Source organism: Trachurus trachurus (assembly GCF_905171665.1).
Source record: "Trachurus trachurus genome assembly, chromosome: 12".
Taxonomy (NCBI): domain Eukaryota; kingdom Metazoa; phylum Chordata; class Actinopteri; order Carangiformes; family Carangidae; genus Trachurus; species Trachurus trachurus.
In genome coordinates this window covers 18,576,403-18,716,027 of record NC_139908.1, presented here as the reverse complement: position 1 = coordinate 18,716,027, position 139,625 = coordinate 18,576,403, and the positions used below count along the sequence as shown (strand labels likewise).

Sequence of the window (139,625 nt, the reverse complement as noted above, 5' to 3'; positions counted from 1 at the left end):
ATGTCTAACTGCTCAATGTCAGGGATGAGGAGACAATTTCTGATTTTATTCTGTACTGGTCAACTCTTCTATTTTAGATTTTGAGTAATTGTGTCATTTTGCCTGAATCGACACAGTCTTAAACACACCCCCTGCTGTGCAAGCTGTCCCTTCTTAAAATTGGTCTGAAACTGACCAACCAGCATTGGGGCAATTTCCCACAAAGTCAGTGCAGCAGCTTATTAGGAACGTCTTTAGACCTTCAAGATGTTATTTTCTTTGTTGAAGAGAGTTTAAATCAGAGACTGGCTGTTGGTTCATTTCATATCACTTTTATTACAAGACAAATCAGAGTCACCACTTGAAAACTGCATTGCATCTGATCAAAAGTGTGGTAACATCCAATCAGCAAATGCAGAAGTCTATTTAGGTTGAAGTGACTTTAATGGTAGTGAAGGGTTCTTCTTGTCTACTGGTGAGTCCAGCTCCTGAAAGAGAAGATCAGTAATTTTCCATTTAACATAGACAGAGCAGAAAAAATCTGAAACCATGCAAAATAATGGGGACATACTTCACTGTATGTATGCCAAAATTGAATAAGGAGAACTAATGTGCCATATTCTTAAATCCAGGAACGTGTCTGTTCATGTATCCAAATGTGTTTACCTCAGAGTCAGAATCGTAGTGTTCACCAGGCAGGCCCATGTTGGCCATTAAAGTTTCTTTGTCAGTAGCTCTGCTTCGGATTGACGCCCATGCTCGCCTGTTGAAACAGAGGAACACAGGTCAAATGTGTATTATGTACATAGGCCACTAAGATCTGTAACAGTAATAAAATAGCTGGGGAGTTGTGCCGTGGTCCAATAGTCTCTTTAGGGTTTAATTCCAACCCGACACTCTATACTGCAGCAACTGATCATTTGTCCTCTCTGGCTCAAAAACAACCAAAAAAAAAAGTCTGAAATTTACAGAGCCCCTTAAGTCCTTTTTTTATTGTGTAAACAAGTCATTCATCTTTCCAAGAGATGCCATTGATGTATCTATTAATGCACAATCCAAAAAGGGTTTCACTAGTGGTAATTTGGTCCCTTTGAATAGAACTGTCTCCATTTGCTTTTGAGGACATTTTCTTGGCATAAACATCCATATACACACACACCTTCCCTAGAGCCTAGTGTACTGTAATTGTTCCTGGAGGAAGTCAATGACACAACCTAAATCAGCTGAGCCGCTTCACTTCAGTGTGTGCCGTAAATGATTCCTGCTGATAAACACCCTGTGTCTATGTGCAGGAGAAAAGTGGCTATTTCACTGTACGACATTAAAACTGAACATAATTAGCCAAGTTCTCTCCATTTTGGTGCCTGTCTGCATCTGAAGGTACTTGAGACACAAAGGTTTTATAATAAATGATCTTACAATGACAAGATAATGAATGAAAAATAAATAACTTGTTGGCACAAATTAAATATCTGCTTGAAAAATAAACATTTGGCTGATTTTCTGGCCACTACTCATTCTCAAAGTGACTCCTTCAGGCACCTACGAGTGCATAAGAAAACACTCTGAGTAAATACCTTTTGGCAAAGATAAAAGCAGCACCCATCAACACAGCAATGAGGCAGAAGACACCCAGGATGGCAGCTGCATGACTGTGTCCCGTTTCTGCTTCTTGGCAAAACTGTCCCTTGTAACCAGCCACACACTGGCAGCGTGTGACTTTGCCTTCTGTGATGCAGCGGCCATGACCGCTGCAGTGTTGGAGGTCACAGGAAGTGGAGCCTTTAACTGCTTTTTTGGAGCTGGGGTGAGGGGAGGACGGGGACTGGGGAGGACGGCTGCCACCAGCTTTGGCGCCGAAAGATGCTGAGTTTGTGTTTGGACCTGAAGAGAAAAAAATCAATGTTGTGATTGTGCACCTAGAGATGTCACATATTATGAAAAATATACTGTTATAACTTATTATTAAAAAATATGTAATATCCTTAGAGCCCCTGAAAACTTGAGTATTTTTCTGTGATGTAAAATATGCATGACTAAATAAGAAATATAGTTTAAAAGAAAAACATCTTTAGGTAATATTTATTGAGTGTTTAAAGCTTAAAGTTTTTAGGGCTTTTAATATTTTAGATTTCTCAGCTCTGAAGATTTAGCAAAGCACAGACGAACATGGTGTTTATCCTACAACTTCAGCAGCCTGCAGTGCAGAACCTTTTAAATGTATTTGTCTACAACTGCAAAAGAGAAAATCTGTTGGGTTTGAGAGGGTTACTGAGTGATACCAGTTTCTACGCCAGAGTCTGGCTCTTGGATTTTTTTGGAGCCAAGTCAAAGTAGTTCCACTGCCACTTGGCTGTGAACTCACAGTCCTGTTCGTCAGACCGGTCATCACAGTCCATGTGTCCGTTGCAGAACTTGCTGCTGCTGACACACTTGCTTGCATCGTAGCAGGACTGTTCCCCAGCAGGACAGTCGGGCAGGGGGGCGCAGGAAGTGGCATTGAGACTGTAGAAGCCACGTCCACATTCACATGTCCAACCTCCAGGATGAGGCAGACACAGGTGGGCACATCCCCCATTGTTGCTGGAGCAGCCGTTTGTTCCTGGAGGAGATGGGCATTGGGCAAAATGAAATAGAGTAATTTAGAAAACCAAAACCAGTCATGACTTATGGAAAGCAACGACTCACATCTTCCTCACAGACAAGAATAAACATCACAATTATCTAAGTGATGGGCACAGTTATTTACTGGTCAAACAACAATCGGCTTTGTTCATGTAAAAGACACTTCCTGTTCCGAGATTGAGAAAATTAGTCTGGCTACTGTCTGGGTCATGTGAAACAGAGGTGTGTCAACATGCGTCAATGGGAAATCATGTGGTATGAAAGAAGACATTTAGTTTTGGCATGTGTTAAAATGCACACCAACATGTATTAGTGTTGTGGAAAGGCTACAGTCACATGTCGGCTCCTGTGCACATGAATGTACAGGCTGGTGACGAATTAGAGGAAAAACTCAAGTGGACCAGAACAGCTTATGTGCTCCTTGGCGCTGCTGTCCTCTTTCTCCATGTCTGTTTTTATTAGGGCATCCTTTTCTGACCTAAGGGTCTGGACAGAACTGTCAAAAGTACATGCTTGAACTTTAGCTACTTTGAATGTGTTGGTCCAACCAGAAAACACAATTAGTTCCATTTACAAAAACACATTTTAGTCAAAATATATTTCCGACACCAGATACGTACAATACTATGGCTTCAATTCTAGTTTAGCTGATGGCGCTCAAGATCTGTATTCAAGATAATAAGACTGGTATTTCCATTTACAATGAAACGTCTGATGAAGTATGCTGGTCGGTGCAGTATTCTGGAAAGTATTAATGATGGCAATTGTAGCTCCTTACAGACATAACGCCATTAAATGTATTTGGCTGCAAAACCCTCACTGAGTGTGTGGGCCTGCACGTATTCCTGTTAGTTGACATGAAAAAGACAAGCTTTGCTTTGAAGCTCCTCTTTTGCATATATTTATCTTGCAAGACGGCGCCACAGGTCAAGATAATAAGCAGGAGGGAACAGTGAGTGAGGGAGTGTGTTAGAGCTCCATTCATCATCGGTCTTTCCCACTGCAGCTCACACAGCAACAGGCCTCTGATCTTACAGCTCGCCAAGTCCCATCTCCCTGCAGGTATCACATCACTCTCATCTATTCAACGCAAACTGAGCCTAAGTGAGTCTTTTCATTCTGCCCAGGGTGTCTGATAACACATTATCTGCTTCCTCCGTTTAACAAACGGAAAACAAACTTGAGGTGGGAACATATGTGCTCAGGCGGTTTCATTCCTGAAGACGACTAACAAACAGGTTTGGCAACATTTTGGGAATCAAACCAACAGTGAGCTGCAAGCCTGTTGCCTGGTAGCATCACAAACCTGGGCAGTAAAGAGGATTTCAGTGTTGACGAGCCACTTTTACAAATTTCTTTGCTTTAACTTGCTTGTTTTTAATAATAAGACTTTATTAAGGACACAATCAGAGGTCCATAGGGACTAAAAATACATAAAAGACAAACAATAAAAACATGGCAACAGTTAATGTAAAACAAGCATCGATCACAAACATAGCCATCAATATCAACCAGATACGGTCCCAGAGGGACAGACATCAGCCCTCACATACAGACTGGAGCGCCAGTGGCTCCACAGTCTTGAGGAGAACCTTAATGAGCTCTTCTCACCATCACACAGAAACAAAATGATATCATTTCTAGAGGCTGATAGCCTGCACATAAATTTATACATAAGATTGCGTATTACAGCAGAGCAGTTTGGCACTCCAACATTAACAAACATCTCACTGGCACTGCACCACCGAGGAAGCTTTAAAAGCATCCTCATGCCATCGTTGTAGGCCACATTTAGTCTCTGCATGTTTTTTTTACTGTAAACGCTCCACAAGTGTGCAGTATACAGGGGAGTACAGTATGCTCTAAATAACGCTACCTTGACATTACTAGTACACATACTGAACTTCCGTGCAAGCATGTTGGCCTGCAAGTAAAGCCTCCGACACTGTCTGTTTATGTCTCTATCATCAGACATATCGTTTACAATATGATGACCAAGATATTTCACTTCATTACATTCTTTAAGAACAGAACCAGATAAAAAGAATTCAGGGAAAACTAATTTCCTATCACCTTTACCTCTGACAATCATAATGTTGCTCTTAGTTGCATTGTATTTGATGTCAAAGTCGAGGCCGTATTGTGAACATATTTTCAATAACTGTTGTAAGCCAGCACTATATGGGCAAAACATTACTAAATCGTCAGCATACATAAGATGATTAATTAACATAGAGCCAACCATACACCCTGTATTACATACATTCAGTTGCTGTGACAAGTCATCCATATATACATTGAAAAGGAACGGGGACAGTATACCACCCTGTCTCACCCCATTACTAACTGGGAAAGGTTCTGACACAGAATTTCCCCATTTTATCTGAAAAGTCTGTTGAGCATACCAGTACACAAGAATTCTTAAAATCCATGTTGGGACCCCTCTAACACGCAATTTATTAAACAATTTCTCGTGATTGATGCGGTCAAAGGCCTTGGAGGCATCTATAAAACACATAAATATTGTTGAGTTCTGTCTATTATATTTGTCTAAAATTTCTTTCAAAGCAAAAATGCACATGTCAGTACCATGTTTCTGTTTAAAACCAAACTGGTTGTCACTTGTGATTATGTACTCTTCCAGCCTATTGAGGAGGATTTTCTCCACAATTTTTGATAATATGCTAGCCAATGCAATTGGTCTGTAGTTCTCCAAACTGTTTATTTTGCCTGCTTTGTTTTTAACTACAGGCACTAATAAAACAGACAGCATAGAGTCAGGCAGGATTCCATGACTGAGTAAACCTGTCAGGCAGATAGCAAGCAAAATACAGATTTTTTTGCTTGCATATTTTAGATGTTCAGCAGTTATCTTATCAGCTCCACATGATTTATTATCATCTAATCCTAAAATTGCAGAGTGTACCTCTTCTAAATTTATAGCTATGTTCACATCTGTATCAGCAGTGCCCACTTCAAATTGATTACTTCTCACACAATTAAACAATTCAAAGTAATGTTGTCTCCACATCTGGGATATTTTGTCAGAATCACTGATCCCTTCAATGTTCGATGGTAAAGTCATTTTGCAATTATTTATACATTTGACTTCCTTCCAAAAATCATGAACACTATTGTTTTGCAACTTCTTAGCCAGTGAGTCAGATCGCATAGACTTCTCATGTTTTTTAATGAATCGAAGGGCATATTTAAACTTTGCATGAGCACGTTTCTTCTCTTCAAATAAAGGCCCCTGTCTGCCTCTTCCTGAATCTACCCAAGCTTTGAATGCTTTTCTGGCTGCCCCATGAAGCTCTGCCACATAATCGTTCCAGCCTGGTTTAACATTATATACCTTAGACTGAATTTTAGAAAGTGGCCTACTGGAGGTAACAAGTGACTCCACAATAGAGTCATAAAAAACACATAGATCTTTCATGGACAGGACTTTCAGTGTCTCCATCTGCTCCACAATCCTCTGATAAGTCAGAGCCAAGATTTTGTTCTATTTACAATGCTGTTGTCTTGCTGTTGGCTGCCAACTGTGTACAACGGTTCTTACAGTACCTACACATGAAAACAGATGCAGCATCACTGAGTTTTGGATGTGGTAGCAAGCGTGTCCTAGATAGCAGTCATCTTCCTTTTAATTGCAAAACATATTTGACATCGACTTGATCAGCCTGTAATGGAAGTGCTCAGTCATGCATCCTTAAATAGAAATCCCAAAAATGCACTTGCAACCATGAAATGCGTCACATTTCGTTCAGGTTACCGCAACCCCCTTTTTTTTTTTTCCTGCCAATGTTCTCAAGTCTCCCAAAAACTGCTGCTGCAAGCATTTTACTGGCAGAACAAAGAAACAAGATCCTATCGCTCCAGTCCTTGGGTCTCCATTCTGATTAAACTCCAGTTTTAAAATTAACTCTGAATTCTTATTAACTACTGTGCAAGTTCAGCTGGATTAAGCCCAAAGCCATTTCACTGATCTTTGTTGAACCTCACATGAGTCAGTGCCACAGAAGAAGCTCTTGTTCAACAGCCTATACTGAGAAGTAAAGCTGGCCTTGCTTTTGATTCTTGGGTGACAGTTATGTTTCGCACTTTAAGTCTGAAATGTGTTATTTTCTCATTTATCTGCTCCATTGTACGTAGGTGACTCCTCACCCCTCCCTGTTGCCAATTGTACTTTGGTACTGACCACTGCTGTGTCCGATTGGCTGTATTGAGGTCATACCGTCCTGTATCTGTAGCAAGAAGCACTTCATTAACTTGTGATTTCTTTCCAGTCTTCAATAAAAGAGACTCAGACACCTACCAGTCTGGCTGCTGTTGCTGTAGGCTCTCACTTCCACCATGCTGGTCTTTGTCTCAAACCACAGTTGGTTAGGCTGGAGACGATCACTGAACCACAGTTTGGTTACATCTGCATAAGATTGAAAAGGAAATCAGGAATCAAAAATCAAAACTGTTTGCAAGCATACAATGGTTCCTGCAAAGTACTCAAGTTTCTGGGGTGCATTATCAAAAGCTCGAGAGTGTGCAGATTTTAGTCATAGTCAAAAAAAAAAGGGGAAACAGGTGGGATGGAGGAGGAGAGCCAGATGATGATGAGAGGTGGAAGTTTAAATGTAGCACAGTAGAGTGCTGGGAACTAGTTATGTGACAAACATTAGTCTATATCGCCATCTGCTGCCCAAAAAGAGAAAAGACAAATGAGAAGAAAGACATTCAACTGCACAAGCAGAACTGAAAAGGCTAATAAAGTGAGAGAACATACCGAGCCCCAAAGCAACATCATATTTGATTTACAGCCTAAAGAAAATAAAAATCTTAATAAACAAGTATGTTGACTGACCTTTGTCCAGAGTGACCCAAAGGAGGATACCGTGAGTAAGTGTGAAGGAGATGAGCAGACCTGGTCCTGTTTTGTACTGTTTATAACCTGATCCATCCACTCCAATAGAGCTGATGACACCTTCACCTGAGAATGAGCAATAAGACACAGTCACGCCAGTAAACATTTAGTCTGAAGTTATAAAGCGCATGACGGTTTTTTATGCTTACCTGTGTCAGCCCAATAGATCATGGTTCCTTTACTGGCAAAGACCAGTGACGTGGGGATGCTCGACTTCCGCCACAGCACTGCTTTATTGCGGCCGTCCATCCAGGCACAGTTCACCTCTGTCTGGCTCCTACCGCCGGCCACAGCTAGTGCTGTGTAGCAAAGTCGCCCAGATGGGGGATGCAGCGCGATGGAAGTGGTGCCCTGAGAGGACAAACATGATCTATGCTTTATGTAGCAAAGAAAAGTGCAGTCTTTTTTATTTATTCAAATGTGGGCAGTACAGCAGAGCATGCGTCACCTGCAGCGCCCCCTGCAGCAGAGAGGTGGTGTAGCCGTCATGGCGGGAGGTCACATGAAGATCGGGCCTTGCACTGCTGCTCCAGTAGAGGTTAGAGGTCACCCAGTCTACTGCCAGAGCTGTGACTGTGTCATCCTTATGGGACAGAGAAGTTTAGTTTCCAGACTGTGACTCTGAAATCCACAACACTTTCAAACTGTGTGGAATACAAAGGTTTCTGCTAAAGTGATTCATGCCTGGTTATTGGTTCTTACCAAATAAAAAGTGAAGCATTAAAAACATGTCAAGTCTGACTAAAAATGGTACAGTATTTAAAACACAAGAACATACTGAAGCTCATGAACACAACAAATTGGGCTTATTTTATGAACTACATCCAATGCTATCATCTTAGTCTTCCAAAAAAAAAAAAAAAAAAAAATCACAAAAGCTTGAATACACATCAAATCATCATGTAATTAAGGCCTTCGATTCATTATTCCATTCCAATATTCATTCATACCAACCTTCAGCTTGAGGATTTGTCCAGCAGGTGTCAGCTGCTGTTCTGACCTGGAGCTGCTTAGTTTCAGTACATCCACAGACCCTTGTCCTGCATCAGCCACATACAGAGAAAGCTCTCTGATGGACGCATCAAGCACCACGGCCTCAGTTACTCCAGGGAGGGTTAGAGCTCTGCCGCTGGGCATTTTTTTAAGCGCAACACCCTCTTGATGCATTGAGTGCAAGTAAATCTTGAAGTAGTGGGAGGACAAAAGGCCGAAGGAGAAAAATAAGCAAGAGGGAGATGAGAGAACGACACAAGAAAAAAAGTGTTAGCGTTATTACCCGAACAGGTCTAGAATTAAATAAATATCTGACATCACAATGAAACAATTCACCTGATAGACTGTTGTTCGAGATAAAATCAGAATAAATGTTGACTCCATAGGTGGAGAGCATGTGATCTTGTCCTTGGAAAGTAGCAGCCCCTTTGGGCATCGACAAACCGCAGTAAGCCCCCTCACCACAGGGGCCCCTGGTGCTCCCACCTTGCCCTTCTCGGCCGGGGCCAGCAGGCAGAGATGGGAGCACTGTAGCTGATCACAGGGGCTGGATATGGTGGGCTGGGAGAGGGCATGCATCAGCTGAGGAGAGAGGAAACACGTGAGGGTTTCATAGCTGGGCTGTGGTTCTCCAATGAAAGCTGATCTTGAAACCTATTTGTAAAAATACTTAAAAGTAATTTACTTGCAGAAGCTAAATACTCACCTTGAGTCCAAATGGCTGCCCCGGTCTTTTTAGCAGAACCTTCTGACCTTTTCCATTGTTCTTGTCAGCTGAGCGGATGGTTCTTCTCTTTGTGTCAGACCAGAAGACTCTGTCATTGAAGACCGCCACGGAGAAAGGGTTTGGGGTTTCGGCTAACTGCAGAATCTGGTGGGAGAAGGACATCGCCATCAACATTTGATAATAATGCTGAGTAAAACTCGGAACCCACTTGACCGGGGGTTTCCTCCTTCAAATAGCTCTCTACCTTGACGTTGTCTCCATCCAGAGAGGCGGAGCCAATGCAGCGCAGCTTCTCATCAGCCCAGTAAACCCTGTTGTCCAGGAGGTCGTAGGCCAAACTGACCGGCCAGCTCAGGGCTCGGCTCACCACCACCTTCCTCTTTGAACCATCCATACCAGCTCGCTCGATCTGAGGGGTGCTGCCGATCGCAGACCAGAGCATCAGGCTGAAAAAGTTCATTAAGGCAATTAGGAAAGAGCTGTGGTGGTTCATATCGTCATGTATTTTATATACAACTAGTGTGAACACCTTACCCTCTGTGGGGCAGCAACACCAATGAGCTCGGCTGCTCCAGATCTTCACCCAGGACCACAGTGTAGTCCTGAGATCTAAGTGTAGTGTCGCTGAGCTTCACGGCCAGAATCTGACCTACGAGTCCGTCCACCCAGTACAGGTTCTTACTGACCCAGTCTACTGCGATAAAATCTGACTTCACTCCTGTAACAGATCCCATTTGAATACTATTAAAATCGGATCATAGCCCAAATGATGCAAATAATTTTTACGAGGTGGCTTAATCCAGTCAATCCATTAGTTTACAGACAGTTACAAAGTGTCTTAATTGACAGTGACTATATCAGGAACCTAGGACTGGTTCACATTTTCATTGTTCACTTACAATTGTCATTACAATTGTCATCACATGTCAAAATATCTGCTATAAAAAAAAGGTTATTAAATCTTTTCACACAACAAACTACACAACTGTAGGGTTACTGCACCTTTGATGAGGGTGCCTTTGTTGTTTGAATCCCCCATGTCAGCCCAGCGGATGCTCTGATAGTCGGGGCTCAGCCAGTAAACTCTGCGTTGTGCCCAGTGGTAATCCAGGGAGAAGACCGGCCGACTGGAAGAGGAGAGAAGACGCAAAGTGCCGCTGTGGACTCCCAGCAGCAGCAACTCTGACTGCACTGATGCCAGAAGCAACGGTTCATCTGGAGATCGAGACATGACCAGAGTATAATAACAGCACCAGAAACATCCATGCTTAATTTCTAAACTGTATCAAATGAATGAAACCCAGTGGCTGTACTGTAAGTCATACAATCTATCTAAAACTACATCTTTTATTTCATGTAAATCAATCAGTGTAATGTAGTTGATGGGGTTAAAGTGTGCAGCACTATGACTCTAAGTAAAGCAGAAACTCAAGTCTGTCCCTCTTCTAACAGCTCATTACTAATGAAGCCTACAGCACCTTTGGTCTTGCAGCTTTTGTTGTCAGGCTCCAGGTAAAAGCCAGGCTGGCAGTGACAGACATAGGACCCACGGGTGTTGAGGCAGGTGTGTTTGCATACAGCACTGGGCGTTTCATTGCACTCGTCAAGGTCCACACAGGACACGGAGTTGGACTGCACTTTGAAACCTGCAGCACAGTAACATCTCTGCAAAAGATGCACCAAGTAGGACTTAGCCTTTCACAGATCAATATGAAACAAGTCAAAATCCTGCATGCATTGTTTCTAGATACACAGCCAGTCACAAGTAAAGAATTGTGGCAGCTACTGTAAATAGATGAGTACCGAGGTCAAATTTAGCAACCTTGGACAGAAACGACCAGACAAACAGATTGCTGTGTACTGACCGCTCCATTTGAGGTGCTGACACAGTGGTGGTCACAGCGAGGAGCCGATGGGCTGGAGCAGTTGCGCTGACGGCATCCCACACCCTCATCTGAGCTGTCAGCACAATTGGTGAAGCCGTTGCACACCAGGCCAGGATCCACACACTCACCACTCCCACACTGGTAAAGGTGAGATGGGCATTTTCTCTGGCTGCCTGTGAAAACAGAGGCATTGATTTGCTTCAGAGAACTTCCAGAGTGACAGACATTGTGTGGGACATTTTTCTCCTTTTCCATTTGGTTATGGGTTTAAAAAAAGAAAAGAAGCTAAATGTGCAGAGTGCAACCAGAATGAACTGGCAGTGAGTATCAGAGTAAACATGCTCACATTTGTCTTCATCTGCAGCATTGTGACAGTCCCTTTTCCCATCACACTTCCAGGACAGAGGGATGCACTGACTGCTGTCTCCACACTGCCACTGGTATTCCCTGCACTTTGTTGGCGGTGTCGCACAGTTCTGGATACAAACAAGGAGACCAATATCTTAATCCTCCATTTTAAAAGCAAAACACTCAGGATGCATCATCGTCACATCATCACCTCTCCCCTCCTCACCTTCTCATCTGACCCGTCTTTGCAGTCGTCCTCGCCGTCACAGAGCCACTCTTTCTGCAAGCACTCGTGGCTGTGTGGGCATCGGAGCTGCGTCAGGCAGCGTGGGGGTCTTGTGCAGTCCATTTCGTCAGAGCGGTCACTGCAGTCGGCGTATCCATCACATCTCAGTGCCTCAGACACACACTGACCGCTAGCACAGCGATACTGGTTCATTGTACAGGACACCAAACCTGGAAAGAGGGAAGCAAAAATATGTATGTCATGTGATTATTGTGAATAGGATTATTTTGTTTACCTTGATCCAGGTTGTTGTACAAATTCATGATGAGAGTCTCCTACCACACTTTTCCTCGTCTGACCCATCAGCGCAGTCTCTCTCGCCATCACACAGAAAGGTCTTTGGTATACAGCGGGTGTTGTTGTCGCAGTGCTGATGGCAGCCCTCACTCAGCTTTGAACAGTCCATTTCATCCGATCGGTCCTGACAGTTGTACTGCCCGTCACACACCTGCTCCGGTGGGATGCATCGATTTCCGTGAGAACACTGGAACTCACCTGAGGAGGAGCAAAAAGAAACGTGTGAAATACTGTCGACACAAAACTGTAATCTTTCACATGCACCACACTCACTGATTCAGCAGTGATTAACCAGTTCATTAACACACAAGCAGCACTATTTTTTCCCCTACATCAGCAGCAAAACAGACCTGCTTTGCACTTGGCATCACATCCCTCTTCGTCCGATCCATCCTTGCAGTCCCTCTCTCCATCGCACACATGGCTGTACATAACACAGTCCAGGCCGTCTTTACATGGCTTGAAACCTTTGCGACACCTCAGAGGGGCTGACCTGGCATTGGATGCTGAACAGAAAGATAAATATACATTTAATGGGGTAAGAAGACAATTAGATTATGAGAGCTGTGTGTAAATGATCAAGACAGATCGTTTCAGGTGAGAATAATGGTTACAGAGTGGCCTGGCTAAATCTTTGGTAGTGAGTAGTTGCTGCTAACTAGATAATAGTCTGTATGTGTTTGTGTAGGTTGATATCAAGTGGTGGTTCTGGTGTTTTGAGTGTCTGACAAAGTGTAGCTAGGTGGTCTTTATGGTGTTCTGAACAGCTGCTGAGGTGTATGATGGACAGTAATGGAGATGGGGTTGGTGGGTAGAGGTGATTAGTTAATTAGTGACTGCCATGTTTGTTCAACTACAATAGCTGACTGCTGTGACAAATAAAATGTTCTTATTAATTATCAACTGCTTCTACACTTTATTATTGTTGTGCCGAATTTCTCTGAATGTTTTCTTACAGGGAGCAGGAGAATCTGCTGATCGACACTGCCTCTCATCCGAGCCGTCTGGACAGTGTGCACGGCCATCACACACTTCCATCCTGGAGACACACTTCCTCCGGTCGCTGCAGATGAAGTCATCTGATGTGCAGGATCAAAGTAGCCAATATGTTCATATAGTTATACTGTATGATTCAATATACTGATACAAGCTCTGTGAAAATATCTTATCTGACAGCATTAAAGCAGAAGTAAGTGATATATGTGTGTTAATATAAGTCTTAAATAGTTATATCTTCCGACAGCAATCACTTACATAGAGTGTTTGGACCGAAACACGGGTCTGTCAGTCCCTCTGCTCTGCTCTGAGCCGAGGAGAAAACATTTATCGTATCCTACAGTTTTTATCCAATGAGGAGAGAGAACGGCATGCAGGGCTGTGTGTGCAGCCAAGGGACGCCGTGAATGTGGTGACGTAGGGACGAGGACTGTTATGGTGCGTTCAAGGCAACTCGTAACTCCTGTTTTTCCGACCTGTGAAGTTGTACCAGTTTGATCTGGTACGAGTTCACGGGTCGGAAGTTACGAGTGGCCGTTATAGTGCACTTTCACAGGTAAAACAGGTCGGAAAAACACGAGTGGGTTGCCTGGAACGCTACAAAATCATAAGTTGTGACTTGAAGCTGTAATTTACGATTTCAAAAGCCTGCCTGGAACGCAGCATTAGCGAAAACGACCGGATCGCTTACTTCTGCTTTAACTAGCTGGGTAGGTAAGGTGCAGCTACTTTTACAATAACGACTTTTATGATAACGGCTAAAGTCAGACTTACCCTTGTTTTCACACCGGACCACACAGCCATTTTCATCAAATCCATCAGGACAATCTTTTTGTCCATCACACAGCTGATCGTCAGAGATGCACAGAGATGAACCTGGGCAGAGAACTGAGGGAGCGACGCAAGCTGGTGTGGACGTGGGGACAGTAGGTTTAGTTGTTTCAGTTGTAGTGGCAGCTGGGTCTGGAAAGGTGAAAACAAACTGTTACTGGTGAAAATATTTCACAGGTCCCACCTATTGTCAGAGTTAGTGATAATGTTTTTTAATGTTAAACCTCTAGTACCTGTGAAGGTAACACAACCACACTGGTCTATCAGTGATGAATCAATACTGGAAAATTTGTGAAGACTTACCACAGCCCACCTCATCTGTCCCATCCAGGCAGTCTCTCTCCCCATCGCACAGGAACGTCTTTGGGATGCAGCGCTTGCCGTCAGCACAATGATACTCGCAGCTCTTGGTCCGCTCTAAGCAGTTCTGCTCATCCGACTGGTCACGGCACTGAGACCTCCCATCACACACCTGAGCCACAGGGATGCACATCTTCCCATGGGAGCACTGGAACTCCCCTGGGGTGGAGTACAATTAAGCAGTGTGAGCGTTTGTAGGAAACTGCATTAAGTTACAGTGGCAGTGTTCAGAAAGTTAGAAATTGGGTTATTATATGTTGAGTGTTTCAACCTTGTCTGCAGGTTTCTGAGCATCCCTGTTCATCAGATCCATCCATGCAGTCTTTCTCTCCATCACATACGTGGGAGTATAAAACACACTCCGTGCCATCATTACATTGCCTGGAGCCTACACGGCACTTCAGGACATTGGCCCGAGATTCAGGAGCGGATACACTGCGGAGACAGTCGACCTCATCTGATCCATCGTAACAATGAGAGCGACCATCACAAACCTGAATCTTTGAGACGCAACTCCTACGATCCTCGCAGAGAAACTCTGAAGAAGAAAACATTTAACATGTTTCATTTTCAAGTGTGTTTGAAATCAGAGGAAAAGAAACTGTCCATTAATCAGTAGCTTACGATTGTAAGGGCATCTTGTCACACAGTCCTCATCAGACCCATCAGGACAGTCTTTTTTTCCATCACACAGCTGTGTTGGGTTGATGCATAAAGATGAACCTGGACACAGAACTGCAGGACTGGTGCAGGGTGGCTTGGTGGGAGATTGGGTCAAGGGTTTGACAGGCGAGTAGGATTCGGTTAAGATGAGATTGTCTGCAGCATCTGAAAAATGATCGACAATGTCAGTAGGACAATGATATATTGCAGATTTACAATATAACTTCTGTTACATCAGTATAATAACATTAAAACAAGTCTAGTTTCCAAAATGTTAAATAATCTCATTGTAAATTACTAAACATAATTGTAATATGCCTTCAACTAATCGCCAACAGGTCTGACCAACTCATCTCACAAAGTCCTACTACTAAATCTAAGGTGTCAAGCAGAAGTGGAAAGACAAATCAGAAGTGGCATTCTGGTTACCAAGGAACATAGGCTGAATAGCTACAATAGATGGGGGATTTTGCCATGTGAAACAATATTACTAAGCTAAGCTTTTGATCATCAAATCTGAGGGCTTGTCTGCTTCTCTGGCGACAGTGGCCTGTGGTCATCTACAAACACTTCCACTTTTATTCCACTTCACTAGAAACTCACCACATCCTTCTTCATCTGATCCATCCTGACAGTCTATCTCTCCATCACATACGTGACTGAAGAGAACACAGTCTGATCCATCGCTGCAAAGTCTGGAGCCTCTGCGACACTTCAGGACGTTGGCCCGAGGTGCTGGAGTTACTACACTTGGACAATTGATCTCATCTGAGCCGTCGAGACAGTGAGAGCGACCGTCACAAACCAGACTCTTTGAGACGCAGCTTCGACGGTCCCGGCAGCGGAAGTCAGCTGTGGAGAGAAAACAAGCATTCAGAGACCAAACTGCAACAAATTTACCATGGTTGCTTAGACTTCACAGTAACTTGACAATGTTATATTAGTCACACCTATTTTTGATGAAGGCAATCTTTTATCTACAGAGCCCATAACTACTTACTCTTATAGGGGCATTTTCTCACACATTTTTCATCGGATCCATCAGGACAGTCTCTCTTCCCATCACACATCTGTGTTGGGTTGATGCATAGAGAAGAACCTGGACACAGAACTGAGGGACTGGTGCAGGGTGGCTTGGTGGGAGCCTCAGTGACTGGCTCAACAGGTGCAGGAGGTTTATCCAAGTTTTCTACAAGAATGGCAGTAATAGGAGTGTCGGGAGTATCTGTAGCATCTAGAAGTATTATATAAGAGTTAGTAGGAGAAGGTAAAGCAACCAGCAAATTGAGCTTCTCTAGAAAGTATCTGAAACCTTTGTAGAAGTAATCTTTGAATAAAACTCACCACATTCCTCTTCATCTGATCCATCCCGACAGTCTCTCTCTCCATCACACACGTGACTGAAGAGAACACATTCTGACCCATCTCTGCAAAGTCTGGAGCCTCTGCGACACTTCAGGACGTTGGCCCGAGGTGCTGGAGTTACTACACTCGGACAATTCATCTCATCTGAGCCGTCGAGGCAGTGAGAGCGACCGTCACAAACCAGACTCTTTGAGACGCAGCTTCGACGGTCCCGGCAGCGGAAGTCAGCTGTGGAGAAGAAACAAGTATTCAAAGATCAAATTGCAACAAATTTACTGTGGTTACTTAGACTTTAGTGCAACTTGACAATGTTATATTAGTTCCTTATGAAGGCAATGTTTGTTGGAAAAGTCAGAAAAAACAACAATCTAACAAAAATAAGAGTCAACATTTCCAGTGTGACATCTGTAGGCTACTTCATATCTACAGAGCCCATAAACTGACTACTTACTCTTATAGGGGCATTTTTTCACACATTTTTCATCAGATCCATCAGGACAGTCTCTCTTCCCATCACACATCTGTGTTGGGTTGATGCATAGAGAAGAACCTGGACACAGAACTGAGGGACTGGTGCAGGGTGGCTTGGTGGGAGCCTCAGTGATTGGCTCAACAGGTGCAGGAGGTTTATCCAAGTTTTCTACAAGAATGGTAGTAATGGGAGTGTTGGGAGTATCTGTAGCATCTAGAAGTATTAGAGTTAGTAGGAGAAGGTAAAGCAACCAGCAAATTGAGCTTCTCTACGTAGAAAGTATCTGAAACCTTTGTAGAATTAATCTTTGAATAAAACTCACCGCATTCCTCTTCATCTGACCCATCCCGACAGTCTCTCTCTCCATCACAAACGTGACTGAAGAGAACACATTCTGACCCATCTCTGCAAAGTCTGGAGCCTCTGCGACACTTCAGGACGTTGGCCCGAGGTGCTGGAGGTACTACACTCGGACAATTGATCTCATCTGAGCCGTCGAGGCATTGAGAGCGACCGTCACAAACCAGACTCTTTGAGACGCAGCTTCGACGGTCCCGGCAGCGGAAGTCAGCTGTGGAAAGGAAACAAATATTCAAAGACCAAAAATGCATACATTTTGTTCCGATACTTAAAAAAAAATTTACAGTGACTTGACATGTTATATTAGTTCACACCAGCCTGGTGTTAGCAATGTTTGTTGGAAAAGTCAGAAAAAACAACAATCTAACAAAAATGAGAGTCAACGTTTCCAGTGTGACACCTGTACTTCATATCTACAGAGCTCATAAACAGACTACTTACTCTTATAGGGGCATTTTTTCACACATTTTTCATCAGATCCATCAGGACAGTCTCTCTTCCCATCACACATCTGTGCTGGGTTGATGCATAGAGAAGAACCTGGACACAGAACTGAGGGACTGGTGCAGGGTGGCTTGGTGGGAGCCTCAGTGACTGGCTCAACAGGCACAGGAGGTTTATCCAAGTTTTCTGTAAGAGTGGTCGTGGGAGTCTCTGTAGTATCTAGAAGTATTATACAAGAGTAAGTAGGCGAAATGCAGAGCAAACAGCAAATTCAGCTTATAATCAAAAACGTTATACAAGCATTCTTTGCATAAAACTCACCACATCCTTGCTCATCTGATCCATCCCGACAGTCTCTCTCTCCATCACAAACGTGACTTAAGAGAACACATTCAGTCCAATCATGACAGGGTCTGGAGCCCCTGCGACACCTCAGGAGGTAAGCAGGTTCTGCTGGAGTAGCTACACCCGCACAGCCGACTTCGTCTGATCCATCGTGGCAGTGAGAGCGACCGTCACAAACCAGACTCTTTGAGACGCAGCTCCGACGGTCTTTGCAGCGAAAATCGTCTGACAGAAATTTAGAAATAAAGATTTCCAAAGGCACATTTAAATGAATCAAATCACATTTAACATTTATTATAGCTGCAACAAATTAAACCATAAAAATACAATATTTGGGACAAAAAACACACTCCAGATTTATGACTAACCTTTTGAGGGACATCTTTTCACACAGTTCTTTTCATCAAAGCCATCAGGGCAGTCTTTACGGCCATCGCAGAACTGGCTCGGAGAGATGCAGAGGAAAACAGAAGAGGAAGGACAGAGCATAGACGGGCTGCGGCAGGCTGGAAGAGTCTGGGCTGAAGGTGTAGTAGTAGGAGGCAGCGGAGGAGGCAGTTGCTTTGATGAATCGATGTTAGGTCTAGCTGGAGCTGTGGTCTCTGCTGTGGCATCTTCAATATATAAATCACATACTTAGATTAAATTGTTATTCACTAATTTCTTAGATATTGTATTGGAGACTTTGGCTTTGGAAACTTACCACATTCTTCTTCATCTGATCCATCTTTACAGTCCATCTCTCCATCACACACATGGCTGTATAAAACACAATCTAAGCCATCCTTACATGGCTTTGAGCCCCTGCGACACCTCAGGACATTTGCCTGAATTGTAACAGGGGTTATGGTCTGACAGTCAACTTCATCTGAACCATCGTGGCAATGAGAGCGACCGTCGCAAACGAGATTCCTGGTGATGCAGATGCTACGGTCGCTGCACATGAAATCCTCTACAAATAACAGTGAAGGCAGAAAAGATTAGAAATTTTCATAAGGAGGACACGCCAGTTGACAGCAAGTCAATATGCAGATCTAAAACCTCCATGTAACACACATATTCACCACTCTTTCTGAGACTGTACCTTTGGATGGACACGTGCTAACACAAGCCTCCTCGTCATCTCCATCAGGACAGTCTTTTTTACCGTCACACAGCTGGGATTGTGCAAGGCAGACTGATGAATGTCGACACAGCACAGATGGTTTGTTGCACACTGGAGCACTGGGCACTGTGGAGAGTTAACAGAACTAAGGATGATTACAATTAACGTACATCAGAACATGACTTTGAATTGTATAATGTCTCACCTGTGCGAACATCCCCAAGTGCAGTGATAACACTCATCACTTGACCTCTCACAGGCATGTCTTGGATGCCTTTCCCATTACGTCGATCCCACAGAGTTACGACATTGTCAGAAAGGGACAACAGGAAGGGCTCCATGGCAGCAACAACTGAGCCTGAAATGTTCCATCGTCTTCCAGCTTGGTGTCTTCTCTGTTGCAGCAAACCCAGCATTGCCAGGCCTGTAAGAGGGTCAACACTCAGCAGATCTGCACCATAGAAAGACCTCAAATATTTCTGTTTGGGGATGACTCTGTGATGAGAAATAACATGTTATATCACAATGGTCAATGAGTGTCACCACCAACCTGCTCTTTTTGAGTTCCAGAGCAGACTATTGGCCCTGAGGTCAAAGGCGATGTTCCCACTGATTCCTCCTGCCAGCTGCAGTAGTACTTTGGCTTTGCCTCCCATCATGCTCATGGTGAAGATCTGTCCGTCCTCCAGCCAGAGGATGCCACCTCTGAGCCAGTCCAGATAAAAGTCTTGAATCTCCTTTGTGGTGTGGTACAGCTGCTGAGGGTAGTTACCCTCCACTGCAGTGATGCCGATGCTATTTTGGTCACATGACACCCAATAAAGGCTCCCAGTCCTCTGGTCTAGTTTTATCAGACAAACTAAAAGAACAAAAAGACATAACACAAAGAAAGCTGTCAACTAATGTGGCAAAGAAATTCAGCACTTTCCAATAGGGCTGATATTAATGATTTATCTAAGTTACTAATGAACAGTGGAATTCATCATTAAGAGTCTAAATCTGCAAAAATTGTAATTTACAGCGATGCAAAACATTTTTAAAAATAGAAAATCTTTACATTTGAGAAGCTGGAGTCATTGTTTGTTCAACCCCCTACATTTGTACAAGTGCAAACCTGGCAACGGTGTTGGGACCATCTCAGTCTTGACCTGGGTTAGACTGGTGCGTTGAACGTGGCCAGTTTGGTTGGCCCAGTACAGCCAGTCTCTGTTCCAGTCCAGATCAAATGACAAGATGCCGTCGTCAGTAGTAAACAGCTGGGTTTCAGATGACTGCTTGCCTGTAAACTCCAACAGGTTGATGCTGGTAATGGTGGCGTATATAAATCTTGGATCTGTGGAACAGAAAAGATTTTAATGACACAGTTTTCCTTACTGAGTTACAACAGGGATGTAGATAACATACTGTATGTACACATTCAAAGATCTACCCATTTGCTGGGCTATAATTTTGGAATGAAAATGGCTCCAGTTTCCTTAAATGAAATGAAAAGAGGGAAAACTTGTGCCTTAAAGCAGAACTATGCAGGATTTCGGCTGTAATTAATGTGGCTCAGAGTCACTGTGATGGTAGAGTGACCTGTTATGAGGTGAATGGGGTCTAGGCCAATGCGCTCACCCCCCCCACTGGCTGAAAACCGCACTTGCAAGATCAGTCGTCCGTCTCGGTGTAAATCTCATCAATGGATAGAACTATCGCGAGAAACTGCCTTACGGCAGTACGAGATAAGAACGCAGATGACGTCATGCATGTCATGAATCGTGATTGGTTTGAGTTCGGAAAGTCGGAGGAAACCATGGAAACATGTTTGTACTGATGAAGTTCGGCTTGTGGCTAACACGGAGCTAATGCTAACAGACACACACACACCATGGATCTTTTATAAGATAATGTAATACATCATGACACACACACACACACACACGCCTTCGCGTTTTGGAACCTTTATTCATGTGTGTGTGTATGTCTGTGTCTTTGTCTGTGTGTGGCCGTTAGCGTTAGCTCCGTGTTAGCATTAGCTCCCTGTTAGCGTTAGCTCCGTGTTAGCATTAGCTCCGTGCTTAGCAAACACCGCTCTCTACCTTCAGCAGTAAACACAAGCACGTGTAGGGAGGGGGTGGAGGAGGTGGGGCGGCGAGTTTTTTTTTTTACGACAGTGACATGTGCCTCCCAGAACTGTAGGGGAGCCCCGGAGAGGGAAAAAAAGAGAAACCAACGAAGGAGCGAGCTATTTCCGGCCAAGTTGCATAGTTCTGCTTTAAAGAAACTAAAACCAGCAGCCTCTGCTAAAATGTATTACCTCTCTGTTAGACACAAGAAAAAGCCACAAAGATGCATATTATAATTGACATTTGACATGACATGAGAAAATGTAATTAGGGTAAACCTACATTCACATGTCCCATCAAGCAACAGTACTTTGAAGTTTGGACAAGCACAGGTGAACCCAACATGGTTAGCTCTAGTTAGCTGGCAGATTTGGCAAGGAGTGTTTGCACATGCAGAAGAACCTGATGAGAACAAAGTGAGAAATGAAATGAGATCAAGATATGGTTTTATGCAAAAAACTGTAGAAAACTCTGTAACAGGTTATATTTTTGATTTTTTGTACATGAATACCAAACATGGTCACAGTAAATACACTTAGAAACCTGTAATTTATCTTGGCAATCAGCAAATCAAAAGCTCCCTAAGCTCAAACATCAATTCAGAGGGAATCATTATACAGATATGAAAACATCAGTTTCTCCATTTGATACCTTGAGGCTGCTGCAGCTCATGATAAGCAGTTAACAGTGGCAGCTGAGCTTTCCAAAGAAATTTCTTCTGGTTTGTTTGGTTTGGTGAAACCTGCCACAGCCCTTTGTCATCAGCCAAGTAAAATAAACTTTCAAACACAGCCAGGCTGAGAGGCGCTCTCCTGTTGAACAGTCCTGTGAAGGAGTAACGGCCGGTCCCATCCACCTTCACCGTCTCTATAGACTGAAAAAGACAGTTAATTACAATATATTGCAGTGCATCTGTATTCACTTATCAATATATTGCAGTGCATCTGTATTCACTTATCAATATCCTTGCGAATACAGATGCATGTTGATATGAACGCAAAATATTTATCTGAAGCAGTAATACATTTCATACAGTAATTAGAACTAACAACAAACTCAAGGCTAGTAATTCTTTGACCCTATTTATTTATTTCATATTTAGTTATGTACTCACTCAACTTAACCCTGAGACCCATTTTGCTTCAAGATAAATTGCTTACCAATTGCCAATTACCATTGCTTGCTACATTTTGAAAGTTACACTGTCATTTATCTCAACCTAAAATTGTGCAGACTTTCACTATCATGAAACAAAGATGTACCGCTATACTCCACTGTGTATTTCTGTCTGTAGCTCACCTTCTTGAAGTCACTGATCCAGTACAGCCTTCTGGCAGCCACGTCAGCAGTGAGGCCGTGAGCAGACTGAGCAGTGAGGACCGACACAGAGCTTCTTTCTGACGCATCCATCCATGACTTCTCTAATGTCACCCTGTCACCTGGGCCGGCGTTGATCCAGAACATCAAACTACGGGAGCAGAGACCAGAGAATTTAAATACAACCACCCAGTGCATCAGCGTTTAAATTACAGTAATGGTGGCTGGATTTACATGTGTCGAATCAAACATTTCAATTCAACTGTACAGTTGAATTTTTATCAATTTCCAGTGAAATAAGAGGAAAAATACTCAGAAGTGGAGAGAAGAATTAACATTCACTGAGGGCATAATTAACCTTTATGAAAAACAGCACACCTACTATGATATTAATAGGGGAAAAATGACGACATTAAAAGAAAATGTGACGTAACTGACAAACCTCTCCACAGGTACAAGCACCAGATCTGATGGGGCGATGTTTTTGCTCAGCAGGGTAGTGTAACTGGTCCCATCAGCTGCCAGCATGTAGATTGTCTCAGTCTTCTGATTGGTCCAGTAAAGGTTTCCATTCAGCCAATCACAAGCTAGGCTTTTAATTCCAGGGTCACCTGTTTAGAAATCAGGGAAACGTGTTTAGATGTGTTGCTGCTTCTGCAGATATGAGCTAAATGTGGACAAAATGGATTTCATCTTTAGCCACAACTGGAGCATGATATGAGCCTGAAGCAGTACTGACTGTACAACAATTCACAGGGCATCAGGCTGCGTACGAGGCATCATGTTCAAACATATTAGGTATTAAGAGACATAAAATACTCAAGTGCTGTACAGTTTGCTCAAAAATAAAGTATGTGATTTAACAACTAAATGTTTTTTCCATGATATCTAAATGCAAAAACTTCTGAGCCAATGTCTGTATTATCCCAGTGGTTTCCAAACTGCAAACACAAGTTAAACCTGAGGAAGTAAAGATTATCTGGAGAGGATGGGAAATCAAACACTTCATTTACCTAAAATACAGGTAATACTCAGAAAATTAGAATATCGTGAAAACGTTCATTCATTTAAGTAATTCAACTTAAAAGGTGAAATGAATATATTATTTAGACTCATAACAGGCATTGCAAGATATTCAAGCTTTTATTTGTTAGAATTTTGATTATTATGGCTTACAGCTTATGAAAACCCCAAAATCAGAATCTCAAAAAATTTGAATATCGTGAAAAAGTTCAATGTTGTAGCTCAAATTGTCAGCCAATTAATCCAAAACACCTGCAAAGGGTTCCTGAGCCTTTAAAAGCTCTCTGTCTGGTTCAGTACAGTTCGCAATCATGGGGAAGTGAATGAACTTTTTCACGATATTCTAATTTTCTGAGTATTACCTGTAATATTAATTCCTCTAAACGTTGCTGTTTTCACATGAGATCTGATGTTTTTTTTCATGTTTTTATAAATATTTCAAAGAAACATAACACTACACTGGTAGACAACTGCAACTACATGCTCTCCTGCTCCAGTTACTTCATACACCATGTATATAACTTGACACAGCCAGCTGTATTTTTACAATGTCTTAAACATACAATTTGTTCGACTGACCAGTGTAGGTTGTCCAGCTTTTCTTTCCATCACTTTTGTAAATGCTGCCACGGCTGTCAGCCCAGAAGTACCACCCACGGGCAACATCAAACGCCAAGGCCACTGGATCAGACACTGGAGACTGGATAACTTCAAACTGTTGAGACTTCACATTCAACAGCCCGATAGATTTCCTCTGCACTGTCAGCAGTCGGGTAGCATTATCTGGACACATTTATAGATGAGTATGGAGTGAGCATTTGAACTGAGCAAAAGATATGGATGACCATTCAATTTTATGTGCACCTCATTAAATTAATCATGTTTTTATCACTAAGGTTTGATAGCTTTCATCTCATCTTCAATGGCTTAAATGACTTGTTCCATCTTTGTTCTCACAGATTTTCTTTTTCTTATTTCTTTTGTCATTAACTCAGGCCCATCAATAGCCTATTAACATGTCACTTATCTTTTGTTCAAGTGCATCTCATGACGTTTGTTCTTGGGTTTGATCTTTTCAGAGGGTGAAACTAAATCCAGACTAAACTCACATTATATAGGACTAAAGCTTACACAAGCTGTGGCTCCTAACCAGGGTTTGTGCTAACATATTGTTCAATGTGTCAAAAACATCTGTCTCGTAGTATTCAGTGTATTATTACTTGTCTCTAGACTGCTAACATTCTTTGTGGACAGCAAGGTAAGAAATTCATTGTACAGGGAAACACGTTTCCTACAGTACATATGATAATAAACACTTTGAATTTGAACTCCCTGGTTCCCTAGTGTTAGATGAGTTTGGGAAACCCTGTCTCATTACCTGTTGCTAAACATGTGGATCCTCCAGTCAGTTTGAAGCCATCTCTGCAGTGGCAAAAGTAGGAGCCAATGGTGTTAGTGCAGTGATGCATACATGGAGACCAAGGTGAGGCACATTCATCCAAATCTGGGGAGGAAAAGTGGCTTTTAGCTTCACAGGAATTGTTTGTCATACAGTCTCTGAACACTCACCATTCTTTTATAGTTTTTCCATTTTGCTATTGTAACTAGGGTAACAGTACTGTACTGTAATGGACAGAGCCATTCAAGACGGCTATACTTTGGTTTTTCTCTGTTTGTCAGTGTTTTTGTAATAGAATGCTAATGAAAAATAAAAATCAATCCTGCTGCAAGAACATTCATCAGGGTTCCTACACATTTGAAATTTCCAGATTCCATACTTTTTCCAGACCCTAATTTCCAGACTTCTCGGTAAAAAAAAATCTAATTATTTGTGATATTTGAGTAAATAGTTGTGGATAATATAAAAAAAAAAGCATGCAATCATTTGTTTTCATTATTCTGAACGTGTATGCCATTATGTAACCAAGTAATTTCCTGGAGATTGTAGCTAGGTGTAATAGCACATACAAAATAATTAACCCAAATAACTTCAGATAAGACCAAACCCAGATAAATGTTAAGATAAATATATTTCCATACAATAGTTTCCATTTTCCATACTTTTCCAGACCTGGAAATGTATAAAATCAAATTCCAAACTTTTTCATACTTTCCATACATGCGTAGGAACCCTGAGTAATGTGGTATTTTCACACCGCACAAACCTTGGCACACTGCTCCATTGGCAGAGAGTTTATATCCAACTGGACAGGCACAGAGAGCACCCCAGGGCTCGTCAACACACACATGGCTACAGCCGCCGTTGTTCATGGAGCAAATACGACCTGCAAGACGTCCCACATGAAACAGTATAAATAAAATTCCTTCATAACAAGCATGTCAGTGTATCACATTTATGAAGATTGATAAACCCTGTCAGCAAAGTGTCAGGTTGTTTGGTGCAGAATTTTCCATAATTGAAAATCATGTGTCAAACCTTACCACAGGTTATGGGCTCGTCGCTGCCATCTGAACAGTGAACCTGTCCGTCACACCTCTCTTCAGGAGACAGACATGTCCCATCAGGACACCGTGTGCTGCTCTCACCACACAGGCCTGAATCGGATCAGATAATCAGCCCATTAATTCAATAGCCACCCTGTGTGCTGTGTGTAAAGGACCACTTGGTTCGGTATTAATTACAGAAAAAAGGCCAGATTGTGTAGATACATTTTGCTTTGAAAAAAATCCTGTGGAATTCAGCCTGCTCATCTTTCTCACCACAGTCCTCTTCGTCAGAGTTGTCCATGCAGTCATTAAGTCTGTTGCAGCGCAGCTCTTTGGTGACACACATGTGGTTTCGACAGGTCCAGTCCGAGTCCAAACAGCCTTCAGTGGTTGCACAGTTCTCCTCATCTGAGCCGGTGAGACAGTGGTTTTGTCCGTCACAGCGGGCCGACGCATCAACACAGCCGACAGAGTCCACACAAGGAAACTGACCTGCGGGACATCCAGGGGAACCTGGTGGTGCTGGAGGAAAGAAAATAAGAGTTTCATAAGAATCGTAAGAATTATTGGAAATGCACCAAAGGGGAAGAGGAGAAGTAAAATTAATAAATAGAACAAATTTTTCTCCATCTATAACTCAGTACAACTTATCTTGTAACTTCAGAAAGAGGCAGATGTATCCCATCTTATCTGCTCCACTAAAAGTAGCTTTCTTCTTAAATATGCTGTTAAATATTTTGGACACTCTTCTACATTTAATTTTCCAGATATCAAATATATGTACCAACAATTATTTGTAGAAGAGGAGGAAGTACATTTACCAGCACAGTCCATTTCATCAGATCCATCCAGACAGTCTCCATCTCCATCACATCTCCACTCATCAGGGATGCAGCTTCCATCATCACACCGCCACTGGCCTTGATGGCATCCCAACTGTCCTACAAACACACACAGAGAAAGACACTATACAAACAAGACATAATGCTGGATGGAAGTTTATAAAATATGACAGGCCTCTGTTACTGTTTGAGTTAAAGTCACTGACAAGATGAATTATTTCGCCTGACTAAAATTATACTTTTGTTACATTAACCAATTTAGGGAAAAAGTGCTCCGATACAAAATTGGAAACAGAATAGAATAAGAAAACCTCCATGCAGACATTACAAATTCTGTTTTCGATAGAAATTCCCTAGTGGCCAGAGCAAGCCAATACAAATCCTGCTGAAGCTGAAAGTTCCTTGTTATGGTTCACATCTGGGACAAAGAGGATTTAAAAGAAAAACAAAAATCTCAAACTGACATGGTTCAAGATTTACACAACCGCAACCTAAGGTCCTGTTCAAAAACTATGTTGTATATTTGTCCCAAAAGGATTTTACAATTGATCCAGCATCTTTATTACCAAGACAGACAGATTGGTAAGGGGGAAAAAGAAAACCCTTCAACACCAGAAATGGATAAACTCACAGTACAGTTAGAGCTAAATAATAGTTTAAGAAAAAGAAAAAGCAAATTGCCCAAAGACTGTAATTGTGAAAGCGAGTTTGCATTTAGTGAAATGAATATAAAAGAAGATTCAGCTTGTAAAAACAGCTATCCGATTTAGCTTCAAAGGCCCCCAAACTACCTCTCCCATTCTGAATAACTTTTATTTAAAATATGGCACAAATAAATAACATTGGCAGCAGGTAATCCCTTAATGTCCTGAAAGTGTCTAATTTCAGAATTTATGTGAAATTATCTATCTCTCCGTTAGGACTGGACATAGTAATATGCAGGTTTGACATTTTGAAAGTAAGGCATTAAGTAGGCTAAAACTATCCAACTTCTAATAAAGCATTCAGGTTTGAATATTCCTGAATAAGAAATTCAGTCAAGGAGTGGGCGCCATGTTGTTTCCTCCTTGCTGATATCAAAATACCGCCAACCTGCTACGCCACTGGAGTGGAGAGGAAAGAGTTTGTAGGCCTACACAGATTCCTCACATACTTAGAAACCTACAAAAATTACGAAAACTGAAGTTTAAAACGCACTTACCTTTGGAAATTTCCAGACTTGCCAGAAGAATCAGACAAACGAACCGGTGCAGGTCCATGTCGGCGTGCGCGGCGCGTGAGGACAAACAGCGTCACCTGAGCGGAAGAGCTTTAATCAGCCTGCAGGTGCGCGCGTTCTTCTAGACAGGTCACTCTTTGCTCTAAACATTATCGAACTTAAAAATAAAAATAAAATTATCTATAAAGCCTTTCGATCACTTTTTCTTTTCTTAGGGGTTATTTTATAGTAGTACATTTATTTTTAATTTTAAGAACTTACCCTTTCTTCTTTTTTTCCCTTTTTTTTTAACCCTGTGACGAGCTTTCTTCTTCTTCTTCTTCAGTAGCTAAGTGATGTTCAACACTTTTAATTGCTAGATTTCTATTTGCGTTTCATTGTGTGCATACAAATGTATGATAGCCTACTATGCGCACTAATTACAATGTATGTCTATTTGCTATAGTGACCAGTAGGCTATGACATAGCCTAATTTGTTAATTCATTTGCATGTCATGTAAATTTAAAAGCTGATGTATCCAAAATGCTTTTTAATCAAGAAGACTCTTTTTTTCCGTGACTTTCTTTCTCCCAACACTCCAAAACGTGCACCAAAGTTTTATTTGATGACAAGACAAAAAGGAAGTTTCAAAGACCCAGAGCAATTTTACACTAATGGCACATTCACCTCAGCTCTTTGATTCTTTTCACACATCATATTCATCAAAAAAGGATCAAAGCTTTGTAGTTTGCCATCAGCTCTTTCTTCTTTCTTTTGAGGTCAAGTGTGCCGTTTGTTTTATGAATAGGCAACGATCAGCTGTTATGTCCGAGGTCTTTAATGTCCCATTAATGTCCCCTGTCAATTATCAGTGCGCACATGTGGTGCAATGTCAAGTAAAATCGTTTCATGGTCCAAAGCTGTTCATTCATACAACCCATATAGTTTCAAACTGTAACCTTTGGATCCACAATTGCATATAAGATAGAAAATAAAACAATTAAAAAGTGACCTGATGCATTGGTGATGCTATTTGATCTTAATTGATCACAGGTTTTACCTATTGAAAATGTATAAACTTTCTATTATTCAATTTTTTATTTATTCTATTATTATTATCTATTACATTGTTGCATTTGGGTACATATGGGTATGGAAACACAATCATTGATACAATGCTGTTTTTGTTTAATATTTATTATAATTTTACTTATTTATGTTTAATGTCAGTGATACTTCCTGCATAAAATACATAAAATTTAGGTCAAACAAATGAAATGCAGCATTAAAAAAACATTAAAAACTTTCTGGAATTGCGTCATATTGACCTTAACGTGCCCTCTATTATTTCCCATCATTCAGACCCATCAGGCTCCAACAGAGTCTCGACCTGCGCTACAGAAAGTCAGAAAGTTCTGATTAACTCCCGTGTTGCTTTCCCATTAATCACAGCGCAGTTGTGCGCTTCGTAATCTCCTTAACTAATATTATTGTCAGGCCTCCTTATCAAAAGGATCTGTAATATACACAACAACAACAATCAGAGTAGTGAACCTTTTATAGTTTCACACCTCCGGCACAAACAAAGAGCCGCTGGTTTCGATACACAACGACCTTGTCACGTTAAGTCTTTGAGCGCTCCCGTGGATCACACACGCCCATCAGCCATCCACGGCTTGACAGATCTCTTCAAAGGGACGTCAGGATGGAGGCGTGTGATTATAAAACACACTCTGGATCTCACCTGGACCATTCGGAGTTTACCACTGGAAGAGACAACACCTCACTTGGGAATTATGAAGGGACTAGCTGTGGATTTCTCTTTTGCGCTTCTCCTCCTGGTGGATTTGGCCGTGGGTCTGGTCCTGCAGTCCTCCTCTCCGAGGATGCACCCCGACGCACTGCTCCGTGGGATGGCCTCCAGGCGGCCCGTGCAGCGGCAGCAGACCAGCAGCAGGCTGCCCCTCTACATGATGCAGCTCTACCGGACCATGCTGACCGATGACCGGGCCAGGACTCTGGCTGCCACCGTGAGCCAGACCAGGGCGGAGGACAACCCCGGCCTGCACGACTCCGACTCTGTGATCAGCCTTGTCGCTAAAAGTAAGTAGGCTACTCTTGTTGTTGTTTTTTATTAGAAAACATACAGAATGAAGTTTACTCTTATTTACATTTAAGCCAAGTCAAGTATAGATTTATTTAATTATCTCATTCAGCACTAGGAATGTCATATGTGGAAAATACAATTGCAGGTATTAGCAGGTAACAGCAAATCTCTTGAGCAAAATGTTCTTCAGGTTTTCTCTGACACCCCCACAAAATATGGGTGTGTGCTGCCTTATTTCACTCCCCATAATCTAATCATTTATCTAATCAAACTCTGCTTGATGAATTCATTTTAGCACTTGTGCCACCCAAACTGAAAGTAAAAGCTACAAACTGCAGTGTATTGTTGAAATTGTATTGTTGAAAGCTCCAGTGTTGATGTCTTCTTTTATACAAGTCATGGATGATGCTAACCAGTGTCCTTGACTCTTGTGTTTCAGGCTGTCATCAGAATGGCAAGAGGTGGTCTGTCACCTTTGACCTGTCCTCCATGTCAGCAAGCGACAACATCCAGCTGGCCGAGCTTCGCATCCGCCTGCCCGCCTTCACCGAGTCCTCCCGAGCCTCGGTGGACGTCTACCACTCCCACAGGGACCGCTGCTCCGACACGCACTGTCCAGAGAACAGGCTGTTCCTGGGACGCCTGAGAGCCCGTCCCAGTTCGGCGGTCTCCTCCTCTTCCTCCTCCTCCTGGAAGGTGTTCAACATGACAGAGATGCTGAGCAGCTGGCTGCAGCAGGAGGAGCGGGATGAGGCCGAGGTGAGGGAGGAGGACGAGGATGAGGAGCAGCAGCAGCAGGCGGTGCAACACCTCACAGCCGACCGGGTCATGATGGTGGTCTTCTCCAGGCAGAGCCCCAACAGCCAGAGGATGCCGACGCTCATCCGCACGGCCGAGCACTCCAAGTATGTCAGTCTTGACAGGGAGAGAGCGACGGCCGGCTCTGGATCCGGCTCCGGCTCTGGGCCGAGGAGCCACCGCAGAACCAAGAGGCATCAGCAGAGCCAGCAGCACAGGCGAAGAGTGTCCGGTGCCGCTCCTGCTGAGAAAGCCACAGAGGAGGAGAAGAAGGGTCCTCTCTGCAGGAAGGTGGACATGTGGGTGGACTTTGAGAAGCTCGGCTGGAGCGAGTGGATTGTTTATCCCAAACGGTACAACGCCTACCGCTGTGAGGGGAGCTGCCCCAACCCAGTGGACGAGACCTTCACCCCAACCAACCATGCATACATGCAGGTAAGACTGGACAGCTTCATTCTGGATACTTTTTTACTTATTTAAGATATTTGCAGCAGCATGTAATGATGTATTGGATATATCTGTTCTAATCAGTCATTTTCTTCTCTTCCTCTCTCCAGAGCCTGCTGAAACTTCACCACCCCGACAAGGTGCCCTGTCTGTCCTGCGTGCCCACGCGCCTGGCGCCGCTCTCCATGCTCTACTTCGAGAATGGAAAGATGATCATGAGGCATCACGAGAACATGGTGGTGGAGGAGTGCGGCTGCCACTGAGCGACACGACTTTAAAAACCAGTCACAGAACTGAGAGCTCATCAAGTGGAACAGAAGGTCCACAGGCACTTTACAGAGACGTCCATGTTGACACCGGGACGGAGGCTGCTGCTGCTGCTATGATGCAGGGAAAGACAGAAGGGAACTACTGGATCTGCTGCTGCTCAATTATGGGTGTAATAAACGAAGAGTTGTAAATTATGGGTACTTGTAGATTAAGTGACCTACAACTGTGCCGTAGATTAAAAGTGGATATTAAGTATTGATTATAATAAGGAGCAGATCCTGTCGAGAGCAACACAAAAGCACAATATGGTCACTGACTGAAGCACTATATCAGTTTCTGAAACACAGCTGTACTCACACGGTTTTATGTACAATCTGTCTTTTCTTATGGTCGATGAACTGAGATTTTAAATGCAATAGAAATGACACATTCAAATGTCAGAATGGTGTAAGCGCTTTAACTTTATTAAGATGTTTGGGTCACATTGATTCTTTTGTGTATGTACTATGTGCAGTAATACAATAAATTATTTCTTATCTTGAACAAAGTGTTCTGAGTTTTTATTACAGTCTTAGTTTATACATGATTTTCAATGAAGTTGCTGAAGCTGCTAAAACACAAATACAAGACTGTTTGCTTCTTATTTTTAGACAGAAAAATCGTGTCCAGTCCTTAACAACATTTTTCAGTTCTAGAAAAGAAAAGACACAACGCATGAAGACGAACTGGCTGGTTTCACGGGGACTTAATGCAGTTCCCTTAAAGTCAATGTCTTAGCACCAAGTAATGGCACATGTAAAATGTAACACTCACAGAACTGTCAGATTCTGATTATCATCTAAACCCATAAAAAAACAACATAAATGCTTCAGATTTTTTACATTAAATATTATTTTCTGAGAAACTGAGAAAAAAAAATCTCGTAATGTTGAGAAAAGTGATAAAAAAAATCCTGGATCTGCCCCTTTAACCATAGCAACACCTTCTGCAGCCCATGACCCCTTCCCTCTAACAAGTTTGTTACAAATCAGTAAAGTAATTAACTGCTACTTTACAAAGCACAACTTATACAGTATTTTTAATTATTTGTATAACACTGGACATTTTAAAGACATATTTCCAGACTCCTCTAATGAGTCACATAACATTAATGGCTTCACTTTAACAAAATGCCAATGTAAGTGTCAAATATGACACCGGTTAAATGCCATCATATTGAGTTAACCCTTTACAAAAAAAAAAAAATCCCACCCTGTTTTCAGAACAAATCTGAAAGATGAGTACACAGCCTAGTAAGACGAGGCTTCTCATGTCAACTGATTCATCCCAGTAAACAAAAACAACATGTTAAGAAGTATTTTTATCCCTGCAGGCGGCTCAGGATTCAGATGTCCATCTCAAACTGGGCGTCTTCTCCTAGAAAGAAGACATTGCAGTTGAGTGGAGGGAAACAAGTAGTTACAGAAAACACTAATCTGTTTTTTTTCTCTGTATATCTTGTACCTGTGCTCTCTGTGCGGACGCGGTGGTTGGCGTTGTTGTTAGCCGTCTGTTCAGGCTGGTTGGTGAGGGTGGAGTCGCTGGGTTTGAGCGGCCTGGTGACTCCTGGGATGTCGGGCAGTGTGGGCGGCGTACGAGCCAGAGGAGACGTCCGGCACTGCAGGAGGAACTTTCTGTCGTAGATGATCCTGGTTCCTGTGGGCGATCGTTCATTAATTATTTGCGATGTTAAACAAATAGTGGTAGTGAAAGTACAAGTGATCAATATGGCTATGCTGTATGAGAGCCGGGGTGGCAAGGTGGAGCAGTGGTTAGAGATGTCACCTCACAGCAAGAAAGTATAAACAATGAAATGAAAAATGCTATTTTTTTTATTGAAGCACCTTAAATATGTGGAAACACAGAAATAAATGAATGAATAAATACACCACCTCCACACAGTGTGTAGGCTGCAGTGACTCCCTGTACTGTGTGGGTATCTACAGTACACACGTACATGCCCACACATGTCCATGACCAATGGCCTATATTTTTTTCTCATCTATAACATTGACATCAACCCTCCTTCAGTGACCCAATTTTGTTTTATCTGAGTTAAAGCGTCCCACCTGCTAATGTTACAGGACACAGTATCAGTTGTGAGAGACATGTGCACTCTGCGTCAACTTTCTCACAACCTGCACGGCGAAAACATTTTCCTCCCCTCTGCTTTTTTATCACCACGCTGGAGATTTCCCAAGGCCTCAGGCGTGTCACGTTTGAGTAAAACACTGAGTAAGTGGGCCACACAGCTCGACTGAATGTGTTGATGAGGGTGAAACTGGCACTGGGGACTTGATCTGAATACCTGTGCTGTTCCCATGCTGAGGAAATTTAACAAAACTTCAAATATAAAATTATTTTTGGCTCCAACTTTTAAATTTCCTGGACTATTACCATTATTAATTCATATCAACAGTTGCCAATTTATGATGAAAGCTAAAACAGTCTTCCAATTTTAAAAATATGTTCCATTTATAATATACAAAGTTATCAGCTGAGTTCTTTCACTTCAGTCTAACCACTGTGGCTCAGCGTAGCCCACATTTAGTAAACATGCTGCTGCAGCAGCTCAACAACAGCATGCTGTAATAACATGACTATTAATAGTGTGTGAGTGAGTGCAGTCCTATATTTGACCATACAGTTCTTGATTGTGTAAGTAATATACAGCTCCCAAGGCCTGCTGTTCAGCAGTGACTGAGCAAGCTAATCAGAGTTTATTCACATTAAAAAACTATTGTCAGATTTAAAATGTCCATAAAACAGCTTTCAAGTGGGGGGAGAGCACTGAAAAACAGGGATGGGCCAAAAAAAAAAGAGGAAAAAAAGAGGAAAACAGGATTAATTCTGATTCAAAACAAAGTTGTCAACAGCACAACACTACATATTTTTTTGGTTCATAAACTTTCAGAGCTAGTCCAACTATAAAAGCTACGTTAACCCCTAAAGTCTAAATTACACAATGCATAGCTCTACTCAGTGTGTTTAATAGTTCTTGATTTATTCCTGTCAAATGTCATCTAAGCAGGAAAACCAGTTTTTTGAGAATACATTATGATAATTATCTGTTTTTTTTACACACTGTCCTAGAGACAAACTTGCATGAAAACATTTTGAAATGAAAAAAAGTCAATCAAATTTTCTCAAATGGCATCTCTGTTTTTTTTTAATGGTGAGTTTTGCAGTGCCATGCTGCAGGTTGTCTGTCTGTCTGTGCAAAGCAAATACACCAGTCACATTAAGACTGAGGTAAAAAAAAAAAAAAAAAAAGGTGTGTGTGTGCAAAGTGCATGTTGGAAAACAATTATGGTCAATGGACAGTGTGTGAGACCTACAGACTGCAGGATGTGGGTGCAAAGAACTGCTCACTATGTGGCATCACTATCAAACATTAACAGGAAAACACAACATAGCTTTGAATGAGACCTATAGACAGACTGTACAAGTGTCTCCTTTACAATGAGGCCTTCAAGGCTAGAAAGAAAAGTTCTCACTCTGGATTTGTACATTTAGTTTTGAATAGAGACACCATACTGTGTAATGAGGTGGATCAGCAATATCAGTCCTCTGTGTGGTTTTCTGGGTCATAACAGCATATCACCACCACATTGACTGTCTCCAGATCTGTGATATTCTTGAAAATTCTCATATCTTTTGAGTTCATTTTGATACATTTTTCTAATTTCAGAGGACTTCTCCTGCTCAATATTATTTTCTAATTCCAAACATTTACATTTAGCTGGGTATTTCTAGATCTCCCTCCTTCCCCCTGACTTGACCCAGCACTCCATTACCTCCAGGCGTGGTGCTGAACAGAGTCCCCCCGGGGGTGGTGGAGTAGTCCTGGGGCATGTGAGCAGCATCGTGGATAGCGATCCGTCTGACGGCTGGGATCTCCCGGCTCCTGGTGGTCTGACCTCCCGCTGACATGTCTCACTACTGACGGGGGTCGGTGGGAAGCTGTGTCGGCTCACTGACAGTGCTTTCCGCAGGAAAGTTACCTTGTGTCTCCACGTGCTCCGAAAATCCAAAACAACCCTCGAAACTTCCTTCAAAACAACACGTGGAGCGGAGGGCTGTGATTGGCCGAAAGCAGGGGGCGTCACAGACGCTGGAAGTTGTAGTTTTTCACCCCGATCTGCATCTGCTTGCTGCTTGGTGAACTACAACCTGTGGAAGGGGGATGAATGTGATACAAAACATTTCTCAGATATCCAGATTAATTCTAACGAGAACGATGAGTAAAACTTTGTGTTATGGACTCCTGGAGAAGAATATGTGACTTAATAATAGCAAAGAAAATACATTTTCCACACTTATTCTCACAGTTAGCCTACTTTAGAGTTGCTTTTTAGGCAAAAATGGATTGCAAGGCTAACAAGTTTGTAAACACAGCTAAAGCTAAATTAGACAAAATTATAGTTAGAAAATATTATAGGCCTATTATATAAAATACTATAGCCTATAGCCTACTGGATACCTATTATATACATAGCTATATGACTTTTTTCTGCCATTGTATGGACTGCATCAATCCAGAAAGTAACTTGACAAGTTTCTCTATAATGAAAATTATATATAGCTGCAGCTGTAGCCTACTTTAGTTGACCGATTATTTACTACTTTCCAATAATGGATTCACATTTACTTCATTGAAACATCTATATAAACAACTCAAGGAAGAAAAAAAACTTAGGCTAGCCTACACAAGAAACTTTCTACACAATTATTGGTCTCTTAAAATAATGTTTTGCTACGATACTGAGATACATATTAAGATTGATACCAAAATTGAGAATATTTGAGAAAAAAAAGAGGCAGCACAGATTTTGCGAAAACAAGACACAACACTTATGTCACATCTTTGTTTATTAATTTTTGTAAATGGTTTGAGCTGGTGTACAGGGTAAGATGATCTATACATATCTTCATGTCAGAACGACTCTGATTGAAAGGCTTGTATACATATTCACGTTTGTTTATCCTCTCTCCAGGACAATACAAAAGAAAACAAGTGGTCATAGCTACAAAGCCTCTACATTCCCCATGATATGGGCGTTGGCCTAGTCTAGATAATGCTTAAAGAACATCCATAACAACTCTATGAGGGTGCATAGCATTCTAATTAAATATATTTTGTCATATATTTATACATATATTTTCATAAAAACATCTTTTTTTGTGCATGTGCGCAGTTGCATTCCTTAGGATAGAGTAATATGATATTGCGTTTACATTGTCATGTATCCATTCTAAAGGAGTATAGGTGAGCTCTATTCTTTGCAACAATTAAAATTTTACAATACTCTTTTTTTTAAACACATCGTCGTAGGTTACACGTCCTCTCAAGTCTCATGCCTGTTGAAGACTCTTCTCCCCCTTGATCCAACTACAGAACCGAGAACGATCACACATGCACGCACACACTCACACAGCATTCATAAATCAGAAACATGGTGGAGTTAGATCTATCATAGTGCTGAGGATCACTGACGAGTTTAATTCACACTGCAAATCCAAATTATACTTGTAAAACTCAATCAGAGAAGAAACAGGTTTGCTTACCTTATCTTACTGAACACATTTATACAACTGAATACAATACAGATCAGCTTTTGGTCTTTTAAATTAGTTATAATCTTTAAGATTTTGTTTATGATTTGAGTTTTACTGGTGGTAATTGCAAGTGAGTTTGAAGAATAAGAGCCCTAAAGTTTAGTTTGAACCCCACCTACAGTATATTCAGACACTAAGCCACATTCAATGTGGCTTTGTAAAATCTGTATTATGTCTATTGTGAAATAATTTGTAACTCCTATATTATGGGCTAGTTTAGTTTGCACATCTTCCCAATGGAACGACTGACTAGCACCATGGTACTTTGTCAATAGAACAACTTGTTAATCTGATTAAAACACATTCAAATAAACTATATGCTAATACGATTCATTGTGAAGACTGAAGAAGTGCTTTGGTGAAGTGCCATCCGATTCAATAATAATGAATTAATGTTGTGTTGCACATTACATAAGACATGTCTGTGTCTGGTTTTTGTTTTCTTCATCCAGTGAGTCCTGTGAGGGTGCAGTTAAAATCCCATGTGAGTAAGGCAACTAACAAATGAAAACTACACTACTGTAAGATTACCATGGATATACTACACAGATTTGAGAGTATCTTTAAGAGCATCACAAATTGGGTTAAATCAAAATGACAATCTTGAGGATTATGACTGAGTTAAGAGTTTTTTTTTTGTTTTGTTTTTAATGCCTGAATTCAGCCTCTTTCTTGAGCTGATATAATAAAGGACTTTAAATAAGGACTAACTAACAGGATGAGGGAGAGTGTGCCACTTTAGTGATTGAGGGAGTCACTGCTCTCCATCACCTGAAAGCTATAGAAACGTATATACAGTATTAGGACAGGGTGTCTTGTTTGTCCCCTGGGTGGGTGCAGCCCCGGCTCAGAGATACTGTGAAGGTTTGATGGTTTGAGAAGAGCTGACTTGGTTAAATTACAGCGCCGGTAATAAATAACTCCAATTAAACACTGCCAGGGCTGAGTTTTGTCTTGCAGCTCACAGAAAACTGCAAGTGAAGGGCAATTACCACTCCAGAAAAAACACCGAACTGTCTTGTTTGACCTTGTGTCGTCTCTTTGCAGAGGGAGAAATACTTCACAGATGCTTTTTGGTGGTAAAAATGAATTAAACACAATCAACAAAAGTGTCTGTTGGTTTTTTCTTTTTGCTGCTCCAGGAGCTGAGCAGTAGAGAGGTTGGTTCTCCACACAAACTTAACACATTTACTTTTTTTTTTTTGGTCTTATTTGAATCATACAACTTCTAAACCACACACACTCACTGACACACTTCACAGACAAACCATCCCTCATTCAGAAATCCACCACGACCCCTGCATGCATCCCCGTCCCGCCCCGAACGACCCCGACACCAAAGAGTTCTTCTGAAACACTCACTTTGTGTCCCACACTCGTCTTTGAGAGGAGGACTCCGAACTTAAAAACAACAACAACAACAAAAAAAAGAAACAGAAAATTTGATTCTGTCTGAGCAGAACTGAAAACCTGAGTGGAGTTAACAGTGGAAAACACGTGATATGTAATAAACATGTGCTATATCAGATGAGGCTCTTGTGTGCACGGACTGGGCATGGAAAAAAAACAAAAAAAACATGTGCAGTTATGTGATGTGTATCTAATGTGTTTCATTCATTCAGTGTCTCACTCGCACATTCAGGCTACAGTAGCATTTACAGTACTTATGGGATAAATATAGTGTCCGGACTTCCAGGAGATGTGTGCTACTACGATATGACCCCTTCACCGTGCTGCCATCAGGATTCTGCATAAAGTAAGATGGGGTTTCAGAGATGAGGAGAAGAGGAGGTGGTTTATAGTGATGCAGATGTTTTTTTTTTTTTGTTTTTTTTCTGAAATGCGTGAAACTCTAATAACTACAAGTTAACTCAGAAAAAGAAAAGAAGAGTTTAGTGATTTCCACCTTACGGCAGCAGCAGACTCCTTAATAGGTATCAGTGTATTAAGTTAACATATCCTGGTTTTTATATTTTGCTACGTTAAGTGCTGAAAAAACAAACAATCCCTCTCAGGCCTCCGCGTTCCCACCACTGCTACAGCTGAGTCATCTGATCTTGCGTCAGCGCGTCCTCTCTGACTCATTCACTTCAAGGTCGATGGAACCAGTCAGGTAAGAGCACAGCTCCCGACGTCGAAACCCGACCGCTGTTCGTCCAGATGGAGTTTCTGTCTTCACTGAGGAGTTGGGTCATTTAAAACCTTTCAGTTTTTTTTTTTTTTTTTAAATCCTTCATGTGGATGATTTACACAGCTCTGGCTTCCATCTTCTGTGCTCCTGGTGGTCGGTATTATTGCTGTGGCATACTCCAAATACTATCTGACACTCTGACCAGGCAATAATTATTTAATTATGTCATATGTTTCTTATTATATTTATATATATTATGTATGTGTGTGTTTGTCTCTGTGTTTGGCTGTGCTTTTGTTTGTATATATGTTATATATGTATGTTTTTGTATCTTCACAGTTCACGAGTCTGGGGTCAGTGTTAATAAGACAATCACAGTGCTACCTGTCTGACCTTGTTGCACAGTTCCTTTCACAATCACATGTTGTAGCATTTCACTTTTTTCTTTTTTTTACACTTGCCAGAAATTCACCAATTCACTACATCCTCGCATGAATCAGACCCTGCATGTTTTCACCACTTCATTCACTTGGTTTCAAATGAATGAACCAAAATCCAACGGTGAGGCGCTACAGCCGTTGCAAACAGATAAAAGAGGGGAGCACACAAAGTTTTGGACATTAGATGGAGGAGCTATAGATGCTGATGGAGAGGCCTGTGATTTTACTGCATATCGTCTGAGGCTACTGAGAAAAGATTGTGGGATCAGGATGAAGAGCGCTACTGGGAGAAATGACAGAAGAGGGTAGAAAAGGTCACGAGGGAGGAAAAAGTCGATCTTTGTGTTGCAGAGAGCTGCTGCACAACGCAATCAAGCAACCAACCCCTTTCCACAGAAAACATTCCTGTTGTCTGAAAAACACATTTCCCCTGAAAACGTGAAGGGGGGGAGGAGGGTGGCGAAAGAGATTCAGTTCCTGTTTTCAGTTTTTCCGAAGTCAAGCGATGCTTCAAATCTGAGGTGGACAAGGTTCCAAAGAAACAAATAACGAGAAGCGAGCTTCATCCCACAAAGGAGAAGACGTCAGCACACGCAGACAAGAAGACACTCACGAGCAGGGCAGGAGCACAGCGGCTTTCTCATTCCGGCACTGAGCACGCCGTGACATCACGTGGGGGGGGCGGGGGGGGCAGTAAAGCCAATCATGGGGCAGGGCTCAGCGCCAAGCCAGAAGCAAGTAACACATGCGGTAGAGAAGAGTACACACACACATACGCACACATACACGCACACTGACACATGTCCACGTAGCATAGAGTGCATATATCACATTGAGAATAATAGGGGAAAGGGTCCAGTGAGAGAAGCGTCGGTAGTAGGCTCAGCAGAGGCGTAGCTGTACACAGAACCATCCATTGAGGGACTTTTTTTTTGGCTGTAGTGTTATTGTACTCAACTTGCTGACACAAACCACTCCAGTTGGGGGGCGGGAGGGGGGATAAGGTCCTTAAAATGGCCCATGACCCACGTGTGGGCCAGCCCCCCCCCCCGTACCGTGTACCCCTTCAGTTTGTAGATAATGACAGTTCAAAAGGTCAAAGGGCATGCACCAGCAGTCATCATGCGATTACAGTTCACAGGAAGCACTTTTTGTTGCCTTTTTTTTTTTTCTTGGTTATTTTACGGACATTTATGTTTTGTTTTGTTTTTTTGTAGAAAAAAAGAATCGTCATGCCTTAGTCTAGTTGATGTTTTTTCTTTACAAATGTTATAAAACTACAAGTTGAGCGCATCTCCCCCCCCCCCCCCCCCCCCTCTCCTCTTCTTTTCTTTTTTTGATTCTCCACGGTCACACGTTGAGGATGATTCTGTGTGTTTTGTAGTTTGCATGTCTTAGTCTCAGTCCCCCCCCCCCCCCGCGCCTTCATCATTTTCTCCTGCGGTCTGGTTGTGTTTTTGTAGAGGATGTTTTGGCAGTGGCTTTTCGGTCCTAGAAAACAAAGAGACAGCATAAAACACACACACACACACACGCATAAAAAAAAAAACACAGACTCAATTATCTTTGCTGTCCAAAAATATTATCACAGCGTACTGAATGCCAAAATCTAGGGGTCTAATTTTGAAAATAAATTGAACAGAACAGCGTGTGAGTTACTGTGAGGCTCCAATATGCTGCTATAGTGGCATCTATCCAAGCACTGGGATGCACAAGTGCTTGTTTTGTGTCCCGTACCTGGAGGACTGGGTAGTATGTGTATTTCAGTGTTTAACTCTCCGCAGACTGGTGCGCTGCACTGACTGAGCGCCCTTCCTCACATCCACCCCCACCTGGAGGAAGGAGGGAGGGAGGAGGGGGGGGAACAACACTCGGACCAGTTAGCTGCTGAAGCCTCTTCATGAAGCCAGAGCGGGAAACTAACTTATCTGTCCACCTGCCAGCCGCAGTGGCTCACTGCACTCACATACTGTAATACACCAGATGTCACTGTTTTATAACTAGAGACTCATCAGCGTCATCAATTCTCTACTCAATATATAAAAATAGGTCACAAATGTGCCACGGTTTTGCCGGTAATGAATCGAAACGAAGCATGGAAATGTTTTCTACAAGAAAATGATGCAGTTTTTAAATAATGGATGTATTTTTCATGTATATAGCAAAAAATAAAAAAAAATAAAAAAAATCTCTGAATCACCATCATGGCTGGTTTGTTTTTATATCCGCTAATGGGAAAATAAATATTTTCAACCAACATTTGGCTGGTGGCTGTGGTTAATTTCCCACCCTTTGCACCAGGCTATGTGACTGAGTCACAGTAAAATGCTGTTTCCTGCTGATCTTTACAGTGTTTGTGTGTGAATATGACTCAGTGTAAATTATGAAAACACAACAGACTTACCCTTCTGGCCAGCATATGTCCGTGTTCATCAACAAACTGTGCCTCAGCAGCGTAGTCCTCTTTCTCTTCTCTCTGCAGATAAAAGAAAACAATTTGAATAAGAACATTGAGCAATGATATTCATATTGGTGCAGAGATCATTTATTTGCAATCACAATGCAGAACAGAACTAAAAACTATCCGTCATGACAGATATTTCCCATGTGTTGCACCGCACAACACATTTCTGGCCCAGCTCTGTGACTGTCATCAAAATGATCCATTTTGATGATTTTTGTTAAGTGAGGTAAAAACTCTTGATGGTTGTGAGGAAAAAAATCAAACTGAATGACTGTCTCCCCCGTCTGAAAATTCAAAATAGATAAAAAGGGATGGACAAAAAAATGTTCCCTCTCCAGGCGCAGGAAGCGGCGGGTGGTCGGGGAAGCAACCTGACCTGGACCCGCCTCTGCTCCTGTTCCCAGGCGTGTTGGCCCGCCTCCTGGTGAGAGAAGCCCAGCCCCTTGTCAAAGGGCTGCGTGCCCTGCAGGAGGCGCCCACGCAGCACCTGTGAGTAACCCGTGTCACACACCGGAGTCAGCAGAGCCTCCTGGGCCACGCGCAAGCCTGGCACGCTGCCGTCGCGTCCCGATGACACTGAGCCGACCCAGCCCTGCAGGGAGTCCTTGTCTGGTAAATAGGGCTGAAACGCTCCACCTCCCACCATCCTACAGAGCAAAATGCAAATAAAGCAAAACAGGAAAAGAGGGAGAAGTGTGTTGTGTGATGAGGATTTTTACTACAGATAGGATGCAAAATGAAGTCAGTGTGTCTACAGTTAAAGGAATCGTTTGACATGACTGAGTAAATTCGCCTATTGCCATAATCTCTATAGTCATAGAAGTAGGTTCATTACCTTTAATTGTCGGTGTATGTTGTTTTGAGATCTGCGGGGCAGAGACGCCAGCTGCTCAGCAAACACAATGGAGGTAATGGTACTGTCCCTCAAAACTCATCAAATACACAATCCAACAACTCCAAAACGCTCTCGTGGAGAAGTTGTGACCTGCACATTCACCACGCTATGAAATAATCATGTATAATTATGTAACATTACGATACATGAAGCAAATACTTGGAACTACTTGCGCTTTTGAAATCACTCCGCCAAGCAGCCATGTCTGGAATATAGTTCGGGCTGCATTTGCCTCAAAAACAACTCCTTCTCGTAATGTTACGTTATTATTTCATAGCGTGGTGAATGTGCCCAAACTTGTGACCTGCACAGAGCGTTCTAGAGTTGTTGGATTGTGTATTTGATGAGTTTGATGAGGGACAGGGGACCAGTACCGTTCACCTCCATTGTGTTCGCTGAGCAGCTGGCGTCTCTGCCCTGCCGATCTCAAAACAACATACACCGACAATTAAAGGTAATGAACCTACCCCTATGACTATAGAGATTATGGCAATAAGTAAGTTTGTCAAAATGTTGAACTATTCCTTTAAAGCCGACGTACCGGTTGTCTCCGTTGTGTTCTGAAGCCCGACTCAGTCCAATCTCACAGCGCTGGGCGTACACCTGCTGGCCTGCAACAACAGAAATCCCCTCCACTGAACCCATCCCTGCACCTCCTCCTTTTGCTCCTCCTCCTGCCGCCAGGGCCTCCCCTCTCCTCCCATCCGACCTCTGACCTCCGAGCTGGCCATTTAGGTTGACCTTGGGAACGGCGCCACTGGCCCTCACCCTGTCCCTTTCCGCCAGCGCACTTGCTGGCTCCTGTGGCGCCTCCTCCTCCTCAACCTCCCCTTCCTCCTCCTCCTCCTCCTCCTCCTCCTCCTCCTCCAGCTCCATGATGGAGCCGCTGGCCCCGCTGGCTCCGCTGCTCGGGCGACCTAAGCTGCAGGGGAGGGAGAGCGTGGCGCCCTCCGAGTCGTCGGCCCGACTGCTGCCCTCCAGTGACGAGTCCTCCACCGTGACCAGCGAGGGGCTGACCCCTGCCGGCCACACCTGAACGTCAGACATCTCCATTAATGTGTCCTCCTCTGTGGTGGCAATGGGGGCGCACTCGAGGCTGGACACTTCTTGCCAGTAGGGCTCGGCGCCCAGCGGAGAGGGCAGGCTGTACTGCATGGAGGCCGGGGACAGAAGCTCCTCCTGCACCAGCCCATAACCTGGAGGGAAGACAGGGCAAGACAAGAGAAAGACTAACACCACGCAGGCACAGCCGGGGGCAGCACGGGGAGGTGGTGGGTTCAACTGTTTCTCCATCTAAGGGAAACAGTGGGGCTCAGCCCTGTCCCAATATACCAGGGGGAATAAAAAACAACAGGATTGGTCTCTATGAAGAGAGTTTGGACGAGGAATTTAGGATTAAAACATCTTTTATCTCATTCTATCCAGTGTGATAATGGGCACACTGAACCTGAGGCAACCTGACTCCAACCAGAATAAGTCCTAGAAAATATCTATATTTTAAAGGGCAGAGCACAGGCAGAGTAACTTTACAATAGACAACAAAATCACTTTTCTTTATCTGTCTACTGTTAATTTGTCTCATTGATGCAAATCATAAATCATATTTCCATTCTCTTTACTTGAGTTTGAGGTAAAGGAGGCACTTCAGGTAACTGTCATTGGGACACAGCAGTAAGAGTGAGGTGAGGGGCAAGTGTGTGTGTGAGGTGGTGAGTGCAGGACTGTAGTTGGTCTCCATGTAAGAGAGTGAGTATACAGATCAAACAGTGTGTTCCTTGATAAGAAACAACAAAAGTGAGTCTGGAGTCATATTTTGATCGTGGGGTTGGCACAATATAGATTTTTCATAGAAGCAGTTTTACAGGTTTTACTGTCTCCCCCTCTGACATGTCAGTAAAGATAAGATTATACCAATTAGATTTCCAGATTTCAGTGTCATAATCACAAATGGAGTGAATGAACATAATATCCGCTTAAAGTCAGATCTGGGGTCTGGGTTGTTTGGGGACTACAGTAGAAATTTTGAGAGCATGGGAGAATTTTTTTTTAATTAAAAAAAAAAAAAATCTGTAATATTGTCCCAACCCTTGTCACAGGCCCCTTGGTGGGAGACAGCAGCAGCTTGCAGCTTCTGCAGAGGAAAATGCAAGTTACTGTCGCTTTCGCATTCTCCTGTAGTTGCACATCAGACTCCTGCCTCCATGCCTTTCTGTGTCTGCATCCCAAGCATCCAAATTAAGGTCACTGTGCATACACAGTCATACACATGTAAAGGCACACACATTAGACAAGCTATTATATTGAATTTTAGTGTAATGTGAGTGGATTGCTTTTTGTTTTCTAAGCTAATTGGGCCAATTCAATTAGTCTATTTCCTGGTTGCATTATGAATTATTTTGTATTATTTTGTTAAGACTGTTGATGGATAGAATTGAAATGAATAAACAATGATGTGTGTTATCAAAGATGACTCAACACACACTTTGTTTATCATTCAATGCAGAATATGAGTTGAATATAATAAGCAACATATTAACATTTTGGGGTATTTGAGAATATATATATATTTTTCGCTCTATCATGGTTTGATTATAGAAATGAGAAAACACCAGCAAAATACACGAGGACACACACAGACACACTGTCAAGTACACAAACACAAATAGATTTTCTATTCTTTAAAATATTGGTTTCAGTATCGATAACTACGTGGTACATTATGTGTCCTGTGTCTAATATAAAAAGCTAAATTTATATTTGATTCCTGACAAAATTTAGGCCCTGCATTTTGATAAGTTAACTGTACGTGAATACAATTAGATTTTTTCTTCATAGTTTGTGTATTTTCCTTTGGTCATATAATATAATCTATATTATGCTCACATAATGAAAATTTCAAAAAGTAACATTGTGAGTGGCATCTTGATTTACAAACATTAAACAAGTTTAAATGTCAATCAAAAATGTATATTATTTTTTTATTTTTTTTATTGTTTTAACATTTTAGAAAGGTAATCTGAATAAAGTTCGTAGTCTACATGTTGTCCTGATGAAACTGGAGGACGTCAATACTCGTTTTGGCACATGAGACAGATTTGAATTGGAGGTTGCCTGAATTATTGATACTGTAATTAAACACATTGTTGCATCAATGAGTTCAGATGAATGAAATTCAGTGAAACTGAACAGTAAAGGAGTACTTCACCCACAATCTAAGTTTGAATGTGTTCACATTTGTGGTGCAGTCCTGCAGAAAATGTTTCAGTTAAACATCAAGTATCACGAAAGACAAAAAATTGAATTACAATATTATACAATTTGAATGTTTGGCCTTAAGACTATCTATCTATCTATCTATCTATCTATCTATCTATCTATCTATCTATCTATCTATCTATCTATCTATCTATCTATCTATCTATCTATCTATCTATCTATCTATCTATCTATCTATCTATCTATCTCATATTTACACAGTGTGTTGTAACTAAATATTTACTGGGTTATTATGATGCAGCTATGTGCAGAAAAATTACTGAATGAAGGAATGCAGCAGAGTTTTACCTGGCCTGTGTTTAAAGGTACTGTCTATTCTTAGGTTTTGAATGCTTCGAGGTCAGAACAATCAGGGAGGATCATTTAAATTTTAGCAGCACATCAAGCTTCCAAAAATAGACTCGTGCAGCATCTCGAAGTGTGTGGCTAAAAATTGAATCTTAACTCTAACGTGGTCTACAACAGCTCTAGTCTGGACAGCAACACAACAGGATGTATTAATGAATGGGTGAAATACCTCTTTACTGTGTAAGCAACTGTGTGTCAGAGTTTATGCACTGATGGACCATAGTGTGGGTAAGCATGTGTGCGTGCGTATGTGTGTAGGTGTGCGTGTTTCTGGGATGGTACAGGGCCAGGATGATGAGAGGTGGCGTCAGAATGAGGTGAACAGGGAGGAATGAGTCAGAATTAGAATGAGGGTTAGAATGAGTTAGATGAATCTGGGTTAGCCTTTCCCTTCACTCCTTGCTATTTAAACACAAACACACACAGACGCGCACACACAAAGTGTCAAAGGCACGGGATGTGGTGAAGCACAAATCAACTCCACGGAGATTGTCATGGCACAAAAAACCAACAAAAAGACAACACTGCACAGCTACTCACGTTGCCACTGTACACACACTCACACATATTTACACACAAACACACAATACCGTACTCATACTAAAATACAAATGGGGACACACACTTTTTGGCTCACAGGTGTGGCTTAATTGTAGAAGTAATCACACACACCCAAACCACACGAACACACCTCAGAGCATTATCACTGCTGGCAAATAAGGCTCAGACAATGTTAACAGTGACTCTGTCATCAGACTTGGGCAAAAACTAGTTTACAAAAATCAATATATCTGTATGTAGATAAAACATGATAAACTTTCTGTGCAAACTATTCAAAACCATTGTTTATCTATATTGACTTATTTTGCCCATGAATGACAGACACTGTGTCACAGCAACATTGTGCGTTGAACATTATGTGCTACACAGCTGATTATGTGTTACAGCGTAGCATTAAAAAGAAAAAAGAAAGAAAAAACACACACCATTTATTTTACAAGAAAAGAAAAAGAAAAACATTTGTTTGTTAATATAGCATTTAAAACAAGACTGAAATACACCCACTGAACAGAGAAAACATTTTACATTGTGAAGAAAACTTTAATACACTGAAAGCATGCCATGCACACAAAGATGTCATTATCAAAAAAGAGCAAACTTTATTTTGTACAGCACGCACACACAAAAACACACTGACACACACACACTTTCATATCATCATTTTAGGTTGTTATGGGTTTAATGTATTTTCAGATTTAAGTATTACACTGAGTCTTTAAAGTTTTACACATAAGTATCTTGCATACTGAGCTAAGTAAAGTGATTGGCTTATACTAACAGTAATTATTACTGCAGCCAGAGTCTGAAACATGCACACGCACACACATACATACACACAAACAGATACCGTAACAGCAAAGCATGCAGCATGCACGTGCACAAACTGTAGTACACACACAGAGCTGGATTGAGAGAGGAGGAGAGGGTCCCCCGCTCGACTGAACGAGGGAGGAGCGCGGGAAAATAAGATGACAAGAGAAGAGGAGGCCCAGAGGTCAACATGAGGTCATATGAGGTCAGAGGTCGGACAGGAAGAGCTGTGCGGAAGAAGAGCAGGAGGAGGGAGGAGGAGGAGGAGCAGGGCGGCTGGGCAGCAGATATGACATGTTATAGGTTCAGAGACAGACTGAGAGAGAAGGATAAAGGAAAGAGAGAGAGAGGACATCCCGAGCGAGAGACAAAATTTCGAGGCCGCTTCGACATCGTAGTTGCGTAACGATGTCTGCTGCCGGTCAAGTGACGTGAAATTCTGTCTCGTTCTCGGGGAAAGAAAGAGAAAGAGAACGAAGGAGGAATAGAAACAAGGTATGAAGGCCCAGAGCACACTATCATCTGTGTACTAGTGCCACTTTAGACTAGTGTATCCATCCCAGGCACACACACACACATGCACGTACTGTATGCACACGCACACACAGACACCGTGTGTATGTGTGCACACCCTCACGCTGCCACACACACACACATTCACATGTTATCTACAAACACATCCATAATTAAAAATCAGGAATTACTCATAAGTGTCGGCTTGTTTGGCCTTAAATGTGGTGTTACAGTAATAGAAGTGAAAGGGAGTTTAATCCTCGTTTCTCATATCGAGTCAGAGCAATCAGAACCGTCATGTTCAAGGGCTCGAATATGAGGTGTGGAAAACTGTAACGGAAAAAAAACATGACTTGTGCCCCAGTGCCCTTTAGTGCATGCTGCAAAAGGCCGGGTTCATGGTGGGAGAATGACACCATTCATCAGACCTTAAAAAACATGACTTGAGATTTAACATCATCATCATCATCATCATTTCCATGAGCAGCAAACCACCATGCAGCCCGAGGTCTCTTCAACTTACCCCTTCTGAAAAACGGGGGTCTAATAACTCGAGGCTTGTGCACTAGACGCAATGGCCTTGTGTCCGTGATCTCTTGTGGAGCAACAGAGACAGGGTGAGACTGTTACCCACACTCAAAGGAAGGCAGGGAGGTTTTTTTTTCAGAGGTGGAAAGTAAATGAGAACAACAGCTCACCTTATTGCACTGAGCAATTTTGTCTCAGGTTTTCAGTAGTGCTGATTACACTTACTGTACCAATAGGAATAAACCCTCAAGGAATAACTTAAATCTTTAAAAAAAACAAAACATTTTCCTTGTTTATTTTCTACTAATATAATACTAATATTTTTTTTTTCTAATGGCACTGATCACACCAAATACTGTACTCGACAAATGAAGTAACTGAACCCTCAGATTTTGCTTGAGCAGGAATCCCTGTAAACTTTCCATTTCTGATCATCACAGATCATCATGGGGCAATTACTGTATCATACAATGAACTTAACATTTCATATTTCATTCAATTTAAAAAAAAATCATCTAGCACACTCCTTCAAAACTTTATTAACAATCATACTTATTGTCTGATATCTTGACTCTATTTTAAAATTAAAATGATTGGTAACATGCTGTAGAAAGTAATATTGTTTCACTTGGTTTAAGGCAACAAGGTATTAAGGCTAAATACAGAGTTACATTACTAGTTTAAGGCACTTTTATGGGTCTAAAAGTAGCAGGATAATTTAGCGTTCACTGATAAATACGCTAAATTCTGATTTGAATATAGCACGTGTCTTGTGTGCGTGACGTTCGTGTATGTGTGTCTTACCATTGATGATGCTGGGGGACAGCAGGGTGGAGTCGCGGTCGATGAGTCGGCAGGCGCCCTCCTCCAAAAGGCCGGGCACCGGCTGCGGAGCCTGACCCTCCACAGACGTCACGATGTCTGCGCGGTCTATGTTCCTCAGAGCGATGTACAGGCTCTCCACTGAGAGGGAAACACAGCGAGGGCAGGGGGTAGATGGGGGGAGATGGAGGGACACACAGGAGAAAAAAAAGAAGAAGAGTGTGTGCGGAGAGGAGAGATAGGATAGGAGATAGGAAGTTAGAGAGTATTCTGAAAAAAATGTAGTTAACCTGCTGATTAAACTGTCAAAAATAGCTCTATAATTTGATCACGTGATGTCGGATTCACTCCGGTGCTGCAACTGAGGTCTCTGAGAATGTCTCTCTGATGTGAATCAGTTTCTATATGTATGATAAATGAATTAAACAATAAATACTGTCTCAAAAGACTGCATCAGTGATACACAGCTGTGTTGAGCTTACTCTTGGCCCTTTTGCCTTCTCTGCAGGCCCACAGGTTCAGCAGGGCGGAGCTCTGGTCCAGCAGTGAGTTGGGATTCTCCACACGGATCCTGTTGATGTCGTCCACACCGAACTGAAGCTCTCGAGCCAGCTCTGCCGGGAGGACGAATAGACAAATCAGAACCACACATTCAGCAGAAAGACACATACTGTACTGATGGTTACATAATCAAAACAACTGACCTGCCCAGCTCAAACCCAGCTGCTCAGATATGATGTTGATTTTGAACTCAGTCCTCTCCATGGCGTTCACTGTGGCTAGAGAGACAAAAAAACAGCTGGTTTAGGAACACCTACAGCTGCACACAAAGCCAGTGTCCCCTTAACTAAACTTACGTGATTGTAGCTACGACACTGACTTTAAACTCACACTGTATTTGGACAGTCCAGTTGATATCAAAGCGTCTAGAATCCGCTGGTGAAATGTTACGTTTTGGACTTAATACAACTTGGGACTCTCCAAATAAGTGTATTTGAAAGTTATGGCGCTTAGATATTTGAGACACTTGCTATCTGATTTCTTTGGTTTAATTTGCATCGTCTGTTTCTTAAAAGACGTGATGTTGATAGCAATACTTACCTTGACAAAAGCATGTCTCTGTTGGGGGGGAAATAAGCAGTACCCACAGCATTGTTTTTGTCCATATAATCCTCAGGGTTAGCACACCATATGGGCAGGGGGAGGTTAGAGTTTGGGGCTCATTCAGGTGCTAGTCCCTCCAGTCAAAGTAGCATTCAGTAACAGTTACAGAGGGACTGAAGTGCAATGTAGCAGCGCTGTGTATTTGATAGACAGAAAAGGCCTTTCCCACTCAAGCCCACCGCCCCCAACACACCCATCAGCACCACTTAAAGCAACCAGAGCGGCCATCTTGCCTCTGTTTGTTTACCACAGGCCAGTATAAGGGCTCCTCTGTCTAGCTCCACTGCGAGGTCCTGCCCATTCCCAGTGCTAAGCTACAGTGCTAATGCTAATGGTATCTGCTGCCATGCCATTGGAAATCGCAGTGGAGTCACCAGCGCCATGCAAGAACCAATCACAGAAGTCATTCATCGGTTGTCATAGCTACCAGGACACTGAGGAAAAGAAGAGGCTTATTTGCCCATTGTGCCATGGAGCCATTTTTGGAGTCATGTTGAAGATTTTGCTGTTTGTGACTTTTGGTCACACACATTCAATAAAGTTTCTTCTAACTGCGCTGCAAAGAATTCTGGGGCATATTATTTGTAGAGCAGTGTATTGCATCCAAGGCTCAGTCTTTGTGCCATGCGTGCACGCGAGACAGATAGAGGAAAATAGGAGGAGGGTAGAGTGGGAAGCAGAGGGTCATGGGTACAAGGGGCAGTGCAACATTCAGTGCCCGTCTCCACGTTATTTATATCAGGAGCGGGCCGAGAGTCAGGCAGCGAGGCACTCACCCACACCAGGCTCGTTCAGTGCACTGTAGCGCTCCCTCAGGGCCAGAGGGGTTAAGGTTCTCCTGCGCTCCTCGCTCCCAACAACCTGAAGATGATTTAAAACAACAAAATGGTTTTACAATCACATTACAGTTTGTCATTAATGCAGCACTTTTTTTTAACTCCTTGCGACCCACAGCGGCTTGAATCACATTCGCACCAGGTACAGTAAATTGTGGACGTGCTGCTGGTACAATGAAAAGGTTACATGAATATGAGTGCATAAGGGGGTTAGGGGATGGGTATTCAAGGGTAAAGCATAAAATATTCATCTGTTCACTGAGAATGTGAGCTGTGTGCATAGATTTTGTGGATAGTGATCGAAAGTGACCTAAAAAAGATCACCTGACTGTTCAATGAAGTCTCTGTATGCAGGACTTACAGTAAACAGACTACTCTGCGCTCTATACAGCAATATTATCACAGGAAGTTCTCCATTAATAATAAGCAGGATATTTCTAAGTCTTCACATAGTGTTCTAGCCATGAAGATCACACCTGCTTTTGTTGTCAAGGAGATTTCTCTCCCTTCCAGCATTCATCTTGTTTTCCTTGGCCTCACTTATTGCCCAGGCCATAAAGACCTTCACTGTGTTACACAATGTGTTACTGTTTAGACATTGTTGTATAACATAATGAGAAATTGGTGAGGCACTACTCTGAGTTTCTTGCTGTGGACCGTGTGCTGCTCATCTTTCTCTCAGTGGCGCACACGATTCCAATGACAACAGTGTTATACCTTGTCGAACAACTTTAGAAAAGCCTGACTTCTTATTTGGAGAATGTCACGTGGCCAGACCTCTGTCTCATGAAGCACATGGATGTCTAGGGGAAACTGAAGCACAAAGGTTTGCGTGTATGTGCCTGCGGCGGTGTGTTTGGGATCGAGTCCTTACCTTGACACAAGGTGGCATGGTTATGTTAAGGTTACACAGTACGTGCTGTGTGTCCTCGTACTTGGTGCACTTCCGCAGAAAGGATAGAAAGCCGGCGGCTTCCTTGTTGCTATCTCTGACCTGACATAAAGAAAAGACAGACGGACAGAGGAAGAGAAAGAAAAAGAGAAGAAAAAGGAGGAATGTGGAGGAAAAAGGAGAGAGAGAGAGAGAGGAGCGAGCAAAGGGATTAAGACAGAGCAAAGAGGAAAGGAAAGAAGTGGATGGAGGAGACAAGATAAGAGATCGAGAGCGAAACAGAGAGATAGAGAGGGAGAGGAGGAAGAAAAACAGATCAGAACAGGTATTAGATTCCTCCACAGTGTCTCGTGCATGTGGCGCAGTAACATGGGACGAGAAGCAGGGGGAAACAGGGATGAAAGCAGTCCACAGGCAGGCGAGAGGGAGAGATTTACCTGCACATTTTACCTGGACGTCTGTCAGACCAGACAGTTACAGAGTGACCGTGAGAGAGAGAAAGAGAGACAGTGAGACAGACACGTACAGACAGGCAAGGCCGCAAGATAGGAAGGCAGGCAAAGAAAGTGAGGGAGTCACAGGACATGCAAACAATTACCCAAAGAGAGTCGACAGGTTGATAGGTAAGTTGTTTGTTGCTTGTCTACTCCGTAATGACAAAGATATTTATCATTCAACTAGGCGATGCTGAACAGTAGTGTGTGTGTGTGTGTGTGTGTGTGTGTGTGTGTGTGTGTGTGTGTAACATTGACGGACACACACAGAGAGAAAAGACAGATGCTGACGGGGAAGTAGATGAAGAGCCAAACGAATGAGTGAACAAATGAAGGAAACTTTACATAAATATAATTACAAGACAGACATAAAGAGGCACAGCTACAGTGTAAGAGAAGGACATTAAACAACAAAAATGTAATGAGAGAAAAGAGACTGTGATGTGACTCAATTATGATCAGAAAGAAGGAAAAACTTAAATAAACAGTGTAGAATTACATTAAATTGGGTCAAATATTACCTTTGGTTAGAAATACAAATGATTTAACAACCACACAGATGGAAGAGACAGACTGACATACACATCATGTAATGTAAATATATAACAGCAATGACCAATAATAACTGACTGACCTATAATAATCTGTATCATATTAAATGAAAGATTACACTTGTTTAACTATGTTATTATCCTTAGTGCGTGGTGCTGAGTGGTTGTAGATCTGAAATCGCACAGGCTAAAGATGAGACATGAGAAAGTGTAGCTCACAGATATCACAGTGAAAGGCAAACACACACAAAAAAACACCATAGGAACATGTTGTCTGGGGGATCAGCGGGTGAAGGGGATGGGGGGTAAGGGGGTGGGTGAGACTGACTAACTGACGAAGAGGATCCTTGACACACGCCGGACACAACAACTGCATAAACAAAAAACCACAGTACTGTATGAATACACAGCGAGTGACAGAAAAGGCGGGCGTATGAACAGTGGGATAGAGACAGACCTTGACAGAGACGGGCAGCCTGTTATCTCTGAAGGCCTGGAAGCTGAAGCTGCGAGGCTGCTGGGTGGCCTTCCTGATGGGCACCAGGTTCCCAGAGCACTCCAGGTGCAGCGGCATGCCCTCCATCAGCTGTTACGGGTGACAAGATAAATCAGACCACCAAGAGCATCGTGAGAATGGTTTCACCCTGGCAAAAACAGCCGGAGTGAGGGTTGTTATAATAACAAAGACACAAACTCTTCTACTCCCGGTAAAAACACTGCACTTGCAGGATCGTGCTCTGCACAGTGGAGAGGTTTGGGAAACAATGCAAACAGAGCCCACAGTTAAATATCATCTTTCTTTTATTAGGAAAATAAAAAAAACTGTAAGTGCTTCTTTTCCAGCACTCATACCGGCTACAGGCTTCTAATGCCTTTTCTATTACATCCATTGAGTATGGCTTTTAAGTAGCCTCACTTAAATTGATAGATGGTTTAAAACAAGCGCAAACTGCCATATTGATCTCCATAACACCTTTCCCTCGACATTGTTACCCCTTTGCTCCTGTACTGACCTCAATATCTCGACTGCGGGCCACTTCACTGAAGTTTTCATGCAGCTCCAGCGTCTTGTCCATCTTGTCGTCCGTCATACAGTAACAACGCAAGCGTCCCTCGCGCACTTCGTTCATCTTGGCGAAAATAACAAACTTCGCCATGTACGGCACAGCCATTAGCTCCCGGTACAACAAGTTGGCAAAGGTCACTGCCTCCGCAGTGCGTGGACAGTCAGCCAGCCAGAACCTGAGAGAAGAGAAGGAACATGTCAGATGGAAACCTGATTAACATGCAGATGTGGGTGAGAGAGCAGGGGAGGAAAGCAGACGGTTGTTTCACTAACGGTTGAGGTGCTCACCTTGCAGACACGTTGGTGGTAAAGTTGGCACAGTTATTGGCGTACATGAGCTTCGTGGTTCCAGTGATGTCCTCCCACTGAGCTGGTGCTGTTCCACCTGTGACGCAACAACCACATTGTGCCACTCATGTCCTGATTTAAAGGGATAGTTCAACATTTTGGCAAATTCGCCCATTAACATAATCCCTATAGTCATAGGGGTAGGTTAATTACATTTAATTGTTTGGTTCATGTTGTTTTGAGATCAGCGGGGCAGAGACGCGAGCTGCCCAGCGAACACAATTGAGGTGAATGTCGCTCAAAACTAATCAAATACACAATCCAACAACACTTTTGCCATGCTATGAAATTATTTTGTATAATTATGTAACATTACGACACACAAAGCAAATACTCGGAACTACTTGCGCTGTTGAAATCACTCCGCCCAGCAGCCATGTCTGGAATGTAGTTCCGGCTACACATTTGCCTCGAAAACAACTCTGTCTCGTAATGTTACATTATTATTTCATAACGTCGAGAATGGGCGGGTCACAACTTCTCCATGAGAGCGTTTTGGAGTTCTTGGATTGTGTATTTGATGAGTTTTGAGGGACAGGGGACAATGTACCGTTCACCTTTGTGTTCACTGAGCAGCACACGTCTCTGCCCTGCGGATCACAAAACAACATGCACTGAACAATTAAAGGTAATTAACCTAACCCTATGACTATAGGGATTATGACAATGGATGAATGAATGAATGAATTTGCCAAAATGTTGAACTATCCCTTTAAGGTTAGAGACCCCTAAATATACACTTTTTTATGTTGCACATTTTATGTTGTACGATCACTATCACTACATCACCGACTTCTTGTTTATTTAGTCATCTTCAAAGTGGATCATACCAATGACACTGCAGAGAAGGCGCAAGCTGGTGGTATCACCCTCCCCGGCATCCCGAGGACTCTCTCTCCAGGACGGTGGCAATGGGATGCGCAATCCGATTGGACGGTGGAATTTGCGTCGGCGTGGTTCGATGGTAACCACTGGGCTGAAGGTCGCCTGGTTACCGAGCTGTCGAGTCAGCAATTCATCTGGAATTGGCTGCGCCTGAAAGTGGAAGTGGTGAGGGAGAAGGTTGTTGAGAGAGAAGATGCCAAAAAAAACAAAAAAAAAAACAGAATATGGGATACGGAGTTGAACAGAAGGCTCGGGGGGTAAATATGTGAGAGCTGAACTCAAGCACAAGCACAGTATAAAAGCTGAAGTAAGTGTAAGTAATCCTAAAGGGAGAGGCAGGGAGTGGAAACAAGGAGAGGGCACCAAACAAAAAGAACAGGACATGTGCAGTAGACTAAAACATCAAACTCGCAGCCATACTCACACATGCAACCAATTCATATTTCACACCTGACCCAACTCAGATCAGTGCATCAGCTCGGTCAGTGTGCCTCACAACTTAAATCAGGGAACTGAGGAGTGATGAATGGCTGGATAAAAGGAAAACATAAACAGAGCAGCATAAGCATAAAGCAAAACTTGGACCCATGCAGTTTCCTTAAGTAACATCAGTGCTTTGACAGACAACGTAAACAATGTGCGGTGAAGTGATCGAAAATGACTGAAATGTGGAAACCATGATCTGTCATAATCTCTCCGTTGTGGAAAAAAACAAGTCCAAGCGGAGGTGTTACGGTATGAGCGTATGCCAAGTTCCCATATGTGTATCTGTGGTGGTCTGGATGAGTGACAGGCAGCGACACATTCGCCAAAAAACATGTGTTGCAAATGCTAATTTTTGAAAGACTGCAGGCTGAGACAGACACACTGCTCAGGTCAAGTTGTCTGGTTCTTGGCAACAGCGCGTGCAGGGTTGTTTATACTGTACCTTTATATCAAACAGTATTCTGAAGACATAAAAACCCATTTTGTCAATGATCACTAATGGTCTCTAGAGCACTTTCTCTAATGAGAGATTTTAGAGTTACAGTTTTTGTCCTTGCTTTTGTTTTGAAGTTTAAAATGTCTTTGAAAATGGGGGGCGAAGTTCGGTTGGAGAATAGTGATAAAGTGACATTAATGGAAATCAATGGCTAAAAGGAATGTGGGGCCATATAAACAATTTACACTAAATGAAAAAAAAGCAGGTTTCTCTTGACATTGAATCAAAAGTATTTTAAGGATTTATTCCTTGTCCTAGAGATGCGACTTCTCCACCGTTCTTAAGTTTCCTTCAGACATAATCATCATAATAATCATCTCTCTGCAGTCTAGTGTATTACTGCTCATTTACTAAATAGAACATCAACTTCAGGGTGTGATATTTATGAGATTTAGACTCATAAAGTTTGCAGGATAAACACAAAAGGTATGTGCTTTGGCTTAGACCAGTGAGTCACAGACTGACAGTCAGCTGTTGTGTAATTCAAACATCTGTCCATTCATGAAAAACACCAGATTGTAGAATAACAAAACACCCAAGCAATTACTAAAGGTGTGGATCTGCAAAGAGTTTTTCTCGTGGATTTAAATCTGCTGTTCCCTGTTCTTTCTGCTTTTCTAATTCCTCCCCTCCTCCTGTATTTGCACTGTAATTTCAACTCTTCTTCTTACCTGCAGTCCCAGTCTCACTCTTTTGGTGACGGCTGTCTCAGGGAAGATGGCCTCCACGTGGGGCACCAACTTAGTGGTCAGCCGACCCCCCTCGGGCCCAATCAGATCGCTCTCCTGCTGAATGCGGGAGACCACGGCGAAGTAGAGGGGGAAGTCGGTGGAGATGATTCGACGGATTCTCTTCTTCTCCAGCTCCTCTTGACTCTCCAGGTCTACGGATGGACCAGAAGAAAAGAGAGAAAGGAGAGAGATACAAAAAGAAAGAGAAAGAGGATAAACACTAGACCACAGCTTAGGAAAGATACATCACTGTACAATTAGTGTGTGGGTGAGAGAAACTTCTGCATTACTTTGCTCTAACAAAGTCTCCTCCTCTCTGTGCCCTTGCTCTGCGACTCCACAGTCACACATCAACACTGCCGATGACTAATCTGCAACTGTGCAAGGTCTCACTGAGAATGACTTCCATTACCGTCACACTGACCTTCGTCCATGCCATTCAGAATAGTTTCTAAGACTTCGTCGCCATAGCGATTGCGATGTTCCTTCCACACGGAGCCATTTTCACTGCGAAGCACCACGAGCTCTCGGTCCCCTCGGCCCAGTGAGGCAAAGTGTGGGATCTCCACGATTACTGGCCTGTGGAGGAAGCAACACTTTTACTACATCAGTATTAGTTGGAAGAAAAGACGAATTGTGTTTTGTGACACATGCCTTGTTGTAACCTTTCTGTAATAAAACAAAACGGTAATATTAAACTTTTTTGCTGTTTTGTTGAACTGCACCATCATTTAGTCTGTCCATGTGAGCGAATTAAAGGATGAGTGTCCACTAGATGGCAGAGAAATCATGATATAATTCATGTACAACAAAAAAGCATCTTCAATAATCTTTCAACTCATTTACACAAGATTTGAATATTCATAAGAATAAATAAAAGTGTTTTACCAACTGCAAAGTTGACTCACCCGAGGAACTGCATACTGGACGGCCCTAGAGAGATGATGCGGCTAGCGAGCCCCTCCCCCTCCACCAGCGGAGGAGGCGTTGTCAGTTTCTGAGGTTTGACCAGGCGGCAGGTGATGCGCGTGGGTGCGGCGCAGGTTCGGGGAGGAATGATGACCCGTAGCCCGTGATGTCTGCTGCCCCGCATGGAGCCGCCTCGAGCATCCACCATGAAGCTCACCAGGAAGCTGAGGAGTGGTGATGTAATGATGGGTGGCATTAAATTACCTCTATGATCGACATACATTGCGCATGTCTCCTATGTGAAGTCTGTTTTGAAATGATCTGATGTTTCACTCTGAGGAGTAATTCATAAAGGAAAACACCAATTCACGGTGTTGGTGCCCTTTTCACTTGATTGTCTGAGTACGGCAGAGGAGGACAGGCCATCTGGAGTGGCCACTAAGTGCAGCAACAATGACATGAAAAAAGAGTCATGCTGTTTGATCCTGCATCAGACAGTCAGCCTCATATGGGTGTGAGAGTGTGTGTGTGTCTGACAGGGTGACTCTTCTCTTCTTATGAGTCCATCTCACACACACCCTCACTTTATATTCTGCTTTTCAAATGCTGACTCATTGTGCTCTGCATATATTATGACTAAGCAGACAATGAATGATCATCATGCTGCATTAGCCTCATGGAACTTGTCATAATACATGAATTAATGTTGTATCCATTTAGCAATATAAACAAAGTAAAACAGCGAGCAGACGAAACACTTTATGATCCTCAACATGCATCATTTATGTATCGTCCAAATTACAATATCTACATTAAATAAAAACACTCCCATTTTTGTTGTCAGTCACAGTCTGAACCCCAGACTGTGTGTGTCTGTGGTTCAGTCTGTGGTTCAGTCCTGGGGACATCACTGATGTTTTAGCATCATGAATAAGAGATGTTGTAACATTAATGAGAACCAGTCAAGTGAAAAGTGCAGCATTAACTGTGCTTCTTTAATTGTGGTTTTGATTATGACTTCACTTCTTAGATAATTGTTTTTTCTTTTGCAATTAATTGTCAGTCACACTGACATGGTCATTAATATTTGATCTAAGTAAGATTAAAATAATGATACATTCTACACAGCTGAAATCTTTGACATTCAGCATCACATATTATCCCTTTACTCCATCTGCAGCCATGTCCTGTGTCCTTGTACATTCCTGTACACTGTAATGCTGCTAATCTCACACAGTCTGCCAAAAATCCTGTCTTCATGATGATAAGCCAGACTTGCAGCATCACTGAATAACACAACTGAACGTGACTAAAATAAAAAATGAGTATTAAGATGCAGCGACATGTTTTATTAGCTTACCCCGTGTGGATGGGGCTGGCCACAGGGCTGACGTTGTCGGAAGTCTCAGTGGCAGGACTGCTCGGGATGAGAGAGTCTTCATCATACTCCTTTGGCAGGGGGATGGGGGTGTGCTGAGGTCACAGATGGAGAGAAAGAAAGCCAGTGAATAATCGAGAGGCAGTAAAATAACCATGACCGAAAAGATTAAGACGGTGAAAAGCGAGGGGAATGACAGAGAAAAGACAGACAGAGGATAGGAGAAAGAGAGAGAAGATCAGAAGGTGATAACATAATTCAGAGCTCCGTGAAAGAGAGTGTGAGAAAAGAGAGAGAATGATGGACAGAGAGTGAGGCAGACAGTGAAACAGGAGACAACACAGTAGACGACAGGGAGGATAATCAGAACCCAAAAGAGGAGATAAAAATAAATATCAGAATACTCTATTATACTGTAGCTACTTGACTTTAACAGGTGAGTATGTGTCTTCAATGGGATAAATAAATATCACATGGTTACAAAATGCAATGCCTGCTCTAGTTGTCATGAGTTAAGCCTACCTGATCCAGCAGAACCGTCTCTGGGGACACACAAGGGATCCTGGGAATAGCAGGAGAATAGGGCCTGTGGCAGAGGAAGTGAGGATAATATAAGACAAGAGACGATGACGGCTATTATTATGTGATAAAAATGTTAATGGAATCATTTTATCTCGTGCTGCTACTACTAATAATTTAAGACAGAGATAAATTATCCATGCCAGTCATTCAGAGTCTTAATCAATTCAATTTTAAGGCATTTATTTTTCAGAAGCTGCACAGAGTCTTACGTGGTACCCATGCCGCCCTCAAAGTCTCTTAAAGTCTTCTTGGGGGAGAGGAAGTCGTCGTCCTGGTCCTTGAAGTCATCAAGCTTTAAGTAGCGTGCTCCATCCATCCCGAGCAACTCGTCTCCTGTGGGCAAAGTAAAGAGGTCAGCAACGTGGAGGGGGAGGAACGGTGAAAAAGACGAAGACTGGCAAAGGACAGGTTGCAAAAGAGCACATGAAGAATTAAGAGAGAAAAGGACAAGACCAGGGGAATACAGGGCAGAAATGATGCTGAGCTCAGCTCTCAGGTTCTTCCACTCAGTCATAAAATGTATGTTTATTGCTCTAATCTGCCAATGTTCCTCAATTCATTTAGTCTTGTTGTTTTTTATGAGTGACAGTATCTTGAACTGCGGGCTGGGCGGGACCTCTCCACTCGAATCAAAATAGTGTCACTTATAATTGAATTGTCCACAGGTGGAAGTAGTAATTGTCACATCACCATACATCCCATCCCTTCACCTTCATGAAACCACAGAGATAAAAAAAAAAAATGGCCACAAAACAATTTTCAGAGATATTTAGTCCAAGCGATGGAGTCAGACCAACAACAATTAGAGCCAATGGAAACCAAAAGAGTGAAAGAAGAGGATCGGTAAGACAGTGAATATCAACACAGTTTAGGACACTGCATGGACGGCAAACTGCAAGGCACCTGGTGACAGCTTTTTTTAGTGAGCATGCCCATTAAAGATGAAATCACATGTGGTGATGGTTGTTTCTGTGTAGGAGAAAACACCTCAATTATTAAGGAGGAATGATAGTGAAATAATAATCATCACAACACAACAACAGTAAATAAACCACTTTAAACCACTGAGCTGTTGACAGACGATTAAACATGAATTAGTACGAGCTGTCCAGGTAAACAAAACAAAACAAAACAAATGGTACAGTAGAAAAAAGCAACAGAATTAAAAACAGACTGAAGATGAAGCCTGCGTGTGAAAATGCTTTCAAAACATGTTGTAAAAATTGCAGGGGTTTGATTTAAGTTTGAATTTTTTCAAAGCAGAGAGACAGCGTAGTGTAAACAGCGACTGTTTGTGTTGTTTAGAGAAGCATGTCACAGCTGGGCCACAGCATGTGCGTAATCAGCTTATTGATCAATTAGGCTGTAAAAGGCAGGGGGAACTTCATCGCTGAATTGGAAGGAAGCCGTTTATCTTTTAAATGCAGAAATACTGGAATTATATCAATAATTTGTCCATGGACAGATGTGCACTGAACGCTGGTAAAAATAAGGAAGATGTCGTGACTACATGCTGATGAGGAACTGAAATTTTTAAATAAACCTCTGAGCACGAGGAAGAGGAGGAGAGAGTAAAGATAGAGGCGATAAAGATAGAGACAAACAAACGGGGCTGGAGTTGAGAGCAGACTCTGATTAGAAAGACAATTAGTGACGCACAGAGAAAATGAGAGAGTACAACTGCAATGAAGGCACAAAGTTCACTAGCCACCGGACCGGACAAGGCAGAGATACACACACAATCCTACCTAACGTTAGCTGGGCAACCCCTACAAAACAAATGGAGAAGGGCGTTATCAACAGTCATATTTACATATTTGAATTCATTGTGGTACTTCTGATATGTCAGTGTACCTCCCAAACAGTCAGAGCTGAAAATGAATTTCAAAAAGCTGTAACGCTGATAATGAAATCACGTAACCTACCTTCATCCTCTGAGACGTCCAATATCTCATCCACCGTCTCAGGAAAACTCATCCGATGCTTCTCTGTGGTGATCTGTGAGGAGCAGGGGGATGTCAGAGACAGAGGAGGGAACGAGATGGAGAAGAAAAGAGAGGAGAACAGGTGAGGGAGCTGAACCTGATCAAGACAAGGAAATGATTTTTCATTGAACATCTTGAATCACGACGTGCCAAGGCCACCTCTTTTGCGTATCGGTGTAACCATGTGAACAATGCATGATGAGTTGCTCACCACGGAGACGGACTCCTCGGTAACGAGCTTCAGCACGTCAATGACAGAGATGTAGCCCAGACGCTTTGCGATGCCCAGGGGAGACGTTCCATTCTGCACGGAGGAAGATGAGAAACATTAACCCAAATATTTCCACTGAGTTTTCTCCCTGTGTACAATAAAACATGTCATTCTATCAGCAGAAGGTGTTGGATAGCAAAGCAAGTATTCCCAGCATCTTAATATAATTTTACAGATGTTAAAATGTTTAAATAAACACACAAAATTAATTAACATACAGAACACCGGATAAAGCAAATGTAAATATGCTGTAGTTTATAATGGGAAAACTGATGTTAAGTAACTGTTGATCTACAGTTTAAAACAAAACATATATCCAGTGCTTATTTAAGAGAGACAAACCAAATGTAAATATACAACATGTAGTTTGTTTAAGTACAGCTATTTAAATCTGTGGCTAAGAAAACGACACAGATTGCAAAGGTACAGTACATTATCGTCGGCATAGAGGGGTGAACGGTGACAGAAAATGAGATCACCATGGATGGGTGAGGTATCTTAATCGTAGTCCCTCCCACAGGTGGTGCACTTGAAGGCTGAAGTACAGTGATATTATGGTGGAAAGTATACTGACCATCTTCCTTTAGAATATTTAGGAGGTGGTCAACATCGTCAGAGGCAAAAGCTGAGTGCGGTGTTAAATAGAAGTGATCAGAGGGAGGGGTGAATGTCATTTTAGATTGATGCCTTCAAAGATTTATTTGATTATTTGTTTCCATGTTAGCTATTGGACACACACACACATTTATGTTTCTCCAGAGATACCACTGCCAATCATTTGGGGTGCTCTACAGGAAGAGGAAGACTATAATAGCATAAAGAAGGTATTCTTAAAAGCATCTCACCGAAGTAATCTCATTGGGCTGGGCTCCGTGTTTCAACAACAGGGTGACAATATCAGTGTGGCCCTGCTGAGCTGCCTGGTGCAGAGGGGTGTAGCCCATCTGGGGAAATAAAGAGGGAGGAAAGCAGGTTAGATCTACTGTATTTATCTGTTGCCTATCTACTGTAGTTATAAGAACCACTGAAAACACTACACCACTACTTATCTCCACTCCTTGACACAAACATTCATATAGTACTTTTTCCCAACACATATAGCTTTGGATTCAGTATCTTGCCAAAGGAATGGGCATGTAGACTGGAGGAACTGGGGATCAAACCACAGACCCACTCATTAGTGGACAGCCCACTCTACCTGCTGAGCAAACCCCGCCCTCTAGGATCCATCTATGCCCTTTTGCACCTAAACACCAGTTTTGCTCCAGCTAATCTGCTCATACTGGGTAACTAATTACTGATGCTTAAACAAGCAAGTAACCAGAAACATACAGCAAATCAACACATGGAGTACACATCTTATATAGTCATATATAGATGTAGTGTAAGTGAGATAAACCAAGGTTACCCTGGTCTTGCTGTTCACATGTGCCTGCTGCTGCAGGAGGAACTTCACCATCTTGATGTTGCCATAGTGACAGGCCACGTGAAGGGGGGTGTAGCCCATCTGAGACAAGGAGAAAGAGAGACAGCTGGTTGTTGTTCAGAGGCTTCATTGATGTCTCCTGATGGGAAGCTTGGAGCTTCGGAAAACATGTGTAAACTCAGACAAACATGAGCATGCACAAGACTAACAGGGTGGCAATTATTTCATGTTTTTTTATCTACATCTTAAAAAATGGATTAGCTGGTGTGAAGAATGCGTGAATTAAATATTTATATTATCATAAATTTGTTTCATTAAGAAATTAAATTATATCTTCTTGCGATTAACTTCTCCACTCACTGCTGGGTTTTTATGACAAAACACTGGAGGTCTGCCCAGATCTTAAAACTCATTTCTCATTTCTGTCCTGCAGGCACGACTCGAGACGAAAAATTACAACATCGCCTTCATCGGCAAAGAGAAATCAAAGACATCTTTTAAGTCATATAATCGTGTAATACTCATTTTGTTGGCAGTTGTGTTACCTACCCGTGAAGCAGCGTAAACAGAGGCTCCCTGTTTGACCAATGTGTCAGCGATGCCCACATGACCCTCCTGAGCCACCAGATGTAGAGGGGTCAGTCCGTTCTGAAAAGAGACGAAGAAACAACAAAGAGAGATGAGCGGTGTGTCTTTGATGCACAGCATTTTGACTGATTGATTCAGTCTTTATTCAGTCAGTCATCACGTAATACGACAACTATCAACACTACAAACATTGTCAACAAGGTAGTGACAGAAGCATAATGCTTATACTGTATTTACATGCCTGTCCTACATAGCAAATTGAGCAGATTAAGCTACCCTTCAGAATTTTTACAATATAGGAAAAAACAAACAAGTAAACATAAAAAGCAAAACTAATTAAATATAGGAGTAGAAAAGAAATCGTTAAATAACAGAGAGAAAGGAATAAAGAGAGAAAAACAAACATTAACATTTTGTAACCTTCAAAAACTGCCCTTGAACTGCACTCACTTTGAAAACCGAAAATGAACTACAGATTTGTAAATCGATGTTAGCGTCAAATCATTCAATTTCATAACATGAGATTTCATAAACAGTGGATTAGTATGTTCATAGTAACCAGCCTTATTAATAATACGTACGGCTTGTTTTAAAGATTAGTCTAATGTCGTACCTTATTTCCCAGGTTGACGTTGGCCTGCTTGGTGATGAGCAGGGCCACGATGTCGGGCCGTCCCTCCTGTGAAGCCAGGTGCAGGGGCGTGATGCCTTGGAGGGACTCGGCATTGGGTGAAGCCCCGTTCTGCAGCAGACAACTGGCCACCTCCATCTGGTTCTGCTTGGCTGCTATGTGCAGGGGAGTGTAGCCGTTCTGCAGCGAGAAACAAGGACAAAGCGACACAGACGGGAATGACCATCTCCTTTTTCTTAACATTCTTCTTGTCTAATTTTAGATTATAACTCATACACTGTCCTGAGAGAGTGCTTCAGAGTACAAAGATTGTCATGTGAATTACTGTATGTTTAGGCACCACATGCTCATATGACCTGTTTTGGTTATTTGTGTCAGCGATGGGCTTGGCCTGCTGTGTTGGCCTGCCTGTGTGAGTACATGCACACACACATTATGTGAGCATCTTACTCGAGCAGTGCTGTGTGCAGATCCTCCCTTGCTGACCAGAAGTCTAACAACATCCAGGTTGTTGTGATGGACGGCCACATGTAGGGGTGTCAGACCATTCTGTTAAACACACACACATGTATGCACACATATATAAAGCACATACAGAAAACACACACGCACAGAAACATATATATATGAAACACATACCATGATAATCTATCATCAGCTGATATCCTGAAAGCATCTGTATGAGCTCAAACTTAAACTTTCTGGTTGAATTTCTTTTTCACAACCTTGTAGAGAGTGCCTCATTTGTTTGTGTGTTCTTCAGGGATCTGAACTACGGAGAGCACAGATTGTCTCACCTTCCCAGCTGCGTTGGGGTTGGCTCCTCTCTCCAAGAGCAGCTCTGCTACGTCCACCTTTCCGTATTTAGAGGCCACATGGAGCGGAGTGAAGCCTTTCTGCTCAAAGGGAAGAAACCCACACAGATACATCCGTTCTCTTTTTCATTTCACTTTTCATGCTCCTGTAGTTTAAAAGCTGAGGCTAATACCGGCACCTAACCGCAATCAGACCTCTCAAACCGTACCTTTGTCATCTTGATTTGCTGTGCCCCGGCATCCAACAGTATCCGAATGGTGTGGACGTGTCCTTCACGTGCAGAGATGTGTAAGGGTGTGTGGCCTGCAGTTGTAGCTGAGTCAGGGTTGGCCTTGTGCTCAATGAGCAGCTTCACAAGCTCCTTGTGGCCCATACGGGCGGCACAGTGTAGAGGTGTCTGGTCGTCCTGACGATGGACAACGAGGAGGTAAATTGTAAAACAACCAAGTAACCAGGTGTCACTAACCCACCTGCCACTGATGTACCGTATGCTACCTGGACTGTGTCTGCTTTTTCTAACTTTAACAAATTGGTTCAGGTTGTGATGACTTAAAGCTACAGAGTTCATACCTTAGCCCTGGCATCCACTTGCGCTGCGTTCTGCAGCAGGAACAGAGCGACTTCACAGTGTCCTGCTCTGGAGGCCATGTGCAGGGGAGTCTCCACTTTCTGGGGAAGGTAAATTTAAACACAAATGCACTTCAAACTAACAGAATAGAGCAAAACATATGTACCGGTAAGTTACTGAAATTAATTTGTCTATAACTATGCAGAGTTTCAGTTATTCCACTCTGGTGCTGTCACCCTTAAAATATTGTTTTCTGATTGACACAAATCCACCCGTAAATCCACCGCGTTCATTGGCAGGCCCATGGTTCAGATCAATCTATTAATTTCAGTAATCCAGAAATAATTAAAGCTGGTTCTGCAAGATCATTTTTGAACAGCACCGTTTTTCCGTGGTGGTGAAAAAGAAACTGGAAGAATCTATGGCTAAGTGTTGAATTTATGACCCACAAAATTAATCTTCTCCCGTAATTAATTATTGAACTCTGTGTGGAATTTGCTCTTTTTTAAAAACGTGAACAGAGAGAAAAGAGAACTTTCTGTGACACATCTTTAACGTGAATAATTTAGAGAGTTAATTCACTCAACTGGCAGGGTTGGGAAATGATTTAAAAGGATAAATTGATTTGTCAAGCTCTGGTGAATATAGAAAAGGGGGTCTCACCACATTGGAAGCATTGGGTGAAGCCCCTCTTTGGAGCAGGTTCTTCACTATGTTCAGATGGCCCATGAACGAGGCTACATGAAGAGGAGTGAGACCAGACTGCAGAGGCAAAAGCAGAAAGGGAGAAGCTTCAGGGGTCGATATGAATGCATCATAGAGACATTAAGTGACGTTCAACAGCTTGCAACACTGATATCTGACAGGGGAGATTGGAATGAATAAATACAGCACATATGGCATTCAACATAGATGTTAGAAAAACCCACAAAATGCTTGTTAAAAATGACAAGGGATGCTTTGAGTGCCACTTGAAAGAAAATACTTCTTTTTATCAGAACAGTGGGTGTTTTCTCATCTTCAGAGTCGGTCCTTCATGGTCACACTGTCTCACCTCTGTGACAGCTTCTAAGGAAGCGGAGTGCTTAAGCAGCAGGTCCATGGACCGCATGTGGTTCTTCTTGCAAGCAATATGAAGCGGGGTGAAGCCATTCTGGAGACACAAAGGCAAGAGTTCACAACTAGACCACAGTGTGCAGCCCAATCAAAACACTAAAGGTCACAAGTCAGTTATCTACAAAAGATTGTGATTATATTCTAATATACTTCTAAAATACATTTTTTTGATTTAGCTTTCGGGGTGTGCATATTTTGCAATCCTGTCTGTACAGTGCTGGTGATTTAAATTAGTAATATGTAAATTTGTACTGTAGCCCTGGACTATAAAAGTAATTTAATTATCAGTTTAGCATCTTTTAAACATGGAGGACGCTCAAAATGCTTTAAGCATGAATTACTGCTCAAACATTTTTCCAGTTTTTTATGATTAAAGCAGTAGTTAGTCACCAGAGCCCGTGCGTTGGCTTTGGCCCCCTTGTCTAGTAGGACTTTGGCCATGCGATGGTGACCACAGTGGGCTGCTACATGAAGAGGAGTTAAATGGTCCAGCGTGATATCGTCAATCTCAGCGTTGTATTGCAGTAGCTGCCTGACACAGTCCATGTGATCCCCCTGAGCTGACATGTGGATGGGGGACAGACCATTCTGTAGGAGGACACAAGGAAAAGGACGTACATGGAGGAAGGAAGGGAGGAGAGAGAATGAGAAGAAAAGGTTAGATAGGATAGAAGGATAGATTTGTCACTGTCATCACAATAATGTCGTGTGCAATGTGCATGTATCGTTCTGTATGGCAAATTAATACTGCCATTAAGATTCATTAGTATCTTAGCCTTTAGAGGGGATATAATCAATCCATGGTCAATGAGGCAGAGATTTTAAATGTTCAGTTAACACACCAATGTTTCAGGCGCTTTGATTTCAGCCAAGTAGCCAAAGGTAAATGAATGAAATGTCTTGGATTGATTTCAAATTGAACGATAAAGTGTTTTTTGGTTGTTGTTTTTTTGATGGCCTTGGAAACATCAACAGAAATATTCCGGGAATTCACACAACATGAAAAAAAAAATCGGTGTTGAGCAGGAAACCCTGATGGTCCCTGCTGATTAAGGAGAGCTGCCAGTAAAGGCTGATATGCAGTCACTGTGACTGCAGTATTTCTCCTAAGTCATCGACTGTACCTTGGTTTTAGCCTGGATGGGAGCACCATGTTCCAGCAGGATCTCGATAATGCGAACATGACCATTCCTGGCTGCACAGTGGAGAGGAGTCAGCTCATCCTGCAAAGAGATGGAGAGGGAGAGCGGCCGGTAAAAGCATTAATACGTGACATAAGAGACGGGGATGAGAACATCAGCAGGGAGGATAACAGATGGGGGAAATAGATGCTGAGAAGGCATTAAAGCATGCGTCACTGAGGAAATGCCATACACTACCTTTGTTTTGGCATCGATCTGTGCTCCTCTGTCCAGCAGTAGCCTGACCATCATCACATTGCCCCTCCTGGCGGCTATATGAAGGGGCGTGATGCCATTCTACAGGAGCAGAAACAACAAAGTAAGTTGGTTGTGTCATCCATCACCATTTGAAGTAGATGCATCAAGTCTGCAGATTCCTTGAGATTATGTTTGAAGGTATAATGGAGCTACAGAGTTCACACAAAATGACCCATTATTCTTTATATTGTTATTCTTATCACACGCAATGTCTGAACCATATTCATTATTCTTTGGGTGGCGTTTCTGAGCCAGCTGCTCAGATAGACTGACCTTGGGTGTGAAGTTTACATTGGCTCCTCTGTTTAGCAGCAGCTGGGCTACACTCATATTTTCATAGTGCGCTGCAATATGGAGAGGTGTGAAACCAGTCTACAGAGGAAGACACACAAGGGGGAGAGTGAGAGGGCAAATATGGATGATTACGAACTATTGAAGAGCAAGGTTAGTGAGTGCATGACACGGGTTATAAACAGTTTGGGACATAAGGGAAGATTTTTATAGATTTTCTTTGCATTCTTACTGTAAATATTCAACCAGTTCACAAAAAAAGTGCGCTCACACCTTGCTGAGTACATCGGCGTTAGGATCGTTCTGTAGCAGCACTGCGGCGGTGCGCGTGTCGTCGTTTCGTGCAGCGATGTGCAGCGCGGGGAGGCGGACCTTGCCCTTGGTGCCATAGTTGATGAGGAGCGCCACAACGTTTTCATGGCCCTGCTGCAGGGCCACGGCCAGGGGGGTGAAGCCGTCCTGAGAGGGGAGAGGAGAGGAACGAAAGAGGCGGCAGGGACAAGAAGGAATGGAGATCAAGGAGGGAAAAGGGAGCAAGTGAATAGAAATCCATGCAAAATAACATTTTCTTGAGCAGACACGGTGAAAAGAGTCACATCTTGTTGCGCACTAATTCTTCATATCTCTTCACTTCTTACATATCATTTGTACACAGGGTAGTTCCTTTTCTTATCAGCAGTAGCAGTTGTTAGGCCGATGATTTTGTTTTGCATTCTAACCCAATCCCACCTTTGTGACCTGTTTTACAATGTGTGATACACAGAGACACTATTGATGTCTCAGGATCTAATTACTCATCACCAGTGCAACTGATCAGGGCAAAAACAGCCTGAGGAGTCAGACATGTACCTCTGTTGGGAGACTCTGATTGGCGCCGTTCTCGAGCAGGAACTTGACCACCTCTAAGTGATTCTCCTGCGCTGCCATGTAGAGAGGGCTGAACCCTTTCTGTTGGGGCAAAGACATGTTATACACACAATACTACAGAACACAACCCACATTACAAGAGACGCTGTCAGAAACACACACACACATCCTCACAGATACTGTATGTAAATATATGTACAGCTCTTTAACAGGTGTGTCACATGTACACAAACACACACACAGACACACACACACAGCCTGGGCACACTCGCCCACGCACTCTGAGTGAGTCTCTTGCTCACAGCTCGAAGTGACTCACATGTGACTGGGCATTAACGTTGGCACCATAGTTGACAAGCTCAGCCACCACTTTCTCCTGCCCTGCCAGCGCTGCAATATGGAGAGCAGTGTTCCCTTTCTGGAGGTCAAACACACACAAACACACACACATACGTATACAGACAAAAACACACACACACACACACACACAGAAAACCAGAGAAGAAAATAGAGTGAGGGAAATGATTGCAACCTAATGGCCTAGATAGCTACGCTGACAACTTGACACTGAAATACATCCAGCGGATTGTGTTGAGCCGGTGTGATAACTAAAACAGCGGTGATAAAAGCAGTGCAGTTTTATTCATATTAACATCGTAGGCCTTTAGCTCATTTACAAGCAAAATGACTTCACTGTGAATATTAAAGCTGCTGTGCAGACAGGATATTGATTGAGTTAGATGCTGCAGGGACACTGCATATTCTTCACATGCTTGGAGGAAAACAGTTTAATTCATGATTATTATTTTTTTGTAAGTAAAAATGGATGATTCCTTGTCCAAACTTGTTCCTCAAACATTTTTTTTTTTACAGAAACAATCTGATAGACACAGATATTTGATATCAACATCTTGTTCTGGTGGTGTAATGTGACCTTAATCCTGAAAGAACTGAGGTGAGACCTCTCAGTAATCTCATAACACTGCTTCAGTGCTTGTGGTTATTTGTGATGGATGTTGGGTTTAGCGCATGGAGGCTACCTGAACAAGCCCCTGAGTTTCACTAAAGCTCAGAAACGGGTTAGGAAACTGTTCATTTATTGTAAGTTAAGTCAGCAAACACATGATGGGAGAACAGCGTACCTTGGTGGTGGCTTCCAGCTCGATGCCAGAATGCAGTAGCTCCAGGACCATTTTGACGTGGCCCTCTTTCGAGGCGAGGTGTAACCCGTTGAGACCGTTCTGAAGGAGAGAGTCATACAGTCACATTAGAATCAGAGAGAACATGTGAATACATATTATACATACATAAACCTGGGATGATCTGTGTCTTAAAGCTTCATTACTGGTAATCCTGGTAATCAGGATTATTTTAATCACAGTCTACATTAACTGAAAAGTGATAGCAGATCTCTCAGGGCAACTTAATGAGTTAAGTTGTGCCCTTGTGAGTAGTGTAATAGGCTGAGTAACACATTCTACCTTCTTAAATCACTTAATGGAGCGGATCTGTGCAAAGGCCTCTCAGAAATCTCTATAGATCTGTGCCAATCCCTGGCCACTCCTGTCCTTGTCCTCTCTCCTTGGCCTTGTTCACTGTGGTTTTAGCAACCACGACTGTTAACACGGCGGTATCTGATGATCTGTCAGAAATGACTCAATTTGCCATCGGTGCAGTCAGTGTCTTGTGTTTGACTTCTGCAGCTGAACGTCATCATCGTCAACTCCCAACTTCACGTTCCATCTGTTTTAAATCAATTACCGATAACTTACAGTCGCATGCCCCTGTGAGCAGAGCGACATATGCCTCCGGCTGCACAGAACATCACTTGTCTAGTTATAGTACCACCAAAAATAACAGATGAATCCACAGCGACAGCAGGAGGACTAACTTCTGACAAAGTCAACAACCCGAGGAGACTGAGGACTGAGAAGCAGAGGAGAGGGAGCTGGAAGACGACTGTTTTTTATCTGACTCGTCTGTTTATCTGTCTGATTGTCTATGTCTCTGTCCCTCCCCAGCCGGCTTCACGTACGTAGTGAAGTCTAGAGTTACAAACTGGCCTGCTGTAACCAATGTGGCCACCAGGAGTCTCTACGAGCCACGCTGCTCCCAGGCTTCCCTTCATACTGCAGTGTCACTCAATTCAAATGGGTAACACGGCCTCTCTGGGAGCATGCGCAGAGTGATGGGGAACACACAACATGTGTGAAAATCTACAGATTATAGTGATTTTAATTTTTTTTTTTAATTAAATAACACCTTCAGTCACAATTAACACCTACACCTGCAAAGAAAACACATTTTTGCATCCACAGGCAAGAACACAATGATGTGAGGTAGAAAGACACTTCAATAAATATAGGTAAAGGGAGAAAGAGTGGATTTTTGTGTATCTGAGTGTGTGTGTCTGTTTGTGTGTGTGTATATGAGAGAGAGGGAGCACAAACAAGAGGCCGCTGGATTTCAGTTATAGCAAGGACAGGTTATTACTGCAGAATCACATAAATCACATAAAAATACCATCTCTGCCCTTGTCCCAGTCCTCAGTAAAAATCCATCAATATAATAAAAGAAATAAAACAAAATAAAGCGAAGCAAGGAAGAAAAAAAAGAACTGAAAGTGAAATATGTGTAAAGGGAAATTAATTGTATTAGAAAATTAAAATTTAGAGCCTTTAGAATCACAATTGATCATGTGGTTGTGGGTTGTGGATATGAAATACAATTATTGCAGATGATATCCATGGTCATTACTCAGTCGATTATTATCTTAATACACTGATGTTAACGACCCTTGACAATTGTGCCAAAATGCACATTTCCTTTCATTTCAGCAGTCATCTGTCTCCTCTCTCTCTCTCCCTCCCTGTGTTGTGTGTGTGTGTGTGTGTGTGTACTATATGACGACACACACCGAGGGAGCTGGGAGTTCATTCTTAATGGTCACACTTCCCTCTCACTGGCAGTGTTTTGTCTGAGTATAAAAGCTCTTGCCCCATTCATTTACCGAACATAACTCCCACTCCACAACCACTGCCACATAGTGACAAGTGACTGAGTCCGAACCACAGTCAAGTTTCACACGTTCACATTCACGTCTCATGATATCCACTTGCCTGACTGACACTGCTGTGTTATTATGGTCATGATGCAACAAGGTGTAAGAGAGCACACAGTGGGCCTGAGGGTTGAAGGAGCTATAATCCTATATAGTTAATTATTTATGTACACCATTTTACAAAAATATAGAGAATCAGGAGGTCTTTGAGCGGTGATTTTTTTTTTATTGTTTCTTCTTTCATAATAAAGTAAAAATATGTTCCTAAGTGAGTTTCTCCATTCAACCAGTTCCATAATCATGATTTTTTTTTTTTACCAGGGCGAGGAGGCTCTTTGTTTCCCGCTGTGAGGTGATAAAAAGTTCCTCACCTTCCAAGACACTTCTGCAAGAAGAGGTCAAAACTTTGTGAATTTACTATTCTTTTCATTTATTTATTTAAAAAGGGACCTATTATCTTCATTTACATATGTGTTTTATTCTGTGACTCCAGTAGGGTAGGTTTATGATTCACTGTACTGAAAAAAGTCTTTATTTGACTCAAACTGCCTGTTATGCAGCTGAGCCTCTGAGTGTACCGTAACAGGCAGCATTTGCTCAGATCTCCACTTTCCTCTGATTGGAAATGGGAACGTCTAATATCCATCAGTACATGTTCCAGCCCGACTTCGATCCAGAATATGAGAGTGACATCAACCGCAACAAGGATCACAGCAGGATGTCTCTAGTGGTTGGTGAACATTAGACCCATTACTGCTTATAGAGTCACATAATGGTGAATTCAGTCTTTCAATCACAATGTGAATATTAACATTTCTTTCTGTATTTGCCCTTGTTAATGGTTGTATATGATTGATGCGATAAAATGCAGACTAAAGCGAAAAACATCCGCTGTGAGATAATACCAAGGATAATGTTACTTGTAAAATGTCATAGTGATATCAGAGTAAAAGGAAAGTAGAAACAAAATCTAGGGTTCAGATCAGTCAGTGCCTGAGCTTCTCGGTCACAGGGATTACTTTAACATTTTCACCATATTTGAATCATCTGCCAAGTTGCATATGAAGTCTCTCTTCAAGAAGGCAGTTCAAGTTTTGGACAGGAGACCTCTTCATTTTCATTATTGTATTATTTAGAAAAGGTTTAATATTCTTAACCTAAATAGTTATCAGATCTTCACGGATGTTTGTCTCATTTTTAAAGTCTTAAATGCTCTTGCCCCCCCCACCACAAAATGAATGAATCCAGAAAAAAAAACAATGATGGACAAAGAACTAGAGCTCTAACTAGAGGTGATTGTGATGTACCTAGGCGTAGGACTAAATTCTGTCAAATTGTCATTTCTGTAAGAGGTAGACATTCCTGGAACAAGTTGCCACCACACATCAGAAACTGTGACAACTACTTACTCTTTAAAAAGAAATCTCAAACGTTGGTTAAAAACAAATCAGACATGTACTCATATAGCCTAAATACTGTTATTAATCCGATGCCTGTTCTCAGGGGCTTTTGGTCCATTGATATTTTCATTTTTAACTGTGGGTTAAAATGTTTAGTTATAATATTGTTTGTTTTGATATTGTCTGCCTGTGTCTTGTTTTGTAGTTGTCTATATTGTATGATTTGTAGCATAAATTGTGCTAAGTCTGGTACATTATCATTGATGCTGCAGCAATGTTGATTAATGTGCATTGTCCCGATTCAATAAATAAAAAAATAAAATAAAATGAAACATCCAACATTATAATGTGATGAAGAAAATAATGAAAATCATAATAGTTCTCCTTTAAACTCTTCACTTGATAGTTGTGAGCTCCCTTAGGCAGACAGAATTAAATCCATTACTGCTACTTGTATCTGTGAATTTGTTGAGAATAACGTATGATGGTTTTTAGAGGCTATTTTTTAAGATGTTCTTTCAGGATTATCTATATCATTTTGGCACAAATTGTCAGACTTTTTGCTTCTCATGATCCCAGAAGAAGGTGTGGCGTTCTGGTCCAACAGTGGGTGCTCTCCAAACACAGTGGTGCCTCTCACTGTCTTAGATTTTGTGCTCAGAGCAGAAGAAAAGCCGGAGAGCATTAACTAGAGGAACCAGTGAAACCAGACATAACTGTTTACCTATCCCAATAGCAGCTCTGGGATCTAAATGAGGGAAGTGGAAGGTTGTTTCAAGGAAAAGAAAGAAAGTGTGGAGAGATTTCTCCCGAGAAACATTACCAGCTCAAGCAATAAAGTTCTCTTGCCTTGGTCTGCTCCTGTGATGGGCTCAGCGGCGCTCTTTCATTTTTTATTATACACTGACAACTCAATATTTCTCCATTAATATTCAAAAACTACTGGATCCACATTCAATTTCTTTTTGACACAGTAAGTTCCCACTTCTTGCAGGATTGATTTCCTCCACAGACCATGTATGGGCATCTCTCTGTACCCGAGCCACCGGCTTTCCACGTAAATTTAAAAAACCATAACTAATGTATCAATGTACTGACGGTAACGGTAGAGACATGTGAGGAAGCCAAGTGTGTGCTTCAGCATTTCCTCAAACAAATGAAGGCGTAATCTTTTATTTAGTATGATGCTCGGAGTAGGTACTGCTGAATAACATGGATACTAACTAATTGAAATAGATTTTTGATATGAGCCATAATCTAATTTGTTGTTTTGTTAATTGAAATCTCTGGGTAGCGTCTGTTTTGTTTTGTTTTTCATCCCGCTGACACACACACACACACACACACACACACACACACACACACACACACACACACACACACACACACACACACACACACACACACACACACACACACACACACACACACACACACACACACACACACACACACAGGAAAACAGATCGTGAGCTGATTGGTGAGCTGTCTGAAACTATCTTACTTGATTAGCTGTGTTGATATCGAGTCCATTCTTGATGTGATCCATAGCTTTGTCCCGGTTCCCTGAACGGGCCGCACGCAGGAAGCTGGTGGCTGCATCGGCCTGTAATGAACAGAGAGAGGAGAACAGTTGAAAAGGGGAGGAAGACAAGAGCATTTACTTAAGTACGGAACTCATATAAACAGAAGATAAGATACAGTAAGAGATGATGTCGCAAAACACACCGATACATCGTGCACCACTGAAGGTTATGGACGGAAATATACACAGATACTTCAGGAGCAGCAGCAGCTCCTCCTCCTCCATCATCCTCAATGTCAGGATAAAGTTGCAATAAAAGCCCCAGTCAGGTTACACACAATATCTTATTATAAAAAAATAACAATCACTTAAGGGCAAGATACAAGACTATATACAGGGAATACGATACTACATTCATTGGCTCATCTGCCCTCTGTAAGAGGCTAAAAATGTCAGTCTCCTTACAGTCGAGCTTCGCCCACGCTGTGAGTTTGGCAGGCATTCATAGCCGAGCGCACCTCGCCACGAGCTCCGCTGTCTGCCCGTCTGATCTCAGAGGAAAGCTCCCGTGGCGTGTGTGCCTCCGTGTGTGTCCGTGTTTGTTTGTACACCCACCTCTGAATTCATTCATCAGCCAATAGCGTGATGCGTTTGACCTGCACACAATGAGATGTTTCCGATCGCCCTGGAGAGGAAATACTGCGCAACGCACCGAGCTCGTGACCCGTCTCTCCACCCCCGTCACAGGCAACGTTACGCATCTGTCTGAGCTGTTATTTTCAAGTGCTTTAATTGCACTGAATTGCTGAGAGATACTCCTGCCCTTTTGAAATGACTGAGACATGTTTGTTTTTTTTCCCCCCCTTTCCTCACTTCTCTTATTTGTGCTGATGCATCAGGAGCCATTGTTCTTTGTGTGTGACTGACACACTGCATTAGATTTTCTGACAAACAAATTAGACAATTTTCTTTAGACATCCTCTTCCAACTGCTTTATATTTGCTGTTTTTTTTATTTCCATTTACTCCATTAGTCTCTGTTTTACTCATTGATTCGCCCTAAACTGAGCTCCTTTGACATTTCGTTAAGTAGGCTAAATCTCAGTTTTATAACTTAATGTGTTTTTCACAGTCGCTGCTACAGCAAAAGCTAATGCTGAATATTTTCCACTCCACTGTGCGTGTTTAAACAGACCAAGGGGTCTGACTGCTTTCCCAAGCTACAGAATATTATCAATGTTACGGCTTTGGTTAATGTCTAATAGCTTCTTTTTGATGTGTTTTGTTTCTTCCTCTCCCTTCCCAGCACCAAGATGTCAGGTGGCAATATCAACTCTTCACCAACTACTCATCTCTTTGCTTTGAACATGAGAGCTGCACATTACTCAGCATAAGAGAACTGAGGATCTGGACTTCAAACAGCAGTTGTCACTGACAGGAGCCTCTCCAAGTGTCGGTGCTGCTGTATGTTTTAGTCACAGACTCCCTAAAATTAGAAAACTGGCATATGAAAACATTAATGTTGTGACTTTCATTCGGCAGCTTTGAGCCATTTCTAATTTCACACTTAGCTCCTTTCATTTTTTCTGTTTTCATTTTTTTTCCTTCTGTGCTCTGGTGTGTCGATATGTCACTAATCATAGTCTCCACCTGCATCCTCCTCCTCTTCTTCATACCTCCATACTGCTGCTTCATAAACCAGATCTCTGTGTGCCTCCATCTTTTGAAGAATGTGTTTTTAACAAGAGCAGGTAATTTTCTTTCACACACCACCTTCCACAAACTCATTCCATAGCGGTTTGTGTTGTGTCCGTGCTGCTGTCAGGCTAGAATCCATTTTCCTCCACTACACTCCCTCCACCCTTCCTCTCATCCTTTCCCTCTATCACAGACATGAGAGCTGTGAATCAGTTCACTTCCACTGTATTTGTAATCACCGGCTCAGTTACACCAAATAATCAGATTACTGAAACCTCACACTATGCATCACTCAGTGCCGTACTGTACAAACGCTCCCTGCCTCTGACCTGCCTGTGCACAAATCTGATTTCCTTTTTTCCTGCTGCCTCTCCCATCCCTGTGATTTCCCTTTTTGTTCGACTCACACATCCATCTCTGTTATTTGTGGTCTTTAGGTGTTAAAACATTTTGTGATGTGATTCTTGGGCTTAAAGGACCTACATATGATATATATTAGCTCATGTAATCTACCCCCTCAGGTGATTGATTATGAGGCCAATTCAACTTAAAGGTTATAGCTACAACCTTTTCATCAAAACAAAAATAATACATCCACAGAACGTCTATGGGTGCAGAATTAATTTTACAGATTTTTTTATAGTAGGCTATATAAATAATTGTTTTATAAATTTTGACGGGTCCAAAATATATAAATATTTACATCTGGTTATGTTGGCAATGTCGACATGAAATGATCTCTGCGCCAACAGCATTAGTACGTTGATGTCACGTGAGGCGGAGCTCACGGGGGGCCAGATGTGATAGCTCTGTGGAAAAAATGGCATCGTGCTAATGCTAATGCTAATGCATCTGCAGATGAGTTAAGTGTTAAATGATGCAGATGTGTTTCCATACCGCTGGCCACACCGGAGCTGCTAACGCTGGTTAGCGTTAGCTTAGCTTTAGCTACTAGCCGCTCCGGCGTACCTGGCAACCAGTACAATTGAAGGAGGAATTAAACTTGTAGTTAACACCTCATTCTCAAAAAGGACAAATATTTTCCTCCTTTGTGGCTATAAGTATTTCTGTAATAGGAGGCTGGATTGTCCACGCAACAGAACTGGAAAAATACAAATGGGCATGACTAGAAACACAAAGTCACAGCATTACAACAGCACAGCGGTTTTCCTGAGCTCAGACCACAGCAGCAGGAAAAGATGCAACAGCAACACACAACCACCACACTGCAAAAAAAAAGTCAGTCCAACAAGCTATGTTAATATGTTTTTAAGTTTGAAAAATGTCACTTATCAAAAAGAAAAAGAAAAAAAAGAGAAGTGTGGTTGATCTATTTCATCCGGTTTTAAGTAGGAACAAACATCGACAGATACTTGTGGAAAATGCTCACAAGCGTTCCCTCGTGAGTTAAAAAGGTGTAGGGTTTTTTGCAATTCCTTAAGAAACCCCTCTGCAGCTGATGGGGACACAAACACAGGGCTGAAGAAGTGAGTGTACACACATGGATGTATACAAGCGTCATATTTACTCTGTTATTACAGAGCCAAATTCCTCAGGCTTTGGCCAGCCTCTGAAAACTCACAATGCTGACCTGACAGACAAGCAGCACAACACTGAGACAACACCAGACAGTTGATGGCAGGCACATGCAAACAGAAAAAACAATAACTTGTACACCACTTTAAATAAGCAAGTGCAACATAATGTGAAATCCAAAAATCATTGTTATACAACAGCGTCAATATAAGTGTTGGACTTGAAATCAGAATTGACTTTGTCCTGCAGCCAAATCTTTATGACTTATACACACGAAAAGACTTTGACAAACACACACAGTAGAGGCATGTATGATTAATGCAGAGACACACACACACACACACACACACACACACACACACACACACACACACACACACACACACACACACACACACACACACACACACACACACACACACACACACACACACACATCAAAAAAGTCAATCGATATACTGTATTATGTTAATCTTATTGAGAGCTTTTAAGCTATCATCCTATTACTTACCCCTTAGCTATGCCATTATACTTTTGTCAGCAGGCCAGACATCAGTTCAACGTCTTTGTTCACTTAGGCAAATAAATACCACCCACTTCCTTTAAAGATGCACGCACAAACTGAAGATTGTCTGATCGTTAACGCTCCAAGTCACCAATCACGTTACTGTAAAACTGATCACCTGTGGTTAATTACTCCAGTCTCTCCAGCTGAGAGAAGCGCACATGACCAGCCACCAAAACAAAACAACATGTCGGCAGAGGGGAAGATGTGTATGACACTGATATAACATGTACCATCTGCAATGAATGATAGATAGATAGATAGATAGATAGATAGATAGATAGATAGATAGATAGATAGATAGATAGATAGATAGATAGATAGATAGAGTTAATATTCTCAGTGAAACACACCGACTCATATACTTTGTGCAGGGCTAAAAATAGACTCTTTTTCAAACATGTAGACATGACAAAAGCCAGATAAAGGCAGAGACTTCAGATAGTTGCACTGCAGCGGAGAATATTATTGAATCAAAACTGTCATCACCACAAATTCAGGCTTGCAATCGAATCAGTTTTATCTGTGCTATAATTGGTGCACACATCTGAAATACAGACAAGCAAGTGAAAGAAACTAGGTTGGTAGAAACGGCTCTCACAAGATGAGTAACACCTCATTCAACAAAAGACGAGAGCACGGAGTCACACAGATTCAATATGAGCTGTTATATAAGCTAATGTAAAATTTACATGTATGTGACTGATTTAATTATCTGAGAAAGTGATTTTAATGTTCAGCAAGATTTACGTTAGAGTATTTCAGGACTGATTTAATTGTCCTCACTGCAGGACTCTTGCTTTTGTTGGGGGCGGGGTGGTGGTGGAGCACACATTCAGTCTCTGAATACCACAAACTGCGTGCGCTGGGAGCGTTTGATGGTTTTCTGTTCCGTGGGCCTTCTCTGACAGAAGTCATTGGCAGAACGTTGCATACGTGTACTTATTGTAGTGACAGCTCCTGTCACTTCTGATTTTGAAATGAGTCCTTGTGTCACTTCAAGTTGAGCTTTCTCCTTAAAGTTCAACGTGCATTTTATCTCCTCTGCACTGTGACTCGGTAGGTGCATTTTTTTTTCATCACTACCATATAACATATTACTGATGTCAGCACAGAGGGAGGAAGGTGCTAACATCTGTGTTTATCTAGTCAGACCTTTAATCATTAAACGTGTTGATTGTGAAATCAGCAGGAAAGGGAAGATGAGCAGCTTTATGTTTTAAAGTAGAGACTTCATGGTCTATTTTACAACATTATTTACAATGTATTATGTGTGAACCTCTTTGTTTGTATAATGGAGTGATGTGACCATGAACATGAGTACATTAATTATTTAATACGGTGCAGCAACTAATGTGCAGGAATTAAAGCAAAAGTGAGTGATATATTTGTGTTAATATAAGTCTTAAATAGTTATATCTTCCGACAGCAATCACTTACATAGAGTGTTTGGTCTGAAACACGGGTCTGTCAGTCACTCTGCTCTGCTCTGAGTCGAGGAGAAAACATTTATCGTATCCTACAGTTTTTATCCAATGAGGAGAGAGAACGGCATGCAGGGCTGTGTGTGCAGCCAAGGAACGCCGTGAATGTGGTGACGTAGGGACGAGGACTGTTATGGTACGTTCAAGGAAACTCGTTTTTTTCCGACCTGTGACGTCGTACCAGTTCGATCTGGTACATAGACTGTACAAAAAGACGTACTGGTACGATTTCACGGGTCGGAAGTTACGAGTGGCCGTTATAGTGACTTTCACCGGTAAAACAGGTCGGAAAAACACGAGTGGGTTGCCTGGAACGCTACAAAGTCGTAAGTTGTGACTTGAAGCTGTAATTTATGATTTCAAAAGCCTGCCTGGAACGCAGCATTAGCGAAAACGACCGGATCACTCACTTCTGCTTTAAGTCATCAGATTTCCTGCTTCTGTTTATTTGGATTACTGAGCATTAAAGCAGAAGTGAGTGATCCGGTCGTTTTCGCTAATGCTGCATTCCAGGCAGGCTTTTGAAATCGTAAATTACAGCTTCAAGTCACAACTTACGACTTTGTAGCGTTCCAGGCAACCCACTCGTGTTTTTCCGACCTGTTTTACCGGTGAAAGTCACTCTAACGGCCACTCGTAACTTCCGACCGGTGAACTCGTACCAGATCGAACTGGTACCACTTCACGGTCGGAAAAATACGAGTTTCCTTGAACGCACCATAACAGTCCTCGTCGCTACGTCACCACATTCACGGCGTTCCTTGGCTGCACACACAGCCCTGCATGCCGTTCTCTCTCCTCATTGGATAAAAACTGTAGGATACGATAAATGTTTTCTCTTCGGCTCAGAGCAGAGCAGAGGGACTGAGAGACCCGTGTTTCAGTCCAAACACTCTATGTAAGTGATTGCTGTCGGAAGATATAACTATTTAAGACTTATATTAACACAAATATATCACTCACTTCTGCTTTAAGATAAAATACTATTGTTGCACAGGGAATAAGAAGTCACCGCAATATGGCTTTTTAGTTATATTTGAGGACTTCAGTTTGAAGGGAGGGATATTAATATATCTAAGCATCTCTGTCTAACTATCGATTTGATGGTATCAATAATCTTCTCAGTGTTAAACTTCTCACTGTCTTACATCATTGCTAACATAGAGAGGAGGAAATAGAAAAGGAGAGAGAGAGAGAGGGGAAAACAGGGACATGAACAGAGAGAGAGACATCTTAATATCTTGAAACCCATTCAACTCTTCAGAGAGATGAACCTACGAGAGCAGGTGGAAATTCAACAAGAGACTAAAACCAACAATGTTTTGACTGAGGAAGTGCAGGAATATTAAGATGAATACTGGTGGGCATTCAAAGATTACAAGTGTTGATGGGAAAATAGTGGCTATTTGTCACTGTGAGCGTATAACAAGAAAGTCATTCCCACAAGGATAAAAAACAAATGCATATGAAAAGAAAAAATTACCTACAAACACGTGCACAAAACCAACCTAAAAATAGCTGCAGTGCATACATAGATGCCACAGTATGTTAGTGCTGGCACCAACACGAGGGGAGATGGATCACAGTAATGAACCCTCATGGGTTTAAACAAAGACCCACTTCTACTACAAAAGACAGATTCCCCATGCGAACACACACAGACATAGAATAGGGACAGGCATGAAATCTAACGACGCACACTCTCACAACAGAGGATACACACTGATTTGCAGGCTCTGACAGCCTAGCAGAAGCCTTGCAGGCCTCTCCCGCGAACTCTGTCTCACAGACGTTTGTGCATGAACATACACTGATGAGTTAGTTTAGTATGAACACACACACACACAACATTTAAAAAAAGCTACATATTGCACATTTATTCAAAACACATTTCAGCACCGTGAGTGCTCATGATTTTATCATCCAGCCCCGAATCCAGGAAGTGTTAAGGACGCCCTCCTCCGCAGATAAACGCAGATAGGGACCTTTTACACCTGGCAGCATCACAGCTGAGAGCGGCACAGTCGCAACACAGGGGCAAAGCAAAACCAGGCAGCTAATTTATCACTTCTGATATTACTGGCACTATTTCCTCTTCCCCACTTGGATCCACAGTCGAGTAATTCCCTAATTCCCTCAACTCAGACCTGGAAGAGTAAAACATTTCCTCAGCAGGAAGACCCAGAGTTAATGAAAAACACTGATCGGTATTATCACATCTTCTGATAATAATCTAGACCCTGTTCCTAACTGCTCCACACTCACAGCCAGCAGCCAACCCCCTCTGTCCTCCATCTGAACAAGAACTTAAAATTGAACTCTACAATTTTCCTCTACAGTCATTCAATAAGAAATGAGTCGCCTCAGTCTGACTTTTGATTGCACCATAATTCAACAACCGGTGTCGTGATGAGAATGGTAGAGGGCAGTTAAAAGATTTCAACCTCCTTCATAAATGGTGTGATTAAACAAAAAGGTTTCATTCACATCTGAAAATTAGTCTGTGAAATGAATAATGTCACAGACAGGCTGGAACAGGAACGGAAAAGGATCAAATTAATATCTGACCAATGCATTTAGTCAGTTTAGTCGCCATTTATTGTTGTATCTGACATTATTATGTGCCAGGTAAATTTAACACTATAAGGGTGTTGATGCACATGATGTTCTGTCACATCACATTACATATCCAGTTTTTATGCCAATCTGACTTAATTTGTTATTTCAAGCATAGGGACCCATTGTGTATATCTAGAGTACTTGTTAGAGATATTACATGCAAATGATAGTAGCCTAAACTAAAAAATGAAAAAATAGGTGTCATAATTTTACACTGCTGAGAAGGGTGGAGATCAATTCAGGAGTATGTCTGTGCCTGGTGAGATGAAGTCATAGCCCTGAAAATGAAAAATCAATCGAGTCCAGCAGACTCTCCAGCACTGGAGTTGATTCAGTATTGATGGACGGTTGAAGGGCAGCAGTCTGTGAGTGAGATGGTGCCCGCAGATTCACAAGTGGAGGTTTGTAAGGCACACGGCTTCAAGTGATGCTTTCTGTATGTACTGCAGGTAGAAACAAACACGTAAAGTCACATGCAGTGAATGTAACTTTTCAATTCGAAGACTTGCGTTTGATTGTTTTGATCATTTTTTCATTAATTAACAGATTTTTTTCATCCTTTTTGGCATACAAATCAAAACAGAAGATCTAATTAAAAATAAATGGCTTGTTATGAGAGACTTTCTGCACTGTAGCTTTTTGAAGTTCTGCACTTTGCACAAAAGACTGTTGACACAGAATAATAAATAGCAAAAATGTCAGATAAGTGTCCATGTAAGTTAATGAATTGCTCAGGGCTTTCTAATCAGAGGGCTTCATACTGTAAAGCTATGTATGATGTGTTAATCCAGTGTATCTTGCTCTAAATCCCTACACATAATACCACCGAGCTGTAGATGTGTTATAGGGCCTGTACAACTATACAACCACATCACCAAGAGTCCGTTAATAAAGGTCCAAGGGCACCTATACTTGTAAACAAGTACTGGCGGTACCTATACATGCTGATGCTAAAAACCTTACTGAATTCCCTTGCTGCTCATCTCAAGCTTTAGTTGCATTTTATCTTAAAAATTAAAAAAAAAAGAGTTAAAAACTGAATTAAAGATTAAATAATTTGTTCTGATGAATATATTTTTGCAGTGCACCAAATTCCTCCTTCCTCCTGAAACAATGATGAGACACATCAAAACGAGGATATTCCTGTTGTCTTCTCTATCTCTGTGCTAAAACAGAGCATCTGAAATATTTATAGCCTCTGTCAGGCCACTGCTTCTGCAACCCGTTACAATCAAAGCATGCTTTTCCTTCTTTTTCTACATATAACCTCATGTCTACTTCCAACGCTCTAATGCTGATAACTGGGCCTGTCTATGTGTAATACGTAGGTTTACATTATGTCATGTCTGAGAAACGCACACATGCTGATATATATAATACAAAATATTGAGAGAAATTGTGAAAAAACAGGCCCACACACACATACAAGTACTGTACGCATATTATGCATGTGTACATGATTAATATTGCACCTCCTGCTTTCTGCCATGATTATGTTAATCTACAGACACATGCCAAAATGTAACACATTATACTAAAAATAATATGTATCGGAAGCTTCCTCTACATCTTTTTGGTTAGTGTGAAACAGCCAAAAAGGAAAACTGTAACATCCTCCTCCAAACTACATAATTTATCATCCTTCCATTTAAGTTCCTCGGTCCAAACCCTCACTTCATAATCTACTGTCTCTCGAGAATAATCCCCAAGATCACAGATGCGGTGTACACACATGCGCAGAGAAGGAAATACACCTTTCTGCCATTTTGCTAAACAGGCGTGGATATTTTCCCTTTTAAGTCATCTGTCTGTCTCTCCTTGACATGTAGTCCCTTTGTTTTTTATTTCTCTCCTTGCATTAAGCCTACAGCTCAGAAAAAAAGGAGACACAAAGGAGAGAGCAAGAGTAAGGGACAATAAAGTGACAGAGTGAAGCAGAACTCCTGAATTCATTTGCTCAGCTACACATGATAACCCCTCATTTCTTCTCATCCCTACTTCAACATGTCTCTCTCATCCTCACCCTCACATCTCTTCCAGATTTGTACAACATCTCCCTCCCTCAGTCTGCCTGCTCTCTCTCTCTTTTCATAACCCTTCAATATTTATGAGCACTGCAGAAATGCTACTAGCAAAGCATGCTGGGTAGAGCTGTCCCTCAGTGTCTGCTCCTGACGTCATCACTCTGTGCTGACATTCTGGGCTCCCTGCCCCAACTCAGTATCTGAACTCCAGTCCAGTTCCCTGCTAGCATCTGATATGTGAAGATACAGTACATTTTAATATCGGACAGGAAGTAGTGTGTCATCCGGGAAGCCAGCCAAAAACTACAGTAAACCAGGCTTTTGACTGCACATAATGTCTCAACTAAAACTGTTTAAAACAAAAAAAGTTAAAGTTGGTTGTACTGTATCTCACAATTCGATAAGAAAAAACGCTTAAAAAATTGATGAAATAGACACAGGTCATCAAATCAAATAATGGATACATAACAGGCCATAAACTAGACCTTCAAATGACGAATCATTACGTAGAAACATACAAGGAGGTTAAAAGAATTACTTTTTGCGCAAGTCCCATGTTAGACAATAGGCTTCCCAATGCAGACAAATTGTGATTAACTGCAATATTATTGAAAAGCAGGCTGACAATGGGGCCTGTTTTTGGCAGACATTTTGGCGTGTCATTGCTGGACACGCACAGGTGTTACTAATAACCTTTAACGATGGCTCAGTCCAATTAGGTGCCAAAATGATTATGAATTACACCTGTGCTGTTCACCATGAAATAGGTCCTATACTCCCACTACAAGAACAGTATCTAGTTGAAAAAATAGACCATAAAAGAAAGAGAAAGACACGCTCATAAGTCAACACAAAGATGTTCTGTACTATCCACCACAGAATGTAATATAGAGCATTTTTAGAAGATTATTTTTCACCAGATGCTTGTGGAGCCCTCCTGATGAATGTTCTCTGTAGCAGTTAAGGGGCTTGGGGCTGATGGCCAATGCATCATTAGCTTTGCTGGGAGCAATGCAGGCTGTGATTGCCCAATCAGCTTTGATTGGCATATAGGACATCAAATAAGCACCACATGATTCAGAAGTGGATTTCAGCTGTATCTGATAACATGGGATTTGATGGGACCTACATTAAATGTGCCTTTCACTAGCTCTTAAAATCATCACAAAACCCTTTCAAACACTAGCTAAAGGCTTTAAAGCAGATGTTTGACATTCTGGGAAACACACGTGTTTATTTCCTGGTAACAAGTCACATGATCCCACTCTCATACTGTACCTGCCTGTTAAATATGAAACAATACCCCCATACAGTAGCTATCTAGGTTAGCTTAGCAATCTAGGTTATGTGACTCAGTTTCCAGGCAACCAGCAGATCCCAGGAAGGTCTTGGTTGCATCCAGATGTAGAGTAGTCTCGCTCGCCTTTCTCCAGAGAAGAAAGATCTGACAGATACAGTAATGAGTCCTAAGTAATATAATTTAGTTTGCATTTTAGCACTTACTGTTCTCTTATCCTGTCCCCTTTTCCCCCTTTCTTTTTAACGTTTTGGTTAGATGGCTTACAGTACATGTCAGCCAATACCCAGGCCCTGATTCTACATCAGGGCCAGTTACTAAAGTGGCTAAATGAGACTACAGAGCCTTATCACACAGTCTTGTGTTTATACTTGTGACTTTGTATACAAATAATTTAGAAAAAGCTTGCATACAAAATCGAACAATTTAAAAGTTGGGTCGTGGGGAGTCATAAAACTGTGATGTAGTTTGTTCACAGCTTAACAATAGATCTTTGAAGATTTATTCATGAAGATTATCCTGCTGAACAAAACATGCAAGAATCATTAACTTTTGTTTGCCACAGATCTTACTTTCAGCAATAATCCAAAAGCCAATGTAAAAATCCCATTGGCTTTTTGTCAAGGAAACCAGGCTGATGCTTACTTCCAGATGTGCCCACAAAAGTATAATCCTCCCTGCAGCGCTCTATACTGGCCATGTAAAACAGTGATTTGTCATTTTTATACTTCACTGTCCTATATAATTTAACAAATTAAATATATTTTTTACAATTAGTAAACAGGCTGCATGATGGAACATGAAAATTAACACACAGACGGGAGATTGGCATCACTAGAAAGATAATAACTATAATTCAAATTGTTGAACTGTCTAAGGTGTTCGTATTGTTAATAATAGGAAATACTTCCGTGTTATGAAAATTAGATTTCAGTTCATTAAATTTCAAATAGATGAGAGTTCTTTATGAAAGAAGAAGAGAGGAGAACCCAGCAAATGATAAATGGTTCAGAAAGCACCAAAACTGCAGAAGACAAGAATATAACGAAGAGGGGGAGACACAGAGAAGCTGGGAGCCACTGTGTCTGAAAGTCATGTGTGCATAACTAATGCAAAGCACTCAGCTGCACATGGTCAGTGACTCCACTGGCTCCCATAAGGCCAATATACAATCACTGTGACAGGAGGCAGCAGTCAGCAGAGGGAGGAGCCAGGGTGATGGATAGGAGGAACCAAGAAGACATGAAGGACATAAAGAAAAGAGCATGAGGTGGGGGGTCTGATAGTGTAAAACCAAATAAAGGAAGGCGTAAAGGACATAAAAGGGTAATGAGAGGAAGAATGATTGAGAGGAAAAAGGATGGAGGAAGAGAGGAATGTGGAGGAGGAGTCGAGAGGAGGGAGGAGGAGGAGGAAAGTGGAACATCAGGGAAGACAGGTAAGGACTGTAGAGGTCAGGGTAGACATGTCCACCCCAACATTAGCTATAGCATTTGAAAATGCCATTTAGATGCCAAAAGGTGTCTGTCCAAACAAATATCTTGTTTTTGTAGGATTTTATTTTGAAACACCAATGTAATTAAATGTTTTCTCTAAAGGGACAACGAGGAGTTTTGGAAAAGCGAAGCGTTTTCACACTACATTTATGAGCCTCCGCGCGCACCGTACATTTCTTTGACCGGGCGCAAGACGGACTCATGTTTTAATTCATCAATAATTAAAGTCAGAGGTTCAAAGAGGTTCACATACCACCGTAGTTCCGACCATAAACGGCGATGCGGCTGCGTTATTCTCATGATTCGCAACGAAGGAAACGCTGGTCGGCTCGACCAGCACTTCCGCCACCACTAATAATAACAAAATAACGATAGAGACAGAACGATATATTTATCGAAAATGGGCCCATTAACAAGTGTGGGTAGCGGAGATTCATCCACATTAACGTGAGACTTTTTTATAACCGAATAGAAACTCCTCGTTGTCCCTTTAAGTTTAGGATAGGAAAACGTCTTTATAACTTTATACCTCCGCATGGCTGCTTTTTAAGTGGCAATGTTTCCAAAAGGCAGTTATGCTGGCTCTAGTGTAGAAGCAGGAATGAATGCATTAGTGCGGACATGACTTTTGCAGTGATATAGACAAGTAAAGGTCAGGTGCAGGGAGGGAAAGACAGAGAGAGGAGGGGTGAAAGTCAGCTGTAGGAGAAGTCACGTGTTAGAGCGAGCTATCTGTGTGTCATGGGAGAGAGGGATGTCTTAGAGGAATTACTTCCTGCTGAGAAAATTTCTTTTTTCTTGTACTCCCCCCCACAGGGAGAGGTCAGAGGTCATGGTCAGATACAGAGCAGCACCTTTGGGGGCTGGTAGAGATCTGAATATTTTCATCAAAGACACTCAGTGATTCCTGATAAGTAAGTTGTCCGTCTACATATGTCCCTCCCATAGACGGTATATATACAGTACATCTTCGTATATCTCTGGTGAACCATTAGTAATGATATTCTCACCATTACAGCTGCTTCTCTCTTTTTCTTTTCTTTTTTTACAAGTGCATTCATTTACACACACATGAGCAAATGCACTGTGATTAACACACAAATGGAAAACAAAAGCTCCTCTGCGGCACTGTCCCACTACATGACACAAGTGTTGTAACACTTCATCTTTCAGCACCGTCAGTTTATCACTCCATCCTCCCTCATCCATCTGTCATCTGCTCATTTGGAGGTGATCTCAGGTCAGGACTGAGGTCGCTGCTGTTGCCTTTGGGCATTGGCAGCTCCACTGTGATTTTACTCTAGGTTGGCATATATGTGCATATGCATTTTCACAGACAAACAATATAAAATGTCTGACTCTGTCTTTATGTTATTGTTTTATTCTATTTGATTTGTATCATATATCCCTACAAAAACTGTGTATCTCATATTTACAACAATGTACAGCATTTAACTTTGCTTAAGAGTGCTTTAGAGTTTAAGAACTGATAGTGTATACAGAACAATAACAGACAGATGTGTATATAGCCTTCTAGCAAATTTATAAAGCTCACTGAATAAAGAGTTCAGTGTTTAATTTTTGATATACAATACATTATGTATGCTGCTCCTGCATTTCTGTATGATGAGATTTGAACATGTACTGTATAAAATACAATGAAAGCCATGTTTTGCTGAGGAGTCTTTTTCAGACACATACATTTGTATGTGAAACTCTTGAGACCTAAAGAGTACTATGATGCTTCCTGTCCCTTTGCCACATAACTATGACGCACTCAAGCTGACTGATTCATAAAATTCTGTGTACCTGTATGAGGGTGGAAGAGCGAAACCCAGATGAGACTACACTCTTTTTTCCTCATTTTGTTATGGATCCATCAATACAATGAAATATAGACATGCGTGTCACTTACTGAAATCTATTACTAAATGTTCTGAAAACAAATGAATGACTAATACATTAAGCGTGGCAAATAAAAGAGACCAGGCAATACTATAAAAAACTAGAAAAAGCATTTCCAAGAATGGAAATGGTGTGACTGCTGATAGCAACTGAACGCTGTTGCAGAATTAGCAAATAGTGCAAGCAGTGATCACCATACAAATGTTCGACCAAGGTCGGAATCGAACTCACAACCTCATGGTCATTAGACTTTCACTCTGCCTATACGTGCACACACTGTTTACATCAAGAAAGCTTGAGAGTCAAGCTTGAATGACTTAGAATGAAAATTTCTGTGAATTTCAGGCTGAGAGCAGCAGTTTCAACATGAAGCAAGTTATCAGAAGTCAACAGAAGAAGAAGTCAGCATTGGGCTGAATGAGAGTAGAGAGCTCCCTGGCTGCATTTAAAAAATATTTAAAATTATTATCTAAGTCTCTTTGCATTTTTGACCAGAATTTTAGCCAGAAGACAAGTGTGGCTACAAAACTGGAGAAAATAATTTGTCTAGAGTTTAATTTGCAGAAAAAGTTAAATATTTTAAAAAGTATAAATAGTTAAAAAGAGAAAAGTAATGCCGATAAAGTTAAAAAAAAAAGCTGCACGTTTTGATATATGAATTGTTGAAATAGCACAACACCTAACACACTAACCATATGGCCACAGAGAACCTGAGTTACAATGAGCTTTATACTATGAGGAATCAAAGACTGTCCAATGACAGCTGAATAATTGGAATCAAAAGTCAAGCAATGATGTGAAATGACTGAGGCAGGCATCGAACCCATGACCATATGATCACTAAACCTTTACTCTGCCACTCGGCTACAGAGAGCACACTGCTTTCAAGACTGTTGTCATTCATTGTAATGTGATGATGTGCTGCAAACTGGTATGAGTAATCAAGGAGATAACAAACACCTGTAACCAATTGAAGGCGGTGGAGGAGAGCAGAATTCAACATAACATAACAAGAGTTCTTCCCTTGGATTCGAACCAGTGACCTTGGGGTTGGGAAGCAGCCACCCTACCCCCTACACTACAGTACAGTTGTGGTGAAGAGAGGTTGAGACCTTGATGAATGTGAGATTTTTCAATGATTCTTAAAATAAAGAGAAATTAGTATAAATTAGCCACACCAAGTAAGGAGAGGACTTTTTTGTGACCTGTGACTATTTTTTGGTGAATTAAAATGAATTAAAAAGCACTTAACAGCAAGTTACAAAGTTGAGCTCCTTCTCCTGCTGCTGTGAAAAAAATACATTGAGCTGAATGAGAGCAGAGAGCTCCCTGGCTGCATTTAAAAAATATTTAAAATTATTATCTAAGTCTCTTTGCATTTTTGACCAGAATTTTAGCCAGAAGACAAGTGTGGCTACAAAACTGGAGAAAATAATTTGTCTAGAGTTTAATTTGTGGCCGTGCTGACAGTTTAGCCAGAAAAACTCTAGAATGTTTTTTTGCCTCTATCCACTCTGACACCACTCTAGCTCTGCTCGTTAGACGCAATACACACACATTATAAAGCTGAAAAAAATCAGGAAAAGTTAAATATTTTAAAAAGTATAAAGAGTTAAAAAGAGAAAAGTAATGCCAATAAAGTCCAGAAAAAGCTGCACGTTTTGATATATGAATTGTTGAAATAGCACAAAGTATGAAGGACTAGAAGAAGACCGTAAAAAGGCGGAAGAAAATGGCCAAACAGAAGAACAATAGTGTGACTGCTCAGCAGTCACACTAATAACAACTGTGAAATAGCCTATTGGGAAAACAGAAGCTTTGAACATTTTTGGCATATCTGAATGTTTTGTAAAAAAAAAAAAAAAAAAAAAAACACACACACACATAAAAGGTACAAATTAGTCTTCTCCTATTGAGCCTACGCGTTAATCAATCATAATGAAAGGCGATAATAGAAATGCCCAGTATCATGGTACTGAAGAAACAAAGAAGCTCCACAACAATAATGAAAAAATGACTTATTAGCCATTTCATAAAGTATAATTTGATATAGAAAACAAGCAACTGAGAAAAAAGAAACAAACAATCCTGATAGTGCAGCTAGGGTTTTAAATTAAAGATATATTTCATGTGTTTCCTTAATCTAAAATAAACAAAAAGTTGATATGAAAGACAAAACCACAACTGGATTAGATGCTATGCAAGTAAATCGACCACACAGCTCAACAGTGAAGTCACTATAAGGTCACTGCAGTATGACTCAGTAGTTGAATGTTAGATGCCAGAGTATCTGTGATCGTGGCCTGGGAGAGAGAGATAGATGGGCTGAGAGGGGGTTGGGGGGGTGGGGGGGCAGGAGCTGCTGCCCTATCGTGACGTTGACTGACTGACTACCAAATCACCCCTGTCATGAATCAGAACTGTAGAGGGCTCTGGAGCTGACACATACTAACTCACACAAGCACGCTCACAGGCCCGGCACAAACACGCGCTCACATACAAATGCACAAATATCCAGACATACGGATTTACACTCGTGTTGATGTGCAGACATGTCGGCATAGACACACACACACTGTAACATGCTACATCGTCTTCGGTCCTGCTGCCAACTGGTGGTCACAGAGGCCGACATATGCTCCTCACTGCAGGATGTAGAGACTCCACGCGCACAAATCGCAGCACCGTTCCCCCAGCAAGAACTGTGTTCAAACGGCGTCCAGATCATAGACCGTGACAGCCCTCCTTCAAAAAATCATATGTCAGTGTTTTCCTTCAATAGCAAACGCAAAACAACAACATGTTGTAAAACCACACCCAGCCCTTGAAAGCTAATCCTCGTTTGCAGCTCCACTGGGGACGGAAATCCCTTCAATCTCATTCAACTTGAATGACAGACCTGAATACCAGAGTCGGATGTCACAAAGAGAGAGAATATCAAAGATGCATGATATATAAAAAACTATCATACACTATAAACCATTTGTTTAACATACACACAAAAACACATTATTATATCCAAACAAAACTGAGCTGATACAAGCCCCAGTTCCTCTTATCTGAATGCAAATGGTGTGTAACTAATTGATTTAGGGAATGTTTTGTCATATCATTAATTTCGCTTCATTTATGTTCCTTGAATTGGAGAAAGAGCAAAGAGCTCAAAAACTGATTATCATGTGGGAACATAGTGTACAAGGAGAGGACTGAAAGAGAAGGAACCAGCAAGATGGGTGTGATTTATAGTCTCCAAAAATATATCATTAATAATTCTGATGATTCTGAATGTGTTTATCCTTGGAAATAGGAAATGGCTGTGTTTATGGTCATGTGTTTGCATATCCGTGAGTGTCTGTGCATACATGTGGCGGCTCTGTGAGTTCTGACATGAGCACAGCGAGTCGTCCCCACTGTGCACGTCTGTGTTAGTGACAGCAGGTCGTCACTAATCACCCAGTGGGTGTAGAGTCAAACCAGCAAACCGCACGCTGAGAGAGGGATGGGGGCTGAGAGAGGCTGATGGAGGGTGAAGGAGGAAAAGTCAGAGGACGAGCACGAGACACGGAAGAAGATAAGATCAGAGGAGGGCACGTCTAGTGTACATCCGGCTATTATGAGTGCGTTCGCAACTATCACTATGGCTATTAACACCAGGACTGCTTCTAAAAATAGCAGTGATACAGCAAAAGCATTAACGATAACAGCATCAGACTCTGTCTTGCTACACGTTTCACTCTGTGCATGTGCTTTGATCTTGAAAAAAAAGTAATGAAACAAGTCAAATCAAATCCGGCACACTGTTATTTTAAAGGTTATAATGAAAACAAGGATCACATAGAATTAAAACTAATTATTTTCAGAAAAGTTATCGCCACTCCAGAACCATAAAAAATGGCAAATCATCTTCACATGCCACCATGAGAGAGAATAATGGCATTCTTCTCAGCCACAAATTGCTGTTGCTGGTCTGATGGATTTCACAGGACGGTGGCCACTCCCTGAGGCCGGTCGATACAGTCGGCTCCTTATGATTCAGCATTCCGCGCAGGTTCACAAGGGTCGTTTTCGCCCACGAGGAGCCATTCATCAATGGGACAAAGTCTTGATGCCAGGGTCAGACTTGAAGCACGAGGTCCAGCACAGGGTTAAAACACAAGCCCGTCAATTTATAAGATGCAGCAAGTGGCTTGTCCCCGGAGGTCAGCCAAATACAGAGAGATACTGTGAGAGGGGGAAACGAGAGACACTGGAATACTAAATGAATCCGCATCTAAACTCATTAACATATTGACAAAAGGGGCCGTGGGCAAAAGCAGATGATAAGACGATCACATAAATCACATAAACACACACAAGATGTGGGACTATTGAATCCAGCCAGGGTTAATCCTTCTCTCAAGTCACAAAGACAGCAGAATTGCTCCAATACTGCAAAAACAAACTACTCGGCAAACTTTCATTTCACCAAAACACCAGCTTTTCATTTTCACTGACGTATCACTGTAAGAAACCTGAACACAGTGCAAACTGTGCCCTTAGCAATAATAAAAAAAAAACTAGAAAAATATCCTCTGGGAAATTTTGATAGGACCACAGGGGGCTACTGCCAGGCATACCATCTCTGTCAACATGGGAATCAAACCCACGACCTTAAGGCCAAGACAGAGCTGATCAGACAGACACATGATCATCTTTCACTGAGCACTGGTATGGAGGAGCTGACAGACAGATAGATAGATAGATAGATAGATAGATAGATAGATAGATAGATAGATAGATAGATAGATAGATAGATAGATAGATAGATAGATGTGTGTGTGTTTATAAACATTAACGAGTGCCAGGTGGATTATAAACCTTAACGAGCTCTGGCCTGAGGCTCAGAGGTTACCACGGCAACTTGAGGTGGTTGCCAATGACGATAGGGGCCCCCCAGGCTGAGGCAGAAGGAAACGTGGAGAAAAAGAGCGATTTTCTGCCTCTGCACTGGTCTCACATTTGGGCTTTCTCTGACAAAACGGTAGCTCCTATCAGAAAAAAACACACTGTAAGGACTTCCTGTATGATTTGGTGTTTCTACAGTAAATATTTTGGAGACACTTGCGATTTTAAAACAGAGGTCTGTTCTGTGTCTCTCAGAAAATCTTTGTATTGGAGTCAATGAGGAGCAGAGACAGACGTGGCCGCACTTAGAGGTTGCCAATTCAAATTCTGTAAGTCTCTCAGATATTTTGAGCACATTGTGAGAGACAGAACAAATTTGTCTACAAATTTTGAAAAAATCATGTGTGCAGAGTGTAAATAGTGTGGGAAGAGAAAAATTCTAGAAATTTTTTTGGCTCTCTCCCACTCTGACCGATGATGTCACACACTCAAATGATCTAGGTCATTGACAGTGATTGATCACAAACTATATGACCTATCGAAACGTAGATTAATACACAAATACACAAGACTTGTGTCTGTTTAAAGTTTAAATGGAGTCTCTAGTCGAAAGTATGCCTGAGCAGTAGACAGCAGTAGGCAGTACAAAACGTCCAATGATTTGTTCGTTTTTAGCCCCAAGCACTGGTCCCTGCAGCTATTTCATAGCTGTAGGGGCCAGTGCTCAGTGCGATTGCCCCATGGACCTAAAAACACTAATATGCATTATCAAGCTTTAGCCAAAACACAACCATGTAAAGATGAAAGTTGGTGGCTGCATGGTTATGACACATGTCAGATGATGTCACGACGAGAAGTCACTAGGTTCCTTCCAAAGCTCCGGCTATAATAAACTTATGCACCTGGGAGAGATAAAAATATGGGCTAGACAAGCTTACACGCTGCATTTGCAGAAAGCTGCACTCGGTTCAGAGTGCCGTCAGTCATACTCATCATTTACCAGTTGGGGATGGTTGTTGTTTGTGCTGTGTATCAAACACATGCTATTACATACATGTACACTACAAAAACATCCACACATAACCCTTTGCATGTCTGACTTGCACATTTCAACATACTTATTCAATTTTTTCATAAAATGCCTGAATGTAATTAAAATAAAAGTATATCTGTGCTTCGAATTTAATGATCTATTCCTCTGCTGCACGACTGCACACCTTTAAAAGACAAGTACCTGGCTTTGAGCACAACCTATATTTTAAACACTCTCTTTCTAATGAATATTTAATGTCAGGGTGAAAAAGGCCCCAGAAATGATGTTATATCCATGAGATGTGGTACACTTGGGAAAACACTGCTGCTCTGTTGTGTCACATAAATCATACAGTCTGAAAGGTCGTTTCAAACTCTCACTGAGAATTATCTGCTGTACCTGACTGATTACTGGGCTAATCTCAGTTGCTACTCTCGACCTCAGCCATTATTTCAAAAGTTAAACTGGTGTTTGCAAGAGCTCATCACAGACACATTGGTAAAGTGGGATAAGGATTATGTGCCATTCACACATGACAAGAGCTGCTACCAGCCCTGACAGCAGGACTGGTCTTGTTTTCACCTTGTGAGTGTGTGTGTGTGCGTGTGTGTGTGTGTGCATGGCATCATAGCAAAATGCAGTCCTGGGCACAACTGCAGCAGGAACTACCACAGGGACAGCTTTGAGCACTTTGTCAGGTGTCTGGACAGATTTTTTTCGCAACAATAGTCACAACGGTTCAAGATGCAGTCGTGAGACTTTATGTGTAGTCGAGTCAAAATGAAAGCTTCAATTTCTGGTGGGCGTGGCCCAAACCACGAATACTGAGTAGTACTCATTAAATGAGTAAAATGAATAAAAACTACTGAATACTCACTTACTCATGCAGTAATGACCGTTGTTGTGACAATAAACAGTAATAACTACAGAATACGCAGCATGTCATCAGGTGTTGAGGCTTGTGTGATCCCATTCCTAGTTTTCCCTCTATTCCCAGCTGATGGTGCGAATTATTGTGCGATCAATCACTGTACACTTTTCTGCATGCTTCAGTGAACGTGGTGTCTTGAATTCTGATGAAGAAGAAGAAGAAGAAGACTCAGCTTGGTAAAGCTACAGGATTAAAGGGGGGTTCTTGGTATGCTATGTGCATATTTGAGACACTGTGCATGTGTGTGTGTTTTCCCCTCTCACCTTGGCCTTCCCCCGTGGGACCACCGGCGCAGAGCCAGCAGCACACACCCTGTCACCCTGTCACCCTGTCAGTCGGTCATCCTGCCTAAAACAGCTGAGTCAGTCTCTCTGCTTCATTACAATCAGGCCACAGTACACAGGTACTCTAACTCTTGTGTGTTTATGTAAGTCATAGATGTGAGACGGAGACATACACTGTAAAAATTAAACCGTTAAAAGGAGAGTGTGTGAGACCAGAGTGTAAGAATCTAAGACACATTTATGCAAAAAAGAGACGATCAATCAATAAATCAACAATCAATCAAGTCAGGGATGTATGTGTGTCCTTCTGGTGAAACACACAGTCTATTTCTCAGTGATGCAGTCCACCCACAACCCTGCATTCAAACAACCAGCAACTGCATAATCATACTACTGACTCATAGTTGGTTTCAATTAGTCTTTTTCACTAAACAGTGGAGCTGCTGTGAATGAATCATACAGTAGTCGATACAGTAAGAACAGTGAATGAGAGGACTTCTCGCTCTCTGTGGTTTTAATCACTGGCTCTGCTCCATGCTCTTGTGACTTTGGTAACAGATGCTATCAGGAAGTAAACACACCAGAGGAGGAGGAGGAGGAGGATGCCAAGCCAAAGACGATTCTTAGGGGAGTAAACAAGACTCTGCACCGCCTCTTTCTAATGCTTTATGATTAAGTCCTCATTTTGAACGCAGGACAATGGAGGGTTTGGAAACCACGGTGACTTTTTCCACTCAAATCAGCATCATCTTTGCATCCATTAGTGTGTCCCTGCTAACTCGACGCCATCTAAACGCTAGAAAATCACATTTTATGACTCACACCGCACTGGGAAACCACATTAACATTTGTTTATTGTGCTTGGCCTCTTAGTCTGCTAATGGATGGCTGTCCTATGGATGATTTGCGTGACCTGATTATTTGCTGGAGTTCCCGTAATACAGTAGATAAGACACATTGCTGGAGGGAAATACATAGCCTTACTGTCATCTATCTTCCATTAGTGCGATTGTTGAAGGTTTGGAGGTGTTTAACTTTTTTCGCCGTCGACCATCCCGAACTCTCTAAGTTTGTCAAATGGCAGGCATCAATGTTGGATCAGTGGGCTGAGGTCAACATCATCATGATATAAGGGAAGAGCTTCAGGGACGGAAAGAGAGATGGATGGAGGCAGGGAGGTGGAAGGATATGAGGGAGAGAGAGAGAGAGGGAGAAGGGCAAACAGTGTGTGCTGTGGGTTTTCCGGTGAGAAAAACCTCCACGTCAGTTAATGAGGTTCAATCTGCACACCAAGCAGTAAATTAACATTTGGCATGGCGTGGTGCACAAGCAACACATCCTCACTCACCGGTCAATAACAGCACAGAGGTAAAACACAGATTACCTCTCTCTCTCACACACACACAGATACACACTAGATGGAGGCTCATTATTTTTGGATGGCCATGCTCTAATGCTGCCCATATTTAAAAATAAACTGACATTTTCCATTCACATGTACACATTTCCCAACTTTTTAAAAAAATGTTATGAGTCGCTTGGCTGCTTGACGACGCTTCTCCGATAATTTTTTAGAAACTACAATGGGAGCGAGTACAGATGTTAATGTATTGATTTACTAGCGTGTGATCTTCACAATGTTTCTCTACGGGTGGGCATCGGCCAGGCTGACACATTTGTCAGCAGCCAACTCTGGTGCTTGAACTACAGCGCCTGAATGATGTAGCCTGAGGTAGAGACATGTGAGGCGAGTGAGTTTGGCTGACAGCAGCGTGTATGGGATTCGGGAGAGAAAGCCTTTTAATCACTCTGGAATCCTGCGTACACAGACATTTGACAGGCTTTTGGGAGGAGGACTACAGAAACACTTTGCACAGTTCCGGGTTTTCATTACTCGGCTTATGTAACTACTGAACTTCTAGCTTTGTAAATAGATGTATAATGTTCACTGACTTATGTGGTTATAATTTCAGCTCAAAGATTCGTTATTTACCTTGAAGAGGGAAATTGCCTTTTTTCTGAATGTTCATCCTCTCCTTGGCTGTAGCTTGGAACATTTGGTCTGGTGTACTGAACAAACTAGTGGCTCTGTCCTTTATTATAATACAAATATAAAGGGCTATAAATGGGATTTTAGGGTGACACATTGTGCAATATTGTGATAATTTGCCATGGGTGTGATCAAGCAATGACTTTCTCCAGTGACCTCTACACTCAAGCTGCTCAGGTCACAAGTCACTGACCTCACACTTTCTATTACGTTCTATTTGACTCTTAATTGTATTTCTTCCTGATCTATGTAAAGCCCTCCGTGAGACTCAAATGCAAAACTAATAATGAATGGATAGGTCACAATAGATAATATGGAAGCAACTTTAGACCAATGCAGTAATCAAAAATATAACAAGGGAAAAAGGAAAATAAGATGTAATGTAACTAAAGAAGCTTAGATAAGTAAATATCCGATACATGAAATATCAAACCAAGAAACATAACCACTCTTCATAACAAAAAATAAATAAATCAATCAAAGGCAGTGTGTGAAAAAGAAGAGCAATGAAACCAAGAAAAATGAGACGCGATGGAAGATGGAGACGAAGAGGTAGAAAAGATGGAGGGATGCAGAGAAACAGATAGAGCGTGGGGCCGGGTAGAGACACAGAGAGATAGTTGATGGAGAAAAGCACTGAGGGCATGGTGGAAGAACAAACAGTCGCTACACTTTTGCTCCTTCCATCTAGAGTTTAAAATTGAATTAGCAATGAAGTATTTATACAAGTGCAGTGTGGATTTTCCGACTCAATGCCTCAAGTATAGTAGACAGCGGAGGGAAGATAGAGCGGGCCGAGGAACATGCAGCGATGTTGATTGGTATCTGTTTTGGTTTTTCTTTTCTACATACAGCGCAAGTCACGGACATAATGACACATTCACGGGCGGAAATGCAAGATCATTCCCACAGGGGGGGGGGGGGAGGACAAATATAGAATTATGGTGAGAGGGGTGGAGGGGGAAGTAGCAGGTGGATGACAAGGATTTAGAGTTGACTGAGCAGAAAACGCTCAGTCTGAGTTTGAGCTGTCTCCCCTTGCTGTCGCGTTCCTGCCATCAATGAGTGCTGATGCAAGCTCTCTGGGATCACAGAGTGTGAAGTGATATCAGTCAATGGATGGCAGCTGGTCTTGGCAGCGATGTTTGGAAACTTCTGACGTTACATTTTGGCTTTTTCTGGCATTTCACAACTTGAAAATCGACACCAATTACAGTAAATATTATTCCTGTTTGGGCCAATCGTCATCTGATAAGGATGTGTGTGTGTGTGTGTGTGTGTGTGTTGTCCATCAGGATGAATAGGTTATGGGAATGACGAGCCTGAAAAGAGAGGTGCCATCAGGCTGTAATTCCAATGACATGACCCCCATTTACATCACGCAGACATGCACATGAAAGCAATTAACCACATACACACGTGCATGCCTTAATGAGTGTGATGAAGGTGACACTGCCTGTAAAGACACACTTACTTCTAGTCCATCAATAAATTAGCATTTTTGAAACATGCCTCACTTTTGAATCTGTGAAGTTGACATTAAAAACTAATGTGACTGTCCTGAGCAGCAGCTAAATGTGCGTAATGGACTCAAGAGCTTAAGATGGAGCTGATGGCTGTTGCATGACAAAAATGTAACGAGTTAACACAAGACAGACACTGGGTATGTGCTGCAAGAAAACAAATAAATTACACTGTCTCAAGACAAACTAAACAATTAGATTAAACTGCATTGACTTGTATTGGGTGTGTCCATGCACACATATTATCATGAGACTGACTATTTCTAAAATACATCAGTGTTCAAGGCTTGCTATAAATCCTAAATGAAAAATAATTAACAAGGCCTTCAAAATGTACGTGATGAATCTGTATCAAATATCTCTCCTCACTACCTCTGTAGGAAATCCAAGATTTTTGATTGTCCATTGGCCAGCATGCACACACACATGCACACACACACACTGTAAAATATGTTTAGGCCAGCAGAGGAAAGTGATGGAGTCAGGGTGTGCCTGCAAGCGGCTGCTGCGATGCATTAGTGGGCTCCTGTAGGCCACATGATCCATGTAGACCTTGAGGAGCACTAATTCCATTACATAATGCCCAGATCCAGCTCTGAGGGTGTGTGTGGGCGTGTGTGCTTTTTGTCTGTGTATCAGCGTTGAGTGGCATCGTGCCAGTCTGTATCACACTCACTCTTCCTCTAATGATTCTTTGGAATTAAGTGCACTCACACACTGATTTTGCTAATGACCTATGATGAGCCAAATGCATCATTAGTACTACGTATACACTCCATGTAGGTCAATTATGTAAATGAGATGTGTTTTGTAACCGTCAGATATTTTAGACGTCCCTTTTGATGTCAAACGGAACTACTTCCGATGCGAGACATATCACAGAAAAATCTGCCGTCCGACTCATGTTTTCTTATTGATGTGGTCTCATCAGAGTTGAAAATGAAACTCAGCAGCCACATAAATCGGGGACCGTGCGGAGCAGTTGCGGAGCGTAGCCAAAGCAACAAGCTCTTCTTCTCCTCCCAGTACTCCACGTCTAGCTGGGAGCCCTCGTCACCGCTCCTCGTCCCTTCATCATCCTTCCGAGTGCTGTGTCACTCCGTAATCACCATGGTAACATCAGTCACTTCGGAACCGCCTGCACACTAACCCCAGGGTCATAATAAACTTCGCTAAAAGATTTACAGCCTTTACCCCTCCCCTCGGCACGCCAGGGCTTCCCACTGGTTGGCCTTGCTACCACTGGTGATGGATGCTCTGATTACCTGCTGCAGACCGGTAGATGAGCTGTGACTCTTGAGGAACTCAGCGACTGCACATTGATCTAATGGGCCAACAAGTCAGTGACACTATACGACCACATCGGGGCTCAACAACTGTTGCTAGTTGTGAAACAATGACAAAAATGTTTGTGAATCAAATGTAGATGTGACACCAACATGACAAAATGTTACAACTCAAATAAAATGACATTGTACGAACTCATGGCTTGAGTTCAAAAGGGGGCATCTTAAGTCCTATCCTTAAAATAAGTCTAAACCTGAATGGGTAGAATCTCTAAAAGTTACATCAAACCATGAAACACTCATTGTGTAAAGATCTAGTTCAACTAAAACACTCAACCCACATCACTTTAACCAGTTACTAAGAGACAAGACTAAGGATGTGGGGCCGAAAATCTTCACCTGCTTCTTGACTGAACAGATTTATTAATTTTAATATATTTTTTAATAACCGAAATTGACAGAATTCCCTGAAGTTAGTAAAGCATGTTAGATCATCTGTCTGTGTTTTATGTCTTCATATTTTTGCGTATAAACTTTTACAGTAGGACAGAATGGATTTCAAGTACCAACACATCTGTCTTTCATCTAGGCCTGTGTGTAAAGTACAATATGAAAGTAATAAATCAATTTCTAAATTATAAGCCCATTGCTTTCCTTTAGGTCCATACACTCAGACCATACCACGATTGCAAGCACACAACCATAATGGAAGCCATAGACTTGAATTAAAGGTGCAAAATGACTTTGCTGATACTTATCACAGGTGTCTGACAAGGAATGTTTCTCTAAACTCACTCTGATCTCCAGATCAAAACATATGACGGCTGAGTCCCAGATAAGCCCTCAGAAAGGGCTGATAAATATCGGCCATCTTGCTTCTATTCTAGAGTCCTCCTATGTTGATTGAGCGTCAACGGATCCGGGGCAACATCAGATACAGGATCAGTGCAGCAGCTCGGCTAGCACATGGTTGTGGTGTGTAGATAGTTGGGCAGCTCTGGTCTCAGACGCAGTGTAATCCTAGGCCGGCAGGTAAATATAGCCTGTGGCTGCTTCGGGCTGGGCTGAGTGCTGCTTTGCTCTGCTCGACCTTGGCTCATCCTTTCCTCAGAGGGGATGAAAAGACAGCCGCCCATACTATTACGCTTCCTATTACAAAAACATGCGTAGCCAGTCTGCAAAGTATTTGTATGTGTTCACCACGCCCTGCAGCACCTGAAACTGTATTTGGTACTACAGAACATGTAAAAGTGTTTTTCACATATTAGTTTTAAAGGAGCTATATGTAAGAAATGTACGGCAAGTAATCATAAAATCACCCAATATGTCACCTGAGGAAGGGAAGGAATGATGTTAATGTGAAATACTGACAACAACAATAGCACAGCCTGAATATTCGCATTTAAAAATTTCATTTGCAGCACGCAAATCATGCTCATGTTCTCCAAATCACAAAGTCAGTAGCATTTTGGCATCCAGGTGGCCATTAAGCTGCAGCTACAAACATTGAGGATTTCGTCTGACATTGCTAAAATTAAAAGACCTCGCTATGACTCTCAAAAACAAAAGACAAAAGCAGGAAGCTGAAACAAAACCAGGATAGGAGATGCTTTAGAAAGATGGAGACGGGGGGCAACACGCTGCAGTATTTTGAATTTGACTGCAGCAACAGTCTGACATATACAGTAGCTCCTTTTAGTGCTACATATCTTGCAGTAATACAGACAGCATTTGTATATTAAATGGTTCATATAATTTGTTATATTGGGTCAGGTAATGCTGGTGGAGCTGAACATTAAGCTAGTTAAAGGCACATTTCTCTGGAGTTGGTGGCAACCAAAATAGAGCTAAGAGGCCAATGGAAATCAGAATTATACCCTGTACATTTGAATTATACTTATACTTATATATATTATATTATACATATTATTCTATTCTATCTATGACAAAAATGTACGAAATCAGTCATTATGTGGCCACCTTGTTTTGCAGTTTCCCTCCTCCCTAAAAAGATGTATTATGAAAGTGGGTTTAAACAAGCAACATTAACTCATAAATACAGACTTGCGCACATTCACACAAAAACACTGGGCACACAGACAATCACTCACGTTAGTCCATTGGAATCAAGGATACGTTTTTAAAAGCTCATTCTCATGGTCACACATACTCAATTTCCTCCCCTCTTGTCACACAAAGACACAGTGAATTAAAGTATTCTTTTCATACCACCTCTTTCATCAGATCTAGGCCAACACACAATACTGTATTTACACATGGTAAAAATGCATCTTTGTGCATCTGCAATGGTTTGACACCAAGTTTACAGAACAAAGAAGTTGTCAATGGCAGCAGCTGAGTACAAAGTGACAAAAGTCTTCAAATCAGTGCTGCCCTGTTACCCCTTTAAAAAAAAGCTGTCACACAGAAATATAACGACGACTGAAGAGGTCAATATGTCATGCTTTCATGTGGCCTTTCTGCATTTTAAATGACCTGGGGCACATGAATTCAAATCAAAATGTTGTTGCAGTTCACATTAGTCAGAGCAGTGATGGTTCAGGCAGAGCTGTGAGATGCGGTGTATGATTAGGCTGTTTTTCCTCAAGATTGGATGAGAGTCTTTCCGCTGTGCACTGCAATGACATGAATTACCTAAATGATCTATTAATTTGCACCCAAAGCTCTGGAATTTAAATTAGCCCAACAAGGATTAATTTTCCGCTTGTCTGAAAAATATCTGGGATTCTTTATTTATGCATATGATACAACTTTTAATTACCAAGGTTAGGCATCAAGGAAGAAAAAGTTCTTCTGATGTCATTATCCTGTGTTGTTCTGTGTGAGGACAGAAGTGGGCAGAGAGGCAAAGAGGGATGGAGAGACACAGAGGAGGGGTTTGGCTAATTAGGGGTAGGTATCCATAAGGTTACATAAAAGTGGAATGAGCAACCCTGAAGCCCCGAAAACACACACACACACATGCAGTTCGTTTGAAAACACAAGCAAATACGCACATATACACACAAGGAGCACACACCATCCATTAGCAGATCTTTGGATCCACTGTATTAAGTGCAGGCCTGAAGGAAACAAGGAAATGTACGGGCCGGGGCCCAAGAGCCTCACGCTGAGCTCCTACAATAAAAGGTTTCAAGTCCCAGACTGGTCTGGAGATGAACCCCAACTATCACCAGTGCAATCTGAAGATGACCAAACATCGTCTTGTACTTCCTCTTGGCATTCATTCTGATTTTAACACAGTCAATCATTTATCCTAAATAAAGGACTGATTAAATCACTGCCCAGCTTATTGTGGTCCAAGAAATTGTTTCCAACTTATTCAGTAGGGTGCAGACAGTGAAATATTACGTAAAGCAGAAGTAAGCGATCCGGTCGTTTTGGCTAACTTTCTGTCAGCCGATGGGAGTTAGCCCACCCTCGTCATGGATCTATTGGCCCTCATCCCTACGTCACCACATTCACGTGCATCCCTTGGCTGCACACACAGAGAGGACCGCCCCTTTATGCCGTTCTCTCTCCTCATTGGATAAAGGTTGTAGGATACAAGGAAAGTTTTCTCCTCGGCTTACAGCAGAGCAGAGTGACTGACAGACCCGTGTTTCAGACCAAACACTCTATGTAAGTGATTGCTGTCGGAAGATATAACTATTTAAGACTTATATTAACACAAATATTCCGCTTCCTTCTGCTTTAACTGCACATTTGTTATTGTGAGTCCAAAATCTGCACAGGTGTTTGTAAATTTTATACTTTAATAATTGACGTTATATTCAGGATATATCCTGAATCAATCCTGAGAATCAGTACAGAGGCATGTAGTATTTTAATGGATATATTTCAGCCACAATAAACCAAGGTCAAAATCCACTCCTTCCTTTACTATTCTGCACTTTGTTTTGACAACTCGTCTGCTTCTGGTGCTGCCGTCCTTCACCACAGACCTTCAGGATTATGATCGAGTGGCTCATGAAAAATAAGGTGTGCCAAATTGAGTAGTTTAGTACTTCAGCGTATCAGGTAATTATAAGATACAGGGCGATCAGGACTTGGATTATTACTGGGAGAGCCATAATTCATTGCCACAAATATGACATACAGACACAGGACTGTTGTGACTGGTGACTAATAAACATACAGCAGGTAATCAATGATGCTAGACATAAGGGTTACAGTACAACCAGATAGTGATCTAGTGATCCATAGTGCTAGAGTTACAGGCAGTGGGGTAAGAATACTTGCGGTCAATGCAGCTAGGCAATCAAATCCATAGTTTATTGACAAAATGCATTGGATTTAGCTCTATCTCAAACCACCTGCTGATTTTATTCCTCTGAGATGAGCAACAAACACAGATACTCCGTGGACTGAGATGGAAAATACAAATGTTGATTCACACTGAATTGGCACACTCATATTTGCTGTTATCTTGTTATTTCCAATCCGGTCTGCCTAGTATTTAGCATATGAAAGTATAGCATTATGTAATTGATATTACTGCTCTTGTTCCTATCTTAAGACTCTGAGATTTCTTTTTTCTTTTTTTTTTCCAATTAGCTGACGGAGGTCATGGATCTATTCCAAACCTATTGCAGGAATCTGCAGCTGGGTGACACGCGCCTCAGCCAGCAGAGCTAGCAGAATGCCCCTGCACTTTCTACCCTAACTACATTACTGTCCAGTCTATCCAGAGATATCGTAGGATCTCTGTTGGCACTGTATAGTGGATGACCTTTGTGCAAAGGGAGGAGTAGGGAAGAGAGATGCCACGCTGCCAAGTTTGATTTACATCGAATGGAGCTAATTAACATCCACAGAACATTAAGACCTGCTTGTGCCTCCTCTTTCCCTCTGTGTCTCTTTGCCCTGCTCCCTCACTCCAAAAGAGGAGCTGTTAAATGTTTATTTTGATGAACTGACAAATTGTGCTTATTTCTTACACTACAGTGAAGCCAAAGGAATTTACGAGGCATCCTGCGCCTTCACAAACGTGCCGGTTTAAATTGAGTGGTTGTGCATCAAATGACCATGAATGAAATCTTAAATACAACGGCTTGATCGATTCTTAAAATAATTAGGCTAAGCAGTGAATGTTAGCAGCATAAAGATGAGTGGGTGGTTAGCTAAGTGCAGTGATGTAAGTAAGCGCTCTGTAGCTGCCTTTTTACATTTCAAATCACATTTTATCTTACAGTATAACAGCAATAACCTTCGGCTAAATTTGCAGCTGACATACATGGTGTTATCTAAAAGCTAATGTGGGAAACGTGGAAAGAAATCTACTAACATGGTGTGAGTAGTCTTGGTACATATATTATTTTGCAATATATACAATAATAGCCTATACCAAAATAACTGACACATAAAGATGTTATATACAGTAACATTGATGACAACATGATCATAATACAACCAGAGACTTACAGGAGGTGCTGCTTGATACATCTTTGTTACCTGACAGAATACATCTACTGCTGCCCAGTCATAACTTCTACGATTGTTTGCAGTTTGATCTATGATATAATTTCCAAACCTATGACAAAAGTTGTTTTTTTGCCTTCATTCAGACTCAACCAAACCCTGAGTTAACCTTGTTACATAACAGATATGGGAAAATGAGGAATTCAATGCATACTACAGTATGTCCAATGTATCCAGTGTGATAGAGTTATGTAATTTTCAAATTATTGACGGTTTTGTTAGTTTTTACCATTTGATCGTTGTTATGGGACTATTGTTCCAAATGCAGGGGTACAATACAGTACAATACAGGGGTTGGCAAGTTACATCACAATCTGTATATTCTTTTATATCGAAAACCAAGTGAAATAGTGTGTGATAGAGAAATGTAAAAATTGTATATTTTATTTTTTATTTATATGGGACTTCTTTATATGTATTGTTTGACAAAGGTTCAATGTGAGCTTTGTGCTGGTTGTTGCTACAGGCAAACACCAAAGATTGAAGGAAAACACTTTACCAACACAAACTCAATGGACTCTATACAGTGGTATGGTTGTTCACACTTTGACTGAACACATCAGAATGATTATTATTATTATTATTAATTATATATTAATTGCTTACAGTAGACACCACAGTATCAACTGGAATAATGGTTGAAGGGCCTTTTTTATCACCAGCCTCATGATCATCAACTAAGACAAGCGATTATCCTAAAATTGTTGGTTTTCTGGCTGGGATCACCAGTTCATGTGACTTTGGACAGGTACACATCGGTCAGCTCTGAGTCTGTTGTATAGAGTAGTTTGGCCAAAATAATCCATTATGCTGCACTCGGGCTAACAGGCCTACCAGGTGCACTCTAGAGATAACATGAAGATTGTTTTTTGTTTTTTTACCCAAGAGCAATTGGTTTTAGAGTAGGTACAATTCTAGATGACTACTCTACACAATGGAGCAGTGAAACATACAAGAATAAAGATGTTGCTTTTTTCTAGAAAAATGAACTGAACTTGAACGTGTAAATGCCAGGATATAGACAGAAAAATCATGTTTTATGCCACTGACATTGGCGTTTAAATAAATAGTAGGACTACAGCTTTAAGAGGTTAAAATAATCAAGAATAGTACAAATTACAGGATATTACAGGTGGCCTATATTTCTAAAAGTATACTGACACTGTGCTACCACAATCACTACCTCACCACAATTTCCTCACTACGGGTTTCCACTTCCGTCAAGGACAAGGAGTAAACCAGCAAAACGAGCTGGACTTACTGCTACAAGTATATGGCCTCAGAATCCCTTGAGCTTTGCAGTCGGGACAAGCAACGGATTTTATGCTGAAACACCATCAAATAAAAAAGGAAGATATCACACTCCTCGAACACCCCAGCTATTTCTGCAGACTGTTTTTTTTTTAATGGCTTGTTTCTTTTATGGCTCTGTCTTACTGACAAACACACTTACACACACCTACACATGCACACACATCTCACAAAGAGAGTATAAAATGACCTGTCCTCTATTGCCATCAACTCCACATAGACATGTACAGGAGGAAAAGAAAAACGACTGAGAGCAGGTGTGGAATTCTCTCTACAGAGATCATAATGTTCAAGTCATGCATGAAATCCTAAAAGTTTTTGTTTTTAAATCCATTCAACAAGTAGCCTCCGTTTCACAACAGAATGTGTATTTTCCTAAATCATTTCAGTCCTGCCAAGCACGAGTGCAAGGCGGCGCAACCCCAATAAAATCGGCACCTTGAGGCACGACCAGGGCAGGAGAGTGAAACGGAGCTCTGATGCCTCAAGATGATATTCTCCATCACTAGCTGGTGACATCACATTCCAATATTCCCTATTGGTAACAGATCATCGTTAGCGTTGAGTTCTCCACAAACATACCTACCGGGAAAATGAACAGATAGGTTCAAATTGCATCTCTTATTGGTGTACCTCCATCTTCCCCCTCCATTTTACATCACCCCCAATGAAAAATATCTGTAATATGGGGGAAGACACGACATCTAAGACCAGTCTCGAAAGGAAAGAGTAGAGCATGCAGAGCATGTTAATGGTGATGTGATCATATGCACAAGAATAAACGTGTAAGCTGTGCAACAGAACTTGCATTGCAATAATATGAATGAACTGCACCCATGTAAGCCTGAAACCCTCCCAAATACTTCTGGTGTGAAAGCAAAAATGACATCTTCTCTTATTTAACCAACAGCCTACATTAGTCACACCTCCAGCGGCACAACAGTCATCATCAGCCTCCTTTTCATTAACCCCACAGCTACATATCTGACCGAGCGAACACAACCTGTACCAGAGCGTATGTGCTTGACTGGTTAGCCTACACGCCCGCACGCACCAGCTGAGGCTGCAAGACCAACTGTGTAATTATACATGTGTAATTGCATCCTCACCCATCATGCACAATAGATGCAGGGAGAGAGAGAGAGAGAGAGAGAGAGGGAGAGAGAGAAGGAGAGAGGGACAGAGAAAGGCAGGTAGAGGGAGAAAGATGGATGTGAGGAGCGCCGTCACCTCCCCTGTCTCATGAGACAGCCCAGCCATACCTTGCGCCTACGGTCCCTTGATCGATTCCTCTTTTTTATCTTTTCCTCCTCCTTCTCCCTCTGCTCCTGGGCGGCGGCCTCAGCGAGGTCCTTGGTCTTGCGGAGCTGCTTGGCGGCTTGCGCCATGGTGCCGCTGCTATTGCTGCTGCTGCTGCTGCTCCAGTCACCGTCGCTCCAGCCCTCCTCCTCCTGTTCGCACTACCACCAGCCGTCCCCGTTTCCTCCGCCCCCCCACCCCAAAGCCCCGTCACTCTCTACCTCTTCTTTGGTGGCCGCCACGACATGTGTGTATATAAGGCAAGCAGTGGGAACGCCTGCGTCCAGATTTGTGTGTGTGTGGGTATGGGGACGACGTTGATGCTACAGCAGCCACAAGACAGCCTCCAGCAGCCACAGGGAAAGATGCTACAGCTAGTGGTGCTGATGCTGCTGCCTGCTGCCGCGGCTGCTACTCATCCAGTCAGCTTGCACTGCGCTGAATTGCCTCCCCTCCCCCTTCTTTTTTTTTCCTACCTTCCTCCCTTCTCTCCTCTCTCCTCCCTCTCTCCCTGTGCTTGCACAGACCAGTCACGCAGTACTGTGTTGAGCACAGTGGGGATGCTGCTGCAGAGCTCCCTCTTTTTTATCTGTCAAATGTCCTCCTCTTCCTGCCGCTCTGCTTCTTTCTCCACAGTTTTCCTCTTCGCTAAAGGCTTTTCTCTCACATTACCCGCTGTTGCATCTTTCAAGAGGTACAAAAGATGAGGGCACCAGAGCTGCGGAATGCCTTCAAATTATCTTTTTTCTCACGTCTTCCCTCTCTCTGACCATGGCTTTTCCATGGCACCTCCCTCCTGGAAACAGATGGAGAGAAAGAACAGTAGTGAGAGAGATGGCAGCATGTAAAACAGGAATGGATATCATCTTCTACAGTATCTATCATACCCTACAGTAAAAATTAGCGTTTGTTCCCCTGCGGCAATGATTCTTTATATACCTTGGGTATCAAACGCTGATGCTCAAGTGGCATAGAAACGTGGTGCCATATATTAACACTTACACCAGCCTACTCGGTCCATGTTTCAGTGTCAGGAACAGAGAAGGAGAACACAAAAAAAAAAACATCCACATGCATGGTTCATAAAAACTGTATGTCCTCTTCCTCCCATTTCATTCCACTGCTTCCCCTCTTTCCATTACACCAGGAGGTCATACAATGGGTGTTTCATGCAGCAATTTAGTAGCACATGAGTAAACAACAGCATGAACAACATACAGGGAAATTTAAGGATGTAAATCGAAGCAATAGTTGGTTCATTTTTTTGTCGCCAGAAGATCATGTATTGCAAAACTTTTTTAGACAGTAATTCCAATTAATCACTGAAATGATTTGAACTGCCTTGCTGTCTGAACACAGAAGCGAAATCAAATCCATTACACATCCTGTTAATGTGTCTTCAGGTCGTTTTATTTACTTCTAAAACGACTATACCAGGATAAACTGATGGTTTCGGTTTAAATCTGAGATGATTTATACATCTCATTGTGCACACATCTTTGTTAATTCCATTTTAACTCATTTTGTATAAAAATCAGAGGATGCACTGACATCGAATTTTCTTCCTTTCTCTTTCTCTTTCTCTCTCTCTCTCTCTCTCTCATCGCCCCACACCCCTACCCATGACTGCAACATCATCTTTCTGCAGAATAATGTTGTACTAAATGTGCAGCACAGCCTTTTATATGGAGACCATGTGACAGGACAGGATAAATACAATCAGGAGCTCACTGTCAAGAGATTAACACCAAACGATCAACTGAGCTATATAAGGATATTCAAAAGTGGACTGTCTCTCAACAATGACAAAAAAAAAAATCTCTTATCGTGTTTGTGTGCTTCTGCACCCGTCTCTGAGAGGGTTAAATGTTTCACTGTGCACTCATTTGAATGACAGCTTTGTATTGCTCTGTGCCTGCTGCTAATGGACCTATTAAGCTGAGGGTAATAAACAAAATGATGCTACAGCCTCCACAGCAGTCTAGATTTGTCTGAGGAGCTGAATGGTCTTGCTGGATAGAACCAGACTAGTTAAAACTCCACATAGCAACAATTACACTCAAAGAGATGCATGAGCACATTAAGAGTTAGGCACGCATGTGGAAGGCACAAATCTTAGATGACCAGTTAGTTACTTAGATATTTAAATTAATGAACCACAATAGGGATCAATCTAGTGTAGGGAATGGATGCCTTTGACCACTACACCTGCCACATTAATTCAGCTTTTGGAAGGAGAGTGGTCTCCTTGTTTATGTTTGATATTGTCAAACTGTTGCCTAATTAGCCCAATCAGCCCAATCAGGTGTTATTTATTTACAAAAATCCTAATTCTGCATAGTCCTGCCTAACCACTTCTAATCAAAGACATTAGCCTATTCGGCATGCTGACTTTCAGACATAGTCTGGTTTCAGCATGATATTTTATAACTATGGCTACAAATTATTGCTAACTGCCCTTGCTCACTGCCCTGAAATATTTTTAACCCTGAAATTGTTTGTTTGTTTGTAGCTTCTTTTTAAATGTTTGTGTATGTTTGTTTAAGTTCTGCAGTTTTTCAGCACTGCAAGCATGAATTAATAAAATTAAAATCTTCTATCTATCTTCTATCTAATATATGCTATCCTGTTATTCGTAGCTAACCTCAAATAATGTCTTCTTTCATAAAATAATTATAGCTGCATAGCTGCATCACGCAGCTAGCTTGATGAGTATGGTACAGTTCATCTTCGACCTGAGTCACTCACCAGCTTTAAACTCCATTGTTTTCTATGACTCTTATATTCAGCCACATCCTTGTATGAAAATGTCCTTTTCATGAATGAAGTTCCAGTTTTGGAGCAACATTTATGCCACGTTACGCAGTTCAGAAATGCTACATAGCTAGTTAGCTGTGCATGCAGATAAATTGCTAGCTAGCTAGCACTTAGCCAGCTCTGCTAATATTAGGCTACTTGTTATCTGGACTGACTAATTACACCATTACCGACAGCCGACTGTATTTTTACAACATAAGCAGACCTCGCAACTATCTTTCAGAAAATTACAATTAGTTTTTTTTGTTTTTGTTTTTGTTTTTTTCCCCAGCTCAATATTTTATGGCTAACACGAAAGACATGAATTTGGGCTAGCTAAAATACACGTTACCATTTACTAATGAGTAAAAAATGCAAACAAGTTACCTTAATTTATAATTTATCATAAACCTTGCTCGTGTTTACGGAAGTATGGTTAATTGAGACCATAGACTGACCAAAGAATGGACGTAGCGTCCGTGACGTCACCCATTGGTTTGGGGGAGTCTGTTTTGTGCCGCTACTACATGGATGTATTAATTATTAACTACGGGGGTTTGAGCCGCGCCATGTTGGATTCTACTTGCCATATTTGGAGCGGTGCGGCCGTTGGCCGGCCGAGAGCCCGCCCACTGGCCTCGAAGCAGCGGTCTCCGGACCTGTCACTCAACGGTTCTGCTCCCTAATAGGACGAATCGCCTTGTTGTTTACAACTACTTCCGGGTAGAAAACCAGCATTCGAACAATAGTGACGGACGAGAGTTTCGCTATATATATCTACTTTTTCATGTCACTATATCGCCGTTTAGACTAATCTGATGTTTGTAAAGTCTATAAAACCAATGATTAGACAAACATTACTATTTACGTGTGCACATTTTTGTAATTAGTCATGGTTATCAGAGATTAGCTGGGCTAACGGTTAGCTACCTGTTTAACTTAACTTTAATAACTCAGTGACTCAATAAACGGTCCATGAAAAAATATTTTCTCCAGCGGATATCTGAGTTACAACATGATTGAGCTAAATGGAGTAGTTTCATGTCGTGTCCGACAACGGGAGGGTTTTAACAGCTGACGTCCTGGTGTTAGCTTAGCTACCGTTAGCTTAGCTACCGTTAGCTGTCCCTGTCAGCTGCAGCCACTGATGCTTTCTACACACCGTGATTCCCCCCAACTGAATAAATACAACACATAGCAACACAAAACACACACACACAGAAGTAGTAATGTTTCTTCCATCATTTCAGATTTGTCTAAACAGTGATACGGCGTGAAAAATATGATATATAGCTAAACTCTCGTTCGTTACTATTGATCTCATTCAAATTACGTGCTGGTTTTCTACCCGGAAGTAGAATGTAAACAACAAGGCGATTCGGTCTATTGGCCAGAACTTTTAACCTAATAACAGTAAAACGGTAGAGTTTAAAAAAAATTCACCCCCCTCAGAGTGTGTGCGGGGGTAGAAACTATCGGTTGAGACCAAAAAAATGAAATGTACCAGGCTGTAAATATGTTTTTTAAAGCTGTAAAATCGGCTATTTTAACATGGGGCTTAATTAGAGTTGCTCCCTTCTGGAGCCAGCCCCCAGCGACAGCCGAGGGGATTGCAGCTTTTTGAACGCGGAAGTGAGCTTCACTTCTCAGACCGACAACTGCCCCCTTGATTGAGACCCAAACACTTTTTTAGCTCACTGACGCCATCTTGTGAAGCTTGGGACTGCAGCAGTCACGCTCGTGCACACAGATCAGCACAGAGCTGTAGACTTATATCATATTTATAATATTGCAGATAATTGGTGGCACATGTATAACTTTATACATCTGAAATATACTCTGTCACAATAAATTACCCTGTTCAGGGTTTGACTTGCTTGCATGCAGGCCAGGACTATGTCAGGCTAACTCAGAAGTATCAGCAGGGCACCATAAATCTGCTGACGGCAGTGATGAAGAGCATTTCAGTTTGACGGCATATTAAACAATAGAAATGGGAAGCTGGCACAGATGGAGCCGAGATCTCTCATTACAGCACTAGTGCTGGTTCAGATCTGATTCCACTAGCTCCTCAGCCAAATTGTGGGGTGTGCTAAATATGGAAAATTATGAAACTGGAAAAAAAAAATATAATTTTCCATTTTAATGAAGACTGAAATCTGTGGCAAAGAACTGAAACTGTGGTAAAATTAACACAATATAAAATAGTTGTCTGTGGAACAGTAAAGTCACAGAAGGTCAAAGGTCAAACTTGTTCAATGTATTTTAAACCTGATTCATCAAGTTAAATTCAACCAATTAAAGATACTACAGGGAAGAGAAAAAAATCTGTGCTGTTATAATAAAGCAGCTGAAACAGGTATCTTGCATTGAACCATACAAGTAGACTCATTTAAGAATCAAACTAGATTTGCGTGCTTAAGTTTATCTTAATGGTGTTATCACATCATTGTTGTACTAATGACTAAACCATAATGACATGAAGAGTACAGAATTTAGCTAGGGTTGTTGTTTTTTTGTTGTTTTTTGCTGTTGACAGCATCTACTGTGTCAGCCACTTTAATATCTTTGGGCAGGGTGTTACATATTTTATAAGCAAAACAGATAAAGGCAGTGCTCCCAATTTTCTCCCGAGTGCTTTAGGGAATATTTAACTTGCCGTAGAAGATTCCCAAGGACGTTGCATGACCGTGACAAAACAATTCAACACTTCATCAGTGACAGGACTGAGAAAATGAAAAACTAAGAGAAACTGGCTGGTAGTGCAATGACTTCAGGGGTGAATTATGAATCTTCTGGCAATGGTGAACTGGTTGGTCAGTCAACATATGCTACAATATGGAAGTATAATATTTATTGCCAACATATCATGCTGTACATTCCTGCGTATATTAAACTGTTACCAGTGGATGGTGATTCATGACTCTACAGTGCTGAGATTTACAAGTGAGTACATTGTTGCTATTTAAAGCCTCAAAGTGCACTGCAACATATTGGATCTTATGTTCACTGTATTATAGCACCATCAAGTGGCAACTTATTGTTATTGCAACTATATGATTTATAACCTGGGTGAAACATTATCTGTGTGATTGCTCTGTGTGCCTGTGTTTCTTCTTGTTCAGTCCAACACTCAAATTATTTTATGTTTTACTAAATTCTTGTCACCAACATACAATTGTTGTTGCGAAGCACTGGTTTTGTCTCATCTTTGATCTTATGATGTTAAAAACCAGGCATCATCGTATGTGCATGCATTTGTTTTGTTTCTTTCAGAGACATTCTGCTCGTGATTGATAGGCCTACTTCTCATCAAAAATATGCATTAATCAAGAGTAAATGTCAGTTATGTGTCAAGATAAAATGATTTTATTGCTGCTTTTTAAAGAATTATCTCCTTTAACGGTGATGTAGTTAAGAGTTATTCTTTTTTATTTCATTTTCTTAATTAGTCATGTTTTCACGCAAATATGTTACGGATTTGTTGAATGTCCCTGAAATGCCCTGATGTTTTGCAGTGTCTTTTCAGTTCTGTCACATGCCATCTGGCCTAACTCCAAAGCAGACTCTGCATCCACTGGTCTTTGCCCTTGACGATGACTTGCACTTCCCTCAGCAAAAAACACATTCTGGGACTCAGCCAGTGCTGCTGTGTCCAATCTAAAGTCTACGGCCATATCTGAAATAAGAGAGGTTGTGAGTGCTGTACCAGAGGACACGTCTTTCTCTTCACCTTGACGTGAAGAACACACTGTTCTCATAATAGACGTTTCAACCATGTGTCTCAGCTCATTAAACTGTGTTTCAATTAGGTTGCTCTCTGATTAGAAATAGAAAAGAGATGAAGTCCAAAGTCTAGAGTGGAAGTAGAAACATCTTTTACCACAGTTTATGGAGAATATGTATATGTGTGGTGCAGCTGGAGTGGTAGATATAGCTGATTTTACCTGCAGCTGTAACTCTAATATGAGTATACATTCAGGATAACCTTTATAAGATGATCCATCATTGTAACTGAAAATATAAAACAGTATAATGGAGATTCTCAGAAACCTCCACTGATTCAGATGTCAACGTGACATCGTCTGTGTCACTATTTAATAAGAGGGAGTTTCTGTGCTTCCCTTTTTATTTACTGCTTTTACCATTACCAAAACTACTATTAACACTACTACTGTTACTGTAGTGCTACTGAATAGCTACTTGTACCTCTGCTGCTGTATTACCAGACGTACGAGGCACGTAACTCAATACACTTACACATTTCAAACTGTAGGTGTCAGCACAGTTTCAACATACTGTACGAGTGTACCACATGGGGCCTTGAAGAGAAAGTATTTGCTGGACACAGGAGCCCACATTAACAACATTATATGTTAGTCCATTACATTAGAAATAACTGGTTTTATTTAGCATGTTTCTTGTTGTTACTTTTATAATTAATAGCAATAAGCCACGGAATATCCCTTTTCAGTTTGTACTGTTGGTTCAGTGCTCGGCAGGGTAGAAATAACATATGGCTATGTAAGAGCCCCAATGCAGATACACAATGCAACAACAAAAAGAGCTATTAGATGTTGCTCAGCAGTTCAGCTGCTGCACCACAGGAGACTGGGATGGTGTGTTTTTCATTCTGTGGCATATTAAATGTGTTCAATTATAGTCAAAGGAAATAACAGAAAATGGGAAATCAAATAAATAAAAAGGTTTGAACAGACTGTAGAACTTGAAATAACTGATACCACTGCAATGTTATGCCCCTAAACAGAAGCATGAACTCTGATTTTTTTAAACCAGGAATGAAATATACTTTTGAAGATAAAACTTTAGATTTGCTGATTATCTTTCATGCAGAGAGTTAATCAGAAGGTCAACTACTACACAACACTACAACCAGGAGACTGTTAGGTTAGCTTAGTTTAACATAAAGAAGGGGGGGGGGGGGGGGGGGGGGGGGGGGCAATCAGTGGTTTTACAAGGGGTTAAAGAGTGGTAGTGAGGTATTTTCTTCTTGGTAGAGGCATGACGTAACCAGTGATGACGCCTGAACATAACTGCATTCAGCCAAAAAAAATAATCCTGTGCATAACCCATCAGAAAACCATAAATTTCCATTTGCTGACTGGGTCTTTTATAAGGATTAATCAATTTACATGTAAAGTGTTAATTTGTGATATTCAGAAGTGCTGCAACCAGAGCAGATATGACTCATTCCTTTGTCCACAAGCCACTGTATCAATGTCTAATTTAGCCGTTTGCTACAGGAATATGAAAAATTCCCTATACTGAAACATACTGTACCTTTTCATGACAGCAGTAGGAGAGAATCTCTTTTAAATTCAGGGCCTGTCCGTGCTTATGGCTCTGTGGTGCCTGTCTCTCCTGCGCTGCATCTTGATGCATACTGCATGGATATCTTCACCTCTCTGTGCTCTCCTGCCTGAAGAAGTATTATGATTATTCCTTTGAACTTACAATAAACACATCAAATATGCAGAAGTGAGGGGAAGCATAGGCTATGTTACATGGTCAGTCCAATTGAATAAATATGTCTATGAAACACAAATCCACAACACACTTGTTGTCACAAATATAGTTATTTAAGACAATAAATCACAGTGTGATTTGCTCCCTCACTTGCTAGGGCTACCTCTTTAACACTTGGGAAGACAAGAGTATTGACTATTTTACAGTGTCCACATACATCTGTACATCATAATTCATGCAAAATCATGACTGATCTCAGAATGCTGGAAGCTGAGTCAAGGGCAGCTTGACAAGGGCATGTAGCTAGCTATAGCTAGTCCTCCATCAAAGATCCCAGGGTCATCAATGCACATTTGCAAATTCTGCTTCCTCCTCAATCCCAGCCTATACAGTAGCAGTTAACAGTAAACAGCTATGACCATCGCAATAGCATGATATGTAGATGGGGAAAAATCAATTTAGCGAAGTATTGCAATATTTTGTGCGTTTTATGTGTTATTATATAAATTGCAAATCCAAATTTAAAGCAGAAGTAAGCGATCCGGTCGTTTTGGCTAACTTCTTGTCAGCCAATGGAGTTAGCAGTCCCCGCCCTCGTCATGGAGCTATTGGTCCTCGTCCCTACGTCACCACATTCACGCGCATCCCTTGGCTGCACACACAGAGAGGACCGCCCCTTTATGCCGTTCTCTCTCCTCATTGGATAAAGGTTGTAGGATACAAGGAAAGTTTTCTCCTCGGCTTACAGCAGAGCAGACCAAACACTCTATATAAGTGATTGCTGTCGGAAGATATAACTAATTAAGACTTCTATTAACACAAACATTCCGCTTACTTCTGCTTTAAGCTTTTTAGTAGCTACTATATAATAATGACTTCGGTGAGATAAACAGATCGAGAACATTGATGAAACAGATGTTTACAAATGTTCTTTTATGGGACATAATATGTTGCAAAAGGTAATAATTCAGGAAATTCAGGATACCACAAAATGTTACAAATCACAACAATTATCATATCGTGACCGATCATACCAATATTGCAATGCGAGGCCTCTGGTGCATTTCCACCTGTAATGTATTGGCTGGTTGTAAACCTAGCATCCAGAGACAGTAACCTACTGCAGCTACTAGAGGGCAGTAAATTACAAGATGAATGCAACCAGCTAACATCAGATTCTTTATGGGACATAGACTGTCAATAAAAGACACAACACTGGTATGAGATCTAAGGAGAGATCGCTTCCACCTTGAATTTTAATTGATGTCTATTTTTAGCTTTAACTGGTGAAGCACTGCTCACCTTGCTTGCTCCGACGGCATGCACATGCCTACCCAGTGGTGATCTTAGACTCTCATCTGACTGAAGCAGACAGCAGAGTCAAATTGAATGCTTAAGTGCTGGCTAAGTTCTTGGGTTGACTGCTGCACATTTGAATGGATCATAAAAATTTGATTGGTGCAATTGATTTATGCTGATACAAAGAGAATAGCTGAGGGAAAAAGGCACAGAATCTCTGTGTTCTTTTCCAGCCTCACGCCGTGCATGACCACTCCTCCATTAGGACCCATTGATTATTTGAACTGGGCATGCTACACCCACTCTGTGAGAATCAAAGTGGTTGGGGGTGAAGAGCACTTGGCAGACACCCAAAAATGATCTCAGAGTCACCCCCTGTAGAAGCCAAGACGCCACGATACTGCAGACCAGCTTCCTGTCAAGAAGAAGAGTAATGCAAACTTTCTCTCTTTCCGTCTGAAATGCTGATGAGGAGACTAGCGCACGCGGAAATTCTGCAATGCTTATAATAGTCTCCTTTTTCATTGTCAAAGCCCTTTCAGTAAGCAGCTGATGATGGTGCAACCTGAATATTTATCAGCCTTTAAACACAGTTATTGGATTTCTCCTTGTGCCTTAAGCGGACACCTCCCGTCATCGTTCAATTTTCTGTTGTTAGTGTGGGGAAAAATTACGAGGTACACTAAAAAGTGTTTATTGAGTCTTGAACATTACCAATGAATCCAGCCCCGGATTAGTTTTTCTCCTTTATTCCGGAGCTGCAGCCTTCCCTCCCTCACCACGCTGCCGGGAAACTTGCTGACCTCTCAGGCTTGGGTTACCCGGCAGGTCCTGAGAGAGCAGCTCAAGTGTATTCGAGGACAAGACTCACGCTGCTTTCGATCAATGCTCATCGACTAATCCCTTTTTTCCCCTTATTATTTTTTCTTTTACAAGCGTTACATTACAGTAAATGTGTTTGCTTTGCAGTAGTTCTATAAACTGCAACAGCGAATACCTTGTTACATGGATTAGGAGGTACAGCTGAGATGTAGAGGGCTGCTCCTCTTCAAATGGCCCCCTAACACATGACAAAACAGGTTTATGTCATGCTGCAGCAAGATGTAACATGACATAAAGTGATTGGAAAGGACAGGACATGATGGAATATAATGAGATATAATGGAATGTGATGGATATGACAAGACAGGACAGGACAGAGTATGTCATGATTTAATGAGGAGCCACATGGGACAAAACCATCAACACACCCACTGAGTTACAAAACCAATGGGACCCCTAACTCAAGAGGAGCTAGAATTCAGTTTGGATTTATGTGATATACTGAGAGAAACACCTATTTCACATACAGTATACAGTGTAATATTACTACTGATAAATAATATTGTAGAATTAATTGGATAAGAGGAGGTCTATGAGTGCTGATATACAGCACAACAGCTCTAATAAGTAACACTCAGCTGCTTTACATGTCTTTTATTAACCATGGATTACTGTAACATCAGAAGCTGTTATCTATCTTAGACTCTAATAAACTGTGGATCACAAAATATTTCCTGTAATAGTGTTTCAATTGAATTATGAATGGTCATCAGGGGAGGATGAAGGGAAGGACAGAGGCCTGGATAGTTTTGTGAGGTAACGCACAGAGGCACAAATAGCAGGTCAGGAAAATGTTTGTGTTGCTCGACAACAGTCCAGTGCTAGTCGACCATTGTGCTAGCAAAGCCAAATAAATGACCAAATTAACAAGCAAATCATAATCTGTTGCTGCATATTATTATTAACAAATATGGCACTGGTGGAGTTTCTGTATAAGAAAACAACTTAAAAATGTTAATTGAACAATATCCTATTTACAGTACCCATCCTGCAGACATGAAGCAGCTCTGTCTGCTGCATTTCTACCAACACTCAGTACATTTACATGACACTTGAAAAAAAACTAATTATGACCTTAATCCGTCTATAACTTGAAATGCGTTAGTCTGACTAAGGCTAGCTCCGACTAAAATGCCCAGATAATGCAATTGGAAACTGATTTCCTATTGTAACCTGACTGAAACTAGACAATGCATGTATGCTTCATAACAGTGCCGATGGCATAAATTGTAGCATAAAAGCTGGCCTAAACCCTGCCAAAAACAACAAACAACACACAGTAGGCTACAACCAGCAAGAAGATGTGTTTTATAAAAAAGAAGTCTGACCCGGGCCGACCCGATGCGACAAAACCTAAGTTATTTTTGTATATATTTTTGGCCCGGGCCGAGCATATAGCTTGAGTTAGCTATGCATGTAAATGCACTGACTGTGAGGGTGAGAGCTGTGAGAGTCAACCAAATCAGTGAAGTTATGTGAAGTAGAACCAAAACAATGAGCTGAAAGATGCTAAAATGCTCTGCAGAGCTAAAGGGAACAGTCTAATAACCCTCTGCAGGTTTGTCACAATTAGCATCGTCTTTTACATTACATACAGTTAGCTGACTGATTGTTAGTATGAAATTATTGATTAGAGCAGCCCTGAAGGAGCTCTTCATGTTTTTCTACTGCCACTTAGCCAGTGTTACGAGTCTTACGGGAACTTTGTTAACTTCAGCCACAAACCTCATTCTATTACACTGAAGTCCTACACACCAGCACAATGATCTCCTTCATTTTTTTTTTTTTTTTTTACCATCATTCACAAATGGCAGGTAAAGAGTAATGCTGCCTCCAAGAAACTTAAATCAAGACCCTCTGTCTCCTATAAAAGTGTCTGTTCTTTTGGCAGATTGCTACTGGTGTTAATGATGGCAAACTATTCTTCACTCTTTGTGACGGCCTCATCTTTCTGAGTAGATGCGATCTCAGCCTTGTGTCCTCTCACTTTCAAATTACCTCGCCTCAGTGATAAATTAAAATGGACGGACGACATGGATGTCCTGTACGAGACAGGGCCAAAGTCGTCTCTGTATGCCGAGGAGACTGAGCTCCGTTGGAGTGTGCAGGACACTGTTCAGAATATTTTATGATACCACGGCGGCATCAGCAATCTTTTACGCAGTAGTCTGCCGGGGGAGGTGGAGGCACAGAGAGGGACAGAAAAAGGCTCAAACTGTTAAGAGGGTTAGCTCTGCCCCCCCCCCCTGGACCGTCCTCTAGATTACACAGAGGAGGTGGATGAGAGGGGTTATCCAAGCTGTCGTCCACCTACATGCATGAGATGGTGAGGGCCTGAAGCAGCTCCTTCAGCGACAGACAGCTACACCCACAGTGTGAAGGGGGAGCGCTGCTGCAGGTCCTTTGTCCCGAAAGCAGTCAGACATTTTAACTTTAGCCTGCATTGGCACTGTTGTTGTCTCTGCCACCACGGCACAGAGTCACAGCTACTTGAGACTGCATTCAGAAACTATTCAGACTTCTTTCCTTTTTCTCTCAATTTGCTGTTGTAGCTTTATGCCAAAACTGTTTAAATTCATGCTTTCATTCAGACCTTTCACTTGGTACTTAGCTGAAGCACCTTTGGCAGCGATTACAGCCTTGAGTCTTCTTCCTGGGTGTGACATGACACAGCTTTGCACACCTGGATTTGGGGGATTTTCTGCTGTTCCTCTGCAGTCTTACAGACTTACTGTAAAGTCTGAGAGGCCTTCCAGTGCATTTCTTTTTCTTCTTTCAAACCTTGACTGAGGAAAGGCGTCTGTCTGACCACTCAGATCAGATCAGTGGAGTGCTGCAGTGATGGCTGGCCTCATGCAAGTTTCCCTGGAGCTCAGCCAGAGTGACCATCAGGTTCTTGACCACAATGCTGTCTCTGAGCTCTGCAGGCAGTTACTTTGACCTCATGGCTTGGTTTTTTTTTTTTTTTGCTCTGATATGAACAGTCAGCAGTGACACCTACTACAGTCAGGTCATTCCAAATCCTGTCCAATCTATTGAATTTATCACAGGTGGACTCAAAGATGGACCACAGCAAAGCGGCTCAATAGTAATGCAAATGTGATAGGCTATTTCAATTTGTCCTTTTCAGTGAATTTAAAAAATATTAATTATTCAGTGATTGTCATCACTGAATATTTGGGTATTGAATTTAAAAATAGTTCTGAATAGTGTATATGGTCTCAATATTTTCTGAATGCTCTATATATCTCAGCCAATAAACCATATTCATTCATATTCTGTCATTTATTTATCATGATATTTGTCTTATCCTGAACCCTTCTGCAGTAAGACTACACAACATTTTGCAGGTCATATCTATAGGCCATATCTACAAGATACCTCTTGAGTTACTCTTACATTTGGATTTCTGCTGGGATAAATTAAGTTTCATCTTATCTTAAATTACTCCCAAAGGCCCAGCACAGATTTACGTGGCACATTAACACTTCTTCTGTGATAACACAGACTACAAAGTGCTGTAATAGTTAGTCATTAAGGTTATTAATGTCATTACAGGCTCAGGAAAAAAACACGTCTTTAACTACTTTGAACTTTTCAGTAAATTGTACTCATTTGGATGATCTGCGTGAGTCTGTTTGGGGTCATTAAGTTTTCTAATAGGAGGGAGGAGGACGTCATATAAGTTTAAATGTCTGACTACTGCAGCTTTACATTTAATGATAAATGAAACTATTCTCTTTTGTTTCATCTCTGTGTTATACTACTTATAAGTAATAGTTTAACTACTTTATAGAGTGATACCACACTCCAAAAATCTTTTTTTAGAAAAAAAAATCAACATATTGTATTGACTGAGCATAGATTTTCCTTCTGTTTATAGGGCAGTGCAGTTTTGAGCTGAGGAGAGCGGCACGAAAACTCTCTTTACTGTCCCTTTGCCAACTTGCTGCCTCACTGCAGAGAGAGAGAGGCAAAGAGAGAGAGAGAGAGAGAGAGAGAGGGGAGGGAGGAGGCAGAGTTTTTGGAAACAGGGAAGTGAGCTGCACTGCAGTAACTGGGCGTTGGCTCATCTCACAGAAAGAGGCAGCAAAAGGCAGAGGAGGAGAAAGGGAAACAGAGGGGTGCAGGGGAAGTGGATTAGATGAACTGAGGGGAGAATAAGGCACAACACGTCACTGTGAAAGGCAGCAAGATGAATGTGGCCTTCTTTGTCCAGACATGATCATTTCTCTTGGATGACTCAAGTAAATTATGGGCTTGGTCAGAACTACAAAGTTTAGGCTTTTAAGGAATTAGTGTTACATTAGAGGTTCATGTTCAAACGGTGGATTTAAGGAGAAATATCCACTTCTTTTATTTGATGTTACTTTATAGTTATAGTTGTCCTGTACATTCAGAGAAAATACAGCACTTTGTTACTCCACTTCAGTGGGAAAATATGATCAGGTTATAAAATATGATGCATTATTATAGACAAACCCACTTAACAATTTACAGTTACAACTTGTAATATGAGCCACAATATAACAATGTGAAAGCCAAAGGTATGAATACCTTTACTCTTGAAACGTTATAAACTTGATATAGATTAGCTGACGATAAGTATACTTTTATAAAAATACAGTTTTCAATGAAAGACTTTTACATGATGATATTTCTATTTTTTCCAAACAGACCTCATAAATATACAGGCTTTGGACAAAACAGTATAAAAGCATTTTTAACACATACATTTTTTAATTGAATGCTTTTATGTCACCTTAAAATTATCATTGCATCTTTGTCATCATCATATAAAATGATATACAATTATAAACATGAAGAATATATCACAGGGAGGTTAAGGCAAAGTTGGTGTTATGGATATAAGGTTGATAAACCAGCTGTGACTGTAAAATGAATTTAAAAACAAACATAAATTCAGTGGAGTAACCAATTATCCCCATGTGCTGAATTTTTCATTCCATTTAAACTGCCACTGTTCCCTCTCTGCACAGTGTCAAATTTTATTTCTGGGATATTTTGTTTGGTTGCAATGTGTCAACTATTATTTCGAGCTACATTAATATTTCAAACTCCCTAAACCACCTTAAACTGCTGCTATACTGCTACTGCTGTGTCACTGTTTTCCACTTTCACCTGTTGCACCAGCTGCTCACCTATAGCTGCTGTAACTCTGCGTTCAATAAATGACCAGTGACCAGTCGGTGAACTTTAGATAGCAGACACTAATTCTTTATATGCATTGCGTGTAGTGTTGATGCTGCAGTAACGAACATCACCAGCATATTCAGAAAAGCTGCTCCTACGTGAGTGTATTCCTAGGTCTAATGAGGACATGGGCACACACACACACACACACACACACACACACACACACACACACACACACACACACACACACACACACACACACACACACACACACACACACACACACACACACACACACACACACACACACACACACACACACACACACACACACACACACAGAGCAGGTGATTTCAGGCAAGCTGCCATAGTAATATATGAAACAATAATGTGCCTGTGAGTCCCTTACCACCCAACCTACCTTAAGACGGGCAATATCATGTTTAACACTGTAAGCATTTTTTTCATCCTCCATCTATATATATATATATACGCCTGTCTGTCTCCTCCTTCCTCTGCTGCCCCGCTCCCTCTGTCTCTATTTTTGAATCTCTCTCTCTTTCTCTCTAGCACTCTTTCTTCATCCATTTGTTCTGTTCTTTCTTTCTATCTTCCTCCCTCCCTCCCTCTTTCTTCCGTTTTTTCTCGCTCTAGGCCAGGGAAATGTGCTGTGTCTGCAGGGGGGTTATTTGGTGCAGGAGACGGGGAGTAATTGATAATGGTGCTGCTTTTGCTATCAAGAGAGCTGTGTTTGCTTATAAAGGAAATGAGACAGAGGGAGGACAAGTCAAGTGAGAGAGGTAAAAAAAAAAGAAATAGGAAGAGAGTAAAAAGAGAAAAAAAAGCCAAACGAAGACATAAAGTGAGAGACAGATATGGAATCAAACCAGAGAAAAAGGCAGGAAAGATGACACAGCAGTGTTTTCTAAATTAATTTTGTTGTACTTTTGTTTGTCTTCATTTGTTCTTTCTGGTTCAGATTCAGACTTCTGATCTGATTTCATTTTATTTTGTGATGTAAATGTAAATTTAAAATCAATCCAATGGATTAAAAAAATATATATATTTGTTAAAATGTCATTTTATGAATAAATGGATTCAACTCCCTCTCTCGTCTATTTCCTAATGTTCCCACATGGGCTCCTTTCCCTCTCAACAAATGTATAATATTCAATAAACATCACCCAAACTTCATGTTTATCCATTAGTAGTGGAGGGAGACTTTAGACCCAGACGGTTATTGGCATAGATATAGCTCTGATAAGGCTCCTGATTTCCTGACTTTTCACGATGACCTAAATAGAAACTCAATATGATATGGAAAACCTAACTATTTTACAACTTTCTACAAAAAAAATCCCACTGGAAATGTTCTGATTTACCACAGGGGCTGTATTACTGTTTTCCTATCTGTCGTCTCGTACCTTTAGTGTAGCACAGGAGTGTCGCCAAACACAGGGGATCTAATATATGACATTTGATACTACAGTGAAACAAGGCAAGTCAACTTTTTCATTTCTACACCTTGTCAGGAAATAACTCTTGCCATGAGTGGGTGTGAAGTTTTATTCTTGAGACAACGTGCCCAAAGGAAAATAAGATTTTTTTTAATATATACTTCTGCTGAATCTAAAACAAAAAGCTGTTTTTTTTTTGTTACTCCTGTGTGAACTGTTGCTGATGCAGTTATTTTACAACCCAAGGTTTCCAGCAGTGGTGATTGTCTGCATCAGATCTGCTTCACCAGTGAATATGCCTTTTAAATATTGATGAGATCTCCCATGCTACACCCAGGTTTTCTGTGGCCTCAGGTCAGAATTGTAATGATAATGCCAAAGCCACTGTGGTCGACAAGATACTGGATACTGACAACATAAACATGTACAGGCCTACTGTCGACTCACAAGCTTATAGAGCAGTAAACATGCAGGTATATATATATATATTCTGACACATGCACAGACACATATTGAGTTGCACATGTTTTTGTTCAAACTTCATTTTTACTTTGAACAGTTAATTCTGAGAAGACAACAACACGTGGAACAGACAAAAATAACAAAGCCGCACAAAAGAAGAAAGGGTTCGGAGGCGCTGTGGGGAAGAGACTTTCACGCTCGTCATGCACAAGGGAACACTCGCCACACCCAAAATGCAAAACACGGCGCCACACACACATACACACACATGGGCTGCATCCCCTCCTTGCCCCTTCTTCCCCCCTCGGAGGAAATGAGATATGCTGATGAAGCTGGTGCCGCCTCTCATGGCTGAAGACGAAGCATTTTGGCACTTCAGAGACATCAGAGTGAGTCAGGCAACCTGGGGGTAGTGGTGGTGGTGGTGGGGGGTGGGCGGTGATATTTCATCTCTGTCAGTCTGGGTGTTTTAACTGCACTTGCTCATGAAGTTGTGTTCAAAAAAAGAAATGTTTGATGGGACTTTGTTCACATCTTTTGTGTCTCTGATACAATGTCCTACCTTTTCTCTCTAGTTCACAGGACTGACATTGGCTTTATGTTTGTGAGAGCTTAGTCATCTTGGAAAGCTGCTTCTCAAGTGTTTTGATACAATTAATGGAATAAGCCAACTACTTCACTGCAAAAACTCAAACTCTTTCCAAGAATATTTGTCTTATTTCTTGTCAAAATGTCTCAATTTTAGTCAAAACTAACCTCTTTCCACTTGAAATAAGACTTATCACCTAAAAATGAACTTGTTTTTAGACCGTTTTCACTTGTTTCAAACAAATTTTCAATTGAAACAAGTAGAAAAACCTGCCAGTGAAAGCACGTTTTTTGTGCTTGTGATAAGAAAGAAAAACTTGCTCCACTATCAGATTTTTCTACTTATTTCAAGTGAAAATTTGCTTGAAAGAAGTAAAAAGTGTCTAAAAACAAGCTACTTTTAAAATGTGAGGAGTCTTATTTTAAGTATAATTAAATTTGTTTTGACAAGAAATTACATTTTGACTAGAAATAAGACAAATGTTCTTGGTAAGATTTTGAGTTTTTGCAGTGTTTAAAGTTCTAGTATAGTACTGTATGTCTATTGTGCAGACATGGCAGCTGTTAATTTCTAACCTCTCTCTGCACTGTGGTGAGCCAAAACTGACAAAAAGGGACACCAAATGGATGGTGGAGAGTAAATCAATAAATGGATCAGAAGTGGGCTAAACAACTTGTAAGCAAAATGACACATCATAAAAATGTTCAAACTGCACTATGTATTTGATTTATTTGGTCTGGGAGCGCTCTCAAGTCTATATACTGTAGCTACTGCACAAAGTCAAATCACTTTCCATAATTTTATTAATTGAAAACATAATTTAACTAAAAGGCATATTATTTCTGTCCCTTTTAAAGCACAAACAGCCCGGATCACTGTAACACTCACTCTACATGCTACACACTCAGCCAGTCTGCAGTTTTCTGCAGCCTGGTTCACTCTCATGAAATATGTAGACTAAAGCTCTGTAATTGCCATTCACCAGTCGGGGTTGCGTGACTTAGAGCTTCATGACCTAAACCGTGGAGACGGCCTACTCAACCGTGATACTACTCCACCTCCGCTTGCTCCATCCGGCTTACTATACCGCATGTAGTAAGAAGAGGGAGGTTAGTGGACCAGAGGGAGACAGTGTCATGCTTTACATTTTTCGTATCATATCACATTGTGGCATGTTGATGTCTTTGTATGTAACAGGTGTGTGAGTGCAGACATTTTTGCTTTGGATCACATTTTTACCTAAAGATTTTCACCTAAACTATCTTGCTTCAACAGCTTCAGAATAATTGTGATGGTTAAATAAATTACTTGTAACTTATTACGAGGGAGAATAGAGGCTCTCTGCCTTCAACATAGCATGTCTTGGCCAAAAACCAACCTTGCATGATCAGTGCCTCCGACCCGGTGTCCCAGCTCTCGTCTCGGAGGCACCGCGACACAAACACGCCCCATAACCCGTAATCACTTGTTCACGATTAGACTACACCAATACGCACATTTTAGAGTAGATGATACATGATGTTATCCACCACTCCATGGATTGCTTTGTCGCCGGCTTAGTTGAAAACAAATGCACATGGCCAGGAGGAGGGTTAGCAAAACAGCAGAAAAGCGACCAGACTTGCATAGTTCCTCTTTAAAGGAATCATAACTATTGTTGGCAGTATTCGAATTTGCCAAATGATACCCATTATTCTACTGTAAATTACGGCAATTAACTTTTGGTTAGGTTTTTATTACACTCTACTATCATAATGAGACAGAATATCCACAGTCTGCCAAAGGTTGAACAGCCTCACTTTGTATTAAGCCTTCTTGCACCTATGAAATTAGCATTAAGATCCAAAAACAAAATCTACTTTAAGTGAGATTAGAGCAAACCAACGTGTTCCCATTAGTTTTCTCATATTTAGTCATACTAAACAGTATGATTTTTTTTTTTTTAATCTTTTGTTTGTGTGGGTTGGGTCACTGGTGCAGAAAGAGCTTACTGCAGCTTATGAAGGAGCTACTTTCTAAACATACTTCGGCTTTGTTGTCCCTGAAGGGAAATCCAGCCAACAATAAGAAGTATAAATTATCATACAAACTGTAGCTCATCTAATTAATTTAAATGTACAAATCACGCCATAGACCAAATATACACAATGCACCGCTCACACAAAGGAAAGAGGAGTGGTTGTGAGATGTGAGAGAGGGAGGGCGACTGCAGAATTTCTCCCATTTTAAATAAAAAATGGGAAGCACTAACTCCAGGGATTCTCATGCAAGACCCATCAGCACAAAGCTGATGCAAGTCTGCAACAACCATGAGTCATCTCTGTCAGGGAAACACCCTCCCTCCGTCCCCTCTTTTCTTCCATCCATCCTATACTTCCATCTGTTCCATTAATCCATCGCTACTTTGCATCTCCTGACAGTGTTTTCGACAGAGCGAGAACAGTGGGTAAATGTCGGAAACTCTGCATTGAATATTTTTACGAGTTATGTACTGTCACGTAAAGTTTCAAGAGCAGAACTCAGGAAATTGCTCAGCCGGGCTGCAGCCAAAAAGAGTAAGTGCAAGAAACTGCTTAAATGAATGTCATAAGGCTGTACACTGAATTCAATGAGCAGCTCTTTGAAACAGCAACGTTTGTTTGTTGCAAAAATCCTGCTCAATATATAACCTTGAGCTGAGCTGTTATTTGGAAACTGCTTTCAAAATGGTAAATAGTAATTCTATTCATTCACATGCAGTGTGGGCAGAGAGGACATGGGGATTGAGGCATTAAAAGACAAGGTGGAACGAAATAAAAATGAAATGGGAGGAGAAGGGAGGAAAGAATGAGAGATAAAGGAAGAGACACTGACAGATGCTTTTCTGTTTCAACTTTCATCTCTGACTTTTAGTGTTGTCGCCATGGGAAAAGCTGTCAATCACTGGCATTGAATACACTCTACATGAAACACACACACACTCACACACACAAACCTTTGTGCATTTGTGAGGATGCTCAGCATCATAGAGCATCCAATCATTAACGTTAACCCAAACCAAAAAGAGTCAAGACAAGTCGTAGCCCTCAGACAGAGGAGGTAAAAATATCCAAAATGCCAGTCTTCACAAAGAGTTGGGGAAGCAGACACAGTGGTATATAATGTGTAATAAATATAATGTATAGCATCACAGCTGTATGCCTGTAGGCCCCCTCCCCCTAACTTAGCAGTGTGTATTGCCCAGTGTCCATCTCAGTCACAACGTATGAGGGACATTGGTGAAATTCATTTCCCACACCCACGCGCTCACACACACCATAAATTCACACACATACTGTATATCATGGGCATATATCTTGTATGCTATGGCAGAGTTGACACGTAAGTACACACACCGCAGTCAGGCTGACTTGAGAGATTACATGCGTACGGTCTCAGAATACTAAGTGGTACTTACAGGATTTGCTACCGGCGCCCCACACTGGTGACATGTTACTGAACTGGTAAATGTTGGATGTTGAATGTTTTCTTTTTGGCCTCCATCCAGTCTCTGATTCACAATCACTGCAAGACCTAAATGCAATAAAGCTAATTAATTATGAAAATGGAATAAATGTTGTCCAGGTGTGTCCATGTCCTTCAATGTTTTATTTGTCCAAAACAAACATTTCTGTTTCAGGATTTATACATGTTATTGATGAAATTATTGCAATGTGTTCATTTGGTCAGTCATAATTAAATATGAAAACCATCACTTGATCTGTGACCAGTCTCCCCCCAGTTGTATGGTGCATTTAAGCACCTTCTAGCTCTTTGTTTTGATTTTATGATGAAGAACTTTACTTTTTTGTTTGACTCTTACTGCCCCCATCAGTCTTTTCTTTTCAGGCACAACAGAAAAGCTGTTAAAAACTTACTATACCCTTCTGAACCCAACAACAAACAGAAGGCTCACAAAGTTACACATACGTATCTTGTTATGTATTTTATGGTGGAGACAGATGAAATTCTAAAAAGGGGATCAATACTGAGCTTAGGTTCATCTTGTGTCCAACACAACTCCAGTGAATGCTTACAGTATATTGCTCTGTGCTAATGGTAATGCTGTCCATGAACTGTATAAGTTGAACAGTTAGTTAACCTAGACCTGTCTAAAAAACAACCTTTGAATTTTAAACCACCATTTATGACCTTTTTTTCACCTACAAGTTACCAAGGCAACCCACAACAGGCTTTCTGAATGAGACTGCAGCCTCCATCCCACGTCCTACAAACAGCCAAATGCTGATTTGTTTTACCCCTGACCTTCATCTTTCCCTGACCCTATCCAAACAGGTTTAGTTTCCCAAATGAAACCAGAGGTCAACAGTCTTATGGGTCTTTCAGGAGAGAATGATGCATTAGGTAAGAAAACCTGTTGAGTGCATCAGTCCAGCACTGTAGACAAAGCCCACCTCCTTCACTGCAACGATATTCTGTTCATGCTGCAGCAACAGATACAATTACGTAAAGAGTTTCCAGTGGATAGTTAACATCCCCACAGCGTACACACACACACGCACACACACCTATCTAAAACCTCAGTGCCCGTTTCACTCCCTCTCTCTCTCCCTCCCTCCCTCCCTCCCTCCTTCCCTCCCTCATTCAGCTGTATCATGATTCTGCAGCTCAACCTCTGCAGCATGACTCCACTTTCCTCTCTGCGCCTCTGTCTGCCTCTCCAGCAGCGCATTGACAAATCCAAGAGAAATACTGGACTGGCTTAAAAATAACTAGACAAAGACCTTTTCTACATGTAGCACACACATTCTCTCTCGCTCATTCTTTCATTCGCACAAACACCGACACTAAGATGCCATGACGTCTTCCTTTGCAGTCTTCACTCATAAACAGAATCTTTTGAAGGTCTTTCAAAAGATGGAAATAGTGGAAACAACACGCAGCTGCTCCACTGCAGCTTATGAGAAAAAATGGGATTTTAATATGCTGCAGCAGATACTTTTCACACAGACACTTTCACCGACTCTCCTGTTATATTTCATCTTCATGCCTCGGTGTCTCTTAATGCTCTGCATGGAGCTGTCCCTGCCACTGGAGGCAGTGTAAGGACTGAAGATAACTTTGAAAATGACGAAACCGTCTTTTGATTGAGCCTATCAAACACCTGCAGCCTGCCCCTCACCTCTGTTTGAGGTTAGAAGCTTAAAGCCATATTGGTCAAAACTAGCATAACACAACACAACAAGTGCATTGAAGACTGTATCTCAGACGTGATACAGCAGGCATAATGCTAAATCTGTGAAGATATCACCTGAGTTATTACTGTTACTGTCCTGCTCTGAGGGAGATGACTCATCTCTAAACTCATTTTCATGGCAATCCATTCAACAGCTGTTGAGCTATTCTAGTGTCCAAACCACAAGAGACCAATTCACATTAACATTCATACAGCACCTACACAAAAGTCTAATTTGATGATGTCCTCCTCTCTGCATTGATCTCATTGCTTGGGTGCTACAGTAGGCTATGTATTAGTTTTATTTTAAAATCTGCCTATTCCGTAAATGGAGTTTGTTCAAAAGTGATACACACAGAGAATCACACACAGGTACTGTACAACAACTGATGACTCATATCAGTTGGATAAACTCAGCTGAGTCATCCAAGTCAAACACGGACAACTGTTTTAACAGTTTGTATTATATATATGTATCACCTTCGTGATGATATAAAAAGCAATAGTTGTCTGTTTACACTCAAAGGTTTCATTTGACATTGTGCTGACAGTATTTTCAAAAACAAGTATAATTTATTTACCAGAGTATGTGTACAAATATGATGATATGAGAGCGTTCACTGACAGGCTGCAGCATCTGAAAGATGCTTTAGTTTGATGTCAAACCTAGGCTTCCTAACAGTATCTTTCCCCTCCTCTGGCGTGTGTGTCTAAGTGTCATTTGTTACAATTTGAGAAATGTGTTCAGACAGTTTTGTGACATAATTTAGGATTTTCTCATTTGAAGTCTGGCTCCTTCACCCTTTGTCTGGTGCACTGGAAATATACGCACTGAGGTAATTTTCTGAAGCGCAGGTACCGAATAGGCAATCCACAGAGGCCATAACATTAAAATGTCTAAAAATGATGGAGAGGATGGAGACATAAAAAGAGAGAGAGAGGGAGAGAGAGAGAGAGAGAATCTGCTTCTGTGGAGGTGGAGGCAGCGCGGGAGGGAGGAGGGTTGCAGAGAAAGAGGGTGATGAGTGACTCTGCAGATTAAAAACATGATGTCAGACAACCGCAGGTGATCCAGGATATTGGAGGCAGATAAGACTGTGGATATTGAACCGATGTGTATTTACTGAAAACTAGAGGTTTGAAATCGAATACTTGGAATTTCCATCTAAAAATACAAATGCTTCCTTTGCTGAGAGTGTTTAAGTTGTGCAAATGAAGGATGAATAGATGGAGAGATAGACAATTCACCACAATAAAGGGAGAAATGTGGCAGATTCACTGAGCTGCTAGTTTCAGTGTCCTTACCCGTACCTCAGAGTGAATAATTGTTTCATCAAGTGTGATGGCATTTATATGGCCTCTTCTTGATGACTAGGCCGTGTGCATGACTCAGGTACTTGCCACTCTAGGGAGGGACAACCCACCTGGTTGCTGAATTGTTGTCTCTGCGTGTTTCCTAAATGCTAAAACTAATAATAATAATAATAAAAAACTGCCACTGCATGACAAACAAAGGGTGATTTTGTGAAAACAGACACTGATGTAATGATTAAATGGGGGTCTCACAGTTGTCACCCTCAGTGGGGTAATTCACTTTAATCTGTTTGTCTTCTGCTGATCGCTCACTTCCTCTTCCAGATGAGAAAAGCTGCTGACTTCAGCTCTTCAGCAGTGCTTTACTCATCGTAAGGCAAGACGTTGTCAGCATCTGTGAGGAGGACAGAATAAGACAGAAGCTCACTAATCTCCTGTGTACTGTGTGTGTGTGCCTGTCATGCGAGCGTGACATGATTTTGTGTGTTCAACACACTTTGTGATCCTTCCTTTTGTTTTGAATGGCCTTGGAGAACGGCATCATAAGAGCTTCTTCTTCAGCAGCAGCAAAATGCAGCATCTTCCTCCTCAGGCACTATACTGTAGGTCACTTTATTTGCAAAATGCAACATGTGTAAACAAATTTGTCTCAGTGACATTGGCGCAGGGACGTATTGACAAGTTACAAAGCCCCACAGTACATGCTGACAGTGGCTCAGGGACAACAGGGGCTCATATAGCGAGGAACACAGCAGCTCAGACATGCTGAGGGCAGTGCTTTACATACATTCAGTTAACCACAAGTCCATGTACTGAATGTGGCAAAGCATTGATGTTATACTGTGTAGAGTATTAATACCATACAAAGATAAACAATGGAACATTTCCTTAAATGTTAAATATTATGATGCAGCATTATTTTGAATCAAATAGATATATAGAAAAGGGAGTTTTAATGATTACTTGACTCTTTTCAGAACTTATCCCTACACTCTACACACACGATTTTTTCCGCAGTTGTAGACAAACTGGTCCTTTCTCTCACGGTGTGCTTAAAAAAACAGAGAGACTTACAGAATTTGAACTGTGAGCCTTTGAGTGCAGCCAGACCCCTTCCAGATAAGCAGAAGGGACTCCTGTTTTTAACTTGCATGGGTTTCCAAAATATTTACTCTAGAAACACCAAAAACATATCAATGTGTTCTGGAAGTCCTCTGGCCACTCATGGTCTGCTCCTTTTTCTGGTCGGCACTACCGTTTTCTCACAACAAGCCCAAATGTGAATCCAGTGCTGTGGCAGAAAATCTGCCTCGATCTCGTTGCCTCAGCCTGGGGTGCATTAATTGTCATGGCAACCCCCTCAAATTGACGTGGCAACCTTTGAGCCTTAAGCCAGCTGAAACCAATTTGTAAATTAGGGACTCCTCTGATAACCCCCCCTATATTTATATGAAGTCTCTGGCTGTGCTCACTCACTCATTCACTATTCCCCACTCACTGTAATTCTAAATAGAGGACTCCGGTAAAATGAAAAGACACTTTCTTACACTTTTCGTCACACAGTTAAAGCAACATTATGTCGTTTTTCGACCTTAAAATAATGTTTCTAAACTCATTCAAGTGGTAGAAAAATGGTTCATAGGATGAATAGTGCCACCACTGCAGCCTGAGCGGGGTCACGTCAGCTGAAACTGCACTATGTAACTTCCCTGTACAGGTAGGACCACCGTAGTAAGTCTCCCTGCTCCTCTCACCTACACACCAGCGCCCTGTGCTGGGCCACACGGCCGACCAGCCTCCCTCGAGCCTCTGGAGCTTTGCTTGGCACTGGTACCAGCAACGACGACAGCTACTGGCAACGGTGCCGGTACCGGCACTGGTACTGTTAATGACAGCGGCGACTGCACCGGTACCAGTATACCGGTATTATAATGACGTTATTATAATGACCGATACCAGTAATGATGGCTGCAGCGGCAATGGCGCCGGTACAAGTAACAAATTCACATAGGCTACTGTGCTTCATTGGGAAAGACACAGCAGCAGACAGTTGCTCTTCAGTACCGCAAATCCTACATAGTGTAGCTTTAATAACATTATTACTGTCGCATAATTAGACGTTGCAGATCAATGCCGACTGTGATCATGACCGCAATGCGTGACCACAGTGCATTATGGTATTGCTTGCTTAGTGACCATTGGTTGGATACTATGAGTCCACTATATAGGGTATATCAATTCTCACGAGTCACGACACTACAAAATGGCATAGTCACTATATAGTCCACTAATAACAGTGAGTAGTGAATGATTTCAGACACAGCCTCTGTGAAACACAACCACATGTGCATGTGCATGTTCATGCACTGCTCTCTCTCTCTCTCTCTCTCTCTCTCTCTCTCTCTCTCTCTCTCTCACTCTCACGTTGACAGCTCCTTAATGTCAGTGCTCTCAGAGATCACACACCTGACCTGGTTTAGACAATGGTCTAAGAAAAAACCTGCAGTCCAACAGCCACCCTGACCCTAACCTTAAATACAATCAAACATTTGGCTACTAGAAGACGCATTTGCTAAAAGAACACCAGTATTTAGGTTGCCAACCCTTGAAAGAGTGTTACGATACTCACTAATGCCAAAGACCATGCTACGAGCTATTGTAGAGTGTAATATCTGGGACACACAGTAGCAAACTCTCAGAGTCACTGATGCCAATGTAGCTGGAGGTCAGAACAAATATGACTATAATACATAGCCTGAATACGCAGTCTGATGATCAGACTAGACCTGGTTCATTTATCTGTAGCACCAAACACTGCATGAGGAGCAAACAACAATATAAATCACTGGTGGTTAATCAACACTTAATGGTTTTTCCTTTCATCAGTAGGACATTAGGAAACAAGTTTAGTGGAATATAAAATGTGTGCGTGTGTGCGTGTGCACATGCAGTTGTGTGTGTGTGTACATTATATTGGTTTTGCATTTATTCAGGGGGCCCAACAGATTTATACCACACTCCCCACTTTGTTTGCCATATATTCTGTTGCATAACTTCATTAGAAGGTGGCAGATTTAAACTAATGTTGACATTTTATTGAAAACTGGATGTGTTCACTGCTGAGGATGAACTTAATGAAAGATACATCTTTTTTTTCCCCCGAGTTGTGGTTGTAAACTTCACAGAAGAGCAATTGATTTGTGTTTGTGCATCTTGAACCTAAGTCTTGTGTGTTTTTCCAATTATTAATTCGGCAGATAAATTACAGTTACTGAGTGCTGAGTGAGCAAATGACTGTCTCCTTCCCAACTCTAATTTTTACTCTTGATGCTCTGCTGGAATCCATACAAGTCCAATCTGATGGTATCTTTGTGTGTGTGTGTGGTTGTGCGAGTGCTATAATGATTGTGTGTATGTGTGAGGTGACATACACT

The 139,625-nt window shown here is 41.6% G+C and overlaps 3 protein-coding genes across 3 annotated transcripts; 1 reads left to right on the top strand and 2 right to left on the bottom strand.

The window, feature by feature from the left end:
• Nucleotides 1-29,733: 29,733 nt before the first annotated feature.
• On the top strand, nucleotides 29,734-31,552 carry ndr1 (nodal-related 1; the record flags this gene model as incomplete). Its single annotated transcript, XM_083984212.1, has 3 exons — nucleotides 29,734-30,040; nucleotides 30,484-31,277; nucleotides 31,400-31,552. 3 exons carry the CDS (start codon nucleotides 29,734-29,736, stop codon nucleotides 31,550-31,552), a joined length of 1,254 nt encoding a protein of 417 aa, XP_083840338.1.
• A 462-nt stretch (nucleotides 31,553-32,014) lies between these two features.
• Nucleotides 32,015-35,640, bottom strand: LOC310994678 (eukaryotic translation initiation factor 4E-binding protein 2-like). Its single transcript, XM_083983461.1, has 3 exons — nucleotides 35,396-35,640; nucleotides 33,063-33,254; nucleotides 32,015-32,975 (listed from the first exon to the last, which is right to left on the bottom strand). Exons 1-3 carry the CDS (start codon nucleotides 35,529-35,531, stop codon nucleotides 32,944-32,946), a joined length of 360 nt encoding a protein of 119 aa, XP_083839587.1. The 5' UTR covers nucleotides 35,532-35,640; the 3' UTR covers nucleotides 32,015-32,943.
• A 5,911-nt stretch (nucleotides 35,641-41,551) lies between these two features.
• ank1b (ankyrin 1, erythrocytic b) lies at nucleotides 41,552-111,622 on the bottom strand (the record flags this gene model as incomplete). Its single annotated transcript, XM_083983421.1, has 43 exons — nucleotides 41,552-41,620; nucleotides 42,193-42,264; nucleotides 42,629-42,899; nucleotides 43,689-44,343; nucleotides 49,179-49,250; nucleotides 49,988-50,146; nucleotides 50,488-50,619; nucleotides 50,710-50,784; nucleotides 51,946-52,030; nucleotides 52,880-52,999; nucleotides 54,400-54,528; nucleotides 54,956-55,184; nucleotides 55,297-55,393; nucleotides 56,187-56,391; nucleotides 57,895-58,106; nucleotides 58,379-58,533; nucleotides 58,863-59,087; nucleotides 60,224-60,336; nucleotides 60,764-60,827; nucleotides 61,033-61,156; nucleotides 62,572-62,592; nucleotides 62,749-62,821; nucleotides 63,020-63,112; nucleotides 63,925-64,023; nucleotides 64,488-64,586; nucleotides 65,055-65,153; nucleotides 65,707-65,904; nucleotides 66,175-66,273; nucleotides 66,522-66,620; nucleotides 66,749-66,946; nucleotides 67,111-67,209; nucleotides 67,772-67,870; nucleotides 68,163-68,261; nucleotides 68,615-68,812; nucleotides 69,349-69,447; nucleotides 69,604-69,702; nucleotides 69,937-70,035; nucleotides 70,228-70,413; nucleotides 70,804-70,902; nucleotides 71,141-71,239; nucleotides 71,964-72,062; nucleotides 76,787-76,888; nucleotides 111,497-111,622. The coding sequence occupies 43 exons, from the start codon at nucleotides 111,620-111,622 to the stop codon at nucleotides 41,552-41,554; spliced, it is 5,844 nt and encodes a 1,947-aa protein (XP_083839547.1).
• Between the last annotated feature and the right edge of the window lie 28,003 nt (nucleotides 111,623-139,625).

Bases quoted from the DNA above. Each gene is read 5' to 3' on its own strand.
- LOC310994678 (XM_083983461.1), bottom strand. From the start codon at position 35,531: ATGTCAGCGGGAGGTCAGACCACCAGGAGCCGGGAGATCCCAGCCGTC. The intron at 33,255-35,395 runs GTAATGGAGTGC...GATCGCCCACAG, and splicing joins GTTCAGCACCACGCCTGGAG to GAACCAGGATCATCTACGAC. The intron at 32,976-33,062 runs GTACAAGATATA...TCTTCTTTCTAG, and splicing joins CGTCCGCACAGAGAGCACAG to GAGAAGACGCCCAGTTTGAG.